This window comes from Vulpes vulpes, chromosome 5, assembly GCF_048418805.1.
Source record: "Vulpes vulpes isolate BD-2025 chromosome 5, VulVul3, whole genome shotgun sequence".
In the NCBI taxonomy this organism is placed as follows: domain Eukaryota; kingdom Metazoa; phylum Chordata; class Mammalia; order Carnivora; family Canidae; genus Vulpes; species Vulpes vulpes.
The window spans coordinates 25,053,572-25,197,750 of record NC_132784.1 but is presented as its reverse complement, the minus strand read 5'-3'; the positions used below and the strand labels follow the sequence as shown (position 1 = coordinate 25,197,750).

Genomic DNA, 144,179 nt, shown 5'->3' with positions numbered 1-144,179 from the left:
TATTTCAGGGCCAGGAAACAGATGATTTTCACAAAAATTATTTTCAGTATTATTAATCACAAAATCTAAAAAGTATGTAGCTCTCGAGGAGGAATTGATATCCTAGTTAAAGAAGACAAACTGCTCCTGTGAGAGTGCCAGGTAGATGGGTTAAGGGCTAAGACACATCCTTTGTATTTTTAGTATTAATTACATTAGTTAATGACCTATTATTGTAGGGGCACCTGGGTGGTTCAATGGTTGAACATCTGCCTTTCACTCAGGGTGTGATCCTGGGGTCCCGAGATCGAGTCCCACATCGGACTCCCTGCATGGAGCCTGCTTCTCCCTCTGCCTCTGTCTCTGCCTCTCTCTGTGTGTCTCTCATAAATAAATACATAAAATCCTTAAAAAGTAAATAAAGTAAAATCTATTAATGTGGATTGGATAAAAGTTTGTGGGTAGAGTGAGACCGATTTGCTTCCCCTAACTTCTCACTTACATGTTTGCTTCAAAACTGTTGGGTTAGCAGGAAAACAAAAGAAAGCAAAGTTATCCAACTGGGATAACTCCCATGGCAGTTATCTAACTGAGGGAACTTTGACTTAGTAAGCTAAGGGTCAAGGGGGTCCTGGTACTCAGAGAGTACCCCCTTGCCACAGGTTGCAGGAGGTTGAGACTACGTTAGTATCAAGTATCTAGTGAGCGTGAGAGCAGTGCAAGCAGGTATGGAGAGAGCATAAAGTAAGTGCTCCCCAAGGGGGACCATCTCTTCCCAGCTGAGATGGAGGTTCGTTTATGCAAAAGGTTGCTCATACTTCCTGCAAATCAATGACTAGATCCTGCTTTGAATTCTCCATCTCCCATGCTTAAAATAAGTGTGTAGTGATTGCAGCCAGAAAATCCTCTGATGTACTATTCCATCTCCTGACAGGAGAGAAGCGTTTCTGTTAGCTGAAACAACTAACAGAATCATCAGCAATCCCCATGGAAAGGGACAGAATTGTGGAATCCTCACAGAAACACAGTGGAGGAGAGGGAAGGGAAAGAAGGGAAAGTAACAGGCAGAGAAGGGGAACTTGAGAGTTCTAGAGCTTGACTGTGTTTGTTCTGAGTTTCTGCATCTGTAAGTTATGGGGATATAAGATGTTTTTTAAGGTTTTTGTTGTTGTTGTTGTTTTGTTTTGTTTTTAATTCATGAGAGACACAGAGAGAGGCAGAGACATAGGCAGAGGGAGAAGCAGGAAGAAGCCCGATCAGGGACTCCATCCCAGGACCCTGGGATCATGACCTAAGCCAAAGGCAGACACTCAACCACTGAGCCACCCAGGCGTCCCATGGGGATATAAGATTTAAGGGGTCCAATGACTCTAAACAAACCACAAATCTACAAAGGAGATGACATATTGAAGACCTAGCCTCTTTTAAAAAAAGTTCAGTGTGAGTAGTTTTTCCTCTCTTATCGGAAAACAGGAAGCTTTGGTTGATTTCCAGATAAAGCATCTAGTCTGTGTTTTGGGAAAACATGTTATTTAAAAAAAGAGATCTCCTCGTTAAACACTAGAATCCCATGCAGTGTGGGACATGCTTGTATCCTGAGAGGCATCTGAGAAATGAGTAGGAATTTGTGTCAATCTTGTCACACTCACTTGGGTCCTCAACTCATTCGGTGGAATGGAGAGCTGCGTAGGTCACACACACACACAATTTAGGCTATTCTTTATTTCTAATCTTTTTTGACTGAGCACCTTTAGTTTGAGTTTTTGAAAGTGAAACCTGCTATATGCAGTAATGCCACTGTGCTTAGATGATACTGTTTCTTCCTTGACTCACTTACTCCTTTTCTTAAAAACAACCCACGAGGTTGGGGCTTCTGAAGATTCCTTTTCCTTTCCTTTCCTTTCCTTTCCTTTCCTTTCCTTTTCTTTTCTTTTCTTTTCTTTTCTTTTCTTTTCTTTTCTTTTCTTTTCTTTTCTTTCTTTTCTTTTCTTTTCTTTTCTTCTTTCTTTTCTTTCCTTTTCTTTTCTTTTCTTTCTTTTTTAAAGGTTGATTGATTGATTGATTGATTGATTGATTTAAAAGAGAGAGAGAGAAGGCAGAGAGAGGGACAGAGGAAGAGGAGGAGAGAGACTCCTTGAGCAGACTCTTGGCCAAGTGTGGAGCCCAATGTGGGGCTCAAGGTGGGGGGCTTAGGCCCAGGACCCTGAGGTCATGACCTGAGTTGAATCAAGAGTTGGACGCTTAACCAACTGAAATGCCCAGGTGCCCCAGGACTTCCGTAGATTTCTAACAACTAAAAAGGAAAGTCCTCACTTATCGTCTTAGTTGGGATTACAACTCTTTTTTCTCTATATGCATAAAATGTGGTAAATATACCTGTATTTTGCTCATTCTTAAGTAGATTTAATGATACTGATGTATATTTCTGGTTCTTGTTTTTCTGGGGGGGGGGGCGGTAAGAATGGTGTTTTTTCTATTTTGATACCAATTTACAGTGTTGGATGTAGTGCATTCTAGGACTTAATTTTTTTTAGATTCTAAATTAGAATTTTAATGGTGGCTTAATTAGACCATTCCCTTATGGTTGTGCATTTGAGCTACCTCCAGTTTCTTACCCTTATAAATAATATTTGTTTAAGCCTTATGAATATGTTTGCATTAAATTGATATCCTCATTTTACAGATAGGGAAATTAAGGTGCAGAGACTGAGGAACTTGACCATGATGATCTTAACTTGTAAGTGGCAAAACTGAAAAATTAAAGCCAGCAGTCTGACTCCTGAAATGACATGTGTAACTCTATAACACATAGGCTTTCACCCCTTTATTTGAAAGTTTTGGGTCCACTGTGATTTAGAATTTAGAATTTTTCTGAGTTTACAAATTAATATGATACATACATCACAGAAGAAATACCTAATAGTCCCAGTGGGGGCTAGGACAGCACTGCTTAACTGCATTAACATACCTCTAGCAAAATATACGGATAAACATATCAAATGTAATAAATAAAAGCAATAAATAGCCTTATGTAAATTCACATCAAACGTGCTTGGACCAGATCAGGTTTTCTATCAAATGAGTTAAGAATGCCTTTAATTAGCAAATTAGAGTATCCTCTCAACCCTACTCCCAGTTGCTTCATTTGGCTTTGGAGACAGAAATTTATCAGTAGTTGGGGATAAGGACATTATATTTTTGCATAATTGAGTACTAGTGTTTAAATTATACTCTTTCACTCTATCACCACATTGTACGTTACATGGCAATTTAAGGCTTTTGATATCCTCTCCATGGAGCCCACAACACTAGGGAGTGTCCCAATTGTACTGATTGGGACTTGCTGTTTAATCACCCCAAAATTTAAAGGTTCAATTCAATACACCTCATGAATTTTGGTCCAGGATTTGGGTAAGGTTTGGCTTAGTGATTCTTCTATTTTGTGTGACATCAACTGAGGGCATTCAGTTGTATCCAGATGGCAAATGGGCTGGTCCTTGAGGGGCCAAGACTTCTTCACTCACATATCTGAATTTTAGAAGGAATCACAAGATGATTAGGTTCAACTGGGTCTGCTGATAGGACTGCCTACATGTTGTCTCCAGCACGATGCTCTGAAGATAGTGGGGCTTTTTTCATGGCAGTCAGCTATCCCTTGAGACAGTGTTCCAAGAGATGAATATAAGTTGTAAGTCTTCTATGACAGTTTCAAAAGGCACATATCCTATTGGTCAAGCAAATCATTAAAGTCCCCTGAGATTCAAGAAAAAAAAAATTAGATTCCACTTCTTAGTTGGAATAGCAACCAAGAACTCTTAACCACCTTTATTTTTATTTTTTAGTAATTTTTTATTTATTCATTCACGAGAGAGGCAGAGACACAGGCAGAGGGAGAAGCAGGCTCCATACAGAGAGCCTGATGCAGGACTCCATCCCAGGACCCAGGATCCCGCCCTTAGCGGAAGGCAGACGCTCAGCCACTGAGCCACCCAGGCATCCCTAGCCACTTTTAATCTAATACAGTTGTTTAAGAAAAAGAAAAACAGATAATCATTTTTAGCAGTTAGTTATCAAAACTTAATGTTTCATTTCTACTTTACTCTTTATTCCTGGGGTTGAACATTACATTAAATATTTATTGAACATTGTAATACTGTTTGTGTGTATTGTTTAATCATGCTCTTTGCTCTTTGTTGGGTGTTGATTTTTCCCTTACTGATTTATAAGGGTTCAATATAGTTTTGATATCTTTAGGAATCTTTTATACTTAGATATTGCATATAGCTATGCATGCACTATAAGGAACTCAGACTAAACTATTTCAGATTTTGAAGTTATGAAATAGATTTGATCTTATTTAATCTCTGATTATTTGGGAAATTATTTGAAGCTTAGCGATACGAACACAAATAAAAGACATGAGAGACACGCACTGTAAGACACATATACACAGAGTGACAAGACTGCAGGATTTAAGTGATTAGAGAAGAGAAAGTTTCTATTTCTTGAAGGCCATATGCTAGGTCTCTTTTATATGTTATATTAATCCACTTACTCAAAATAATTCAAAGATGAAAGAAACATAGGAGATGGTAGGAGGGAAGTGCTATCCTTTGTGGGTTGTCTATGGAGCCAGCCACTTTGAAAATTGGCTGTGGATAAGTGTTAGGGTATTTTCACAGCAACCCTGCAGAGTAGAAACTAGATAATGTACCCTTGTTACCTACAATGATATAAGTTAGAAGTTTAAGGAATAATAGTCATGATGCTGTAAATAATAAAGTTAAGGTAGGAATTCAAATTTAGTATCCTTTCCCCTTCCCTATAATGCCTCTCTAGTATTTCTCCTGCAAAACCATCCTGCCACTAATTGGTCTTTATTTTGAAATTTCATCTAAATTATTGTAGAAGACATTGAAAAGATACTTCTTAGTACTATGCTACTACCTATTCTCACAGACATATATAAAAATGAAACAGTAGACACCTAAAAAATGATGAAGAGTTTCAAAAAATTGGTTTGTAGGTATCATAAAAAATAATTTCATTCATACACAGAAACCAAAAATAAAAGAAAGAATAAAAAGGTAGAGCAAGCATTTTAACAGGAGCTAACATTTTCTAATGCTCTCTAATAATCCAATACAGTTTTTTTCATTGCCACACACTAAATAATATGTAAAATACTGACACCTAATGTTAACTTCTTGTATTATAATTTCAGAAACTTCTTCAATATCCTAAAATAAAACTTAGGACGTTACTAAAGAATTAAGGTTAAACAACAACAAACTGATCATATCGTTTTTTGAAATAAAGTTACTGGTTGTCTGGTATGTTACTGGGATAATATTCCTGATAATTAAAGGTAGAAAAAGCAGTTCATCTACATGTCGGACTTACAATAAAAGCCATGGACATACAGTTGAATCAAATATTAGTGGCAGGAATGTGTTATTGATAATACCTCAACAAACTAATACTTTTTTATTTTAAAAATTTTATTTATTTATTCATGAGACACAGAGACATAAGCAGTGGGAGAAACAGTCTCCTCAAAGGGAGCCCCATGCAGGACTCGCCCCCCAGACCTGGGATCATGCCCTGAGCCAAAGGCAGATGCTCAACCCCTGGCCACTCAGCGTTCCCAACAAACTAATGCTTTAATGCAGGAGTCAGTAAAACGTTTTCCTTAAAAGATTAGAGACCAAATATTTTAGATTTCGAGGATGATAAGGTCTTTGTCACAACGACACAGCTCTGCCCTTGCAGCGTGAAAGTAGTCATAGATACTATGTGAACAAGTGAGCATAGCTAAGTTCTCCCCAAAAAAAGTTGGCAATTTTCATGGAATTACCAAATGTCATGAAATATTATTTTTAGCCATTTGAAAATATAAAAGCCATTGTTAGTTTGCAGGATAAACAAAAAGAGATGACGGACTGGATTTGGCCCACAGGCCATCCTCTGCTGACCCTGTAGTAATGACTTAGTTGAACAGTCAGTGTAGGACAAAATGGAGAACCATTTCTCTCCCTTTGGGAAGGGAACAGATTAAATAAAAGGAACATTTAAGGATCAAACAGTTGCCTCAGTTCATTTGATTACCACTCACCTTCCACCTATGTTGCCCAGTAGGCTGTTTTATATTAACTGAACTAGCTACAGGAACTTTAAAGCTAAGTTTTAAAACAACACTTGCAAATTCTTGTTTTCTTTTATTTCATCATTTTTTTTTAAATTTTCAAACTGAAAAGGACCTTAAGAAACTTAGTAAAAGTTTGTGAACCTTTAAATAGGAAATCTTGACTATTAATATATTTCTCAAAAATTCTTAAAGCTCCTTTCCCCATGAAGCCCTTTTACCCCCCATGGACTCTTCCCTGTGTTTAGAATACTGTTTCCCAGACCCTCTGCTTCCTATTACTCATCCTTCAGGGCTCATTTAACTACCACCTCCTCCTTGGGTCCTTCTCTGACCTTCCTATCAAAAAGTTTCCCCTGGTCAGTCTTCCTTTATGCATTCTGTTCTTTTTCTTTACAGCCCTTACCAAAACTCATTTAATATCTGCCATGTGTTTACATTATGTCTGTCTCCCCTGGATTCTGAGCTCCTGCAGCTGGGATGATGGTGCCTTTTTTGGCTTATCACTCTATTCCCTCAGCCTGCAAAGGACAGTGTTTGTAACCAGGGATCAGTTAATATTTCTGAGGGATGAGTATGTAAATCAGATGCCATCAGATAAATTTTAGTTGAAATACTGTGATGAGGGTCCCGCACTTTTTCTGCTCTGGTTGCTGTCCTTCCCTCAGTGCTTTCAAGGAAACTGTAGAACTGTGTTTTAAGATGAGGAGACCAAAGTCCAATAAATCTGTATCTATTATGCAGTTACTTAAATATCTCAAAATTATGTTCACTTTTCCCTTTAAGGAGGTAGAGTCTGGAAAACTTAGTTTAATTAAGACTATAGTAAGTAGGAGCACTGGGTGGCTCAGTGATTGAGCATCTGCCTTTGGCTCAGGTCGTGATCCTGGGGTCCTGGGATTGAGTCTTGCATCAGGTGCCCCGGGGAGCCTACTTCTCCCTCTGCATGTGTCTCTGCCCCTCTCTCTCTCTGTCTCTCATGAATAACTAAATAAAATCTTAAAAAAAAAAGACTATAGTAAGTAGTACAAAGAAGACAGTTGAAAAATAGTAAGACAAGGAAGTAGCAAGATGATCTAAAGACAGAAAATTAACTACTGAATATCACTGACCTGTGACAGAAGGCCTCATGCTAGAACCCCAGATTTCATAAACTACTTCTTTGTTTTTCTGAGAAACGAACCAGGTAAGGAGTAATTTTAACTTAATTTACATTTGAGAAAATGCACGTACAGAGTTAACACTTGATGGGTTTACCACACACATTGTGAAAGGTGAATAATTAAAATAAATCAAATTATCTGTGTCCTACAAGAGAAGACAGATTATACATTTGCTAAACATGTGAACCCCAGAGACAGAATGACAGTTTTGGATCCCAACTCTTCTACGTTCTAGCTTTTTGATCTTGGGAATATCACTGAAGCTCTCCTGCTTTATGTATAATATGAACACAGTAAATTATCTATCTCACAGAACTGTAAGAGATTCAATACAAAGTGTTGAGACAAATGTCCGGCACACATTTAGCAAACAGTTAACTATAGCTTTTATTCAGCCAGTATTTGCCATGATACCTGTTATATAAAACAATGATACTAACTAGAGAAACACTTGAAATTTTTAATATCTAAGAACTCAATTGAAATGTTTAAAAAAGCAACAAAAATAACTCTTGGTTGCACAAGAGTTTGGTCATCAACCCTAAAATCATTCATTCATTCATTCATTTAATATGTTAAGCCTTGTGTTAAGCTTAAGGGATATGAAGACCAATCAGCCATGATTCAGTAGTTACAGGAATTAAATTACAAGACTGATACAAAAGCATTAATAAAGGTATTCCCAAGTGCATAAATATACTGTGGAAAAGGCTTGGCTTGGTAGAAAGGGTCAGGGAATCTTGCAGACAAAGTAAAATTCCTATTGATTTGTGAGAGTTAATTGAAATTAAAAATTAAAGTAAAAATTAATTTACAAGTTTGTATTTTAGAAATATTTCAGTTGTCTATTTCTACATGAAACATTATCCCAAATTTAGTGGCTTCAAACCATAAATTATGACTTCCATGTTTCTGCAGGTTGACTGAATAGTTCTTGCCCTCCACATTGCGGTGACTAAGATGCTAGGCTGACTAGAGGGTCCAATATGGCCTCACTGTTTGTCAGGTTTATGCTGACTTTTGTCTAGGAGCTCAACCATGGTTTTGCTATAGTCTTAGTTATCCTGGGTGGTTCCACATGTCTGATTAGGCCTCTTCAGAAAATGGCAGTTAATTTAAAAAGGACTCCAAATGGCAAAAGCCAAGCTGCTGTTCTTTTAAGGCTCAGCCTTGAAAGTTGCCAAATGACATTTCTGATGCATTTTATAGATTAAAGAGTCTAGGATTCTCCAGATTCAATATGGAAATGGACCACACAAGAGTATCGATATCAGGATATATCATACTGAGACTAGGTATTAGAATCAATTCTCTGGTCCCCATAACTCAGGTCTCTTGCAAATGCAAAACACACTTACTTCTAAGACTTCTAAACTTACTCCATCATGGTCTCAGGCTAAAACCTAGGGTCTCATTATCCAAATCATGTCCTTATTTGGTTAATGCTCCTCAAATATGGTTCTTCTTCATCTAAAAACCTGTGAATTAAAGAGACACATACTCAACTCCACATACTCAACATAATACAGTGAGCAGGTACAAAAAAACCACAACAGATATGCTCATTCTAAAAGGAGAGAGGAAATGATGTAGGAATCACTGGCCCATAACAATTCTCAGCTGGCATAGGCCACCAGTCCTCTATTAGGGCTCGGTTCTATTCCCCTGGAGTGGTCCTCTGTAGTTCTTGGCTTCACTTTCTGTTCTCTTGAATCTACATTCTGGGTCTTTACTTCTTTTTCATGAGAGATAGACCCTGCCTGAAGCTGAGTAGCTTTCTCAACCTTCTTCCTGTTTACATTAGTTATCTATGGCTGAGTTACAAATCACCTAAAAATGTAGTGGCTTGAACCTAAACATTTATTATCTTATAATTTCTGTGGCTCAGAAATTCAGTAACAGCTTAGCTGGCTCCTCCGAACCGGGGTTGCTTGCGCAACAGCGATCAGTGTGTTTACTGACGCTGCAGTCATCTCAAGGATGGAACAGGAGAGGCTCCTCTTCAACCTCACTCAAGGATTGTTGATAGAATTCAATACCTCATGAGCCATTGGACCAAAGGACTTCATTCCTTGTTGGCTGTTGGCCAGAAGCCTTCTAGTTCCCTGACACATGGTTCTCAGGGCAGGTAATGACATAGCATCTAACTTCCATCAAACTGAGCAAGAGAGAGAGCGCAGGATGGGGTAAACAAAATAGAAACAGAGGAGTTTTTTTGGTCTTGTTTTGTTTTGTAACCTGATCTTTGTAGTGACATTTCATCACTTTTGCCATAATGTGGTCATTAAAAGCAAGCCACTAGGTTCAGGCAATACCCAAGAGGAGGAAATTACATAAGGGGTCATTGGGAGCTGCCTGCACATTACCCACAACACTTTGGGACCCAATGGAACTATTTTCATTCTGAACTGTCTTTGTTTTGTTTTTTTCAGTCTGACTGATACAATTTTTTAGAAAGTATAGGGTTTTTTTTTTTTTGAATCGAATTATAATGCACTCCAGTAAATAGAATTATATAATCTACTCCATTAGATAAAACACCCAAAGAGGTTACATTCTGTATTGGGCTAAGAGTTATAATGCTGTGAAAAACATTCTAAGATCTTAGAAATGATTTTGTCTAGCTGAGAGGTCTACAAAATCTCAACAAAAGGTTTAACTGCTGTACCTGGCATTGACCTTGAGCCTGAGATTAGGTTTAGTAGAGGGATTTGATATATACCACCTGGTTTAATTCTGAATATCTTCTTCAAAATGGAGAAGTCTGTAATTGAGAAACAATTTTATTTCCCAACCCTGGAAGTCCTGGGTTAAAAAATGTTTCAGCTATATTCAGATTGAAAATTGAACAGCAGTCCTTTCTTTAGTTCCTCTATCTCTGATTCTTATCATATGAAAAAAAATTCAAACTGTTAACACTTTTAATGTTCTGTCTGGAAACTTTAGCTAGATATACAGATTAATTAGATATTTTTTCCTACCTTTCATGTTACCTCATGGCAACCGCTTTGCCAAATGCCCTATCTCTGACTAAAATGGGTCACCTTTTCTCAAGGCTCCAAAGTCAATGTACTCATGATACTTCCAACTTCTGTTAAGTCTTTTAAAACCCTTCCGACTCTGCTAGCTTCCTGGTCCTAAAGCCAATACCAGATGTTTTTCAGTTTTTGTTACATTAGCACCTCCCTACTAGCTACAGATTTTTGTTTCAATAATTTTTAAGGGTGTAAACTACCTACCTCAGAATGAGCCTTTTGCAACAGCAATAATTTATTTTTTTAGATTTTATTATTTATTCCTGAGAGACACAAAGAGAGAGGCAAAGACATAGGTAGGGAGAGAAACAGGCTCCCTCTGTGGAGACCAATGTGGGACTCAATCCCAGGACCCCAGGATCATGCCCTGAACCAAAGGCTGACGCTCAACCACTGAGCCACACAAACATCCCAACAATTTATTATTTTTCACAGCTCTGTGAGTTGGCTAGGTGACTCTTCTGCTTCATATGATATGAGCTAAAGTACTGGAACAAGGTAATACTCCAAAATGGTCTTACTCAGAAGACTAGCTCTAGATGCTAGATGCTAGAGCTAAAGTACTGGAACAAGGTAATACTCCAAAATGGTCTTACTCAGAAGACTAGCTCTAGATGCTAGATGCTAGAGCTCAGCTTAAGCTGTTGGCTAGGGCTTCAGTTCACCTCCACGTAGAATTCTCCATAGGCTTCTTTGCTTTTCCACAGAGCATGGTAGCTGGCTTCAAAGAGAAACATTCAAAGTGGCAGAAGAGTGGAAGCTGAAAACCTCTTAAAATGAAACTTTGAAAGGTACATGTCACTTCTGCTACATGTTATTGATCAAAGCAAGTTACAGGACAAAGCCATTGCTTTCTCTGCCAGAAGCAAGGTCACAGGATCCCAAACACCAGGTGGCATGGCTCATTAAGGAACATCTTTGGCATCCAGCTCATGCAGAAATGTATTTCCAGTAAGTGTGGAGTGTGAATATGAAAGGGATGAGATATAAAGCAATCCAGGAGTCTAGGACCTATAGAAGTCTAGGAACTACCCTGGGCAAAAAATGTTTACAGCCCAAACTAAGGCATTTGTGAGTGGGTGGACAGAACACAGACACAGGGCCATTATGGAGGTCACCTGTGGATTGAGAGATTAGAATAATTGAGAGAATCCTAGGATAAAAGTTTCTACTAGAGTAGTGTTAATACACTGGCCTCATTTAATGAATCAGAGGTGAGATAGCTTGACTGGATATTTAAACCAATGTAGATTTCTTATCTCTTGCTGTTCTGAATGCTCCCACTCTCTATTATTTAATGGTACCCATTCCTATGAATTGTTGTCTGTCCTACCAGCAATCCAGGAGTCTAGGACCTATAGAAGTCTAGGAACTACCCTGGGCAAAAAATGTTTACAGCCCAAACTAAGGCATTTGTGAGTGGGTGGACAGAACACAGACACAGGGCCATTATGGAGGTCACCTGTGGATTGAGAGATTAGAATAATTGAGAGAATCCTAGGATAAAAGTTTCTACTAGAGTAGTGTTAATACACTGGCCTCATTTAATGAATCAGAGGTGAGATAGCTTGACTGGATATTTAAACCAATGTAGATTTCTTATCTCTTGCTGTTCTGAATGCTCCCACTCTCTATTATTTAATGGTACCCATTCCTATGAATTGTTGTCTGTCCTACCAGCACTAATGAGACCCTGTAGTGAAGAGCATATTGAGCTACTACTTACTGTTCAATGTAAAAGACTGTCAATGACGATCTCCAATGCAATGAGCTCATATTCTCCTCAGCATCTGAACAACCAGAATCTGCTCTTCCCAACTCTATAGACAATGTATCATTATGTAATTCCACAAAGGTCTCAGAAATCTGCAATTCTCCTTTACTACTAAATCAAGAATTCAAAATGTCCTCCATCATTACAAAAGCAGGTTTAACTTGAGATAGAAACATTTGCTTCAACAGAACTCACTCACAAGAACATGTTGTACGCATATTTTATCTACCGGGAGCCCAAAGGAGGGAAACCAAGTCCTGACACTGAGGAACCTGAAAGAGACAAATAGATGGCTTCCTGCTACAACTGCAAGTCAGAAACGTACTGAGAGCCTCTCCTTCCCCCAAAGTAGGCCAAGAATTCTCTTTCCTGGCAAAGCTATGACCAGGTAATTTCTGGCCAGTACCTGAGCAGAGGTTTATGCCCTGAAGAACTGTATATATATTCTGGCCAACCAGAGCCATCACTAAACCTATCCCAGAGTTTTAAGTGGTCCCTAATACCATTTATGTGCCTGGAGACTACAATAGATAATCAATGATACTTAGGTGGGCAATTTTGCATGCAAAACCCCTACCCAAAACACAGTTTGCCCAATTCACATATATTTCATTACAATTCCATACATGGCTCCAACCACTCCCTTCTTGCTGTCCAACGTACTCTAGAACTACAGAATCTTAAATTCTAACACTGACAGCCAGATCGTCAGTTTCATTACTTACAATAGTATATTGTAGGTTCTTCCCGAAGTAGGACCACATGATCATGCTAAGCAATGATATTCTGGTAAATGTTCAACAGCCACCAATCTGAGTATACTTCTAGTATGAATGTTAGTATATATTTTTATTTATAATAATGTGTAAGCTGAAGGTGGGAAAAACAAAGATGGAACTAACTCATCCTCAATGATATGGAACATTTTGCTAAAACATCATAGTTTTTGAATATTGAAAGGACATTCCTTAGTTTTTGGTTGTTCACAATGTAGAACATACTGATATAATACACTGACAAATTTTGTCTGTATTATTTTCTCAAGTCTAGAAAAAAATACAACAATAAAACCAAAACCTGATTTGCAGTGTTTGCGCCACTTCCCATGGTATAAATACTTGCCACCATGGCTAATTTCAACCTACCAATGTAATGTTTATTCATGAAAAATTGGAAAGAAAGACCTATGCCATTATTGATATTTCTACTATTCAGAAATCAGACGCAAATAAACTAAAAAATATAGATAGCAGTAAAATGGGTAGGCAGTAATAAGTTTTGAATATTTATTACCATGCTTCTAAAAAAACTTTTTATTTTGGAATAAATATAGATGCACAGGAAGTTGCCAAGAGGCAACAGAGAGGTCTGGTGCCAAATCATCTACCTTCCTCCAATGTCGATATTTTGCATAATTATAGTACAATAAGAAACTGGAAAACTGACACTGACACAATCCATAGAGCCTATTCACATTTCATCAGTCATATATATATTCGTCTGTGTGTGTGTGTGTGTGTGTGTGTAGTTCTGTGCAATTTTATCGCATGTGTAGCATCACATAACTATCACAATAAGCAAGACGTAGGACTCCTCTATTATAAGGCTACCTCATATCTACCCTAGTTATTTCTCTTGTTATTTTTAATCCTTACCCCCATGGTAGCCACTAATCTGTTCTATCTATAAATTTGTTATTTCAAGAATGTTAAGAATTTTATATAAATTAGAACATACAGTATGTAACTTTTTGAGACAGACTTATTTTACTCAATATAATTAATTCCCTTGTGGCTCATCCAAGTTGCTGTAAGTATCAATAATTTATCTTCTTTTTTTTATTTTAAAGTAGTATTGCATGGTCTGAATGTACCAAAGAATGCTTAAGCACTCATCCATTTAAAGACATTTGAGTGTTTACAGTTTTTATCTATTATGAATAAGTGATGAATATTTGTATACATGTTTTAGCATTAAAATAAGTCTTCATTTTTCTGGTATACATTCCCCAAAGTGCCGTTACTGGATTGTGTTGTAAGCACATTTTTGGTTTTAGAAGAAACTGCTAAACTATTTTACAGAGTGCATATGCCATTTTACATTATTACCAATGATGTATAGGTGATTTGATTTCTCTGCATCTTTACCAGAATTTGGCAGTAACACTATTTTTTTTTAAATTTTTGCCATTCTGCACATATTTTTACATTAACAATGGCTACCCAATATACAGTGATTTTCAATACAGTGAACTTTTAAAAGTACCTACTGTATGCAGGATTCAATATTAAGAAATGATTCTTTATTAAATTCCTAAAAACTGTAAATAAAGTGAATTAAGTTTTCTTTATGATAAATATTTTAAAGGGAAAGCAGAAATGCATCATTTCAGTCTTACTAAGTCATAATTCTTTCCCTTTTCCCTGTATTATTACTATCTTTCTTCATTTTCTCTTTTGTAAAAAAATTATGATTTTAATTATGATTTTAATTATGATTTCAAAATCTTCCTAAGCTATACATAACAAAAAGCTAACTACAATATGAGTTGGATGAACAGAAGACTGTAAAGATCATTTTTTCTCTATTGTATAGTTTCCCTATATCCAAACTTAGTCCCTACTAGAAATGTTTTGAAATGCTGTCATATATCTGGTAGTAATGACTGGATTAAGCTTTGTCCTTTGGATAACTTATTCTCTCTTTCAGTCATCACACACATATGTACAAACTCACTGGCTTTAATTTTTTTCAGAAGATTCAAAATTTCCAGGGTTATCTAGATTTGCAGAGATAAACAGGTCTCATTGTGATTCTTTCTTGAGTTTCTGATATTCAGAATAAAAATACTTCTGTATCTGCACTCGATGTATGGTGCTGTACATTGTCATCTGAGAGCTCTTTTCTTTTTCAGATTATGTATGTTAACTACATCAAGGGAAGAGCAGGTTTCTATTTATATGACACCATTCTTCCTCGACTTGCTCAAGCCTGGATTACAGTATGTTGTCTAGCTTCTCCAGAAATCTTCCTTTTTCATTTACAATAATAAAAATTCAATTTTTTGTCCACATGTTTAAAATGTTTTAAAGCTGCCATTCACTAACAGCCTTAGTTTAGTTACACACAAACTGTTTGAATGCCATCAGAACTTCTTAAGCTACAGCTTTCTCCCTAATTATGAGCCATACATTATTGTCTATATCATCTGTCAAATAAACAGCTTTTGTGCTTGCCAAAAGAATATCTGGAGGTGCTCTTATTTATATTGTATGTTGAAAATATAAATAAAAACACAAGCATGGTTTACTGCATGTTACAATTAATAAACCACCACAATCCAAACATTACCTGTTTTTCCCCCATATGACAGAGTTTCTTTAAACCACAGTTGATTTTTTTTAATCTGCATCCTTAACCTCTACTAAGGGAGAAAAAAAATATTGTATATTAAACAGTGGGGACTTATGTTTTAAAAAAAAGTTGAGAATTTAGGATTTTTAATTTTTTTTTAAGATTTACTCATTTATTTTAGAGGGAGAGTATGGATGCAGTCAGTGGGGAGGGACAGAGGAAGACAGAGAATCCCAAGCAGACTCCCCACAGAACACAGAGCTGATGTGGGGCTGAGATCATGACCTGAACCAAAATCAGGAGTCAGATGCTTAATCTACTGAGCCACCCGGGCACTTCTAGGATTTTCTTAATATTAAATTGAAAATAAAGGGTGTACCTACTACCATAGGAGCATATCGAAAGCAGATATAGGGCTAATGTCCAGCAGAACAGAAGAAATACTAGCTTAAGTATTAATTAGCCTTCAGACAAACATTATCAGTTTGAAATCAATTTTGCCGTCTTCATTCCTCTCAGCAAATGAGATTCCGATTTTCTAAAAGTCTATTTTAATTCCTATCTTAGACAGAATGTTTATATTCTGTTATAAGGGACACAAATTAGTCTTTCATGATTAAGCATAATTAATGAAATACTCTAGTTTAGGATTAGATAATAAGAGACATACCGTAGTAGGTAAATACAGCTTTCTTTCTTAAGTGACTATTCATCAATTTTTCATTTATTTATTTATTTTTTTAATTTTTAGTTTTTAGATATGATTCTTCTTTCTTGACTGCTTTAAATGTACCACACAATGTGTTATGTTTTCTTTTTAATTTTTTATTAAAGTAATTCATGTTAATAGTTGGCAGTTACATCATGCTGCCAGGACTAGTAGTGTGTGCCACATATTATTTAAGTGAAATCATGTAGTTAGCCAGTTAATCTGTAGGACAGCCCTATGAGGTAGTACTATTATTATCTGGTGTTATAAACAGAAATGAAAGCATTGAACACTTAAATCACAGGATTACGTGAATGGTAGGTATACAGCCAATATTTGAACCTAGTAATTTGGTTTCAGAGGCTGTGAACTTCACACTTACAGTGCACTTTTTTGCATATTTCAACTTTTATGCCTAAAATAGTAGTCTTCTGATCCACCCACACCTACCTATAATTCTTGCAAAACAAGACCTGATGGCTTTCGACTACTTTAGCTATTTCTACTTATATTTAGCTCCATATTTTTAAATAATATGGGTTTATTGCTTTTCTGTATCTTCTGTATTTGCAGCTTTTTTTTCTACTGCAGAAATTGAGGCTTTAGTTCCTGTAGATCTCCTTCTCCCCATGCACACGAACTCATAGACGCAAATATACTTTCTCTTCACTCATCCTCCAAATATGGTACAATCATGATTTAGATTACAGCAATGCTCATTGTTTGTATGTTTACAATTGCATAAAGATTATTTACAGCTGGTGTTGTGTATGTATGCTAGAATAGGAACATATGTTAAAAATATTGAGAATGTAGCATTTTTGTAATATTGAATTGAGACATAGAGGATATCTATTCTATTTAGCTTACTCTGATGTTTCTTTTATTTTATCATCTTATTTTTTATATAATTGCCTTCTTTAAATTTGCTCGATATTGTCTCAGTACTTTCAAATTAGTTCCGACAGAATTTAAAACTCTTCTCCAAATTCTGAACTATAACAAGTATTAGGTATTTCATCAGTTTGTGGGGAAGCGCCCTAAGCATTTGCTTTAGTCTGATGTGATTCCTCTTTATGCCTGATGGACCTATTCATGCTCATTTTGGGAATCTTGTTTTTTTTTTTTTTTCTTTATTCCTTTTTGTGGCTCAGTTTTCTCAGTAAATACGGAGAAATAATACATGGAAAGAAAATATCCTAAGACCTTGCCTACCTGTAAATATATTTATCTTCACATTTAATTGATAATTAGTTTTGGAAATTGGAAATAATGTGTCATCCGAATCTGAAAAGCATCCTTCATTATTCTCTCTTTCACATTTGGTGATGAGAACCCCCCTATTATTATGATTGTTGATATTTTAGCATAACTTAATTTTCTCTGTAAAGTTTTGGAGTATTCTTTTTATCCCCAATGTCTTACGTTTTTCCTTGATGTGCTCTACGTGAAAAAAAATAATTTATTATGTTTAATATTCAATGAGCATCTTTGTTCTGAAAGTCTATCTTTGTTTTGGGATGAGTTCTTGAAGAGTTTCTTCTTTTTACATAATTTCCTCTTTTTTATTCTATCTGTTCTCTTAAAGTACTCTTAAACAGGTGTTGACCTCTTGTATTGATCCTGTAATTGTATAATTTGTTTGTTCTACTTTTGAAATAGTTCCTCAATTTCACATTCCAAAATTTCCTTTCAATTTTTGATATATTTTTAATTCTCAAAAGCTTTCCTTTGTTCTCTGTTTTCTTTAAGTACATAGTTTACTTGTTCCACAGTTTTTAAATTTTCTCCTCTAAGATATTAATTATAATTTTCCCCACTTTTTCCTCTTTCTTTTATTTTCCCATTGTATTATTTGTTTTCTGTTTGTTCTTTTGGATTCTATCCTGCATTTTAAATGTTATTGTCGAATATGTAGTGATACTTTGTGTTCATTCATTTTTAAAACTGGAACTCTAAAAACCAGGTGCAAGCATTTTGTGCAGGGGCAGAACTTTTTGATTGGTGGGCAGCATCATACTGCAATGAGACCCAATACAAGGATTTGTAGCCCTTATCATTCGGACTGGACAGTTTTCCCGGAGAGATATCTATAATCATATTTTCCGGCAGACTGGAGGAATGGTGGAAATGATCCTGAGTGCATTCATAATTTCTTAGGAGCCAAGTGGGGGAAGTGAATTAGGAATTTTATCATTTAGAATGCAAAATCTCGCTGAATCACTCCATTTTCAGTCAAATGGTTCATCCATCTCTTCAGCTGTCCTCATGTCCCTAAGCCGAGAATCACAGTAGCTCATCCTCTCTAGAAGTAAACTCTTGCCTTTGTGGGTGTGGGAAAAATGCAATCTTGTGATTGCACAGGCTGGAGGAAGGGATCTGGGGTCCAACAATGAATCTTACAGTCTTTCAACCACCTGTTTGCCATCTGGCCTTCAGAAATAACTGGTGCCTCCAATGACTCATCATTTCAACAGTTCTTTGACCTGAGTCAGACTGCTACTCTTTGATATCCTTCTCTGTCACACAGGTATTATGTTTGAGGTTCTTGTTGAAGGTTTCCTATATTATCCAGACTTCAAAGTGTGTTGACACTTTCATGCATTCTGGTCTCTTATCATTGTGCGGGTCTTTCTATGTTTATGCCACTTATATTGATTTATCATTTTTTGAGTTAAATGTGTAATATTACCTAGAAATATGGATTAGAAATATAGAACAGTAATTTTGTTCCCTTAACTGATTATAATTTACCCAACTTTCCCAGAAGAAGTACTTGAAAACATTGAATTTTCTTATTGCCTTGTTTTTATATTTTTACACTTTATCTTTAAAGGATTTGGGATTTTCTAATAGACACTTGTCTATTATCACACAAGTACTTGCAGAAGTGCATAAACTGATTACAACGATGTGTCATCTCTGACTGAACTGAAAGCCATTCAAGGAAATATTCTCCTAACCTCGACATGCTTTTCTTCGAATCTAAGTATTGTTGAGAGAAGGAAATATAAGAAAAAGATAACAAATACATATAGTCTATAAAAATATATGTAGCAAGTTTGTTATGAAATTTTGTTAATATGGCCATCAATACAACCAAGTAACAGTTATAAAATAGCAATATTATTTAGAATTCAGTGAAAAATGTGACATTTGGAGTCAGTTACCAATTTCAAACAGTCTGGTTCTGTTGTTGCCTCCTAAAAAAAGACTGTCTGTGATTCTCTCTTTCTGTTCTTTTTTTTCCTCTTAATTGCCATTTTTTCCTAGACCAGCTGTAGCATCTATGTCCTGACTTTGATCCAACTACTTACTTTAACCCATAGAGAAAACGTCTCCCATAGACTCTTGCATATATCACTGCAATGTCTCCATTCTTGACAAGCTTGCTGTTTTAACACAATAGAATGCAAGGAGAGCTGCATAAAGTAAAGCTTTCACAAACTGGGGAAGAGAAAATTAAGACCTCTGTTTACTAAATACTGGCACAAAAATGCAGTTCTTTTCACCTAAAGTAATATTGTAAATATATATGATTGGAATTTCAAGAGAGAGACCTATGAACTCATTGTGAGTTTGTCTTCTGTAAAGAGTCGTGCTTTAAAGTATTATTCTTATTTGATATATGACGGTGAATTCATTCTCAACGTTGGTTCTGGGTGGGGCACTGGAAGAGGTTTTTGAGGGCCTTTAAAAACAAAGGAGGGTGCAGTGTGAGAGTAAACTTAACATAACCAGTGGTGACCTCAAGGTAAAAATGGATAGCATTTAGACTTGTTATAACTGTACATTTCTCATTAATTACCTGCTTATTAGAGACTAACCATATGTTCAATACAGTGGTAAGTACTGAGGGGCATATGAAAACAAAATAAAAGAAAAAAAAAAACAAAAAATCCCCACACAAAATATTAACCAAGTTATACTAAGGTAGGGAGAAAAGACATATACAAATATAATGTAAGATATAAGATTCCTTTCAAAATTTATCATAAGAAAATTACAGATAAATTATTTTTGACACATGGAGACAGAAGCGATTGTTTCCATCATAATTTGGGTGGAAAGCATTACATACATGATTTTGCTAAAATCATGACTTTTGAGTCGGGTATCTTGGATTCTTATCTAAGTAATCACAATTTATTGTTTCTTTGTAGATGTCAAATATTAACAAAAGCAGAGAGAATCTTAAAATTCTTTAGAATTATTAATATTGTCATACATTTTTCTCCTTTCCTTTCTTCCCATCCATCATTTCTTCCTGTGGTGTGGAGAATAATGACCCTCAAGAATGTTTGTATCTTAATACCCAGAAAATATGAATATTTTTCATTACATAGCAGAGAATTATGATTGCAGGTGGAATTGAGATTATTAATCTATTGACTTTAACAGAGAGATAATCCTGGATTATCTGGTTGTGCCCAATGTAATAACAAAAGCACTTGAAAGTAGAAGAGGGAGACAGAAGAGTTAGAGCCTATGTGATTATGAAAAAAATGTATCAGAGCCATGCAACATTGCTGGCTTTGAAGATGAAGGAGATCAGAGCCAAGGAATATTGGCAACTTCTAGAAGCTGATAAAGGCAAGGAAATGGAATTTCCCCTAAAGCCTCCAGAAAGGAACCCTGCCAAAACCTTGAGTTTGGTCCAGTGAGACCTATCCTTACACTGTAACCTACAGAACTGTAAGATAATAAATGTGTGTTGATTTAAGCCACTCACTAAGTTTGTGGCAACTTGTTAGCATTCTTTTGGGGGAGAGAGAGGCCGCGGAATTTCAAAGCCAACTCCAAACTTTGTATCATCTCATTCCCATATACTGAGTATATCTATTTAGAAATATTAATATCTTCTTATATCCAAAGTACAGTTATTATAGCTAACAGGTTGAATAAAAATTCTTTCCCCATTAAAATGTCCTCAATTCTCTCAGCAGTGTATTTTTATTGATACTATACTGGTGCTATAACCATACCAAGAAGTCATGGCATTGCCTTTAAAACACAATAACTTAAGATGCCTGGACAGCTGAGTGGTTGAGCGTCTGCCTTTGGCTCAGGTCATGATTCTGGGGTTCAAGGACCAACTCCCACATGGAGCCTGCTTCTCCCTCTGCCTGTGTCTCTGCCTCTCTGTGTCTCTCATGAATAAAACATTAAAAAAAAAAAAAGTAACTTAACTTACTATTCCTAGAGAGATGTAGTTTGTCTTTGAATCAAGATCCAAAGAAAGTCCACAAACTGTATTTGCTTATTATGTCTCTTTGGTCTCACTAGGAGAGAACAGTTTATCTCCCTCACTTCTCTCCTATTCATGTCCTTAATGTATTGGGAAACCCAATCAGCTGCCACGTAGAATGTCCCACATTTGCTTGTTTGCGGTGTCATTTAACTTGTTTCTATATGGCCCATAGTTTTTATAGACTGGAAAATAGCTCTAAAATTTATTGGATTTAGGTTTGTAAATCCTTAAGAATATTGCACAAGTGATACTGCCTATTTCACATGAGGGACACAGTTACTATCTATTTTTAGTGATACCAGTTTCATTCAGTGAGTTCAGATGGTGACAATCTGATGCTCCACTATGTAGTTTTTCATCAACTTTTCCCTTAATGTTTGGTCTTTGCCTGAATCAATTGCTATACTAAGAGTTGAAAATAATTATTGTCTAATACCATTATTCCTTCCTTACATATTAACGGTAATTTTCTGTAAAGAAATGTTTTTCCAAAGTGGAAGAACATACTTATAATATGCTACTCTATCTATGCTATCTATTTATCTGTAATTACATTATAATACATATATACTTATATCTTATATATAGATGTTATTTATATACTTATATATAGGTATATACACCTAGTGTGTGTGTATGTATATATAGGTAATATGCACATATACTTACCCAGATTTTATCTATAGGCATGACCTCTATTGATATTTAAAGAAGGATAAACCAAAACATGAAAAAACACTATCACTAGTGGGAGGGAATAAAACGCAATCAGTAGAACAGAATCTAGACTTAGTATATCTTGCTTTGTAGATTTTAAATTTAAATTATCTAAGTATTTTACACAATTTTGAATTGTTTTAAAATTTAAAGAAAATATATAAAAACTGAAAAAAAATTCCCAAGTACTAAACTTAACTATGAATGTGACTGGTGCTATAACCATATAAAGAAGAGTTATTACATTGCCTTCAAAACACAGTAATTTGACTTATTATTCCTAGTGAGATGTACTGTAAGGACATTAAAAAAGAGCATCAAAAATTTAAAATGCTTTAATCATATTGTTCATAATATGTTGGTATTAGTTCTAAAACTATATGTACATATGATAATTGTAGTATATATTATGTAAAACCAGTCATTAATATTAGAACCAAGATTTTCTGCATAAGAGATGAAAATATAAAATTAAGTTAAATAAAAATCCTGCTGTCCTAAATTGAATTTAAAATATGAATGTGAAATACATAATTTCTTTAAAATATGTATTTCCTAACTCTGCCAACTGAAAATCCTGGAAACTATGATTAACTCAATTATAATGAGCACTCTTACTGTTAAGATTATGGTTTCTAAATATCATTTTCTCCCAAGAGGAACTGGATATTCTTAGAGAAATAAGTGATGTCAAGACTGAGGTAGGAAATATATGAAGTGAGCCTGCATCTTCTCACATGAAAAGCAATAAAAATATCAAGAAATAGTAAGGTAATATCAAAAGGACTCAGGAGCAATATTAATGAGTCAGAAATTAGAAGACTACAGCATTAATAAAAATAATAATTAGGATAAACCAAAACACATCATAAATTCTTAAACTATTAGTTCATAATAATCCTCTTTATTATTTTGTTCTTTGAAAACATGCCTTGCTGAGATTAAAATATTACTAAAGGACAGAAAACAAATTTTATCTTTCGAAAACACATAATACAGATGCCAATGACCCACACAAGCATCAAACCCATCATCTCAGTCACAGGACACTCTAATTTGGGGATTTACAATCTTGTGCTTTGTGATATGATGCTTTCAGGGTGTTTGTAGATTTCTTTCTTAAGATGATGCAAAAATCCATTTACTTAAAAATCATGCTCTAGTAATTTGAATTTATGGGACAAAGAATAACACAATTGGAATGTAAACTGACATAGTTTTGACCTCAAAAATAAGTAGAAAGTTACCTAGCAGAAAATCATAATGACCTTGGCAAACTGGCAGAAGCAAAAATGAATACCTTTGGAAAGATATACTTTAACCCAGTTTCCAAAGAATTCCAAGAGGGTCAATAAAATGAGTGGTTTAAAGTTAAGAAGTACAGAAAAAAGTTAACAAATACAATACACAAAAGGAAACAAGCATTATTTGTGAAAACTGACAGAAACAAAACTGAAGTTTATCATATACTGGATATAGAATATAAAAGGTTTATGGTTATTAACACTAGATGAAGGAATGCTATCTTAGATTGGGTTTCCTAGAAATAAAGCTTGAGACTGGGATATCTATTAATATGTTTTATTTAAAAAGGTTTATCTGAGAGAGGAGGGAGGAGCAGAGGGAGAGAATCTTCAAGCAGACTCCCTCTTGAGCTAGGAGCCCAACAGGGGGTTTCATTACACAACCCAACCCACATGATCATGACCTGAGCTGAAACCAAGAGTCTGACGCTTAACCCACTGAGCCACCCAAGTGCCCCTACATTAATATGTTGCATTGAAGGGATGCTCATCATAAAAATCTTTGGAGAATATGAGAAGGGAAAGAGCTGAGCAAGGGTAAAACTCAGATAAAATTCTAGTCTTTGCTCAATCCACAGATTAAGGATGATTTCTGAAGCCTAAACTGCAGTATGGGTGTGTATGTCTTCTTTTTGTTTCTTCTTCTACTTGTCTGGAAGTTATACATTCATTGTTATTTTAGTGGCTATTTTAGCTAGCATACATGACAAAGGCAATCAACAGCTACTATTGACAAGGATCAAGAGAACTCTTATTTCCTACTGGTTGGATTGGAAACTGGTACAACTTCTTTGGAGAAGAGTTTGATATTATATGGTGAAGTTGAACATGTCGTGTGTCCTGTGACCCAATATTTTCAGAGCTATATGTTGAGCAAACATTTGAACCTGTGTACCAAGAATGTTAATAGCAGCATTGTTGCCATACTAAAGATATTTGGAAAATTCAAGTGTTCATTAGTAATTGAATAAATGAATAACTCCAAAAATAAATAAATTAATCAATTGATAACTCCAATGATATGCTAGAACACTGAGCAGCAATGAAAATGGATAAAAATCTGTATGTAACAAACGGACGAATTTCAAAAACTTGATGTTAAGCAAAGGAAGGAGAATATATACAATCATTTACACAAAGTTCACACACAGGCAAGCTCACATATATATTTTTATGGGTACATACATAGATGTAAAATTTCAATAAAAGTAAGGGAATGATTAACACAGAATATGATTTGACGGTTAACTCTAGATTTGGGGAGGAAGGAGAGATGCAAACAAGGAGAAAGGGAATTTCTAACACTCTTTTCCTAACCTGCATGGTGAAGACGTAGTGCTGATTATTCTTTGAATAATTTGTGTACATGATTTTATATAATTTTAATGTGATTAGCATATTTTATTTTAAACTTTTTCTTAGCATATTTTAGAACTTAAACTTATAAACTAAACTGCATGTTCCCTGAGAGCTGAAGCCATGTCTCTTTTGCTTATCTCTGTGAGATTCAAAATGATTTCTTCTACATGAAGTTGTATATGGATGAATTTTAGGGTTTTGAGAACTTTTCCTTCCACAAAGATGAGTTTTGGCAAAAGTTGGAGGGGGAAGCTTTGCTACAGCAGTTCTGTAACCAGTCAAATAAGTAAGATAACATCTGAATAGATCAGCACTATACATGGTACACGGTGTATTGAGTACTCAATACATATCAGTAGGTGCTGGTATTGGTGTCAGTTCTGCATCTTTTGATTTAACTCTAGTGGTTGTCTAAGTTAATTTCATTCAAATTTATTTGTCATGGGCACTAATTATATTGTAGTAACTCTTTCGTGCTGCTCAGGTATATAAATGTAGACTCTTTTGCCATTTCATGAATAGTGGTTGTAACATCAACAGCTGAAAACCAGGGAAGTCCAACAGGGCTGAGTGTAACTGTAGCTTTTCCTCCTATGGAGGGAAAGGTCCATAGACTCACCTTAGAGGTTGAGAGATGAAACACTATTTGCTAATTCTCAGTTCCAAGTGTCTTGGAATGATTTGTTTTACTATTTTAGAGACAGGGTTAACATCTAAAGTTTTCTACTAGGGCAAGTCCCCATTAAAAAAATAAGAAATTATGATAACCAGATATAGGAACAGTGTAAAATGGATTAGGACCTAAAAGTTGGTGGAGAAATAAATTTAACGAGTTTTAATCAACATTTGTTGTAATGAGATAAAATGAATAAATAGCAGAGCACAGATAAATAATTTATGACTCTTCTGCTTTTGCTACATCTACCATTTTTTTAAAAATCATCTATTCATTGTGAGAAGTATGCTAATATCAGTGATGGTAACATGAAAGAATGGTCAATAGCAATTGTAAGAACTATTGATTGAGAATTTTAAAAGAATTCTTTCACATATTTTAAAATGATAAAAATGTATATATTAAGATCAATAAAATAAGACATAAACATATATAAATTCTAATCTCTGATATTAGATATATTTCTTAGTGTGGACTCTGGCCAAACATTTGAAAGCTACTGCCCTAGAAAATGTATTTTCTCTTCCTTGGATTAGAGTTGGATGGAATATTGCAAAATCATACATATATCAGGCTGTGAAATTACAGTGACTATAAGAAACTCTTTGGTAAATTAAATCTAAAGCAACATTTCTAAAATTGACATAAAAAATTGCACATATATTATGAAGTTGTCAATCAAATTATAAATTAAATCAACATAAAACATTCACTGACCATGAAATGTGACAGCTAGCTAAGACTGTGTAAATAATACTTGGACCAGTGAAAACTTTGATCCACCAGCACGGAGAAATTAGACAGACATGTGGACTCCTCAGAATCACAGACTCTTGGAAAAAATACATCATATTTTTCTGTAAAATATATAATTCATTGCCAGTTACATGTGATGGGTTTTGAAAAACTTCCAATTATTAAAATTTGAAAATAATAATAAAATAACCATAGAAGGTTTCAATATCACTTGCTTACGCTGTTCTAGAAAACACTGCTATTTGGTTTCTGCAGAGTCAAGTGTAGAAGTGAGCAGATTGATAAATTTATAAACATCATGAAAAGAGTTGTAGAGAGGAACTGGAGCCACTCGGATGCCATTTGGTTCTCGCTTGTCACACTATGGGCGGGGAAGAGGGTGGAAATAAAGCCACAATACTGTTAAAATTAATTATTCACATAATGAAAAATATACATTTAAGATAAACTTACATAAAGCAATCATACTGATTTCCCTAAAACTTAATACGTAAGCCTTTTTTTTTTTTTTTTAACTTGTCATGGATATAATTTATCAGTGGGGAGATTGGAATGACTGGAACCCTTGGTCACATTTAAATGAATGAGAACTTCACTGAGATCTGGAGAGTTTTAGCCAATTATCTTTACATTTGATCCTTTAATGTATAATGTAATAAGGAGTTGGCTGTATCCTTGGAATGTCATGAAATAGACCCAGATAATTTGGTCTAGCCTGAAGATCACTATGGCTAATCCTTAAGAAACGCCTACTATGAGTTAGAGAGTGCAGTAAATGGTTTATGTGTAACTAGACCATTTAACTCTCATAATCACTTTTGGAGGGAAATATTTTTGTTCCCAAAATCCAGATGCAAAAACTCACACCAAAAGACATGAACTATCTTTCCCAGGAGTTCATAGCTTACAAATGGTAGAACTTGATTTGGAACACTAATATACGGATTTGTGCCTCTGGAATCTGAGATAACTCTTCTCAGGTGTGAGAAGCAAATCCTAAATTACAGTCACTGGAAGTAGATACATGACCACCATTTTTCCTGAAATGACCTGATTAACACTTATTTTCTTCAAGAGATTAAACAGATCACTTAGGCCCAAGGGTTAAAAAATATATATACATACACATATATATTCCATACAATGTTAACATACCTGAGATGTGTCTACAGTTCTTTTTTGACTAAAATGACAAGGTTGAAAATGACTTGGTTCAAACAACTAATAAGACTGACTTCTTTACTTCCTCTCCATTATGTTATGTTCTTTAATTTTGTTTATTCAATAAACATACATATTTGGGCTTTCACTAGTAAAAACTAGTGAAAACATGTCCTAATTGATTTTGATGAAACAATTTTTTTTTTCTGCTCAAGCTGTAATGACAAGAATGAATAAATTATGAGAGCCTGATTCCTAAATTCAAAATTTGTGGTTTCTTCTTTTTTGTCAGAAATGACAGATCTCTATGCCTTCAATTAACACGGTGATGATTATCTAGTTGGCACTTAATCTATCCTCACTAACTGCCCCATGTGAAATAACGTGCAATTAGCCAAAGAACCCAAATTTTACCCCCAACATGCAACCCAGAGAGAAAACTAGGTAGAGCAAAGCAAGAGATATACTTACAACCACTCCTCGTTTTTCTAGTTCTTGGAATACATATTTCATTGGAACAGAAAATGTGAGTGTAAGCTGGCAGCCACGCTCCTCTATGCAGGATGGAGTAATTATGTTCACAAACGGTTTCTTGGTATCTGCTGTATCTTTGTTATAGTAATGCTTGATCAAGTATTCCAGATAGCCGGTTAGCAAAATAGATTTTCTCCTCAATGCTTTCATAGTTGCTTGCTTAAAGATCTACAGAATGGGAAACAATCAGATTAACAGTGTCTCGTTGATTTACAAAGAAGCAGAAATTGACTGAAAATCATGTTAAAAAAGGAAATGCCCGATTTTGATCTTTCCAAAAACATCCCATTTTAGGTAATCCTTTGTAAAAACATGTCCTCTTTTAAATGCTTGGCTATTAGAAGCCATATGCAAAGTTTCCATACAGAAAAAAAAAAAAAAAAAAAAACAGCCTTTACAAATGTCATTTAAACAACACTTGCAAAAGAAGAAAAAAATGTTAGTATAACATTCCTTTGGAATTTTTTTAAATTGGCTTAGTATAATTAATATAAGTAAGGCATATCTTGACAAATGCACTTAAAGATCATGAAATGCAAAGCTTTTCCTCACAACCATTCTAATATAATCATAATCAAGAGGACTTTTCTATTCTGATATAGTTTTTGGTCCACACAAAAGTATAAGAACTAGCTACTCCTGTAAATATAAAAGGCAGTGTTACCACAATTATTTATAATTGTTTTGCCAGTTCCTGAATCTTCCCAGTAACAATAAGCAAAGAAGCAGTTAAGTAACAAAATGAAGTTTTGTCAGACAGGGAAGCAAGTAATGTTATATAACATATATGTTAGTCCCGGGGCAGTTAGGGTTGTGTGTGTGTGTGTGTGTGTGTGTGTGTGTGTGTGTGTGTTTCTCTCTCTCTCTCTCTCTCTCTCTCTCTCCCTCCCCCTCCCCCTCTCTCTTTAGCTTTCCTTCTTCTTTCATCATCTTTTCTCCCTGCTAAACTCTCCCACTGGTGTGAAAATACTGCCATTTGCTGCCTGAGGTGTCGTATATTAAGATGAGTGACAAGTGCACACAATAACTGGTGTTGGAACATTAGAGGTCAACACAGACATGCTTTTCTAGCTTATCTCTTAAGGTCAAGTAGAGTTTAAAAATATATCCTACATATAAGAACTGAATGAACTGCAAACAGAGCATGGTGCTCTGGCGTGTCACTTAATATCCCTTTTCTGTATCGTGTTATGCCACAGAGCAAAGATAGGGTCATTCAGTGACATCTAGACTTGATGAAGCTTGTTATTTCTGTATATACATGTGGCACATGTGAACAGGCATTCTAATAGAACTCAAACCGTGTGGGCAAAGATTTTGACCTATCTTGCATGGAAGCTATGGCTTTGGCTGAAGAAGATCAACAGATTGGTATTGAAGGTAAGGACACCCCAGGAAGACCAGAGGAACAGGCTAGGATGGTATCTTTCTCTCTCCTCCACCAGACATCACAGATTATGGAAGAGATTGGGTGCAACTGGAGTTGGATGTCTGTTTCAGAAGGTATCTGAGATGGGCGGTACCAGCAGGTAACCCTAGTTACTCAGGTAACCCCAGGTACATTGAGTTTGATGGGAACCATCTCCTCAATGGCCTGTGTAAACTAAAATGTAAGTAGAGCTAGCACAAGGTGGACTCAGGGAACTCTGCCCACTTTTGGATCAAGAGATCCTGGATGGAGAATCAATTCTCAGAAAGGGCAGCAAGAGGGAGAGAGCAAAGCATGACCCCACCAGCGGTTTGGTTGTCAGGATAGGAATAAAAGGAGAGGAAATCTTTCCAATCTTCTCTTTGGAGATTAATAGTAATTCAAGGAACATTTAATTTATAAATAATTCTGAAATGTATTCTGGTTCTGCTATAAGCCCCGTGAGATGCAGGTAAGAGCAACGTGTGAAGTACTCCCTCTAATGATATTTCATTTGTATTCACAGGTTAGTAAGACTTTGGGGAATATTACTTAAGCTTACAGATTTTTTAAAGGAGATTTCGTTCTTGCAGGTTTCTCTGATAACTAGAAACTGATTTTTTTATGACAAATAGTCTCAATTTTAACATACTGTTACTCTTTGATAATAAAATAACTTTTAAATATGAATCCATTTTCCATCATTAAACCACAGAAAGGGCAGCTGCATTGTGAGGCGCTCAAAATCTTGTCAGAGGGTATGAAGGTCTCTTCTGAGGACTCACATGGAAATATTAAGAGGGGATAATGGGAGTTAACGGGCGAATAGAAAAAAAAATTCTTCTTTTCTTTTTGGCTTCTCATTATTTCTATGTTTTCAATATTGAGAAAGAATATTTTTTTAAATTAGAAAAAATGAAAGCTGTTTGAAAATATTCAGCTTATAACAATTTTTGGCAGAGTTTCAACTACGTGGGTTATTTTTCTTACTGAGCAAAATGAATACAAAGCTAGAAAAGTTAGGGAAGTTTAAATGGGAAAAATAAGTATACTACAATGTTTCGATTGTTGCATTTTTTCTCTTAAATTCTTAAAATTGGCTGCCTAATAACTTTCTGAGAAAACACATAGTACATTTCTTCCTCCTTGCCGTATATTTTAATTGAATGTTCTAATTTTGTATCTTGGAGCTATTATTTCATTATAAATTCATATACTGAAAAAAATCTAAAAATTATCTACCTATTGCTGCATACAAGTACGACCCTTCAAAATACAATAGATGTATTTTTTAATTTCAAGTTAGTAGTTGGCAGATTGAGATTTCTGAAGGAATTTGGTGTAAGTATATTCATTTTAAAAATGAGACAAATGAGAGACACCTAGGTGGCTCAGTGACTGGGCGTATGCCTTTGAGCAGGTCAGGATCCCAGGGTCCTGGGATCAAGTCCTGCATCAGGTACCCACAGGGAGCCTGCTTCTCCCTCTGCCTATGTCTCTGCCTCTCTCTGTGTCTCTCTTGTGAATAAATAAAATCTTTTAAAAAATGAGACAAGGAGGGATGCCTGGGTGGCTCAGCGGTTAAGTGTCTGCCTTTGGCCCAGGGCATGATCTTGGAGACCCAGGATCGAGTCCCACATCGGGTTCCCTGCAGGGAGCCTGCTTCTCCTTCTGCTTGTGTCTCTGCCTCTCTCTCTGTGTCTTTCAGGAATAAGTAAATAAAATCTTTAAAAAACGAGACAAATGAACTTGAGTACATAAAGTGAAGAGACAGTTGTCACCTAAGGTCACACTTAGTGTCCCAATGAGGGAGACAGTTTATGCCTCCTAGTTTCCAACCCTAGATTCCTTTGATCCACATTTATTTAATAATAAAATTTGTACCATAATTGTACTATATATATTTGTATTATATGTATTTGTACTTGTACCATATTGTACCATATAAATAGGTGATAAAAATTATTAAGAGCTAATGATATAAAGAAAAGGACAGTTTGAAACTGATTATAAGGTACTATTTTTCATACTATCATTCAATTGGATGCACATGTAATTACAAACATATCAATATTTTAAAAAATCATATTGTAAAATAGATACCATATCCATGTACACTGATTCTTATGTTTAGAATCTCTCCTCCAGTTGGTATTTGACTATGTAGGACACTTTTTGAAAGAGAAGTAACTACAACAAGGAAAGGCACTTTGATTCATGTATCTGTTTCTCTTTTATTCAAGCTTCAATCACCTGACTCCTACAACGTGACAACGCAAACAGGAGAAGGAACAACATGAAGGCAGCCCTGATGCTTACTCCCATGGCCTCTGGGGAGTAGAACATTTTAATGGTTAGGTAAGGAATAAGAAGTAGTAAAATGCATTATTTTGTAATTTCAGAATTTTGCAATTTATAATGAGGAGAAGAATTTCAAAAACACTTTCTTTAACACAACGTTGGATTGCATAAAGATATTTTGGCTAGAACAGAGCATCAGCAGCTACTAACCCCAGTAACGTGTTCCTAAGAAGCACAAGAGAAATACTTCAGTGATAAGATGCTCCAGGGAAGTATATATCCCACTTCTTGGGGCTTTTAGGGTCTTTTTGCTAAGTTTAAATGGTAAAGAAAAAAAATAAATCAATCCTTAGAACCCAGCTGAAAATAAGAACCTTGTCTAGGTGACTGTAATACTGTGTGATGCGGTGGTAAAAACTTCTAAGCTTTTTATTATTCAAGACTAGCCTAGAGAACTGGTGGTAGGAAAACTGAAAATGTGACTTTTTTTTCATGGCAGGAGGGTTAAATACCTGAAATCAGTCAACTTGCAGAAACATACCAAAGTTAGAGTGTCTAAAATTTCCAGATCTGACTGAGAACTCACTGGCAAAGATAAGGAAAATCAGTGGAAGTGGAAGTACTAGTTCTTCCCAAGGTACACCTTGGTGCTTTTCATATTGCAATTTATCCTCTCCCTGACACAAACTTGCAAAGTGAGCAAAATTTTATTTCATTTTAAAAACATTTACAGAACTGTTTCTCTGAATAGACATCATAAAAACAATCCAAGTATCATTACCTGACTTGCTAAGCAGATTCCCTCACTACTCTCTCACCAAAAAATAAAATAAATAAATAAATAATCAAAAAAAAATTTTCACTGCCTGAAAAATCTTGTTACTGGGTCTATTTTCAATTAAAAAAAAGAAAGAAAAAGAAAACAAAAAACTGCCAAAAAGCGAAAACAACACAAGCTCCATCTAGTGGTCACAGTGAGTAGGTGCTCTTTAAATTGGGATGAAGTGAAACAGTGTTGATTACCACTATCTAGTGGTGAAGTTGTATAAAAAAAGAACTTTACATTGCCATCCAGTGGGCAAAATGAGAAAATGCTAGGCGTGTTCACAGAATCCTAGAATTTAGGTTTAGAAGAGATTTTGGAAGTTGTTATACAGTCATTCATTCTGGAATACTTCACAACAGGATTTCCTAAAATACCACGAACTAGATGATTTTAAAATACCTTGAATTAAAAACTTCAAATTCTCTTTTGAATTGCTATATACTTAAGATCTGTTAGAAACACATATTTACCTAAAAAAGAGAAACACTTATTTACCTAAAATATTTTACTTTGATATATTCATATAAAACATATTCACTTACTATATATAGGTATTAGTTACATGGCATATATTTACCATATATATTTACTTAAATAAATTTAGTCTCATCTTGAAATTAATGAATATCCAAATAGTTAAGTTATACATGTGAATATAATATAGATATAAATGGATAGATAAAATAGATTAGTATCTCTATATAAATAGATGAAAAGGTAGATATGCAGATCTAGAAAACCGAATTGATTCCTTGGATATTATTATTTAGAGTGAAACTGATTTTAACTAAAAATATGAATTTACTAAAAATATATATCAAGTCAGTAATAGTAGAGATTATACAAGAACATAATGGCATGGACACTCCAGTAAAAAAAAAAAAAAAATCCAAGTATCTCATGAGACAATCTTGCTCAATCATTGGTTTATCCTGATATTTTCTTTTCTTTTTCCCCTGAAGGCCTGTCTTCCTATAGTTTTGTGACATAGTTCATCAGTTCACAGAACCAAAAGAACAGTCCCCAGTAATCACAACAGTGTCTGGCACATAATACTTTCTTAATAGATAAATGTTGGATGAGTGAATTAATCAAGAATTAAATATTACATGCTTATTGTGTAATAGAGAAACCACAAGAAGATTCAACAACTTATTTAAGTTCATACAAATCCTAAGTGGAACTAAAAATATGTATACGCTGGTCAGTTCCCAAACATTTATGAAGTGCCAACAACATCGATGACGTGCCAAGCACAGTGCTGAGGGTGGAGATATAAATTTAAAAATGGCAATTAGCACAGTCTCTGTTCTAAAGGAGAACACTGGCCTTTGACCATTGTTTACACACAGGGCACATTAATCTTCCTGTTTAGAGGAGAAGGTCTTACAACATGTCACAGTCAGGTAAAGAAATAGGTAAAGATATGGGAAGGTCGAAGCATAGATCACTCACCTCTAAACTAGCCTGTAAGGAACAGACCAATAAAATGGGAGGATTTGAAATTCGAAATCCACTGACTCCAGGGCTTAATTGCAGTTCTGAAAAATGAACATCATGTCATTTTTATAAAACATACCTTAAAAAGAGTCCCTTATGGATTTTTTTATGACAGTAAAGTAGTAGAAAAAGAGTAAGATTTAAGAACTTTCATTCCTAAGCTTTCTGAGATATTTAAGAGAAATTGCATGTACCTAAAATACTGGCGTATTTCCCTTTCATCTACATGTCTGTCTCCCCTGCCCCCACTTTGTTAGCCCCCTACCAAATTCTACTGCCCTCAGACACAAAGAAATGGCCTCTTAGAGATTTCTGGACTTCATTCTCTGTTCTCCCACTCCCAAAACAGCATTCCTTAGCCTGCCCCATGCTTTGCTTTTCTAGTATGAAACCACATCGATGAAAGAAAAACATCAAGATTTTAATGGCTTATAACTGTAATGTTATCCAAAGGCAGAAATAAGAATGAAATCACCTGTGAAGGTGACTTTTAGCACTAGGATTATTAGGGCAAGTGGCTTCTCATAGGGGGAAAGAAAGGCTTTTTAAAAAATGATCTGGGTATGCCTGGGTGGTTCAGTGGGTTAAGTGTCTGTCCTCTGTTCAGGTCCTGATCCCAGGGTTCTGGGATCAAGTCCCACATTGGGCTCCTTGCTTAGCGGGAAGCCCCTCCCTTTGCCTGCTGCTCCCGCTGATTGTGCTCTCTCTCTGACAAATAAATAAAATCTTTAAAAAATAAAATTAAATAATGATCTGCCTAAGAATGACATATTTAAGAGGTAAATTAATAGCAAATCTTATCCGGGACACCTAGGTAGCTCAGCAGTTGAGCATCTGCCTTCATATGCAGGGCATGACCCTGGGGACCTGGGATAGAGTCCTGTGTCAGGCTCCCATGGGGAGCCTGCTTCTCCCTCTGCCTGTGTCTCTGCCTCTCTTTCAGTGTCTCTCATTAATAAATAAATAAAATCTTTTTAAAAATATCAGATCTTACCCTACTTAGAATCAATTAGATTGAATAGTAGCAAGTCAAATCCAATAGAGAAGATGGCAGGTTGGAGATTGAATTAAAAGTAAACCCGACTAAAAGAGCATCAGAATATTCCCCATCTCTAGAGATGCATCTAACCCAGGTCTCAAAAAATGATGTCCTAGGGACTAAATCTGGCCCCCAACTTGCTTTTGTAAATAAAGTTTCATTGGAACATAGACACAATCACTCATCTGTCTATGATTGCTTTAGCACTCCAAGGGAGGAATTGAATATTTGCCACAGAGAATATAGTCCCAAAAGGTTAAAATATCTCATCTCTGGCCCTTCACAGAGAAACTCTGCCCACTTCTGATCTAGTCCAATTCTTTCATTTACAGATAAGAAAACCCATCACAAAAAATTTAAGTAACTGGCATAATAACGGAGCTAATTATTCCAGCCGCCAAGATAAAATACAGATTTCTTAATTTGACTGGAACAGCCCATCTTGATCATTTGCATCTTGGTTTTTGCAAATGTAAATTTATTTAAAATAGCAACTCAGGTTGGTAGCAGTCTGAAGGATCAAGCTGAACTGAAACTCTCAAAAAATGTATGAAGCTTTCTATATTCCATGTGATTGAAGAATAGAATCACTCAAGAAAAAGAAACAAGACAGTTTGGGAGTATTTTGCACAGGTTGCACTCTCATTTCTACCTGCTGGGGTTCAACTTCTATTGTTTTATGTGTGGCAAAAGCCACAAAAGGAAAAACTGAAAAAAGAGAGATAAAAACGAACATTTATAAAATAGCACTGCTGTGTGCTACTAGTTTACAGCTTTGAACTTCTCACTCTCAAATCAAACCCTGACATAGATTTTATTATTCACATTAGATATGCAAGAAGGAAAACAAAACAGAAAACAAAAAAAAAAACCAAGATGATATAATTTGTGCAGCATCACAAAACTATTAAGCAGCAAAGTGGAATTGACACCGAAGTCTCTTTGGGTCTAACTACAAGCCAGAAATATCTTTCTGTCCTCACTGCCTGATGTTTTGGGTACTCAATATTGATGAGATCTGAGTCCTGTACATTACATTTCACTTCCACTTATCTCCCTACAAAGGGACAGACTCAAATTCATGCTAAAATCTACAAACACTTAGTCTTACACTCTGGAAATGTCATTTCTTATTTTAAGAATTCTCAGTGGCATTTTCAAAGTGCACTCTCCATGAGGCATGTATATTACATATCATACAAAGACAGATGAAAATTGAAATAAAGGTAGAATAAAATGACTTGGGAAGGGAAATTGAATACACTTACTGTTATCCATCTTAAATCGGCTGCTGAGTTCATGGCCAAACCACCCCACTAACCTAAAACATAAATAAAGACATTAGATATTTTGACCTACAAAAGTAACTGCAATTAATATAGAGATCTGGGGCTTATATATCAAAACTATTTGTGATGTGAGTTATTAAATATCTAAGCATATATGTTATATAATAAGGCAATTCATATTTATAACCTTATCAAGAATGAAGCTTAAAAAATCATTTTATTCATATTGTTTTTTGTGATGTTAAATCATATATATTCAAGAATCTTTTCCCTTATTTAAAATAAAATGAACAAAAATATTGAGGTTTTTTTTTTTTTTAGATTTTAAAACAAATGTATAAGCTCAAATAGAAAAAGCAATTAATGCCATAATATACTTTTCACAATAGGCTCCCCTAATGAGAAAGTGTTAGAATAACCTATATAATTGTTGAAAATTTTGAATAATTTCCAAATAGAATTGATTATTTTCATACTTTAGTGAGATTAATACATAAATAGGAAAAGTCATAAATGTATGTATGTGTGTACATATTAGAGGAAAACAATTATAAAATAAAGAAAAAAATTTGAGAAATAGGAATTCAATATTCCTGATAATATGTTATTCCTTTTTTTTAAATATGTTATTCCTAAATAAATTTTTAGTTTCAATGCTGCCAAAATAAAAAATTCCAAGGCACTTCATTAGAACTGGGCAAAATATTCTTTAGTTTACACAGAATATATGAGTGAAAATAATAAATTTTGAAATAGAAGGTTATAACGATGAGTATGCTGTATCTTACAGTTTCTGCATGTTATAAAATTAATGAAATGAATATGCGTAAGACTGATGAATGAAGCATCAGGGGGACAAATGGAACAGAAAATATAAAAACAAGGGTGCCTGGGTGACTCAATCAGTGACTCACAGTTTCAGCTCAGGTCATGATCTCAGGATCTCAGGATGATGAGATCAAGCCCCAGTTGGGCTTTAAGCTCAATGTGGAATTGGCTTGAGCTTCTCTGCCTTTCCTTCTCCCTCTGCCACTCTCCCTACTTGTGGGCATGCTCTCCCTCTCTTAAATAAATATATAAACAAATAAATAAAAATTAAAAAAAATAAAAATAGTCCTCAGATCATGTAACAATTTAATGTGATAATTGTCACATTTTGAAAACTCAAAGATAAAAGATACGCATATATTTAAGGTTTTGGAAAGAAAAAAATCCTTTGTTTTTAAGATTTTGTCTACTATTCATGAGAGACACACACACAGAGAGAGGCAGAGACATAGGCAGAGGCAGAAGCAGGCTCCATACAGGGAGCCCCTTGTGGGACTCCATCCAGAGACTCCAGGATCGCACCCTGAGTCAAAGGCAGACACTCAATTGCTGAGCAACCCAGGTGTCCCAGAAAGAAAAAATTCTGACTATAAAAACGAAAGGAAATACAGAAGCAAATATCAATAGATCCATAAACATTTAAAATTCTGTATTAAAAAGACAGATAAAATGAAAAAGCAAACCAATGATGGGGTGAAGGCTGTTACTTGCCACCTATGAGTTTTCATCATGTTTTTTCACCAGAGAAAGGATAATGCCCCTGAAGCTACCCAGCCATCAAACATGGACATGGGCATCATTATAAAAGGATAAATGCAAATGTCCCACAAATTCAGGAGGAAGAAAATACATGGGATTCCAAGCAAAAATGGTGAGGACAGAATAAAGGAAAAAAATATTAGATTTGTTTCAAATTTGGCAAATGCAATCACTCAATGAAGAAATATCTATATACTATCCTCCCACCAAAGAAAGGAAACATACTGCATGAATATTATGTGTAGCTAAGTCAAATAGTATAAAGATTACTAGTGTTGATCAAGCAAGAGATCAGCTAATATTTGTCATGAATTCTTTTTCTTTTTTTTTGTTTTAAATTTTTAAATTCTAGTAAGTTAACATACAGTGGAAAATTGGTTTCAGTCAAATTTAGTGATGATTCATCACTTATATATAACACCCAGCGCTCATCATAACAAGTGCTTTCCTTGATGTTCATCATCCATTTAGCCCATCCCCCACCCACTTCCCCTTCTGCAGCCCTCAGTTTGTTCTCTTACTGTTAAGAGTACCTTATGGTTTGCTTCCCTCTCTCTTTTTTTTTCCTTCCTATATGTTCATCTATTTTGCTTCTTAAATTCCACATGAGTGAAATTATATGGTATTTGTCTCTGACTGACTTATTTTGCTTAGCATAATGCACCCTAGTTCCATGTACGTTGTTGTAAATGGCAAGACTTCATTCTTTTGGATGGTTGAGTAGTATTCCATTATATGTAGATATCTATATCTGTGTGTGTGTGTGTGTGTATCTTTATCCAGTCATCAGTCAATAGACATTTGGGCTCTTCCCATAGTTTGTCTATTGTTGACAATGCTGCTATAAACATCAGGATGCATTTGCCTCTTTGATCCCATTAGTTCTTCATGAAAATATACCTGAAGGTAAAGTTAAGTCAACCAAGAGATGCCTGAGGACATTATGACAGAAAGATATATGGTGACTATTGAATATATTTAATTATAGGACCAGGATTAAACAAATGTGGGGATGAAGGTGACAGAACAAAATGAAAGAGAATGTTATATGACAGTGTGAAAATGCATAACTGGCAAAATGAAGAGAAATGAAATAATTTCATTGAGTGTATTTAAACTTGATGAATCAAGTAACAAAATATAATCAGATCTAAGATTATGCACTAAACACCAAGAAAGTCAAAATTGACTAAGTCACAGGGTGAAGGGAATTTGGTCAGAAGGGAAAGGACACCTGCTAAATCTTCCATTGCTCATGAAAGGAAACTAATAGAAGAAAATAAGAAAGATTAAAATTCTAAATTAAAATATGAAATATCAGAACTATTTGCTAATAAATAATGAACAAAAAAGCAAAACATATCTAGTGTTGAAAGACTAAAAGGATCTAGAAACAGAAAATATGACACTGAATGGCATTGAATTAAGACCAGAAGTAGCAAGGCAATAAAATTTAATGGGTTTAATTCAAATACTGAAAGACAAAGTGATCAGATTGTACCCATAAATCAAAGAGAATCAGTTAAAATGAGTGTTTCAGAAAGAAACAGACAAAACAGTTATGAATTTCTAGACATCACAAAACAGGACAGCAACATTTATAAAGCAGATGTTACAGAAATAGAAATATCCTGTGGTTTCAGCATAGTTTCAGTGACCTCATTGAGTCTATGATGGATCAAATAAACAAAATACTAATTAAGAGGTAAATCTAAGTGACAATTGTTTAATGCTTTGTCCCGAAAAAAAGATTATAGGTTCTTTAGAAGTGCTCATAAAATACTGACTAAAACTAACTACAAAATAATGTGATATTTCCAGTCAATATATTGCTGTGTCTTCTGTTTACAATCCAATAAAATAAGCAACTAAAAGAAACTAAAAACAAAACAAGAGGATTCAATTACTTGGGAAGTTGAAATAAAATTTATTTCAAATTACTTTTCTGATCAAGTTGAAATAGTAGATTTTCTTTAAAACATAATGAAACATTATAGATCAATGTCTTTGGGATATTGCTAGAATAGTGCACAGAGAAAATTTCCTAGCTTTAGATATCAGATCAATAGAAACATTTTTTTAAAGAAAAGGAAGTAAATCAATAATAAGATCAAAAAGTCACAGAGAACAAGAAAATAAACTGAAATAAAGTTGTAATATACATTAATTAAGATAAAAGCTAGAATTAATTATTAGAAAGCATAAAATAAGTAACAATGATATATAAATTAAAAAATCAATTTTGGTGAGAGTGAGAGATATCAGTGAATTGATAAAACACAAAACAAGTGTAGCTATAAAAAATAATATGGGGAGGAATAATAACAAAATAGAAAAAAATAAGATCATCATAAGACAAATTACTAAAATTAGTTTATTTTTTAAGATTGATTGATTGAGTGATTGATTTGAGAGAGTGACACATAGAGGGAGAGACAGAGAAAGAGAGAGCAAAGCAGGGGGAAGGGCAGAGGGAGAAGCAGGTTCCCCACTGAGGCTCCCTACCAGGACTCCAGGATTAAGACCTGAACCCAAGGCAGACACTTAAGGGAATGAGCCACCCAGGCACCTCTAAAATCAGTTTTAAAACTTACATCAAAATGTATAATTTTCTAGGACAATTTATAATCCAAAGGAATTCCAGAAAAGAGAATCAAAACCTGTAGATTTTAATAGAAGAAATAAACATCTCAAATACCTAAAGCTCCTAAAAGAAGGTGATAGCATAGAGAAATTCTGCAACACTTTTCAGAGTAGATAACTCCAAGGCTATTTAAACTATTCAGGGGCATAAAAACAAACAAACCTGACCAAAAAAAAAAAAAAAAAAAAAAAAACTAACAAAACAACAACAAAAAAAGAGTATGGGAAAACTTCACACTTTTGGGGGAACAAATATAACATTAATATCAAAACAAAAAAAAAACCAAAAAAAACTAACAAAACAACAACAAAAAAAGAGTATGGGAAAACTTCACACTTTTGGGGGAACAAATATAACATTAATATCAAACCAGATTAGAAGTGCACACATCTGACTTAAGAATATTATTGACTTAAAAATATTTCAAAAACCATAAATAGATTCAAATACCACATAAAAATATGTTATGAACAGTCTAGTTCATTTAAGAAATGCAAAAATGGCTTTATATTAGCAAATTTATTATATACAATTTATTCTATTAATAAAGCTAAAAAAAGAATCATAGGATGATCTCTATAGACCCTATAAAAACATTTTCAACATTCTGCAACTGTTGTTAATTAAAGAAAATCAAAATGAAGCAAAATAATAAGAAGAAGATACTTATTGCAATGGAATATATCTTTGTCATCCTAAGAGTCAAATTTGCACTTAATGGAAAACACTAAACATGACTGCAATTAATACTAAGACTTCGCAGCTATACAAATTGAAAATGAGGAAGTATCACTACTTTAAAATTATAGATTTTATGCTGGTATGAACAAAAAGATTATTAAGCATGGTAGTCTGGCACAAAGTTAATATGAGAAATAAATATCCAAAATTTTAAACAAATGAATATAGCACCAAGAAATGTTCCAGACCTACATAAAGTAAATTTTTAAAACACTCTTGAATCTGAAAAAAAAGATTTGAATAATATTCAACAACATTAAAAAAATCAATTCTCCTCAAGGTACTGTGCAAATTTAGTATGATCCCAGCAAAAAATACAAAGGATTTATTTTATTTTTAAATGGGTACTAGACAGGCTGATTTTAATGCTAAATGGAAAAACACATCATACTAAGAAATAAGAGCAATGAAGTTGAATATTTCTATAAAATATTACTATATTACAAAACCTCAGAATGAAAACAACGTGGTACGGTGTCAACAAATTAATTCGCTACATTTAAAAAGCTAAAGAGAAAGTCATAGGATTATCCTCATAGATTAATGAATCATAAGAGAAAGTTCTATCAAACAACAATCTATTTTTAAAAATCATTTACAACCCATGTCACAGGAGGTTACTTAATCCTCTTAGTATAAAAATATCTAGAGATCAATAATCTAAAAATAACCCAAGAAAAAATTACCAGAAGATGTGGATTGATCACATAGACAAGGAAAAATGCCTCTTAAGTGTTAAAAAGAATTCCTCTCCATTTACTAAAGATAAGAAAAATAAAAAACTAAAACTCTTTTGAGATACCACTGTTCACCTCTTAGATTGGCAAAAATTTTAAACTTAGATTATACATTCTCTTGGTATTAACATGGGTGATGAATAACTCATGTATTATTGTGGGAGTATAAACTGGCCTCACTGGAGAACAAGTGAATAATGTCTATAAAAGTTAGAAATATATATACTCTTCAACCGTACAAATTCACTTTTGGGAATTTACTCACCAGAGTTTGTACAAATATGGAGTGAATTGTGTAATAGTCATTGCATCCTCTTAGTTTAAAAGAACCTACAATTCCTCCCCCCCCCCAAAAAAAAATAAATAAATAAATAAATAACCTACAATTCCTTCAACAGAAAGTTGGTTTCATGATTCTTGGTAAATCTATATAATAAAATGCCATATAATTGTTAAATTAAAAGTGAACGAGGAAGATGTCTATGTCCTGAAGATGATTATGAGACATGAAACAAACAAGTAAAAGACGTAGAATAGAATGTAGATTGTCTTTTGTGCGTACTAAATACTTGCTTATTTTTGCTTTTCTCCCCCAACTAGAGCATAAGCTGATAAGCTCAGGTATTGCCTCTTTCTGCTTATAGAAGTGTGTTTGCAGCGTGGGTGATGTGATGTGCGATAAGCAGCCAATAAGTGAAGCATTGGTTAAGGCAGCTGAACCAGCATGGTGGTGGTCAGGTGAGACTCTGCAGAGGAAGCCAAGTACAAGAATGAGCCTATTTTGGCAAAGAGGAAGGAAAGACTTTTCCAGATGGTCAAAGCAGCATATGCAAAGATGAGAGCTGAGAAATGACAAGGTTCCTTGGGAGTTAAGTGGCTTTCCAAAGCCAGACTCCTCCATGTTCTACAGTGGACATCATCCCCACCATGAGATGTGACCGGTGTGCATTGAAGAGGTACTATCTGAAATTTAGTCATCATTTTAAAAACTTGATTTCTTCCCACTTTTAAAATTTCTCATTTAAACTAGAACCAAACTGTAACAGGATACTTATCAGAAGTTATTATTTTTTTAATGGTTAGAATACAAGGCAGAACTATCAAATCTAATGTAAATACTAGCTCATGTAACAGTTTTAACTCCATCTGTGGGATAAATGGAGAGAAAATAAATTTTATGATATAGCTGTTTATAGGAGATTCTGAATTTATCGTAATGGATATTTACTTTTGGAAGCATTACGTATTGATTGAAAAGACAGTTATAACAAAATACCTGAGACTTTTCTGGAAATGATTTATAAAACCCATATACGCTGAGAAAATTCTCAACTTATGTTGCACAGAAGAAAGGAACGATTTAATAATCCTATTAAATATAAGCAGATATTTTTCTAAATGGTATATTCACATATTGAAAGATGTATCTGGGGAGATGGGGGGGTTGGGGTGATTGGGTGATGGGCACTGAGGGGGGCACTTGGCAGGATGAGCACTGGGTGTTATGCTATATGTTGGCAAATTGAACTCCAATAAAAAAATTAAAATAAAAAAAGAAAATAATAAAGATGTATCTATGAAACAATAGAATTTTAATTTTGGCTGCAGCTGAGAGGCTGAGCCTCTGTTGTGAAGAACATATCTTGTTTCAACTGAAATAATCATTAACTCTGAAATTTTATATAAAGGTAATGAACCTAATACTTTACATAAGATGCCTACTTTTACTTTTAAAAGCCTCAGGGCAAGCTTTATTTTACAAGTTCACTTGCCAAGGGCATGTGGATGGTTCAGTCAGTTAAGTGGCCAACTCTTGATTTTGGCTCAGGTCATGCTCTCAGGGTCCCGAGAGCAGGCCCCATGGCAGGCGCCAGACGCAGCGGGGAATTGGCTTGAGATTCTCCTTCTCCCTCTCCATCTGCCCCTCCCCACCCCATGCTCCCTTGCTCACTCTCTCTCTTTCAAATATTTTTTTTTTAATTAACTTGCCAAAATATTTCAACAAAGTAAATTTTGATAGCAAAATATATTCCAGAATAGGATGGTGTTTAGACTGATGGCTGAATGATAGATTTTTGAATGGTCTGAAGGGAAAAAAGCAAAGGAGCCAGGATTTATTTCACAGTGCAGAAAATAGGAAAGGCAATTCCTCAGTTTTCACAAACCATTGATTGGACATTACGCTAAATTCAACTCAAGCCACTGAGTTTAATTCAGAGTCCAATGATGAATTTCTCATCCTCTGAAGTTGGCATTCTATCTAAAACGACACTATTCACTACTAGTAAAATCCGAATCTCCAATTTTATATGACATATTCTTGTCCATCCCAAAAATATATCTTGTTGTGAGGGGAAATGTTTTAAATGGTCTCATTTGTGTGCTCAAAAATCTATGATTATATTTCAGTGATACTACATTTTGCCAATTCTCATCTCCATAAACAAACAAATAAATAAATAAATAAATAACAACAGGAGGAATCTACTTAGGAAATAAGCAGGAAAATTCAATAAATAAATAAATAAATAAATAAATAAATAAATAAATATCTAAGCTTACATTTATTTAGTATGTCATCGTGTCTCTGGGAACATGAGAAAGTCTGAGCGTTAAGAGGTCACTGTTTGTTCTTTATCTAGTCACTGGTCATGAAATCTCTGCACTGGAAAACTGGTCAGATTTTCAGCTGCCTCCATTGACACTGTGGATAATCATCACATACAGATTCAGTCTTTTGGTCTCACTGAAACTTTTGCATGATGTTCCTGGCATATCCTCCACCTCTAGCACACACACATAGATTATATGGGCTCATTTCCCCCTACCTCCCTTATTCACCCCTATTTTTCTTTTTTGTACTATGTTGTTTAATCTTAGATGAATATTTATTTATTTATTTATTTATTTATTTATGATTATTTATTTGAGATAGAGTACAAGTCAGGGGGAAGGGATAGAGGGAGAGGGAGCAGCAGACTACTCACTGAGCAGGGAGCCCAACGAAGAGCTCCATCCTAGGACCCTGGGATCATGACCTGAGCAGAAGATAGACTCTTAACTGACTGAGCCATCCAGACCCCCCTGAATTATTATTTTTTAAATTAAGTTTACTAAATTTCTAGATGTGCACTTAATATTTAATTTCAGTATTATTGTCAATGATTTTTTCCAGAATGAAGTACTAAATCTGTTGGGAAAACTGATTGTCCAGTTTGGGTTTTCTTCCCTCTACCAATGATATTTTTAATCATATATTAATTGCCAATTTCCCTGACATGAAAAATCTATAGATTGTGGAACTACTAATAATGCATTATTGCTTGGAAAAAATGTTCAAGGTGGTAAACCTTTGCAGAAAATAAAAATTTGTCTCATCATTTTCAAATAGTCACCTATTACTTTCTTCTCCATGGACGATCAATAAATTTTATTGTTTTAGGATCGCTTGTTTAGTGGAGAGCACCAAATGATATATATAGTACTAAAACATCTTTTAGTTTTGAGTTCCAAAATGAGCTTTTTAAACTTATAATAGAGATATAGTAGTGTTTAAAGGTCAAGACTTCTGGTTTGCAATAGATAGACATTTTAGAATTCTAATCACAATGTGTCTCATATAGCCTAGCATAAAGTCTATACCATAAACAGCAAAGAGAAAAGAGAATCGAGGAAACAATGAACCTAACTCATGAATAAAATAGTTTGATCATGCTAAAGAAGGAGAAGCTTCGGAAAGGGAAGGGAAAAGATTGGATTCAGATTCCTAATACGGAGCCCTGATGGACTCTTACCCCTTGTTAAGTTCAAGGGGATGGCTGTTGGGATGTTGTGAGGTCAGTGGGAACTCGATACATTTGGAAAAAAGTGATGATAAGAATTGCCTGAACAATGTTCTCTTAGCTTTAGAAGGCAATTTAGAGGGTTTGTATAGAATTGCTCCATGCCAGCTTGGTGCCATAGTCTTTGTGTAAAAATGTTAACAGAATGGAACCATGATAACACATACAACTGAGATCATACCAGTCCAAGAGATCCAAGACAGAATCCTGAAATTCCTGTGCCTCCAGAGAAGAGAATAGAAATGACAGAGAGATTCAATATCCCCATTGGTCTAGAGGATTCAGGTAAAGGGTATGGGGCCATTGTGGTTCCACAGACAACTTGGAGGATGTAGCAGCAAAGGAAGCAAATGGCCAAGGGGTGTTGGGTGCATTTTAGTGGATTCCAAGAGATGGCTGTGAGCCAGATGCTTCTCCTTTAACAATGTCTGAGTGTCTGGACGTTACCCAACCCCACAATCTCAGATGCCGTCTGAGATGCTAAAGAGAAAAAAACAAGAAAAACACTCTGTGCTGACAGAGCTCAACTTCTGGATTTACTGAGAAAAATCACAAAAGTCACCAAACTTACCTAAAACTGACAAGATTGAATTTTCTGCATCAAATAAGTTGATAAAAATGGAAACTAATAATAATAACTAATAACTAAAAATTAATTATCCAAGGGCTTATGACTTGATGATATTTACATATATAACTTTTTAAATTATCATATTTCTGATAACTGTAATCGATAATAAAATTAAAAGTATAGCTATCCAAGTTCTGAAATATTTTTATTTTAATATCAGAATCGGAACCCAATTTAAGTCAATTTGAACACATAATTGAGCTATGAGTTAAACTGATTGGGAAAGCAAAACCACTATACAAAGCAATTGCTTATTTGAGGTCCTTATGCTTTTTGTGATGTATATTTATTGAATGTGCATTCTTTCAGCAGCATAGAACTATGGTAGATTCTTAGGAGATTCACTCTCATTGAGGCTTAGATTATATTTACATAAAAAGGAGTAATTAGAGAAGGAGTTCTAGCCTGAATGAATTAGATCCATTTACCATCCTTTAGAACAGAGGCACTATTATTTTATCTTTTATCTTTTGAAAGAGAAGAGAAATACTACAGTTTGTTAAAGAGAATTATTTCTTCTGTAGTTATATATCAAGAAATAACATATTGCACATAATGCTTTCTATGGATGGAAACATTCAAACTTTACCTCTTGGCATTTTCTTTTTTAAAAAATCTGAGGCAAATTTAGTGTCTGTGAGACAGATCATGAAAATAATGGCAACATGTTTTGGTTTTTTCTTCCCCATTACTTTTCGATGAGATCAAAATAAAAATTGGGAGAACATTTCAATATGTTTTTCCTATTTAGGAACTTTTCTTTCATTCTTGTGTGTTTGCTAAAGGACTAAGTATTTGTCATTTCTGTTTGCAGAGTGATATTAAAAATTCAAGAGCATGAGTTATGATGGTTGCTGGCAATATCTGACAGAAACATCAAAGACCTAGTGTGCGAACATGGTATCACAGGAGGAATAATAGCTCGTGCTTGAAAGTACTGATGATATGTTCATAATCTAAATGTGAAAGAAACAGGTGACTACATGAAAGGAAAAATGTGTTCTTCTTGGAAAAAAAAATTCTGAACTGATTCCATAACTGAGGTCAAGACATCATATTTTACGCTGTATTTACTGAATCTAAAACAAGTACTTTAACTTCCTATCTAAAAAAGTACAAATATGGTATTATGATTGTTTCTAAGTTGTCTATCTCATTATTTGATGATGATAAACGTCTTTTGCATTTATTTACTGAAGAAATTATATTTTACTATCCAAGGGCTTAGTTTGAAGGGAACCAGCCCCTACACCCCATTGGAGATTCTAATTGTTCACTATTCACCACCCTCCGCCACTCCATCCACATCACTTCTGGGTGGAAGTTATATAATCCTATAGTACATTTAAGAGTGGTATAGTTAGTCAAATTATTGGTTCTTATGGCAATAGGAAATCTTATTCAAAAAGTACGTTTTAGCAAAGCTTTGCACAGCAAGCTGCCAAGGAAAAAAGGACCAAAACCAAGACACGTTTGCTGGGATATGGGCAAGATAGTTTCATGTCACTTCACTTAATCTTTACAATAACACTCTGAGGTAGGTATTATTTCCACCCTTTTAGATTTGAGAAAATTAAGGTTTACAGAGGTTGGGTGATTATCTAAAGGCACATAACTAAGCCCATATCCTGCTCAGTATACAAGTAGGAACACTGACCCAAAACAAGAAGCTGTGGTTGAGATGGCTCATTGGAAGGAAGATGAGGGACACCTCAGTGGCTCAGTGGTTGAGCATCAACCTTCTGCTCAGGGTATGATCCAGGGGTCCTGGGATGGGGTCCTGCATCAGGCTCCTGGCAGGGAGCCTGCCTCTCCCTTTGCCTATGTCTCTCATGAATAAATGAATAAAATCTTTTTTTTTTTTTAAAGGAAGGAAGTTGAAAAACAGAGTTCAGAACCAGTACCTTCACAAGCTGATAAGCAAGTAGAAGCTGAGATGCTCAGCCTCTGGAAGCTGAATGGAAGAGCAGGAGATAAAAACAGATGTAAGTAAAGTAAATGGCTTATTGGAAGTTAAAGTTGACACTTGTTATTAGTGAGTTTGTTTCTATTGTTTTTGGTTCTAATTAAATTACTTTTCTTTTTGAGGCTAGTCTATCTATTTTCATTTTTTTTTTCAGCATTCCCCTACCAGCTCCACTGCCCATCCCTGCCCCTGTGGGAGCACCCCCTCTGGAGAGGAGGGACAGCAAGTTTCTCTATATTTCATTCATTAATTCTTCAGATGTAGTTAATGAGACACTTCGCTAGAAGCTACAGATTAGAGAGAATACAGTGAGCTAGAACAGAAGTGGTCCTGTCCACAGAGTTTAGTTGAAAGTCTATTGGGTGTGGCTGGGGGGTAGGAACTAATTAAATAGTTATTAATTCAACAAAACAGTGGGTGGGTTCCCCCATCCCCGCTTCCTGGTGTTCATGTCTTTGTGTCACCTCTTCCCTTGTAACTCTGGGTAGACCTGTGAGTCTTCACTGAGAAGCAAGCATCCAGGGGACATAATGAGGTGGGAGGAAAGACAGAAGGGAAATCGACTGGCACCTAGGTGTTTGATATTAACCAACAGCTTAAGGAAGACAGTGTTGCTGACATATCACATTAGGAGTGAGATATTGAGTGGATTGAAAGAAATGAAACTGCAGGCTCAGGAAGGTAAGCTCTGCCTCATCAACATGAATTTTGGTATTATTAAAAGAAAGAAAGAAGAGTAAGAGAAAAAGAAAAATGAAAATAATAGCTTTTCATGGAGGCTATTTAAACCATAACTCCCCAACAGTTAGCAGTAAATGGGGTTAGAGTACACCAGAGGAAGGAGATAACATAACTTTCTACATAAGATGGCACTACAGTCTGGTAGCTGGATGTGACAGTAGGTCATTAAACTCAGTGATTAGAGCAATTACTTGATGAAGATATTCATGAAAACAACTCAACAAATCATTAATACAAACTCCCTTAGTTTTGTGCCATGTAGCCATAAAAAAAAAAAAAAATGGCAGAAGGAGTCATTCCATGTTGTATGTGCTTCAAAGTCCTGGAGCCAGTAGTTGTGAATAGTTTCAAACTATCACAGGTTTTTCATGTGATGTTTTTCTTCTTTTGCATCTTCATTCTGATATAAATTATTAATAATTACATGTTCTTTTAATCATGGGGGGTATCTATCTTCAATCTTAATTAAATTCTAAATGCCATTTCTTTGGGAAATGATTGCAATTGCCTAAAATTAATTGCTCTACACTTTCACTTGATAAAAAGAAACTTAACCATTTAAATGGGATATTATAACAAGAGATAACATTTTTATCTTATTAAAACTTACTTTTACCCATAACCCCCTTGTGAAGTAAAAGAGTATTGAGATTTCCTCCTTAATGTCTGGCATTTTTCAGGTTATTCTGAATATTTTCATGAAAAACAACATCAATGATGTTTTTATTATAAGAGCCTATCTACTATAACTCTTATCCTACTAACTAGATTAAACTTTTGAAAAAATTGTTAATATAAATAAGATGACAAAAGAAAAAAAATTATTTTCCCCATATTATCTTCCAACTGCACAATGTGAACAATGTGAACCCAGGTGACTGGTTTCTCAGTTTTGTAAAGGTCTTGTAAAAACAGTCCAACAAGTTTAACTGAGGGATGCATGTATTTTTCCTGATTTAAGCTCTTGTAATTATTTAATACTTTTTTTGTAATTGTTTAAGACTTTTGAAAGCAACAAAAACAAATGTTAATTGAGCTTAATTAGCTTAATTAGATTAAGCAATAGCTTAATCTTTAAAATAATCCAATGACCTAGATATTATGTTATCTTCACTACACAGATGAAGATATTGCAGTTCCAAGACTCTCAATAAATAGTCTAAAATAACACAAGTGTTGGTTGTTGAAGCCTAAATGTAGATATAGACTATTACGATCAAGAATATTCACAAGCAAATGCAAAATCACCTGGGGCAGATTTTTTTTGTAAGTGAATCAGAAATTCTATAGAAGCAGTATTCCCCAGATTATTAAAAGATGCGCTTAGGGTTCTGAGTTGACAGAAATATACAATTTTTTCTTGAAATCTCTTTTTTCTCTTTTTCCTTTTTTTTCTTTTACTTTCTCTGTTCTTTTTTAATCTCTATAATCAATTCCTCTTCTTCAAAGGGCACTTAGTGAGGCATCTAATATAGTAAACTTGGACAAGCAGATTGGTCATATTGCTCACACCCTGAAGTCTTTACAGTAATGGGGATTGTTTAAAGTCAAATAAAGAAATGGTGATTTTAAAAAAAATATTCATTCTAACACAAAATACATCACAAAAAAAACCTGAGGGAAAGTTAAATTCATTCTAAGACTCCACCATTTGGAACATAAGAAAGGCAAAATGAAATACAAAAGAAATATAATCTAAATGAAATCTTGACATGAATTCTAAAAAGGATATATTCTAAAGCTAATGAAGTAAAATTAAAAACTATTAAATTAGTTTATAAGTAGCAATTATCACAGCGAGCTCATAAATCATTTCTATAAATCTAATATGAACAATAATAATTAAGATGCAGTCTCATCTCACTTGGACTAGAAATTTGAATCTTTTGCCACCAGAAATTAATAATCAAGCAGGGAGTTCATTTACTTAGAATGAAGATATTAACAGAATTTTAAGAGGAGTTGGAAGACATCTGATAAATAATAAAAAGTAAAGATTTTAATATGCTTTGTGTTCTTTGAACATCATAAATTTCCTAAAAGGAGTTTCAAGTAAGTATTATCAAATGGAAAGCATCACTTATTATAAAGACATCTTTGAGGCATGATATTCAAATTTAGTAAGAGAAAGCCACCAGGGATCCACTGAATATGATTTTGGATGCTAAGAGTTATGAAATGAAATACTCAACTCTCCTTGATCTCTTTAGCAAGACTTTAATGGCAGAAATTCCAGTATGAATCCCTGAATATTTCATACACTGAATTAATTTAACTTACTCTGCAAACCCCCTACCTCTTCTTATCCCGTATCTCACCAAAACATAACAACTTTTCCCAGTTTTCTTAATCTATGTGAAAAGCAAAGTTCATCACTGGAGCAGTTCAGCAAATAAAGAAATCAGATCACAATCTGTTCTAAGAAAGTACATTTACATAAAAGATTGCTTATATAATGTCCTTTAATTTGACAATTTATTACCATATATTTAATAATTTTAGTCTGTATTTAGGAATATGAACCTGGCTGCAATAAGTTTTTTTCTTTTCCTTTTGCTCATCTTCTTCCCCAACTTTCCCTTCCTTCCCCTCTCCTTACCCCTCATCCAATCCCTTCCTCTCCCATTGTCTTTACCCTTCCTCTTTCTTTCTCCCACTCAAGGTCACAGCTAAAAATTCAATATACTTGTCTTACTGCTTTCATGGCTTCAAAAATTGTGTTGAATCAGACAAAATGTTGCAGCATTGCCAAAAATCACAGAGCTTTTGAGGTACAGCATAATTGTTTATTCTTAGAAATCTGTAATAGCAATTGGGGAAAAGTTTGAATGCCTGTCATCTCATATCCTAATGTCCTCTAAAACCCAACTTCAAGTGAAAGTATATCATCTAAAATTCTCATCAAATAATTATGTTTCACAGAATCAGAAAGTTCCACAAAGATTGTTTTATTCAGAAAGTAATGAGAAATGTATTCATTCAAATAGCTTTTACATATTCTTAATTTCCATAATAAAATTTTGGCAGCTGAACTTTAAGAAATATGCGTATAGTACTCTTTTATACTTGAGAAATGGAAAAAAAGATGAGAAGGTTATGGTAACATTTGTTACAAATTTGTCTGGACTTTATTGCATCCACCTACTACAAAAAAGGTAGAGGGGGAAAAAGGTCACTAAAGTCTTCAATACTGTTGATGACGCACAGATTTCCATCAAGCTGGTTTTAGTTTCTAAACTATCCCTAGAGGCAGTTCACCTTATTCTGATGTTTCATTTTTATTGTTTCATAATCAGAGTTTAAAGGCCAGAAGAAATCTCAGCCGATCCCCTAGACCTAATTATTTATTTTTCCCAGGAGGAAACCAATACCTGGAGAGCTGAAGAGACCTGAATTTGTAATCTTGTTCCATGTGAACAGTCAATGGCTTCCCATCATCTCAAAGATAAAAATTGAAATTCCTCACTTGGAATGCAAGGACCTCCATCTTCTGGTCCCTGGCTGGCATGCTTGTAAAACCACCCTCCCTGGAACTCCCCACCATTGCCTGTTCCCCTCTAGTCTCAATAACAGTTGGGAGAATTTCTCCAGTCGGCTCAAATATCACCTCTTCAACAAAGGTTTCTCCAACATCTCTCTTTCTTTTTTCTGCTCACACAGAAAGGACAGTGGGAGCTCATTCATGTCTGTATCTCCTATGCTCTGCATACTGTTCTGCCTACAGTAGATCAAGAAATACTTTTTTGGTTGATAAATGAAATAACTACATGACATTTAATTAATGATTTAACATCCTTTTGCCCAAACATCAAATTAATCTTTTCCCTCTATCCAAACTTTTCTCACTGTCCTGTTGCTTCAACTTTCTAATAACTTTTAACTATATTCTGCTTTTTACATCCGATTAGCCACGACCATATTTTAGGTAGTGAGCAGTAAAATCAATCAGTATGCATCATACTGCAATCAGTATGATCGCAAACATCTTTTAATTGACATATATATTTCTGTTCTTGACCTCCGTCAGACTGCTGCCACCTATCTTTTATAATAGATCCTTAATCATGCAGGTTCTTGTCAATTCCTCCATTACTCTTCTGCATTGAATTGTGGTCACTTCCTGCCTGCTTTCTGTAATGGTTCCCCAACTGGTCTTCCAAAGCCTACCTTCCTGTATGTCCTACAGCCTATTCCCAACAAAGCCACCAGAAGTCATTTTGCAAGTTGCTATGTCATATCACATTTCTGGCAAAATGGGAATGAATCCTGTGTCTTTATATCACCTTATAAGGGCCTATATTTTATGGACTCCTTTATCTGTCTAATTTCATCTACTAATCTCCAGTCTATTCCAGCCATGCTAGCTTTCTTGTTATTCCTCAAAATATTTAAGACACATTCCTTAAAAGTTGCACTTAGGGTTCTGAGTGGGCAGAAAAATGAAATGTTGTGGTTTTTTTTCTTCAAAAACTCTTTTTCTCTTTTGTTACTTTTTCTGTTCTTTTTTAATCTCTATAATCAATTCCTCTTCTTCAAAGGGCACTTAATGAGTCATCTAATATAGTAAACTTGGACAAACATAGTGCTCATATTGCTCACACCTCAAAGTCTTTATAGCGGTAATGACAATCATTTAAAGATACTCTCTCTGAGAGTATCTATCTCTGAGAGCAAAGATACTCTCTCCATCAAATAACTGCCTGACCCATCCTCCATCTCTTTCACCTCTTCATCCACATCTCATTTTCCCAGTATGGGCCTTCCTGAATGCCTTTCAAATACTGCATGTTGCCAAGGATCGTGCATAAAGTATCTATAGGACTTTTTTCATAATTGGAAACTTCAAACATATTACATAATTAGCTATATATATATGTATATATATCATATATCAAGAAATACTATATATAGTTTGTCTTGTCTTGATGGAATACAAGCTCTATGAGGACAGGGATCTTTGTTTTGTTTGGCCATATATCCCAAACACTTTAAAAATTGCCTGGTATATGTATATAATTGCAATACATACATATATATATTCCAGGTAATATACATATATATACATATACAATGCATAAATATATATGCATATATATATACAATGCTCAATAAATATATATTTAATGACTGTGAAAGTACTGTAGAAGCATTATACAATTATAAGTCAAAATTCTTCCACAATGTTCAGTGAAGATACTAACTTATTTTCATGAACAATTAGACTTTTGCCTTTTCATTTTTGGTTGTTCCAAGCTCTATTCATCTGTCATCAGCCAAAGTGTTTCTTCCAGCCTCCACTGGCAGTATCTTCTAGCCAATCAATCCAACATGGATGACCAAATGCAAACAAGGAAGGGTTTGAATATACTAAAACTCTGCCCTCAGGGCAGATCTGTTTGGTAGGATTTAGACACGGTTGCATGGTACCCAATCTCCCAATCACAGTCTTAGGACATTCCTCATAGCAGTGCACTAACACTGTTAGCTGCTAAACCACCTTGCAGAATGAGAAGGCACGGAAATAAATAGAAGCACGATTGCTATATTTCAAGGAGATATTGGCAACCAGAAGTAACAGTGATTGAGATACATAGAAGGAAGGTGGAGCTAGTGCATAGGAATAAGGACCAGGGAAAGCAGTAGAATAAGAGATTTAAAAAAAAAAAAAAAAAAACACTGAGAGAAAAAGCAAGGAGGGTCTAATTCCAGGCAGTTGGTGACCACCACATTTGTAGGAAAAGTAAAAGCATAGCTAAGTGACAGATGATTCAAAGATGTTAACGACAAACAAAAATATCAAAAACTGACAAAATTGGTTGCTTTAGTTCATAAATTGTACATTCATCCCTTGATGCCAGCAATCAGTTGCCAAGCATGATTATTATAAGTCTTGACATGTCCATGACATTAAGTAAAATATTACCAACTCGCTCTTAGTGAGTAAAAAAGATCTCTATCAAATCTTATTTTCTAAAAAATATTCATCTGTTCACAATCGCTCTGTACTATTCTAAGACTACTGACTTAATGCTGCTCTGGAAAATAGTATGATATCACAAAACCCAATTCCTTTTCCTCCTCTCATTTGTTCATTCATCTGTAAATTTTTTTAGAGTGCTTCACTTGGTTCTGTTATATATTCATTACATATTCAACAGGAGTTCAAGTATGTCCAGTGATCTAACAACATGACAAGTGTAGTTAAAAAATAAAAAAGCACTTCCTGATATCATGAGTTTTGGTTAATGAAAATTATTTCTTGAAGTTTCAGAATAATATGGTGTCCTTAAAAGAGCCAAATCAATATTTTCTTGGTGTGAAAGCTTTATTAACAAATAAATCCTCTGAAAATTCTCTGTATATACTTTATTAAGTATACTATTGAAATATATTACTTTAAATTTATAATCTTTGGAGGTAATATCGATATTAAAATCATAAAAACTGTGAGAAGATTTCTGAATTTAGGACTTTTGAAAGGACTAGTTGCAATGTTGATTAAAATACTCATGAAGGATTTTTTTAATTGTCTGTAGCTAGTTTTCCTGGATATATTTGGTCTTTGTAGAAGCATATGGAAATGCATATTTAATTTGACAGTATTTTGCAAATCATGCCCCCTTCAGAATAACTTGCAAAGAAGAAATGCTTCCATATGCTAGAAGATGGTTTGTCTATTATGCTGAGAGTAAAGAAAGACATGTATTCAACAACAAAATTTTTAAAAGTGTTTTTTGGGGCATGGCAGATTATGAAAGTAAAGAAAGATCACATGGACAATGTTGCTATACTCAAAAAATTTAGAATTAATTTATAATCAGTTTTCAAGCAATCGTATTGAATGTGTAAAGATGAATTCTCAGAAGGATCACAGGCTTTTTAAAAAAAAGAAAGAAAGAAAGAAGAAAGAAAGAAAGAAAGAAAGAAAGAAAGAAAGAAAGAAAGAAAGAAAGAAAGAAAAGGACATTTTCTGGCTGAGTTTCCCTGGCTTATAGCAGACTTGTAACAAATCTTCCGAGATCTTGGCCAAAGCCGATTGGAGCAGAGATTGGAACAAGGTGAACTATCTATACATGAACTAGTCATGACAAAGACAGACCTCAACTCTGGAGAAAAGGATCATTTCCTGCCAATCAAATCTTCTCCTTTGGCATTGAGTAAAAACATATAAACAAAGAAAAAACAAAGAAAACAGATTGCATGAGTTCAGATCTTTGTTCTGGACAATGTATTATAAGAGTTCTTATCATCTGTAGTTAGCCCAGCCCAGTCTTGGAAGCACCAGGACTCAGTGGGTCTGATATGTGACCAACAAGGTCCCCATGCTGCTCCATACAGCAGGTATACTGTATCGTGGCTGCTTTGGCAATCTTCAAGAGCCAGATAGCTACATACATGTTTCTCTGTTTCTCAATAAGATCAGACAAAAGTTTAGCAATGGTTCTTCATAGCTAATATTAAAAAACAACAATGACAACAAAAAAAAACCTTGCAGATTCCAAAGGTCACTTGAGGGGCAAAAATTGAAGTGATTAAAACAAGAGTTTATTCTCTTTGACAAGTTTTACTTTTGGTGTCTGAAAGGTTCATTGGCCTCATATATCTTCAGAGACATGAGACTGCAATTTTAGAAGAGAAAATAAATTTTGAGGTTTCAAAGGACTCCAATTTTCCCAAATTAATGATATTGTCATCATTATCTGAGAGCAGTGATTTGCAAGGAACAATGGCTTTAATATATCTCTTTATACTGAAAATTACTATTTTGGCTTTCCTTTAAGAGCCAGGATTACTTTATCTCCTGAGTTGAAAAGAAATCAGATTATTTACTGAATTTATTTTTAATCATGATCACACCTCAGAGTATAAAAGTTATTTTTATGATCACAGCTTAAATTCACAACGCAGAAAAATCATCTAGATGATTTTGCATAGTAAAAATTGTCAAGCCAAAAAAACGAGGGATCCTTTTAGAGCTACTAATCTAAAATGGTTTCTGGGGGCACTTGGGTGGCTCAGTGGTTGAGCGTCTGCTTTTGGCTCAGGTCATGATCCCAGCGTCCTTGGATTGAGTCCCATATCAGGCTCCCCGTGGGAAACCTGCTTCTCCTCTGCCTAGGTCTCTGCCCCTCTCTCTGTTGTCTCTCATGAATAAATACAATCTTAAAAAAATAAAATAAAATAGTTTCTGAATTAAGAGAGGTGTAGGTTATATGCTGTGATTTCATAGATGAGATTTCTTCTTCAATCAATGTGCCATTTTTGGATGTGCCATCCTCACAGTGAGGATTTGGGGACTGGGACTTAGTACAGGTATTACCTATTCCGTGAGTATGAGGGTGCAACAAACTCGATTTCACTACTGTTTATAATTTCTAAAATATTGTAGAATAGGGATAAAGAGCAATTTTATGATAATAGGCAGACTTTTAAATGTTAATTCAATAACTCCGATTCCATAAAAATTCTAGTAAAAAATATAAAAAGGAAATGATCACTTGACATATCCCTTTAAGAAATGTCATTTAAGTAATTCTTTCTTCTTCTTTATACTTCTTAAATTTACGAAACTAACCAAGTGAAATCCTTCTCATAGGCAACAATTTCAGCTTTCAAAGTAACAGTAAATTTATTCACTTAGTTAACATAGCCTTCCATTGAGCCGAGGATTTGTAACTGCAAATTTCCCCACCACCTTGCTCAAGCTTTTCCAAAGCACCAAGTTAAAGACATTTATCCCTCTACTGCTTCTATGGCTATGTTTGAGAAGTCATCTAGCAATTATTAAGAAGTTGCCTTGTGGCATATATTCTGACCTTGGGTTACCTGTCACCTAAATCATTTATTCAGTTACTAAAATAATCTCTCCAAGACTATAAATTAAAATCACAGGCAATATCTTATATTCACTTCCATCTGTAGAAGTTACTTGCACAAAAATATGTGTTGGTTATATTTATTCATATCTTCTTAATGGACTCAGGATCATTCTCTTTACATGACAAAGAAATGAGTTCCTTAGGAAGGATACTTTTGTGGAATAAGATAAAATGGAAGTTTCACTATATTTAATTCCTGAGCTTAGAAAGATATATGAGTATATTGAAAGTCTTCATTATTTGATGACCAATGGAATATTGGGAAAAGTCCATTTAAAATAAAATCCAATTTAAACCAATAACCATATTTTTATAGTAATTAATGGAAAAAAATTTAAATTTGAGATCCTCTTAAAAAGTAAATTTAGTTATATAAAAATTAACTTGTAATTTGGCTCGTATTACGTGCTAATCATTAGAAAGAATAAATAATAGTCAAGTATTGATTTTTTTGGTGTATTTTTAAAAATGTTAAGATAGTAAAATACAATCCCTTTCATATTACATTTAACTTTTTCAGCATGACCATAGAAATGATCATTTCTATAAAAATTTTTGAAGCATTCATCATTTCCTTTTAATCTCTGATATTCAAGTCATTTGCTTTTGAAGTACCGTGTCTAATTTCCTCTACTTCATCTGTTCTTGGTTCTAACTCTGACAGATTCTCATTGTCCATAATTTTGTGATTCAGCAGTTCTTCAGTATCACTTGCATCAGGAAATCCTGAATCTCTTGAAAAATTTCACTTTACAATCCATTTTCAGTATAGTTTCACTGTGTTAGCAGATATTTTTAATATTCTATAATCAGCAAAAGACCAAGACTTGTTATAATAATTCATAGAGATAGATGCTAATGCTAATTGGGAAAGGGTATTCAGTAAGAGCTAAGTTTAAAATGTGTAGTTCATTCGGGAATATTTCCTATTATTACAATCTTTGCTTTCCTACTTTATCTTCAGGAACTGGTTTAATGCTTTAGTAATCAGAGACTCTTGTAATTTGCAATCATTAAAATAAGGGCTAAAATATAAGGAAGTGGTAAAGCTGGAAGTGCAAATCAGTGTCCTCTACAAGTATCTATTGTTGGAATCATGTCTATGGATAAGGTATTTCTGGGCTCGGGAACCAAGGGTTGAGGCATTGAGAGAATCAATGAAAAAGTGAAAGAGTAAACTTTGTAAAATATAGAAGAATCATCACATAAATTGGAGCAGAAGCAGGAGAAAATGGTGCACTGGAAGCTTAGAGCTGTGGAATGGAAACTTCAAAGACAAAGGAGAGATGGCCAAGGGTATCTAATATGGCTGAGAGGTCAAAAAGTTGTGGCTGACAAGTCACATGGGATCCATGTTAATACTAAACACTGAACATAAGAAACAGGCTGAATGGGTAGAACAGATGCCTGGGAGGTGGAGGTCACATTTCAACTAGAAATCCTGTGAAAAGTCTGAGAAATCCATTGATATTGGTCTATCACATTGTAAAGGACCTGGAGCCTTACACTGTACTGGTGTGACTTACTTTTCCTTATTCTTTAGGCTTTCACAAGGAGACTTTATGCAGATACTAGACAAGGATGTGATAAGTAACAAGTCTGAAAGGATCACTAAGAAACCAAAACAAGGTTTAAATTATAGATAAGCTTTGGATGATGGGATCCTTCAACATTGCCTGGAAAAGTATGGAGAATCAATATATCAAGTCAGCATTTCCGGGAACAAATGTGCATTAGATGATCTCCCCGCATAACATTAATTGTACAGTTGGGCCAAGCATGGCATGAGCTTATAATTTTTGAGTTGTTTTACTAAATTTTCTTCAGACCTTTTTTTATCCTTAGACTTTCCTGAATATTGTTTGGCATGTCTTCTTCTTTAAGTTGCCAATTAAAATAAAATAATAATTTACATTTCTGAGTTCTAAAATTTGTCTAACCATGCATTGAAGTTGACTAGCCTTCTTGGCTGGTTCTTTTTAACCTGGAGATTACTTATTACAATAAAGGAAATGATTCAAGCCCTTAATAAGGCCTTAAAAATGACATCTCTATCTATAGGTTTTTATCAAGCACCTCAAACTGATTATGGAAATCTATTGACATGATATGAAATTCTAGCATTTTCATCAAAATTTTCAGCAGGCCTCATTCTTGGTCACTCAAAATATTTAAAACATTTCAAGGGATCGAATACATTGGGGTATCTGGAAGTTTATTATGCCAGCATGGAAGGTGAAAAATAGCAATTTTCTAGTTCATATGGTTTCACTGGATGGGGTAAAAAAGTAAGGGACAGAAGGAATCATAATAACTCATATAATCCACTCCTGCTCTTATCCTAGAGTCTCTCAAAAGAAAAATAAAGTGTGTGTGTGAGTGTGTGTGTGTGTGTGTGTGTGTGTGTGTGTGTGTCAGGGGGTGTTGAATTACAGTCTATGAGCTCTTATAGAAGAATCATTTCATGAGCTTCAGATATTTTTGAATCCCATAAAATCAAAAGTTAAGTATTTATCTAAAGTATACCAGAAAGATCAACATTTATAAGGTTTTAAAAAATCAAAGTATTCAAGCAATATTTTTAGTGATACATTTCTGATCTTCAAATGCTTACAATTAAAAATATTTCCTTTTTTATCTCAGACCAATAATTATTTGTTTTATAGACTCAATTGAAGTCAGGCCTGAAGAAAAAACAACAACAACAACGACAACAAATGGCATTTAGTCACAACCAGTTCTAATTTAGAATAATTCTTAGGTACAGACAAAGTTTAGAATATGACACTGGAATGAGAAAAGGTGATGATAAACTAGGACAAGGTCAAATTCTAGTTGAGAATAACAGCTTGAGTTATGATGCTTAATGCAGTGGATCGACTATGGCCTGTACCCTTTCTCTTTATTGGCAAAAGTTTCCTGGAAAAAGTCTTAGGTCATCTGTTTGAACAATGGCCAAAATGCCTATTTAAACACAAAAAAAAAAAAGAGAGAGAGAGAGAAGAAGAAGAAGTGAAATTCTTGGTACAGATATAATATACCAGTTGCCAATGGAAACATAAAAGATACTTCAAAGTTACACACTGAATACTAAATTTAGAATGCAAGGCTGCATATCCTGGGATCCACTCTCTACACCTGGTGGGTCACTCACTCCCATAATGCCCTTCTTCCCCACCCTTGATGAACATTTAAGCATTCTGTTTAACCACACAGCTAGAATGCCCCTAATCTTAACTTTGACCTTCATCCTGTTTTAATTCCTTACTGAAGGCTTTGACTACACAATTATTGCACTATAAACATATAGTCAAATAACATAAAAGAAAAACTAATATAAATATGTGTAATATAAAAACTCTTAAGAAAGAATAAACTGGACCATGAAAAGAAATGCCATTTGTATACTATTTATTTGAAATAACAGGCTTAGCCACTAGATGTCACCCTTTTAAAAAGCAACAGAGTTTACTTCGCAGTTTGTTACATCAACAGTAGTTACGTTCCCCTATTGGGTAGAAGTTGGCACCATTGGAATCAGTCACTCCGACATGATATAAAAAGAATCTTTAACAACAAGCAAACAAACAACACCAACTGGTGTTTCCTGTAAAGGGGGCTTCTTGAGTCAAAGCGGATTGGAGTCCTGTCAGTCTCCAAAGCCAGATGGTTAAAATACAACAACAGATAATAACATGTAATTTTTCAAAAAAGTTAAAAGCACGGCTCTGGTACAAATATGAAATGAAGATCCATAAAGATCTCACTCAATTCAATTGATGAGGAACCGGGAAGATGGTAAAGGCTGTACAAGAGAGAATTCAAGAAATGGGGACTTGCATGGCCTGTTTCTCAAAGGCCTGCTGAAATGCACTTGGTAGTGGATACTAAACTGTTCAATGTCCTCAAGGTCCCAAACCATAACCTCTGAGGTTATGTTTCCTCCTTGACAGAAATATCTCTATGAGTCAAAAGTCTCCCAGTTAAAGTACAACTCTACAGTGAAACAACACAGCATTCAGCCTACGTGGATGGCCCACATATGATGCTTCTGTCACTGTGCTTAGTACTCTATGTGCACCATCCATCCTGTCTTATTCTCAGAATCATTGCCTATGAGGTAGATGCTGCCATATCTATATTTCAAGGCTAGAACATTGAGAGATCAAGGAACATTCTTCAGGGTATAGACCAGCAAGTGATCAAGTAGTAATGTGATGCTATAGAGTCTTTCTCCCGGGACCAAGGATTTAACACATACGATGTCCTGGAAGATGTTGAGATTCTACAGGATGAAGCACACATGAGCTCACGACAACCCTTTCACCCTCTCCTGTGCTTCATCCATGAAGGATAAGTAATGACAAAAGAAGTCTCAAGTGCAATAAACATAGGCTGTGAGATCAGAGCTTAATGGCTAATGCTTACATTCTCAACAATTTGTGTAGATTACTTACATATCTCCCTACCACTCCACTGGCCTGTCTTTGGGTTGATATAATACATCAGATCCTCTATTACAATATAAACAAGTGAAGAGTGGGAAGTGGTCAGTAGGGAGTCTTCACACAAAAGCGAGCAATATCTTATGTACTGTCTACACGGAAAACAATTACACTAGGTAAAGCACTGTCAGCGGGGTTGGCTAAAAATGAAAAAGAGAGCTTTTAAAATATGCGTGGTATTCCTATAACATAATAATGCTTTATATTATTTTCAGAGATCTGGGGACACAGGGAGAAATGTAATGTACTGACAGTAGATTTGTGGAAGACGTCTGCCCAACCCAATACCCGTCTAAAGAAAATGGTCTATTTAATTTTAAAACTTTAAAATCTTGAAGAAATTTTAGACATGATTAAATGAACTGTAGAAAATCATCTTAAATTTCTTGGATTTATATGCGTAGAATCTCAGAAATGGGAGGTGCTCCAAGTTTTATTACTAATTCAGCTTCAATTCTTGTAAAGATTACACCACTCAGCCAGTGGCTGAGAAGATTCAGAAAACTAATCAAACATTATTATATTACCTATTATGAGTCTAGACAGTCTCCTCATCACACATACTCTGATATAACAACTATGAAAGGACCTTTTTCAGAATATTACTTTTGTATCTCCATACCAGATAAAAACAAACTTACAAGTTCCCCAGTCAAATAAAAATGTATAAATTTGTTAATATATCACATTTGCATTTATACTTCCTCTGAAAAATGAAAAAGTTATATAAAGTAGAAAAGTATTGCTTTTTATGCAGTCACTCCGTGTTGTTCAGTGTTCAGCTTCTTCAGTTTTCATGGATTATAAAATCTTTGAGGACAGAAGATAATCTTTACAAGACCATCATATAGTGTTTCTAGCTTTAAAGGTAGATGTAACTTTAATAATAACATACCACATTTAAGGCTCTATTAGGCACAGCTCTGGTTGCCTTTGATTTATTCATCAATGTGAGGAATCTGAAATTTTCTGAAGTCTAATTTTTGAACAAAAATAAGTCATCTCTTTGCATTAAACCATCTGCTCTACATGATTACAGTGACTCATTTTTAGCATTGAAGCTTTCCTTCTTGTGATTAAATTTCTCGTTCAACCAATTGAACTCTTTGAAAGGCATTTCTTTTTTTTTTTTTTGAAAGGCATTTCTTTCTGAGAAAGTACATCATTGTTAATAGAATAGTGATATAATTATAATCAATCCAGATCCTTATTGGCTGGCACCTTAATGAACTCATGTAAATTTAGAATTAATGCACATTAATTTATTCATCACCAAAGAAGAATCTGAAGATGGTACTCACGCAGGTTTAATTCTATAGGCATGCTTTTCATGGACAAAGGCACCAGCAAGACCTCCTGCTCCTGAGTTTAAATACTGAATTGAAAAGAAATTAAGTTGTCTGAGCATATGAAAAAATAAACAATGAAATCATTTGACTTTTTTTTGTCATGAAACCAACTTTTGACCAGTCCCAAATATGTGATTATGTGAGCTTTTATAATAAAACAGAATTTTGTTTTTTCAACAAAAAACAAAAACAAAAACAAATAAGCAGAGCATTATTAACTGAGACTAAATACCCAAATACATACTACTTTTTTGGCCCGATTTTGCCCCAACTAATAGATAACAGTTCCAATGAAGTCTAGCTAACTTTAAAGCTTATTCATAAAAAATATTTAAATAATAGTAAAGTATCATATTTTAAAAACACCTAAGTTAAAATAAAATTGGTTTCATTTTCATGATCTCTGTCAATTAAAATGTCTTCAAATGACAATATCAAGTTGATTCCATAAGAATTATCTTTACAAAGAAGAAATTTCACAATATAGCAACAAAATACTAAGAACCTAATCAATTTGAATTAAGTTCTAAGGGTAGAACTTTGTCCCCAAACTTCCCAACTTTTCTATAGCAGCCAGGTAATTCAAGAAATAAATACTCTATTGTAAATGGAAATATCTGACTTTAAGTAATTATTATACTATTCTATCATATGACTTTATAATTAACTAAAATCAGAAAAAGCAGTAATAAAAGTTATGGAGGAAAGTAACTCCAATAGTTAAAACCGGCCACTGATCCAGTTTTTCACTTGAATCAATGTCAATGTGTGATAAAGGATGTAAATATATTAAGTAATTTGTACCTTGTAGGAGCACCAGCAGGCAAAATCAACTCCCCAGTCATGTAAGTGGAGTTCAACATTTCCAACTGCATGTGCGAGATCAAAGCCAACGAAACAACCCTGGGGAAGAACATGAGAACAAGTTTTGAATTTGCTTAATGATTAGAAATAGTAAGTATAAATATCTCTGAGAAAATCTTTGACAAACTGCTGAACTATAAATATAGTTTATTTACCCTTTGGTGCCGTGGTTCACAATGTGTGAACCACAAAACACTGGGCATTCCCAGGATCCTTTCAGGTTGAATTAATTTTCATACTATGAAGACATTCTTTGCCTTCTTCACTGTGTTGACATTTGCACTGATAATGCAAAAGCAGTTATGGGAAAACTGCTGGCATGTTAGTGCAATTCAAGGCAGTGGCACCAAATTACACCAGCAGTCATTGCAGGTGAAAACCATTTAGTTACAGGGGGAAATAAGACAATTTTACTTAAGAATCTCCTTGAGAAAGCTGTAAAAATGCTAAATTTGTTTTAAATCTCAATGCTTGAATTCTCATATTTTTAAAGTTTAATGTGGGAAGCATGCAAAAGACATCTGACCATATTCTTAAGTGAGATGGTTGCCTCAAAATAATGCACTCATGAAATTAAGTTGCAAGCTGAACTAACCACTTTTACTGCATAGAGAGCCATTTTTGCATCAAAGAAGAACTGAAAGAGGACAGTTAACTCATACTTTGGGTGTTTGACATTCTTTTGAAAATGAATGAAGTGAGTCTGTCAATTCAAGGAAAACAATCCACAATATTTGTTGCCTATGAAAAAAGAAGTTTCCAAGAGCAATTAGGATTTTGCAAATTTGCACCCGCTTTTATGAGTATGGCCATTTCCCAACATTTAGAGATATTTCTGATCATTTAGTAATAATATATAATTTTTTAAATAGTCTATAATGAAATACATAGATATATTTGGAAAATATGTGCTAATATTTTTCAAACAACCAATGTTTGATGTTATATATCAAGCATGGATTAAAGATCTATTCAAAGTTCAAAACCAAAAAAAAATAAAATAAAACAACAAAGTGCAAAATTAAACAATATATTTTAATAGAACAAAGTATAGAAAGCTCAGTAATTTGGTTTCACATTGCATACCACAATTTGTCAATAATTCATACGGTATCAAACAATATTCACAATAAACTGAAAAGCCAATAAACTACTCCTGTGTTTTCTATCTTCATGAGGAGTGATTTTCTTCATATGCTTCATGAAGAAAAAAAAAAGCAAGAGATTGAATACAAAAGCAGATATGAAAAACCAGCTGTCTTCTATTAAGCCAAACAATGCAGAGATTTGCCAAACATACAACATTCTTTTTGTTTTAGAAAATATAGCTTTGTTTCCTTAACAGCATATGATTTATGTTAATATGTAATGTGTTTGTTGATGCTCTAAATAAGTGAACGAATGAATAAGTAAATAAACATCTTTAATTACAAGTAGAGTAAATATAAACACAGGATCAAAGCCTCTATGAGGTCCTCAATGATTTTTTAGAGTAAAAGATTTTCCTTGGCAAAAAGTTTGAGAACCCCTGCTTTTGTGTATCCTACAAACCTGATGGAGTTAATAGTAGTTTTTAGTTTGGCACTAAACTCCACATCATGCCCATATTTAATGTAATTAACTCAAGTAAATACATGCTATGATAAATTGCCTTAATGATTCCCATTCTTTGTTTCTCCTTGTACCCATTTCCATTGCCATGTAATTTTTCCATTCTTCCCACTGTGGATATGGTACAATTCTCTGTCCCTGGGATTAGCCAGGTGACTTATTTTGACCAAAGGAATGTTAGCACATGTAATACAAGTAGAGACTCTAAAGGACTCGAGTGATTAGACTAGGCCTGCTCTCTTGCCCTCTTCCATCTCTGTGACAGGGACCTGCTTAGCCAATCTGCTGGCTCAGATGAAGGATGGAGGAAATGTGGATTAAAGGCATCCTCACCTAGGCTCAGCTTCGATCAGCTACTCTCTCCATCTCTCTTTAGTTGGCCAATGATGCATGAGAGAGTTCAGTTGAGACTAGCAGGATCTCTACAACTAAGTATTGCCTGGATCAGCTGCCACAAAGATGATCAAATAAAAATGATGCTATTTATGACCCTACACTGTGTTCTCCCTATACATTGACTTGAGATCCTAATAGCCTCTTGACTGTCTGACTCTATTCTCTCTTATTTACTTGTTCATATGGTCCAAATGTTTTGCATGTCTGCCTAGTAGAATTCACTGTTTTAGAAACCAATCCTTTGTTTCCATCAAGTTCCCACAAGGACGACCTGAAGGAATAAATGATGTTATCCAAATTATACCCAAGTCGTAACTTTTCACTTTAAAGGCTTATCATCAAAACCTTTACTTTTCTGTAAATCAAAATGTTACAAATTTTACTTCAAAAATATAATGATTCATTCCATATTAAGACAACTTTGCATATAAACATGAATTTTAAAAAAAAATCCCTGATCATTAAATAGGGGTGATAGTTGACTCTGCAAAAATGCTTTACCTGTGAGCTCTTCTATCTTTAGTTTTCTAAGTGCATAAATTATAATTACAGGTTTAAAACTTTAGATTTCTTGCAACATTGAAGAAACACATCTATTGATTGAAATTTTTGAAGTAAATAATTGCAGAGGGACCTATTTTAGATTGTTCTAACACCTCTTAAGAATAATTAACCTCTGGGCAGCCCAGGTGGCTCAGCAGTTTAGTGAGGCCTTCAGCCCAGGGCCTGATCCTGGAGACCCGGGATTGAGTCCCATGTCAGGCTCCCTGCATGGAGCCTGCTTCTTCCTCTGCCTGTATCTCTGCCTCTCTCTCTTTCTGTGTCTCTCACGAATAAATAAGTAAAATCTTAAAAAAAAAAAAAAAAAAAAAAAGAATAACTAACCTCAAATTGCTATTATAGGTACTTTCCCTAAACAAAGGGATGCAAACTAAGACCTGTTTTTAATAAAGTTGTATTTAAACAAAACTAGTCTCATTTGCTTAAATATTGTCTATGACAACAGCTGCAAGCAAAATTGAGTAGTTTCAACAGAGACTGTATGGGTCACAAAATCAAAAATAACTATCTTGCCCATTACAGAAAAGATTTGCTGGCCCCTAACCTATAGCATTAGTCTCATAAAGAAAACTCAATATATTAAAGAGTCAATTAGAAACCTTACCCATTATAATGTGGCCAGAACTAGTATCTCATAGAAGAAAAGTTCTTACCAGTATTATATACCTGATTCTTATTTTGGGGGGGAGAGGGAAGTTGGATTCATATTTTGTCTCTCACAGGAAAAAAGAAGAGCAATACATGTCATAAAAATATGACAGATGCTCCATGCTAACAGAAGTTTTAAGAGTGATAAAAAAGAAAGACAATTTATCTCTATCAAGATTTAGAGATTATCCAATCCCGGGTTTGAAGACTAGTGGTTAGGTTCAGTACACACACACACACACACACACACACACAGATTTGTTTGTATTTTAAGATATTTTAATATTGAAATTCAATTTGGAAAACATATAAAGGTTCTGATTTTGAAATCCTGCCTTGAGGTCTTGCCAACATTTCTAATAAAGGCAATGATTTATTTTTTGCAAAAAAATATTTACAACTCAATATTTCTCTGTTTTTAAAACTCAACTTAGAAATCTTAAGGACTAGAAAAGTCACCATTTTTATTTTATTATCAATTATTTATAAAGAATGGCACAATGAAGAAACCATGAAACTTCAACCTATCATATCCCATTATTAAAAGTCCTGTAGTCACATCTGTGTTACCACATAAATCACTTGAGGCTCTTACAATATGTTTTAATGTATGTACAATTATTTCCCCATGGGTGACAGAAACATAAATTATTAAAATGTAACTGCTTTGAGGAAAGGACCAGAAGTTATAAACTTGAATGAGAATGAGATCTCCACAAAGTGATTTTACAAAAGTTTCACTAGATGGCAGCATCTTAAAAATAAAGGAAAAACTAACAACTCTCCCAAACCTCTCTAGTCATCCAGTTAATATTTTCATTATTTTACCTCTTAAGAGTAAGTAGAAAAACAATATGAATAGGCAAAAACAGAAACTCCACATCTGGGATCTACTTTATGTAATTTTTAAGATAAAAATCAAATATTTTTCAACAGATTTTTATTAACAGTACCCATAAGAGCTCATAAGCATATTGACACAACCACATACAAGCACAGCAATGGGCCACCACCTGGTCACCTCGCTTTGTAGTCAATCCCCAGACCACTGTGCTAATCTTCTAACCACCCTGAATACTTACTCCCAGCCTGCCTTCTTCCAATGAGATTGTTAAATCATACTTTTTAATATGACTCCCTGCTGGGATCCCTGGGTGGCACAGAGGTTTGGCGCCTGCCTTTGGCCCAGGGCGCGATCCTGGAGACCTGGGATCGAATCCCACGTCGGGCTCCCGGTGCATGGAGCCTGCTTCACCCTCTGCCTATGTCTCTGCCTCTCTCTCTCTCTCTCTCTATCATAAAAAAATAATAAAAACTGAGCTGCTTTAAAAAAAAAAAAAAAAGACTCCCGGCTTCCATTTAAAGAACCCCTTTAGCTTCAGAATGTACCTCACTTTCCTTGGTACAGCTTTTAAAGACCTTTATGACCTGGTCCTTGGCAGTTTTCATGTCTCAGGTGCCCCTTACCTTCCTTCCTTTATCTGCACAAACGTTTCTCTGTCTCAGGTATTCTTTCCCTCCTCATTTTGCATGGGTAGCTCAGGTTTTGATACTAAGGTAACTACCATGAAATATTCTTTTGTCAAACTGTTTTTCTATTTCATCAATAGCCTTATTTGCATAGATCTCTTGTGGCGATTTTCCAATCTTACTGTCTTCTACTTTTACATAATATGAACTTAAATAGTTGTTAAATTAAGAAGTAAATGAATAAAAGTCATACAATTATCAATAAATATTCTCTAAACTAATATTAAATTTTAAAAGAATATTATTTGAGGGCCTTTGTTCCTGTTGCAGTTTTATGGCATAAGCAATTTGTTCAGACTTGGCATCTTTTAAAATGAAGTTTCTTAGACAATTAATAGTAGTTAAAAATATGTTCAAAATCCCTCTCAATAAAATAAGGAATGTCATGTGTTTTTCCCTCACCATCTTCACTTGCACAATACTAACATTTTTTTAACTGGTAGAATAATATGCACAGGGTCTGTTCTGAGATTTCCAGGTGAAAGGGTAGCTTACTGTCTCTCAGGTTTGATTCATTACTTGTCTATTTATTAAGATGAAACATGGAATAATACAGCTTAGTTTTTTTCCTGATAACCTTAATTGATCCATTCTAATGGGTTGGCTTTAGACTAATTTAAGTTTGCTTCTTCTTCACCCAAAAAAAAAAAAAAAAAAAAAAAAAAAAAAATCTTATCAATTATGAAGACCATCAGTAAGTAGCAGATTTGGTAATTATATAAGATAAGGTATTTGAGGATATACCTAGAGTTGATAGTCAACTGGTATGCATTGGTAGGCTCATATAATTGCTAAAGTAATAAGAAACTTTAGGTAAGTAATAACATTTATCTTGAGCTACTTGAATGATCACTCGTGGTTGTAGGTTCCATGATCCCTGAGAGATCCCTTCAGGAGGTGCTTGAGAGCCAGCTTGTGGCCATTCATCCATACCAGTTTCTGCATGTTCCCTGTACAGTGCATGTCCAAACACCAGTGGATGCCCTTAGCAGTGGCACTGGCTTCATGGTGGGTAAATAACAGATGCCTATAAGTACCTTCAAGGCTATAATGGATACTAGTAATGAGAATGTGACCCTCCAATGGCTGTTTGTGGGAACTACAGCTTTCACACCATACCAATCAGGTCTTTAAGTATTGTGAGTATCATTCCTGGTTTGGTATAAAAGTCATAGGAAACAGAGAACTGTAGTGCTATGAATTTGGACAGTATTACCTTAAAAAGAAGAACTGATGGGAAACTTGGAGGAAAGTGAACAAAGAAAAAATTATAGGAATGTATGTGAGTGTGTATGTATTATTTGTGTGTGCGTGTGTGTGTTGGTCAACTGCATACAGACAGTAAGAACAAATGTTGGATTAACAATAATAGGTTAGCCAGTTATCTCTGACCTTGGGATTCCCCAAAAAAGTTCCCCAAAGAAGTTGAGGAAGGTGGGGATGAAGAGGAAGATGAAAGCTGGTTGGTTTTCCTGTCATAGTCTTGAAGCACTTAATTTTCCAAAATCCATTCAAGTGCTATGATTCTAAAGCATGCACAGATGAGTTAAAATCATAATCATAATCTTCAGTAAAGATCTCTGTAGAGGAGTCTCTACTATCCCTCTAAATGTTTCAGTGTGAATTTTTACTCTGAAAGTCTTTCATCCAGCCTAAATTTATTACTTACTCCAAATATCCTTTTCATATAAAAGAGTTCAGAGTATGTGCCCCTGAATTGTGCCACTTTGCTGTGTGGATTATTTTGAGCCAAAGGCAATCAACGCTCTGAAAGTTTAAGAGGAATCTTTACCCCTCTCTTAACTACCTAGGAGAATCTAAATTGGGGGTGTTTTTTTAGAATAGGAGTTCTTACCAGAGATAAATTTTATCTGAATGACTCGTCTGTATGGCAGGCAGGGCAAACATTTAAATATCAAACATCTGTTCTGCCTATTGTGCTATGAATTGCCCTCCACCCCTTTGAAGCTCCAGGCCTGTACCCAATTCCATATATACATCAGTTTATTTTTCTCTTTGAACCTCTCATGCATGTAAGGTTCCCATATGTACAACATCCAATTTTCTTCTGTTAACCTGTCTCATGCTAACTTAACTACTCACTACTTCTTCACCAGCCAGAAGAATCTTTAAGAGTAAAGGAAATTTTCCTTCCCAACAGTACCTATTATTATTCACATTTGTATAAAGCACTATTGTAGAAACTTAAGATTCATCCTTTTAACAGGACTTTCTTAAAGTAGATATTGATGCAACCCACAAATCCACAGATGAGAAATAGGAAGTGGAGAGCATAAGAGCACTTTGTTAATGAAATTTAAGAATAACACGTTAGGTAAGAAGGTATGAGACAGAGCCAACAGCTATGTGGAGAGAAAGAGTGAAAGATTTAGGAGAGAGAAAAGGCAAAAAGATCTTGAGACTCCAAAGTGTTGTGTAATTTGCAGGTGAAAAGGTCTTACTATAACAAAGACTGTGCTTTCAGGAGTAAATTTCAGCTATTTCTTTTACTGGAAAAAAACAGTGATCATTGTCTCTATTTATTGTCACAAGTAAGTATAAAACTGAAGGGAAAAAATAAAACAAATTGAGTGGTACTGTTCTCTTCTGGAGTCTTTCTCCAGCTGGCAAGGACCTCACGCAAAATAGTTTGTTTGATTTATTTCAGATACCTAAGATGGTAAAAAAAAAGCTCAAGGTAATTTTTCAAGCTTAATTTAGTTCATTTAATATTTAATGACTTAATGGAGCAGTCTGCATGTCCTAAGTGTGTCAAAGAATAGAAATGGAATTTGAAAAAGAACCCAAAATTTACAAAACGTGTTTTGATTTTTAGAGTAAGTATCCTTTATAAATAACTCTCACACTTTTCTGATTCTATTTAAATGAGAATACAGTTGTGCTTTTTAAAGCAGTATGTGATCCATAAAATTAGCCTGATCCATTCTTGCTGATGTGCACACACTTATTCATTCACTGGCAAAACAGGTATGTATTTAAAGATAACTGATAACGTGCAAAATGCTAGCATGTGTCTGTGAAGTTTATAGGGTCCACCCTCAATAAGTCATTGAGCACTCTGCTGACATAAGCTTCCTAAATTTGAGACTTAAGATAGGCATAGAAATAATTATAAGATAGTGCAAAAGGTGGCCAATAATACATTTTCCATCATGCTACAAAAATACAACAGAAAGACAGATTTAGCCTGACAGAGGAGCAAGAAAATCTGGATGATGGAGGGCAAGGTTTGCACACTCATTTTTTTTTTCTACAGGAGTTAGTCAAGAAGTATATGAGTTGGGCCTATAAGAAATATTTCATTTTACTCTTTCTTGTAATATAAGCATAAATATATATGCCAACTGTCACTGCTTCAGCACCAGGGTCAATAGGTACAGATGGGAGCTTGTTGAAGAGCTCAAATCCCATTTAATGGGCAGCACTGTTAGCCAGCCTTGCCACTCATTCTACAGAAAGGATGATCTAGTATTTTCAATCCTCTAATTTTTCAGAAGTTAGTTGAAACTAGGAATTTTTATATAAAACCTCTTCATTTTTCATTGTGGCATGTGATAATTTTATTTTTAAATATACCACATTTTCAAAAAATATACATAAAACACATTTTCACATAGAAAGACGGCTAGATTAAGCAAATCTCTTATCACAGGTTGTAACCTGTGAAGCAGGTAGTGGTTAAGCTGCAGGAACAGAATCTTCGCATGTGGGATTTAAAAAATTATTTAAATTCAATTTGTCAACATGTAGTATAACACCCAGTGCTCATCCTGTCTTGCACCCTCCTTAATGCCCATCACCCAGTTACCCAACACCTCCCCAACACACACACACACACACACACACACACACACACACACATACACTCGTGGGAATTCTAAGAAGAGGGAAGCTAAGAATAAGGGCCATGGAGACAGGACATTTGGTTTAGCTGACCCTAGTTATGTGAAGGAGAAGGAGGTAAACATGATACTGATAATTTAGGTATATATGTAAAATCATAAAGGCTCAAGTGATTTGGATTTTATTCCACAAATGTTAGAAGAGCAGTGGTTATCTAGTGTGATAAATATGAGGCAGGGCATCTAATAGGAAATACATGGATGCAATCACAGCATTACCAAGCATGGGTGGTTGACTTTTTGGATATCTGATGACTTTTAACATTTGCTTATCTCAAATTTTATGTACCTGTCCTATTACAAAGTTAATTTAGAACAACTCTTTATTTTATCCATCCCAAAATAATATCTATATTAAGAGAGAGCCCTCGGGACACCTGGGTGGCTCAGTGGTTGAGCATCTGCCTTTGGCTCAGGGTATGATCCTGGGATCCCAGGATCGAATCCCACATCCAGCTCCCTTATAGGGAGCTGGATGCTTCGCCCTCTGCCTATGTCTCTGCCTCTCTCTGTATCACTCATGAGTAAATAAATAAAATCTTAAAAAAAAAAAAAGAAAGTCCCATTTAGATGTGAAATCAAAGTGCAGTTTTTCATGAGATATGTTCTAGTGATTACTGTATCAATTTAAATGGCAAATTTCTCAATCAGGTTTATTTGTATATTTAAACTTACATACATCCTGAACTTAATAATATTGCAAACAAGTCTATAGGATAATTCTTGAAGACATCATTCTTAAATTTCTTCTCTTAAAGCTTATTATTCAGACAATATGAAAGTAATCTTATGTGTTCACCACTTTATTTAAGATAGATATTTTGCTAAGAAAATAAGCATTTTCCCTTGACCTCAACTGAGGTCTGATATTCCTAATGTTGTTTGTATAAATAATTTAATTGATTAAAGAAGGGAATCGTGAAAGAAGATATTAAGAGAAATCTCTCACATTTTTTTTTCTTTTTCTGCTTAAGGATATTTTGAAATTCCATTCATTGCTGTGAAGCACAAAACTGCCTTTCCATTCTTACAGTGATTACTGAATAAATTAGAATGATTCTATATATTTCATGTTGGAATACTTTCATTTTTCAGTTTAACAAAGACACATTACCCTTCCTTTTACTAATCAAGTGGTATGAAAAATGGGATATTGGAGAAAGTAGTTTCGGTCTTAGATGACTGAAGTATTTTATAAAATGCATATCATCTACAAAATAAGAAAAACACAAAAACCTAAGTGTAATATTTCTTGGTGGGGGAGGAGGGGCGTAGGTTTGGATGGAGCTAGATCCAGAGAAATAGTTATGTACTGTGGCCCTGATGAGAGTGATTGTAAGAGCAAAAATCCTGATTGCAAGGAGGCTTGCTTTTTCCAGATTTGTAATTCTAAAATAATATCTTGAGTCCAAAATTCCTCTTTTATTAAGAATTAATCATTCTTTCTCATATGGTTCACCTAATGAAAAGCTTAAATTAAATAAAACATCTGATGAAAATGTCTTAGAAACAGCTCAAAATTTTTACATTCTTGGTTGATCCTTACCAACATTTTGGACTTTCTAATTCCTGGATCCAACTTGGATGAATTTAAGACTACAGATAAAGTTTACTGTATATTTTTCAAAGGAATAATCTTTTATTATTCCCAAAATAAAGGATGTTTAGTTAATGGGACATTTCATCTAAATTCTCGGTCATTTTTCCCCTTTTCACTATCTCTGTGTCTGTATCTATCTGCACCTATGGTCTTCTACCTTTGGATTCTGTGAATAGTTAAATCTGCATGAAAAAGCAGGAACTCAATATAGACACTTAATTTCTGATGTTTACATAAAAATCTGTCTTTAACATTACTGAGAGAATAAAATTAAATAAAAATGACTTCTATGAAAGATCAGAAAAAAATCTTTCATGTAATATGAGATAAATCTGTTACATGGTATCCTCATGTTGAACTGTATTATGACAGAGATTTTTCAAATCTTGCATAGCAACTGCAATTGCCTCTTTTATCCCATCTCTACCCATTCCTGTAGGCAGAAAATTTCCTTTTAAAGTTAAAACAAAATGCAGTTTCTTCACTGTCTACAAGCTTTCAATGGTTCTCTGTAGGTCTTTAGGGAGGAGTTCAAGATGCATAATATAGCTTAGTAAACCCTTCTTTACCTTTGTCTGCCTTACAGATTCATTTCTTGTCATACCTTTTCTACTGTCAAATTAGTCTTTTCTACAAATTATACTAAAATATTTGCTTTCTTGTAACCTGATTAATTTTTTTTAAGCTGTCTAGAATGGCCCTACCACACAGCTAGGTACCTGGAGGGGATATTACCCACACATAATTCTAGAATTGGTCAGGTTTCATCTTCTCTTAAAAGGTCACCTTGACATTCTAGGCTAAATTGGTTGTTCCTATTTGGACCTCCATTATTATAATTCACTAAAATATTTACTTATTAAAAGAATGAATAAAAGATCCAAATGCATGTAATTCTACTATAGAAAGTATAGAGACACATATATTCTAATACGCTAATGAGAAGAACCTATTGCATGAACTGACAGTGACTTTAATGCAATAACTGTACCTACTACAATTTCTAGTAAAGATTACTTTATACTGAACATTCTAATATTAACCTTTTTGGAAAAGGTTCGTTTTTATGTATAAAAATTCTACAACATGCCAATTTATAATATAGTCATATACAAACATATTTGATACTAATTTTTCCCAGCTGATGTATTGCTCAATTCCTATGCAAGTATTGTTTATATATATATATATTTTTTTTAATTTATCTGAGAGAGGTAGAGAGCATGAGCAGTGGGGTGGGGAGGGGCAGAGGGAAAGGAGAAGCAGACTCCCTGCTGAGTGGGGAGCCCACAGGGCTCTTTCCCAGAAGCTGAGATCCTGACCTGAGCTGAAGGCAGAGGCTTAACCAACTGAGCCACACCCAGGTGCCTCTTGTATTGTGGATAGTACTCTATTGTGATCGTACTTTACAGAGTTGACTCCTGATCTCCAATACTAGAAACATCTCAGCATCTCTGTAGAATTTTGAGGCTTGATCAATCATTTGTCTCCTACAAGCATCTCAAAATTATTTTAACAAGAATTTAGGCCTTCCCTAATGATAAATGGATGGTTTGGTGAGGTGACCATTTATATGTGAGTGTTCTTTAGATACTTCAGATTTTACAAATGATGTCAAAACTACAATAGGTCTTTCTTTTTCATAATGTTTTTACTTATATTCCTGTTTTTGTCTTACACTATTCTGGATCCAGAATTAGTTCCTTTTTATTTAAATTGTTTGAGCTATAATTGTGATTATTATTTATTAATAATTTAGGTAGTTTATGGTTGGGCCTAAGAAATGCTTGCTTGTACTCATACTCAGCGGAGAGTGACACATGACAAGGTAGAGGCTAATAAAACAAAATGCAGGTTTGCAAAATTTAGTCTTTTTTTAGACATTATTTGCATTGCCATATTTAGTAAGCTAAAAGAAAACTAACATGCCAGTGTGTATATAAGTACAGTAAAGTAGTATAAACAATGTGATAAGTTAAGGGATCAATCATTCATTGATTCAACCAATATTTATTTGTCACTCACTGTCTGCCAGGCACACGTTCCAATATGTTGTAGGCCATTTTCTATGGCATTGAAGAAGGAAGGGAGAGTATAATCAGTTGGCACTGAGTTCTTTTAGTGATAAATTCTTAAAATTTATTAGTCCATTACCCAACCTTTAAAAGTTCAATCTAATTCAATCTAATCTCTTGAGTCTTGGCCATGCTGCTTAGGTTATTGTTTTCTTTTATATTCTAGTATGGAAGCATCCAGTGAAGAGTCTTTAGTTTACAATTCTAAATACTTCACTTTCTGTCTAAGGATACATTATTTCTTTTTCTGGTAGACTGGATATTCCAATATGTCTTTTCTCATATATTGATAATTGCTAACATTTACTGATTACTTCCCATGTACTAAATACTAAGTGTTTCAGGAATAGTATCTTGTTTGTTCTCCTAGGAGACAAGCACTCTTATCTTCCCTAATTATTTGTGGAGAAATGAAATCACACTGGTAAGTGAATTAAGCTAGTCAAACTATGCTAGAAACTAAAGGAGAGACAGTGGACTCAAGATCATGTCAGACCCCACCTCCACTATCTAAAATTTTTATTAATGCAAATGCTACACTGATCTCAGAATAACTATCCTACTCCAACAGCAAGACAAAACATCTGAGTTCCAGGTGTGGAAAACTAATACTGTTATTCTTAAGTGCACAAATATACTTCATTTCCCAGAAATGTCCATGTGTTAGTCAGTGGAATGAGGAGAAGTAAATTTTGCCATGATTAAGTTAATGCTTTTAAGTAGTTGGTATGCCACATTCCCATCCTTCTATCCCGTTCCTTTGGCTGAATCCAGACAAAGGATTCAGGATATGAAAGCCTTAGGACACAATCTTGAGTCACTGGAAATCTGGATCATTTCATGTGAGAAAGCTGATTACTGGCTGCTGCACGAACAATAAATAAACATCTATCACGATAAAAGCATTTATGGCTTTATTTATCTGTTACCAAAACCTAGTCTACCTAATACACTAAAGAGTTTCTAATGAAAATAATTTCTATTTGTTATCTATTTCTTATCTTAATCCAAGTTGAGAAATTATAATTTATGGGGGGTCTATTAAATAGACCCCCCCATAGGATTTTCCCTTTATTCTCTCCCCTTATATTTCATTATGTTGCCTAATCAGTTTCCTGTGAATTGTTTTCAAATGATTTGTGAAATGAGGTGGAAAATAAAATGCAAACTAAGAAAGAAATAGGGAAGAAAGGAAGAAAAGGGAGAAAATGAAAAGTTAGGAAGAGATGGAAGAGGAAACAGGAAAAAAGTTAGAAACAATGATTTTTCATTTGAGTAAAAATGGGAAATGTAAAAAATACTGTGGGTTGGTGAACCTAAACTTGTCTCTACTATAAGACCATAAAGGTTAAAAATTTCTTTACTCATGCTCTTTTGAAGCTACCACTTCAGAAGGCAATGAATCATAAGCAGGAATCTGCTAGCTTTTTCTGGGAATAATTTTGCACTTTGGATGAAAGGGACAGATGAAGCGGCTCTGCTACTTCTCCCTCCTTCCTTCTCTTTGCCTTAAATAGAATTGTGATATCTGGATTTGGGACAACTGTCTTGTGACCGCGATGTGAGAAGCCTGAGAAAAAAACCAAAAGAACCGTGGAGATGCCACTCAGATATTACTCAACTTCTTACTGCATCCCAGCAGCCTCCTAACTCAAATCTTATAAAGGAAAAAAAGAAATCCCTAATCTTTGGCTACTTTCTCACTGGGATTTTGTTTTTAAAGCTTAACAACTTCATAATTGATTTAGGAATATTAAGAATAGACCAAATCTGGGAGGGTGGAATTAAGAAGTGACTCGTTGAAAAGGCAAAGGAAAAGAAAGTGTCAGAATTGAGTCAAAAGATCCAGAAAGGTGGTGGCATGAAATATTAGGGTCACTTTAATGGGAAGACGAAACTAGAGCATACTGATTTCAGAATGGATGTAGGATTTCCAGTTGTAATAGGATGAGCGTAAATAATTTTTGAGGGTGGGAGTACCCTGTAGCTTTCATTTGGCAATGAGAAAAAAATTTTGGCAGTGAGTGATTAGTACAAACAAGTAATAGAATATGAAAAATTTAGAAATAGGGAAGTAAGGCAGAATGGGTTGGCCAATAATCTAAAATACAGTAAATGGCTTCAAAGACAAAAAATGAAAATGTGTCCTCAAACTAATGTGTCTTCTCATATGCTGGCCTTCCCTTATAATCTGATGCTATGATCAATTTTCGTTGGCCTACTGCACATATCACTGTCTTAGGCCTTCTCATCTAAGAAAAGCCTCAGTATCAGAGATTCATTATCTGTATCAAAACTGTTCTTCTAATTAATTTTTCTTTTAGATGATCACTGGAAATCCTGTCATTTTTCTATGCCTCAGAATCCATTTCTATACCACCTACAACCAAATAATGAAACACAGAAAACCAAAATGCAAATTGGGCAAGACATGTGAACAAGCATTTCATGAAAGAAGATATTCAGAAGGCAATAACACATTTGAAAGATGCCAACTTCATCAGTAGTCAGGGAAATGCAAATTAAAACTACAATGCATTAAATTATAAAATCAGTGAGGACATAGAGCAACAGACATTCTCATATATGCTGATGGGAAGTATATACCAAATTGGCACAACCTTTCAGAAAGTTGGTATTATTGATTAGGATTAAGCATGCATATGTATACCTTATCTCCAAGATTTCCAATCCAAAGTATACACTTACAGAAATCGGTGTGAATGCTTACTTTAAAAATGTATGAGAGTGTTTAGAGTAGCATTTATTGCAATAGCCCTCAAATAGAAATAAACCCCAAATATCTATCTTGATGAGAATGGAAAACGAAAATAAATTGTAGTCTATTTCATACACTGAAACAATACACTGAAATAAAAAGAAAAACAAAACTGCTACCAAAAAAGCCCCCACAAAACTACTGCTAGAATACATATTAACACATTTATAGATGGACAAAGTTATATATATGGCTACAGGTCAGCAGTGGTACATTTGAGGGGAGGTAACAGTATTTGAGAGAAGGCACAATTAAGGATTCTGAGTGGTATAAATGTTCTAGAAGTTTCTTGATGTGGATGATGGTTATAAGGGCTCAAAATAATTCACCAAACCACTTACTGATTATTTGTGTTCTTTTCGGTATGTGTGCATTTCTTTAATTAATATATTTTTCAGAATTCCTGTTCCCACTTGCCTCTCACATGATTATGAAATAAAAATTCTTCTTATGACTTCCATTGCTCCATCCCAATATCATTTTCATTCCTGCCATACTTCATTTCTGGAAACTTTCCTTTTTTTTTTTTTAAATCTTTTTTTTAGCCATTTCTAACAGTGATTTTTTATGCGTCTTTTTCCTAGAATTTCCTAACTCTTTTTTGATTGACACCTTTAATTTTCTCTCTGCCTTTCTCTTCAGTTTTATCTTTATAGACCACCCAAGAGAGCTATGTAAGTCTACATTTTAAATAACTTTTCAACCTCCATTGGGAGTGGGAGAAATTGTCTAGCAAGAGTATAAATGAATGTTAGAATAATTTTGATAATGGATAAATTGAAGTCTACTCAATCACCATTTCACTCCCATGGTATCCGTCACATCTGTGCAGTTACATTGAGATGGAACTGCTCTTTCCTGCCTTCATTTGACTGAAAGGTCAATGAGAGTTTCACATGGTAGGCATTTATTTTACTTTTTAAGTAAAAGAAAGCCTGCAAAATACGGAGAGAATGCTTTAGCAAACAAAGTAGCTAAGAATGAGAATCACATACAGCACCTAAGTAAACAAATTTATTTTGCTTTTCAGTAGGCAATGAGAGAAAATGGGTACCTGAACCACTTTCCATGGCTTCGTATTTGCTGAGGACGGTAAAGTTGTGAGGAATCCCTCACTAAATGGCAGAATGTGTGCAAGATTGTGGGTATTTTATATTCTTTCTCCTCTACACGGAATTTATGAAGTGGGCCCTGCTATCCCAAATTAACACTTGTGAAAAGAGGCCCAGAAAAGTCAAGTAACTTGCCCGAGATCATATAACAATTAAATGACCTAGCCAAGATTTAAACCAGACTGTGATCCAAAAGCCCATGGTCTTCTTTCTTCTCTATCTTCCTGCCTCATTTCAATGAGAGTTAATGAGACATGCACATATACTACGGGGATCGGAGACTGTTGATTACTTGCATAACATTTTAAAATATAATTTTTTATTGACCTCCCCTTTATTTTGGCATTTAACACTTAATGCCTAAATTAAGAAGACATTATCTTTATATCTTTTGTAATGCACCACTTTCACAGTTATCCATCAAACCAGTTGGAAGTCGTGGTTGAAAATTCCTAGAGACTGCTGATAACGGTGCTAAATTTCTTTTCATTAGTTCTATTCATTAGCTTCAATAACTGAATATATTAACTAGACTTCACACATATATTAATCCCATAACTTATTAATGTTCAGAATAAAATTTGATTGTCACCTTTTTAAATACATAATTTCATTGCTGAATCAAATAGAACTGTTATTTAAGGATTTTGAATACAAATGGTAGCCGTTGAACATTGTTTCTCTGATTTCTTTTTTCAGGCAAATAAACACTAAAAACACTTTTTTTTTTTTTAACGAACATATATAAACAGACATGATTTCAAAATAGTAAACAACGTAAGTGTGAGTTAGTAATATATAGGGAAAAACTCTCGTTATTGACAGCATCATAATTTCTCAAGTCTTAAAAACAAAGTGGCTTTTTAAAGTACACTGTAAAACTCGATCTACTGTTTACTTTTATTTCTGCATCTCCCTTTCTTCAGGCACCTAAGGTTAAGTGACAACTGAATTACATTCAGAATGAGTTATATATAAAATGACAAAGTACCAGAGTTGTGTTTCTAACAGTCTTAGCATATGCAGTTATTATCTGACATATTCTGCTGACAGACTAACCCAGTACCAATGACATCACCTGCAGGAAGCTCACCTGTCCTGCTGATTAGAGGCAAACTTTGGGACAGCAGACAGAAGTGAGGAAGTGAAACAGAAGCGACAAAAAGAGGTTTAAATAGAGATGCCTAAAGCAAAACAGATTATTATTTTTTTAATGTAAGGCTCGCTTTTTTTTTTTGTAACTCTAAATAATTTTACACAGACACACACAAAGGTATTTCACTAGAAATGCAATTAGAATACTCCAGTAAAGTGATGCTTTGGGCAAGCTGGGAAGGAAAAAATGACATGCATACCTTTGCTTGTCCAGCTCTTGTGATGGCAGGTATATTAAAGAGCTGTCCAGTGTAAAAATGCAGCCCACCGAACAGGATCACTGCAATTGAGTCTCCTTCCTTCTCAATTACTTCAAGGATATCTTCCGTTCTCAATGTTTCTTCCCCCTAAAGTTGAGTTAGGCACAAGTTACATCCAATCCACAATGACAAATTTGTCACTTCATATTTCCCTGTCTAAATTCACCTTGAGCTCTTTCTCACATAAAACATTCCAAGATAATGTTGTTGTTGTCTTTTTTTTTTTTTCAGATTAATGGTCTTAAAAAATCTGGCAAGAGAGCAGGATTTCAGCATGCTTTTGTTATTATAAGAAATGATAGCAAAATTGCTTTTTATTATAAGAAATGATAACAAAATTGTTTTTAAAAAAGTTTTAAAAAGTTGTCTTTGTAAAACCCTTACTTGCTTGATTTATTCCTGTTTTTTCAATTAATCTTTACTATTTGCATACCTACAAATTGTTTTCTCCTTATTTCCATGTAGTAAAATACCAGAAAGTACAAAGAAGTCCATGAAATACTAAATGGCAAAATTTTCTTGGAAATTATTTCATTTATCCATCTATCACATTATGTTTTCCAGGATGAAAAACTTAACACATTTTTCACCTGAGTATGACCTAACCAATATTTTCTGTTATCTTAAGAGTAAACTCTCCTCCACACTGATCTAAAGATCAAGCTCCAAAAAAATGAAGAGAAAAATCAATAAAACTCAATTTATTATCAAAGTTACTTTTGCCCACTTCTCCCCAGCTAAGACTAATGATTGGTTACTTAGTGAAAATTCTAAGTAATTTTGATTTGGTCTTGTGAACTACTTGAGCCAAAGGATATCAGCTAAACACAAAGTATCTACTTGTATCCTAATCATTGTTATCCATTTATAAAGTTTTTATTATTTTTCCCCACTGCTAAATCTGACAATTTTGAGGTCAAAGCATCATTAACTGCATTAATATTGAAGGGAAGTTCATTAAGGTATTCATAAATCTTCCTTCAGTTATTTTTAGTTATTGGTAATTCTTGCTACTTATCAGTTACTGTGTCCCATGGTAGGCACATGTATATCACAAATATAGCACGTACTATATAGTTTCGACTAGAAGCTTGGAGCTTATTTATAAAATTAAAATCTGTAAAAATAGTACTGACACTGAAATCTCTATATAAACTATTAACTGATGTGTATTTTATATATAAAAGAGAAGAATTCAGTAATTCGAAGACAAATTCTAAGTAAAATTAATAATGTGGTAATCCAAAACTCTTTTTTTCTTAAAAGAATATAAAATGATTTGTCCATCATAATCTTCTAAACATAAGATAAAGAAAAGTAATATATATACTAATTACTTATTTAAAGAATCAGTATAAAGCGAATAAGAAATGTATTTCTTAATAGTAGAATACGGTTCTCTCTGATATTGACCTGCTCTAACCTAGTAATGCTAAAGAATGCTCCGCCCCCCCAAAAAAAAGAATGCTCCCAAGATTATGATTAACTCATAAGGTTCCACAACACTTATCTCTTTTAACATTAAAACTTCTGATAAATTAGTGGGTATATTCATTTTAGCTGGAAATCAGCAATTTATATATGACATATGAAATAGATATCCTGTCACAGGTATGAGAACTTTCTATTCAATTAATTGATTGCATGTGGGCAAATAGAACTAAATGGAATAGATTTTAATTTCTCAACGTATTCTGGGTTGAAAGAAATAATTGTTCAAATATTGGCTTAACGGCTTGGGAGCATCACTTGTGAAACCTACAATTTATTCTGCATGGATCTTTTGGTGCCAAATTATACAGAGTTTATATGTCAAAGACTGTACAACTTAATCTTATATCTCTATTAACGTAAGGTGCACAGTATGTTAGATCTTGAACATATGTCAAGAATGATTAGGTGTTTCCTTTGTTATCTATTTAAATATGATGAAATCTCAGAGAAATGAAGTAACTTTCTCAAAGTCCCTTACCCAGTAAGCTGGTGGGTCTGCGATTTCTGTGGAGTGTATTAGCCAGGTTGTAAAATCCAAGCTCTTTCTGCTACACCACATCCTTTTCTATTCCCCCACCCCATCCAAGCACAAAGGAAAACATTGACACTCAGATTAAAAAGAGATATAAAAGATAGGCATACTTCAATTTCAAAAAATACCATTTTAAAAGCATCCACAGGCAATGAATTGAAATTGAAAATGATACATGCAATTTGCTACCCCTTTCCATCCCACTGAAGAATATGGTAAACTCCAGTGGCACTCATAGGAAAATAGTTTGCTTGTAATATGACTATCCCTTGAAAAATGAAAATAAATATAATTCTGAGCTAATTCTCCATTTTAGGCAAAACGAGCTAACAGTAACAGAAGTCTAGGTCTTTTATACTTTCTTGAAAGGTCCATTAAAGTAATGAAGACAAGAGACTTTTGAGGAAAATGAAGAAAAAAATCGATACTAAATAGAAACATAATGAATATTTATTTCTTTTGCTCATATACCTCTCTCGGCTTTATAATCCGCATACTTTTCTCAACGTTAAGTCCATGAAGTTGAAGCTGTGATTCAATAGCATACTGGAAAAGAAGGATGATTTATTAAATCAAGTCCAATGCACAGAAATACATTGAAATAACTCCAAAAAGAGATAATAAAATAATAATAAAAGCATATCATCGTATTAAATGTAAGGTCAAGGTTAAAAGGCACTGAACAGAACACACCAGAAAAGAATAGCTTAATATAATTTATATGCAGCAATCTGAACATTCCTTGAAGCACTATATTTTAGAAATGGATGGATGCATAAGGATCATCTAGACTTTAGGGAGTTCCAAGAGACTTACAGAAGATTTTAAATCACCTTTGACTTAAGTCAAAACTGGAGTTTCCAGAATAACCATAGTAAGTGGTGTGGACTTGGTACACTTGAGCTAGCTCATAGGAAGGGCTTACCCTTAAAAAATTAAGCTAGTAATAAAAGGAAAGGACATCAGAAAGTTCCTTTCACTGAGACTATAAGATATGAATGGGAACGGGAAATTATAGGGACCCTGAATTTTTTCTCAATATTAGGGTTTTGATCCTTTTTAGGAAAGTAATGGCTAGTAAAGTAATGGCTATTAATTTAGACATAATCGAATGACTTAAACTTACAAGATGTGAGTCAGAATAGTTAACAATGATAATAGAAAGACAGAAATCAATTTTCTCTCTAACACTAAAACTGAAACACACAATATGCTTTTATCCATGTCTATCTGGAACAAGCAAATTTCTTAAAGAAGCAACATTTAATGAACCAGAAGAAGTATCTTTAATCTTTAATTAATGGTTTTTTCAATAATGAAGCACCGATAACTACGCTAACATGCTAGAGACAAATAAAAGTTTTCTCCCTATTTTATGTAGCTAAAGGGTTAAGCACTGGGGTATGTATTGATTTGATTTCGTAAAATAAAACAGCAACAAGAATTAATAAAATATTTATAACTGCACTTGATTTAAACCAGCGGTTCGCTCAATGTTTTTAAAAAGACTAATAAATCAATGTTCCTATTCAATCCTTTCCTCCCCGAACACATGTTTTACTTGAACAAAAGAAATGAAGCTACAATCTATATTTTTAAAATGCCTAATCAGAAGCATTTGACAGATCTTTTTGTTGTAAGGTTACTTGAAAAAAGACTAGAGAATATACTCTTCAACACAGGCAAATGGTACACTCCTCTAGGAAGAGTCGAAAGAATAGAAATATAATTTGAAGCGTCCTTACATGATCTGAAGGGAAGGCTTTGGCTTCCAGAAGAATTTTATACCTTTCTGGTGTAGGCTTAAAAAAGGATAACTGCAATGAAATGGATTTATTGAGAAAAGCATTAATGCGCAATTTAAAACGTTTGTTCATTTTATATCATACTCTCATTTTATAATCTCCAGCATTTTAAAGGCATGACTTAATTACACATCTAGATGTCTGTCAAGGGTTCCTTTTCTAATTAATTAGCCTTATTTCTAATGAACTATAAAATAGAAGAAGGTATAGGCTCCTTACATTTATCAATGGCAAAGCAAATTTTGAGACAACATGAATGAGATAAAAACAAATTCTCAAACTTCCCTTAAATTTTAATTGAAAAATTATCTCCCCAATGATTTTAATGGTAATTGCTCTATTATAAGACTGAAATATGTTCTGTATGAATCTTATTTATATTGATTTATCTTAGGCTGCCGATTTGGTTTCTAGTACATCGTAATTCCACTGTCTCATTACTCTGTGTGATTTTATTTTAGGTCCAACTGGAAGTGCCCCAGCCCTAACATGAAACATTTGACATTTCTAGAAGCACCAGGGAGAAGCAGTTCATTTGCTCAGGGGAGCCCTCTCCCTGCCTCCGACCCCCCCACCCTTTACCTGGTGAATACACCTTGACTGACAATAGCAACAAAGAAAGGATGGCTACTGTGGATTCAGTGTTGATCACTGCTCAGGGTGCTAAAGTAATTTTCACACATTATCATATTCCACCCTTGTACATACCTAGCAGTTAGGTATGCTTGTCCTCATTTTCACAAGGGAGAAAATGAAGATTTAGACATCACCAAAAATTTGTCCAAAGTTAGACATTAAGTAACTTAGCCAGAAATCAAAACCTGAAGTGTCTTAACTTAAAACTACGCTATTTACCATCATGTTCAATATACTCTGTGAACATGTTCCTTTAGGGGTATTTAACAGTCATTTCATTTTTCTTAACATAAAATATCGGTATATTCATTATGAGCTTTGGTCATGTAGACATGTTTCTAAAAACTCACTTAAAAATGAAATAAAACTTTTTCAAAGCATCAAGCAATTACCACAGGCACCATATTCCAAATCAAGAATATATTTGACATTTTAAGGTGTATATATATATATATATATATATATATATATACATACATATATATACACACACACACACACCTTACATATATATATATATATATATATGCCATATATACCTTAAATGCCATATATATATATATATATATATATGCATACACACACACACACACACACACACTTAGGAAGTAGGAAGTACTTTAAATACAGTAACTCATTTAAGATACTTAGATGCCTTTTCTCTAATTTAGTTCTATGTTCTAATTCTTTTTTAACCTACTCCCCCAAAACTTAGTCTATAAAAGCATAACTGATCCATAATCCCACCCTGCTAATGTCCAGCATACTGGAAAATTATCTTTCTGAAAAGCTCAGTGTTTGCTAGCATTTGTACATCATTGTTTTGTATGCTTGCAAGCAGTTTTGCTTTTAACCCACTGCAACTTTTATTCCTTATGTTCTGAGATAAGAACTGTTCATTATTCTAAAGCTCTTTGCAAGAGTCAACTCTCCCATGATTATGAAGAAGCCTTTCTATCATAGTCCAGCATTTCCTGGTAAAAATGAAAATAACCTCACAACATATTTTTAAATAAGTAAACCACCAGATGCTCATGAATTAAAGATAGAAAAATGTCAGATTCTACAAATGAGTGTACACTAAACATTGGTGGGAAAGGATACTTACCAGTAGAAGATGTAAATTAACAGTCAAACCATTCATTAGGGCGATTTCTTTCTCATTGGCTCCTGCGAAGTAAACATATCATAATTTAGGTTTTTCTATTAGGGCTGAAGTTACTTGGAAAAACAGAGTAGGGAGGCTTCGTTCCTTCATCCCTAATGCTTTTAGAGATAAGGACATATTTGATGTGTCATCACAAAGAAATGGAAGTTTTCCCACTTGACTCATTTTATCAACGATACCTGGACTCAGATGCACATAGCTAAAATTATACTTGCTTTTCGTTATAGTAAATAATAGCTACAAAATAATGAAGCATTTCCTTTTTCCTGTAAACTAAAAATTATTTATCCTCTTATCAGATAGTTTGCCGAATTCCCACAGAGTACATTTTTGTGGTAAATGTATCTCAAAAGAAATCAGGACCATCACATTTTTAAAACTGGTTGTTTCTAACGTCCAATTAAAACGTACTTTTAACAAAAGAGAGCTAGTCTGTCAAACATACTTCACTGTTATTACAGTGAGATATATAATAGTTTATAAGACAAAAGAGCTGGAAAGCCAAACACAAAAACCTAAATAGCTCTGGGATTTATTCATACACACTGAGATACAAGATAATTAATACAGATAGGTATTATCTGATGGAGAACACATGCAAAATTAAGATATCCACTACACAGTCATAATCTGATCTAATTCTTAGTAATGAGGGCTTGAGCACTTAGAAATAGACCGAGACAAAGCATACATTGGGTACTTAAGAACTCAGAGTATAATAACAACAATAATACTTTCATATTTTTAGTTCTTACAATGCCTCTTAAAAGCAATTAGGCCTGTATAATAGGAAAATCTCTTAACTATCACTGATAAAAATGGGTTTTGGGCCTTTGTTTGTAAAGCTGTATGAAGTGTTAAGAGAAAATGTATAATACAAATCCTATATTTCATATCCAAAGAGGTGCTTCTGTTAGAGTTCCATGTTACAAGAGACAGCAAGTAAAATAACTAATTTACAGATAGATTTCAGGATAAGTTCACTCGAGGGGAGGCCACTAGAGATAAGTGTGTAATTTAGGATTTTATATTTCATCACAGTCATCTGGTCGAGAAAAACATCATGTTGCATTTAACAGATGGATTTCTCCATTTGATGTGCAATGTTGGTAAACAGTTGGTTAGAGGATGTATCTCTGGTCTTTGTAAGGTGGACAGTGTCTGAAGTCAAGGGACAGTGAGACCAATGTCGTTCTGCATTTCGAGCACCAAATAAAATTTGTCAAAGACTTATGAGATAGATATGAATATGATAACCTTATGTTGCATACAGTGGCATATGTCTTCTCCGACAATATGAAAATCTTCTGGAAATATGTAAAAGAAATACTGCCAGTTTTCTATATTTGTTTCTTTGCATTATGCTATGAATTTTTACTGTTATTTCTAAAACAAAATATTATCTGAGATATCTAATCTAATACTATGCTTAACTCCCTGTTAGCTATTTACATGCATCTTTTCTGAGAACCACGTATTTCCAAAAATATTTTAGGAGGGAAAGTGAAAGGAGAAAAGGGAGGACAGTAATTTCATAAAGAGAGTAGAATTCATAGAGAGGCATTTGAAAGTATGTAATGAGAAGAAAAAAGAATTCATACGTTTGTTGCCACAGAACAAAAAACAAAGAAATTGGTAAGGCAGGAAGGGAAGGAGACTTTCTAATGAAGGTTAGACTTCCTATTTAGCTTAGCAATTGCATTCTGATTAAAATAATTGTAGATTCCTTGAGAATTTTAGTTCTCTGAACAATATAGTGTTCATTTTGGATCACCTAAAATTTTTCTTGCAAAGAAGGCAATGAACCAGTTATGTTAGGCTCAATTAATGTAGACATGCACTTGACCCTGTGCTACCTACTTTCTCACTTTCAGTAGCATATTCACACTTGGATCAATTCTTGGTAAATAACCCTTCACTGACTTGAATAATTTATCTGCCACCATGCACAAAAATTATCTCATCTTAGAACACTCCAAATTCAACCAAGCACATCATGAAATGCTTTCCTCACCTGCTACTGAACTTTGTGAAGGAGACGGTCAGTCTATTTAATGTGTGTTCATGTGTACACAGGTATATCTGAGAATGATGTAAATATTAAAGTTTCAGAACATTAACAGAATTGTTTATTTCATCTATAACTACTTCAGGCACTAAAAAATCAAGGGTTCCTAACACTAAAGCACCACAAATCAGTCTGATTTTTAGAATATTTTTAAAGAAAAATGTACTCATCTGACCTATCTCTTTTGGTTCAAATTGCATTTCTGAAACCAATACCTGTTCTTCTAAGATATTTCTATATCATCAGCATTCCATAAGAAAATTTAAAAAATAATTGGGTAAACTGAAATTCTTTCGAGTTGCATTCCTTTGTTTTTTTTTTCTTCTAAGATTTTTTTATTTGTTTTTTCTTTTCTTTTTTTTTAATTACTGTTGAAACATCAAGAACTACAAGTATGCAGGCAAAAGTTTTTAAAAACTTCCTGAAAGCAGGCAGCCTGGGTGGCTCAGTGGTTTAGTGCTGCCTTCAGCCCAGGGTCTGATCCTGGAGACCTGGGATGGAGTCCCACATCGGGCTCCCTGCATGGAGCCTGCTTCTCCCTCTGCCTGTGTCTGTGCCTCTCTCTCTCTCTCTCTCTCTCAAATAAATAAATAAAATCTTAAAAAAAAACAAAAACAAAAAACTTCCTGAAAGTTTATCAGGATTTGAAAGAATCTTTACTTTAGAGGATCATCTACAACTCACTGCAATAAATGTCAAGATTTGAATCACTTCATCCAAGATGAGTATGAGCCAGGGTTCTCATCTGAAGAAGAGTGTGTGCATTCCTGCTTGTTTTATTTTATTTATTGAACATAATTTTTTGCTTTACCAGAAGATGTAACCTAGTTAAATGCAAGCACTGCTTTCTTACCTCAATGCCTGGCAAGCTAACATTTATTGAGTCCTTATTATGTTCTAGTACTTCTAAATGTGTGACTTGCATTTTTTCACATATTCTTCACAGTAAGCAATAAAATTTTACTTTAATTGTCCATATTTATCAATGAGGAAACTAACATCCAAAGAGATGAACTAACTCACCTAAAGTCTCATAGATAGGAAGTAAGACAAAATCTTAACCTTCTCTTAGAAAAAAAAAAAAAAAAAAAGATTAAAATCTTTGTTCCAGATTACATTGGGAAACTGTCTACATTATCCACTCCCTGTAAATCAAATATAGGAAACCCATGTTCATTACCAACATTCCTCTGCATCTTTCTAATTTTAATTTAATTTCAAATATTTTGCCAAGAGAAGATGACAGGGCCCCAAGCTGCTTAGTGTTTAATAAGAGGATTTGTGATGGATCTCCTAACTGCCACCCATGTTCTGTATAATTAATTAAGCAGATGCAAATGTTACTGTGGATTTGCAGTCAGGCTAAGTCTGAGAACTTCTCACTCTGTCTCTCAAGTAGTACATTCCTATGGCCTCCAGAGGTGGCTAGTGCATGCTTGAGGATTCCTAACTGGAGACGGCTTCTAGGATTATTACTTCTTGGAGGGTCAACCACAAGTTTCATAAAGCAAATTTATGTCCACATTACAACATTTTATAAGCTGAAGTGCATGTATCCAGCCCTTTGTGATTTTTACATACCCAGGGAGAAGTAGTCTTAATAATAATACTAATAATATTCTTCAGCAATTCTATTTCTAGCTTCTTGATAATGACATTAATTATCAGAGAAAGTTATTCCACATTTCACAGAATTGTTGGCTCTATATAAAATGTTTTATTAACAGTTTTTCTTCTCATCTGAAATTGAAATTCTTTTCAGTGTCTATGAAAAAATACAGTTGCTCATTGTCTCCTCCTCCTCCTCCTATCCACTCTATCAATTTGTACACATAATAATTTTTATTATCCTTCTGTTACTTCTTTTTTTGGGAAATTTTATGGGGGAAATAAAGGCTGTGGTTTTAAGAACCTGGAAGATTCAATCATTTCCCCAAATATACATGTGTCTGTTTATGACACAGTAGGTAGCTTGCAAGTAGCAAAAATAAATTTGACTTCTGCTGCTTTTTACTGTACTTACCACGTAATTATTTTAATTATTTCATGATTTATGCAGCATCTACTTCCAAGGAAGATTTAAGGTTTCTGGGGTTACAAAGTGAGTAAGAATGATAAAAAAATAACAATAGGGTACAATGTATACAGATGGGAAACAAATAAAAGCTGTTACAAGTTTTTGCTACTTCCAATTCAATCAAATTTCCTCAGAATTTCCTAGTGACCCAGGCAAAAAGGGAACCTGAGTGGGATCTGCAACAAACAAGATAAACACAAATACATGTAAAAAAACTTTCTAAAATAATCTATTCCTAATAAAAGAGATCTTATTAATTTTTTAACTTGACCTAAGAACCATTTCTCTAATATACACAATTTTTAAAAATGAAGAAATTTGGAGGATAATAAATACTGAAATTTTTCTTAAAGAGTACCAAGTTTTTAAAATAGTTTCTGATACACTTTTGTAGACACTGTCAATTCACATTCTTTGTCAACAAAAAATAGCAGAAATATTTCTCATTATAAAATATGAATTATAAAGAACAAAACAGGCATTTAATAAAATTACAAACTAAAAATCACCTTCATTCACTGACAATATTTCAAATGAAATATTACAATGTATTTATCATAAATGGCTTGAGATTCTGGAAAGACTATCATCTACCTACCTTAAATAATTTATTACATATGCATATTGTTACTTATGATATATAATAAACAAAATATATATTGTTTCTTGGGCTTCATTACCACGAGTGACTGTACTCATTTCAATAAGTAATTGTTATCTTTTATATCCCATATCATCAGGATCAAAAGTCTGTAATTTCATTAATACAGTATTCAGTACAAACCCACAAAAAACAATGAAGTTTACCCATCCCGTGTGTGATAACTTTGTATGGTATTTCAAAGACACAGAAAAATCCCAAAAGCTAGAGTAGATAAATATATATATTTTTTAATTCTTTACTAAATTCATTCCTTTTACTTCTCTAAATAAATCTGACTAGTAGGGTTTTCTTTTTTTTATTTTCCTTAGTAGTTATAATGAGAGATGTCTCATTTGAAATTTTAGTAATCGTTGTGATTTATTTGCCAGGCAAACAAAATACTTGCATATTTAATAAGTTGTGACAGAGCTATAAACTTTTAAATGGTCAAAGGAAATATTTTTGCAGGGTTTATTGGCTTCATAAATAAATCTCACAAAATAATATCACCTTCCCACTTCCCTGGCCTGTATATAAACATCCTAACTCCTCTTTTAGAGGATGATAAATATTAAGCACAAAATAACAGGATTAGAATGCAGTTTATGTTCTGAAAGCAAACCTAGTAAAGAAAAAAACAACCCACAGCTAAGGAAAACATACATGCTCAGGTCAAATTAATCCAGGATGTCTTCAGGTTTTTGACTTATATGTTAGACATTTGAATGAATATAATTGGCTCCTAAAAATGAACACAAATGGAACCATTATCAAACAGCTATTTAACACAGTTTTAAATACAACTGAGGATGCTTCAGCTGGTAGCTTCCTCCATCAGAACGCACACTGCTGTAGGTAATGCTGACACCTGATCAAGTGCTCCGTGTTCCCAAGAGCCTGACTGGCCTGGTGGGAGATGGAAGGTTTTTGTCTTTATTGGCCCTGGCTGTCCAATATTCTGGGCCTGGGTCCCAGCCTCAGGTATTCAGAGTTGTGCAGATTCACCCTGGAGCTCCTTGGGAGGGTCTGGATTCAGACCTGCACATTCAGCCTGGCTTCACGTGCTGCTCTGCAAAAAATGTGCTTCCAGGCTGCCAAGTGCTTGCTCCTCTCTTTAGCAATGGTGCTATTTCTGGTTTGTAGAGATTTTTGTATTATTTTATTATTATTGTTTTTTTATCTTTAGTGTTCCTATATGTTTGTTAATCTAATGTTTTTCCTATTATCTCTCTGTGTTTGAAACAGAAGGGATCACTTTCAGTAAGTACTTAAATCTGTTATTTTAAATGAGAAGTCAATATTCTGATCCTGTAATATAACCTCATAAAACAAACTTATATAGTATAATGATTACTCAGTATTAGCTAGCAAGAAATGGAACTTGCTTTTGCTTCCAATCCTTCTATTTTCTTCTTTCTATTCTTCTTTTCCTTTCTATTCTTTCTGAATAGGTAACACATCCATACAGTTCATAAACTAAAAATAGATTTTCCTTAAAAGTCTGGTAATTTAGGTTGTATCACACGAGTGTTTCTCACTGTGCGTGTCATGAGACTTGTTGCAAGGTGACCCTGCTGAGCCATTGTACTGGGAAAACTCATGTCAGAACCTTTAGGTTATCCAAATATCAAAAGAGAAGACTTTTATAGTTTCCTGCATAAGTTAAAACAGAGTACATAAACACTTATTTCTTTTGTTCTCCCTAAGAAACATATTATAGACTAAAGTGTGTCCTGGTTGTCCTAACTCCCAATGTGACTATATTTGGGAGTAGAGTCTATAGAAGGTAATAAAGGTTAAATGAAAAAATAAGGTGAGGTCTTTATCTAATAGGACTAACATCCTTCTAAGAAGAGAGACATCAGAGTTCTCTTTGACTCTGAGTATGCACAGAGGAAAGGCTAGGTGGACACTTAACCCAGGAAAAGAGTCCAACCAGAAAACAACCTTTGGATCTTGGACTTCTCGCCTCCATCCAGAACTGTGAGAAAACACCCATTGTTGAAGTCACCCAGTCTGTGGTATTCTGTTATGACAGCCTGAGCAGACTAATATAGTATTCATATCCTCCCTTGAGAGCCTTCTTCTCCCTTCTCCAGAGACTCACCAGGTTGTCCGGGGAGAAGGATTCACCTGGCAGCATGGAATGGGCAAAGGGAGCTGGAATTCTAACTAATTTTTATTTTATTCATTTATTATCTTTTAAAAATATTTTATTTCTTCATTTGAGCAAGAAAGAGTGAGAAAGAGAGATACAGCATGAATGAGGGGAGGAGCAGAGGGAGAGGGAGAAGCAAACTCCCCTCTGAGAAGGGAGCCCAAAGCAGGGCTCAGTCCTGAGACTTCAGGATTCTGACCTGAGCAAAAGGTGGGTGCTCAACCAACTGAGCCACCCAGGTGCCCCCTAACTGAATTTTAAACAGACTTTCAACACATCTCTTTTTATTCCTATTTTACTCCCACTTGTAGAGACGCTTATTGCAATCCCCAAATTTTTGAAGGATCCATGGTGTAAAGCAGGGTGGCCTTCCATTTTTTGCCATTGGGAGATTAAGTTTTGGTTTGTGCTTTTTAAAAAGATTTTATTATTATTATTATTATTATTATTATTATTATTATTATTATTTTTAACAAAGGCAATTACCACTTGTCCACTTGCTATCCAATTCCCAAAATATTGCTATCATCTCTTTCACTATTCTATTTCTTCTTTGAGATTCACGTTTTTTTTTAATTTTTATTTTTTAAATTTCACTAAGTGTTGTTTAGTGAGAATTCAGAAAAAAAGAATACTTAAATGCTTGTGTTCTGGCCTCCATCATTAACTTGAAATCACTTCCCCTTTGAAGCACTAATCCCAAAGGTTGGTTGGTTGGTTTTGTATCTTTGTGTTATATGGTTATGTGTCTATATTAATATAACTTTTTTTTTTGTATCCTCCTGTAATGGGAGTCCCTTAAGGATACCCCATGGGATACAGATGGTGAAGATTTTTATTCAATATTTTACTTCCTCATCACAAGTCTTGACAGACACACAGTAGAGGTTCAATAATCATTTCTGAATAAACAAGGTAGTCCTCAGGTTTTTAAGTTTGTTAATTGGTATAATTCTTTCTGGATGTAAGTCCTACTGTCCTCACTGTAATTCCACTTTCTCCCAGCTCATACTGATTTTTGTCTTCTGATCACTGAAAAAGATGCAACTGGGACAAAGCAATAAAGATATTTTTAGACTTGCCTATAAAGGGATGAGGTTTGAAAAGGCATTATTAAACTTGGGATTTCCCTAAGTCCTCTAAATATTTCCAAGTAATACCACTCCAGTTGCTTAAATATCATTATTTTTTTTGTTCAATTCCCTAAATATCATTAAAGATTTCAAGGAATGCTCAACATTCAACCCGATTAAATAAATTTTTCAAAATGTTAACACATTTGCCATCTACAACTATCTTGAGTACTACCCAGAGTATATAACTCACTTTAGGAAACACATTATAAAACAAAGAACAACATCAACCATATTATTTCCAACAATTCTTGGCTTAATTTTAAATTAGTCACAGTGGATTAAATTGAAATGAGCCAAAACCTGATTGGTGTTTTAAGCTTTTAACATGTAAAGGTTAATGTTTATTTTATCATATAATGAAGTGTTAGAAAATTCATTTAGGTAGATTTTTATGAAATTAGTTTAATTATAAATAAATTCAATGCGTGTGCTTTTTAATGGGGAGTAAATATTAGTCTTAAAACATACATGGAAACCTAATTAAATATTTATTTTTGTACCAAATACCCAATTATGCTCTCTATAGCCTTCAAGTCTCAATTAACTGTATGCTCACTCTTCACTGTTATGGGTTAAAATAGAAAACCAGGATGTTCTTCAATAAGACTTTGACTTTATAATCTACTTTTATATCTAAATGATAATGCCTTCATGATTTTTTTGGGAAAAATCCATTTTGTACTTACCTACAATGTCATTCATTAAGCCTAAAAGAGTCTCATCTCCTGTAATCCAAGGACGTTTTCCTACTTCATGACCATAGACTCCCCTGAAATTGAAAAGGGACATAAACACTATTAGGTTTGTGTGTGTATCTGTGTGTGTGTAAATTTTCATGTATCAGCATTAGCAACTGGACATTTTTAAATGAGTTTTGTAATATTTCAGTAATTTCATTGAAGTGAGAGAGCTAGGTTCTTGTCTCACAGAGTCAAAGGATGAATCTTGAGGACAAAGAAGAGTGAGTTTAAAGTGAGAGAAATTTATGAAGCAGGGGTACAGGAAAAAGCCCTCAGGAGTGAGAAGGGTCCCAACAGGGTTACCACTGAGGGCTTTGGGGTTGGTCTTTTGGAAGAAACTTAAATCTTTTTGACTTCTCTATTGGCAGCACCATTGATCAAGGACTAGTGATAACAACTTTAATGGCTTACTTCTTTTTAGGGTTTGGTTATTTTCTGTTGACCAGAGGAGACTGTCATAAATAATATTTCCCCCTTGGACACCTAGGGCCTGTCTAGAGTGTTTCCTTATCTCTGGCTTCCTTACACTTCTGCATTTGGGGGATTTCTGTGAGCCTGATCACATAGCCCCTTCTCCTTCCTACCTGTGCCTGTCCCTTACTCATTCCTCCCCGTGGAATGGTAACCCTAACTGCCCTTAGGGAATGGGGTGATAATCTGTCTGGCAGCTTCCTGCTAAAATGGGGCAGTGGGCTTTGTGGCAGTTAGAATCTATCCAGAGGTCAGTCCAAGGCCACACAATATCCCTCCGGGGGTCATGATGAACAGCAAATGGTGCATGCATCAGCACATGCAAAAGGATAAATATAAAACAAGTATTAGGCCAAAAATTATGAACATATCCCTTAGATAAGATCCCCAATGACCAATTCTGTCAAATAGATCAGTGGATATCCGGATCCTATTTGATCAAAAATGTCCCCTATTAATTGGGACACCTTGTGGGAGTTAACTGTAACGTTAAAACAGCACGTGTGAGGAAACTCCTCACACCCTAAATGGAATAGCAATAATAGTCAATAGTGGTGCAGTTTGTGAGATGTCCTTCTCTGACTTCACTTAATTCTTGGTTGAATGTATCTAGTGCCTGGGAAGTCTCATTTAGAGTCCTGCTCAGCAACCATACTGTTTTGCTTATTTTATGTTGCAGTCCTATCATAAGTCTTGGATGTCCCATAGTGAGGCCCTTTTTTTACCAGGAGGGCTATTGTATGCTTGGCTAAAGCCTTTGTTTGCAATTTTATCTCAGTGGAGGTGGCTTCTAGAATAAATATTGAATTTGCGACAAACAGGATTAGTCAGGGCTAGAATAGGGGACCACAGAATCAGACTCACAGAAATCCCAAAATGAGGTATAAGGAAACTAGAGATAAGGGAACAAGCCAGACCACCCTACCCTAGGTGTGGGCAGGGAGGGCATCTTTTTTATGACAGTAATCTGTGACCAACAAAGAATAATCAGACCCCAAAGAAGTGAGCCATTAAAGATGTTATCACTAGTTCTTACTCAATGGTGGTATCAATAGATAATGTTAAAAAGATTTAGGTTCCCTGATTAGGTTCTCAATTAAAGACCAACACTACAAGCCCTCAGTAGCAACCCTGTCAGGACCCCTCTCACTCCTGAGAGCTTTCTCTGTATATTTACTTAATAAACTTCTATCCCTTTACTCACTCTCCTGTGTTCACGAGATTCATTATTTGACTCTGTGAGACAAGAACCAAGTTCTCCCATATCAATATGACTAAGAGATAAAACAATCAAGAAGCCCTCTTTGTGGGATGCCTAGATGGTTCAGTAGTTGAGCATCTGCCTTTGGCTCAAAGGGTGACCCCGGGGTCCCGGGATCAAGTTCCACATTGGGCTCCTAGCATGGAGCCTGCTTCTCCCTCTGCCTGTGTCTCTGCCTCTCTCTCTCTCTCTCTCTCTCTCTCTCATAAATAAATAAAATCTTAGCCTTCTTTGTTTGAAGTCCAGCCTTAACAATATCCTAATTATAAGGAATCACTCACAAGTGGGAGAAAACTTGTCTCAAGAGATAAAGGCATCCCTAAGTGCATCATCCCATTCAATTATAAATAAAGTGTGGCCATCCATTATCTCCATAAGTCCATAGTCAACCCCATACAGTGGGGTATGCTGTGGCTTTAAAGGAACGATTTTGTCATCCAGCCACGCAGAATTGGTCAAGGTGCTAGTCGAGGAATTAATCCCATTTTCTAGTTGTTTGCTTACACATGACCTATTGTGGCTATTTCTCTGAAGTTGATTCAAGTCTAGCGTAGGCAAACAGCATTTAAAGACAATCAGAACTAGAATTAAACATCTGCAAAGGTGTGTTATTGAGACAATTTTTCTTCCTAAAATCACCCGTATTTTTTTTTTAAGATTTTATTTATTTATTCATGAGACACAGAGAGGCAGAGACATAGGTAGAGGGAGGAGAAGCAGGCTCCATTCATGGAGCCCGATGAGGGAATCCAGGGTCACGCCCTGAGCCAAAGGCAGACGCTCAACTGCTGAGCCACCCAGGCGTCCCAAATCATGTGTAGTTTATTTTATTTTTTTAAGATTATTTATTTATTTATTTATTTATTTATTTATTTATTTATTAGAGACACAGAGAGAGACACAGAGACACAGGCAGAGGGAAAAGCAGGCTCCATGCAGGGGGCCTGACATGGGACTCGATCCTGGGTTTCCAGGGTCAGGCCCTGGACTGAAGGCAGTGCCAAACCACTGAGCCACCCGGGCTGCCCTCAAATCACCTGTATTTTAAATCCAAATAGCCAACTCAAGACTAATTTGTTTGCAAAAACAATCCAATTTTGACAAACGTGGCCTAATTATTTATATAACCTCACCAAGAATAATGATTATCATATAGACCTTTTAGAATCTGCTTTGCTGGAACTTTTTATAAAGAATCTCTAGGTTGAACTTTTAGTAGCCTCTCCACACCAAGCCAAGTACTTGCCATCAGATGAGCCTGTAATACCTATACATGTGGGCAGATTTGTCTTGATGAAGTCCGTAATATACCTTGAGGTTCCTGCACTTGCCAGGATGTGACATTCTTTACTCATCTAGTAAGGCTGCTGGGAACTCTGTAAGCAAGGTATCAGACCACCATTTCCAAGGGGCTTTATGGCTCCAAGTTTCATAAAGTTAACCTTGGTTAACTCTGCTCATATCTGAGTCTATGCATGTCTCTCACATATGACATTATAGTCAAAGTCTTGGTAAAATAACCAATGTTTCCAATGGTGTCTTGTTTCAAGGAGAACAGATTCTTTCTTTTAGATTTTATTTATTTTTTAGCGAGAGAAGCCTTCTCACTAAAGAGAGGGAGGGAGCACAAGCAGAGGGAACTGCAGACAGAGGGAGAAGGTTGAGCAAGGAGCCAGACGTGGGACTGGATCCCAGGGTCCTGGGATCATGACCAGAGGTGAAGGCAGATGCTTAACCAACTGAGCCACTCAGGTGCCCAGGAAAATAGATTCTTATTGAGCTTATGCAAATAACTATGATTGCCATGGAAGGAAGAACACTTACTAAGACTTTTTGAATTTCAGAGGGTCAGGTAGAGAGAAAAGTTAAATGCTCAATTTGTTCACAAATGAATACTTTATCACATCTCTGTAAGTCACGGATACCTTAAGAGAAAGTTTCCTGAATCTGAGAGAGCAAACATTAGAGAACCAGCAGAGTTTCAAACGAGAGTCACAAAACTATAAAATGAGTCTTTTTAGTTCAATTAATCCCACAGTGCTATACTGGTTTAATTTGACTGCAACTTTAGTTTAGGAAGTTCTTACCCATTTCAGTTTTGATCTTAAAGATCTCAAAACTCTGTATTTGTCCTAAAGTCCTGTTTATGAACCTCCTTGAAGATGAAACTCATTTTGCAAGACAATAAGAACAATTATAAGTGACAAAAACTCATAAATGGACATTTCTGTTAATGACCCGATGAGATGACAATTTACAATATAGCTGACAAGGAAATCGGGTTATTTCTGTGGCACGTAACACTTCAATGATCAAAATATCAAGTGATGACATTGTATTAAAACATATTGAAACTTCAGGAATTGCATATCATCTAGAATAATTACAGCATTTACACAAATGTAAGTTATCATTTGTTTAACAGTGCCTCCAGAGTAACTTAACATATCAAATAAAAAGACCTAATGAGTCATTTACAATTTAAATCTTGAGAAGTTTGTTAAAACCTTAGAAAGTTTTAAAGCACTTGCCTAGATAGAATTACAGATCATTACAAAACTTTACCTATTTAACCAAAGTGACAATAAGAGATTCCAAAGGCAAAAAGATAGGCTTACGTAGTTGTTGGAAAAATTTAGCTTCTTTAACACTGAGAAGTTTTAACTACGTGATCAAAGACCTGATAAAGACAAAACATAAAAACTAGTTCTCTGGGCAGACAACAGAGAAAGTGCCTTTGTTTACATTTTCTTATCAAGAGCAGACCAACAATCCAAAACAACTTGTCTTTTGAATAGAAAGAAAAGCATAATTCCAATCTTATATCCATGTACTTTGAAAATACCTTAATTTAAATTTAGTCCATTCTGACCACATGTAAAATTCCTTTCCAAAGATGTCCCTACCACAAACCTTCTGCAGCTGAGTAAGGGACAAATGGGGTTAGGAGAGAAATAGATACGGGGCTATGGGATCAGGCTCACAGAAATCCCCAAAATACTGAGGTGTAAAGAAACCAGAGATAAGAGAACAAACCAGACCAGACCCCACTGCCCTAGGTGTAGGCGGGGAGGGTGTCCTTTTGATGACAGCCATCTGTGACCAACAAAGAATAACCAGACCCTAAAAAGAAGTAAGCCATTAAAGATTTGAGTAAGGACTGGCGATAACATTAAGACATTACAAGAATGATAAGGCCACAAGCTCCCTGGTCAGTTCTAAATAAGACTGTTGGTGGAGGCCCACATTGGCAACCCTATTAGGACCCTCACGCTCCTGAGAGACTTTTCTGTATTCTCACTTAATAAAACTCCCATCATTTTATTCACTCTATTTCATCTGCAAGATTCATTCTTCAACTCCATGAGACAAGAACCTGGCTCTCCTGCTTCACAGCTTTCCTTTACATTAAGATGCTGCAGTCCCAAACAACCAGTCTTGTTTAGGGCAAAATTATTATTTTTTTTTTTTTTTGCCTTCAACAAAAATGTATTTCCATTCCTTGGATTTTTCTTGCATATATGTTGCTTCCCTTATTTTATCAGTCTTAATTACATTTAGCAGAATTTCAACTCTTAGAAACCTTAGTCTCCCAAGAAGACTAAATAGTAATCAGTTGTGAATCGTCACACCAGAATTCTTTAGATGGCAAATTTATGAGTAAGTACAGAACATGTTAACCAACAGATTTACAGATTTACATATCCTTAGTTTCTCTGCAATAACTCAAAAAGCACAAACCTAAATCCAGTAATCAATGCTGTAGCACTTTAACCTATTTGGAAAAGACCTAGATGTCCAATGAATTGAATCCTACTTACCATCCAAGCAAGACTTTAAAGTTTCAGTTTAATGAAGACTTTGAAAGCTATCTTAACAATTACTCATGAAAACTTTGAGACAATCATCATTTTAAAACATCTTTTTGCTAACAAATTACAATGGATATCACCCGAGCTTATTTGATCTTTAGCAAACCTCGATAGAATTAAGTTTCATATTTAACGCTGGTAACTTTAAAGACATTAAACCACCAAACTTAACTTAGTTTAAATATCGAATTATGTTCCACCTGGGTCCACTTTTAGAAGTCAATCGGTTTGTTCCCCATTGTCAATTTTTACCTGACACACTGGTGGGGAAATCTGAAGTGACTGGTGTATGGAGATTGCACCCGAGGTGGTGGTGGCGTAGAAGCAGGAGGAGGGGAGGGGAGGGATAGAAGAGGCAAAGTGCAGCCAGACAGAGAAAAAGGTTCCTGGTTCTAACACTCATCCACTGCAAAGACCATGTTTTTCCACCAAGTGTAATTAGGCAGTCTTCGGAGAAGACAGGGAACTTTCCAGAAATGAAGGGAGTTTCAACAGCTGCTAGGGAATATTCCTTGAAGTCCCCATTCTGCTATAGACTAACCATAGTTGGGCTCCAATTATAGCCATTAACATGGGAAATGAATGAGGGAGAAGCCCTCACTCCTCACCTTGTCCATTATGAAGAACAAAGACAGGTTGAGAAAATCAGCATCCCCCTTGCTAGGCACGCCTGTGTTTCTTCCAGGGCCCTGGGTTTATTCAGAAGAGGCCTCATTATCATCCAGTTTGTCAGAAGAGAGTTTACCAGCCAAACACATTTGGGGAAACATATTCTGTAAGAGGCCTCTAGGTCTGGGTTCTGATTTAGAGACCCCAAAGCCTGGATGGACATAAGGTACTTCTGTCTGCCCTGTTTCCTGCAGAAGAGATCTGACTAGTAAATCTCACCGAGCCATGCGGTATCACAGGAGATCAGTCCTTTTCTAAATTTTGTAATCCAAATTGTTTCCAGAGGGTTAAAAGGCATCCCAAGGAAGAGTTTTTGGGAACTGAAAAAGAGACCTCGCTTTGCCATGAAGGTCATATTCTTATTTTACCTTGCCTTGATGAACCCGCCATTTTTAACCCATGGAAAACACCAGAAAAGTTTTACACGGGGAAATTATCCAATTTTGTTGTACCCAATCCAGGAGTCCTCACAGAGAATGGTTTGTTTCTCATTTCACAATCCTGGTAGGAGTCAGTTGCCCCATACCTACTACAGAGAGGTGACTATGCAGGTGTCCCTGCATCTCACTCCCCTGTGAATCAAGGCACCTCCTGGTTTCCCTTCCTAAGGTGAAAGAGTGGCCTAACATCTTGGGTTGAGGAGGGATTGGGCTGGGGGAGTAGCCACTCTTACTCGTCATCACCCTGACCCTCATTGTCTCTTGGATTTTCCAAAAAATCCGGGTGTGTGTGACCCCCGCCCCCCCAGGGCCGGTCTCTATCCTTTTACGCATGTAGGAGACCCCTAGGTCACTAATGGTAACCAAAGGGCAGGTTCAGAGGCTGTGCACTCCCCAGATGAACCTTAAAAGAAGCAGGAAATCTTTCCAATGACTTCATTCTTCAGAGCTCTCTTGATTTGAGCTCTCATCGTTTGGTCCTATAAATTCGCTCACATACCTAGCCCTGATCAGTCCAAACAATTATAAGCAAATTGCAATTATGCTTCCTTGCCTTACCCCTGGGCTTTTTTCTGTCCACATACCTAAGCTCCCATATGCAAGCATGGCCCGGTTGAGGGGTGCAGACCCGCTCATCATAATTTTGTATTTTTGTTCTTGGAACAAGAAAGCCACAACTATATGACCCATTAAAGTCCCAGGTGCTAATGCCACCAGTCAAAGAATTGGCTGAGGGTTTGTTAATTCTCTCCTTAATGCCACAAGTATTCTAAAGGGAATAAATAGTCCAGGAAACGCTGGGCTCCCTCCAATTTATCATATAAAGAAATAGCTCCACCCCTGCTTTCCGATAACTTGGGTTTTAATTCCTGGCTGTGATTAAGCCTAAATTGTACCTAACAGAATAACATATGTCTTACCAGGCAGCAAAAATAAAAGATTTTCCTCCTGAACTAAGTTCTCACAAAAGACGCATTCAAATGAAAAAGTCTTATGTTTACGTGGGCAACGTTCTTCCTGAAATGAATCCCTGATTAAAAGGGCATACTGGTCCTCGGAGATTGGAAGGGCCCTACTATAGGTAAATCCCTAAGGCGAGAGAAAGCCATTTAAAAAAAGTCAATGAACAGACAATAGATCTGGGTAGGGTGAGGCCAACATTCCCTTCTTTTTGGGAAGGCCAATTGACCAAACCCTCTTCCAGAAACCTGTCTCCTGAGACAGGTGGCCACACTATCGCCTTTAACTGGCTAAGAGGTGCCTGTTTGTTCTGTTTGTTAAAAGAAGAGGTTATCCAAGGGTGAGACCTCTCACATAATAAAGAAAAAAAGAAGAAAGAAAGAAAGAAAGAAAGAAAGAAAGAAAGAAAGAAAGAAAGAAAGAAAGAAAGAAAGAAAGAAAGAAAGAAAGAGTCCCCTTTTATTCAGCCTTCCATGGGAGTGATCTTGGGGTTCAGAACCAAAATGAAGTGGGAGAGCCAGGTTCTTGTCTCACCAAGAAAGATGAATCTCACACAGGAAAGCCAGTAAAGTGATAGAGAAGTTGATGAGGCAGGGATACAGAAAAAGCTCTCAGGGGTGACAGGAGTCCCAACAGGGTTGCCACTGATGAGGGCCTTTAGGGTTGGTCTTTTATCGAAAGCTAACCAGAGAACTTAAATCTTTTTGAATTCTCTACTGGTGGCACCATTGATCAAGGACTAGTGATAAGCTTACTTCTCTTCTGTTGACCACAGGAGACTGTCATAAATAAGACTCCGCCCTGGGACACCTAGGGCAGGGTGGTCTGGAGTGTTCCCTTATCGATGGTTTCCTTATACCTCCACATTTTGGGGATTTCTGTGAGGCTGATCTCACAGCCCCCTACCTCTCTCTCTCCCTATCTAGCCCCTCCTGTGTCTTAATATAAAATCATGCTTCTTTAAAACCAAAAGTAATACTTGAAAACTCTATTTTTTTTTGAAAACTCTATTTTTTTTAAACTTCCAAGACTAAACAGTCCACTTGTATACCTGTAACACATAGTAGTATCGCTACTAAAATGTAGCTATTTTTTGAGGCTAGAAATTAAAATGATTATAAATTCAGTTTTTAAATACTACAAGCTGTAAACTAAATAGAAGTGTATAAAACGTTGAGTATACTCATGATGACATTTTAATAGATAAATAAACTTGGCAATCATGAAAGCCAACATTACATCTTGACCTATTTTCTAGCAATTTCATCTACCATATTCTAGCTCAATTTTATTATTCTAGTAAATATCCCAGTAAGCTAAGGCAAAACACAAAATAGGTGAGAGAACTTCAACTCAAGAAGTTTCCATTAAATGAGGAAGGCAAATACATTTGAAATATGGAAGAAACTGAAACGAAGAATCAAGGGGGGAGTGACAAAGTGTGCTGTGGCGAACTTGTGGCAGGAAGCTCTGAACCAGATTGTTCTTAATTCTTTAGAATTACCCCAGAGATGGAGGAAAGGATTGACCATGTATTTTTTGTATAGTGCAAACTGTGCTTGAGTGTACACTCTGAAATTCAGTAAGCATGTAGTAGGGACTGGAAAACCTGCTTTCAGAGGTGAAGGGTAGCAGAACATGTCACCCTGAAATATGTCCCCGTAGTATATTGATTCTCTTGAGCTGTAGACCCTTGAAAACCAGCAAGTGCAGCAAGAAGCTGCCTTTGAATTCTGCTATCTGCCTGAAGACAGATCTTTCAAAAGGAACTCAATTGCCATTAATCACCTCCCCAGGAATTTCATCAACCAGGGAAGATTGAGTCTTGTCACAGGAGAGGAGACTACAAGTCAACACCACACCCAGATGGGCTTTTCACAATCTATCCTATCTTCGGTCTTCTAAAGGCTCTTTCTTCTTTCCAAAAAATCATTTATTCTCCCCTAAGTGGCCCACATCCTCCTCCCCCTTCCTTATTAAGATAGGATTTAAGCCTGAATTCTAAGTCATTGTGGGGAATTCCTTTGTCCCTGATGTGTCTCCCATGTGTATAAGAGCTATATATGCTAATAAGCCCGTGCATTTTTTTTCTTTTGCTAATCTGTTTTTTATCACAGGGGTCTCAGTTAAGAACTCAAAAGAGTGTGGGGAAAATGATTTTTTTCTCCCTAAGAGAGCACTGGGGTAACAGAAGGAAAGGATGCCTATTTTTAGCTTTTGTTGATTTTCATGATGTGAATATTCCCTGTGATCCATTTCCTGGCATCAACCAAAATCTTTAATATTTAATGACTGGCTTTCATTGCTTGCTCTGTGCCAATTCCAGGTCACCGTTGGTTATGAGACTACATGTATTATAAGCTGATAAAGCCTGTAAAAGTAAAAGTAAATGGGTGGCAATATGTACCTTAAAGGATGGCTGTGAAAAATAACTAAGAAAACATGTGAAAGAGATTGGCCCATAGCACCCCTTTTCTGACTCTTCCCTAAATCTAATACTAAAACTCCCTGCATAGGCATGTGGGGTACAATGCAACTTTTGAACTAATATTTTGATTACCATATGAACTGAGATGAGGGAAGAGGACTTTCTTGGAGAATAAATAGAGACTGTAAGAGCTAAGGAGGAAGAGAAGGGCAATTGCTAGTTATTATTATTCATATTATTATTAGATAGCCTGCAGCTTGCCTGTTTCTTGACTTCCAATATAAATGCTAAAGACAAAAATCATTATCATTAAATGGTAGTTAAAGGCAGATACTTGGATCCTTTTTTTATTTTAATCACATAGAGCTCCATGGCCTTGCTGATAGCACAATACATCTTATTACATTTAGGTAGTAAAATTCTATGTTCTGCCTCAGAGAATTTATATCTTAGAATATTAGGCCACCTACTTCTCACTCTGGTAGACACCGTGGTAATAATCTTTAAGATTATGTTTCTTCCTGCAATGCTTTTGGCATCTCCCCCACCTTTAAAATATCACACACAGAGTCTGCTTCTTTCTTTTTTTGTCAGTCCACTAGCCTGGGGTGGTGAAATGTATTTAGGAAGTTGTTACCCCAATAAACTCAAACTAAAGTGGCCTGTCTTTATAAAGAGTGGATTACAGCACAGTTTTAAGCATATGTATCAGAGTTAAGAAAAAGATTACATTGCTCTCATTCAAAACTGCCTAAAATACTCGCTGCATAGTTGCAATCTTCTTTTACAAGTGCTGGAGAGGAATAGAGCATGGCAGACAGTTCTCAGGACCCGGGCATAAATCATTCCCCTAGAGAAGTGTTCTCGGAGATGCCTATGGAGTGCTAGCTGCTCACGAAATTAGATTTCAGGATGTAAAATCTAATTAGGAAGTTAATGGAGGATCCTCTTTGAGACAGGACTTTGCTGTAACCATCCTACAACATATGAAGTAGCCAGAATTATAAAGATCCTCCCTGCAACACTCATAGGAAAATACATGAGACATCATAGTCTTCCTTAATGTCACCATTTTTAAAGAAATCTGTGACCCATAAGGAAATAAATAAGACATCACAATCTTCCTCGAGCTGAAGGACCTGAAAAACAGCAAGTGTAGGGACAAGCTTCCTCTGAACTTCCTCATCAGCCTGAAGACAGATCCTCCAAAGGAACTCAACTATCATCAATCCCTCCCCAGGAATTTCAACAACCAGAAAAGATTAACATCTCATCCAGAAGACTTTGTCACAACCTATCACATCTCCTACCTGTTTGTCCAAGTGCCTTTCATCCTTCCTAAAAATCTTTTATTCTCCTGGAAATGGCCTACAGGATCCTTCCCTTCCCTAACCAGGATGACCCAACAGCTCTCAAATCTCACCGATCTTTTCGGCGTTTCCTGTTTTTCCCACTTGGGATGCCCTCACGCCCATAATATTAATAATGAGTACACCTTTTTTTTTTTTTTTTTTTTTTTTAATAAGAAACACAGGAACTGAATGAGACTGCAGTGTCTGCGGGACCAGCACCCTCTCTGCACACATTGCCCTGTCAAGTCACTCACCATCCACAAACCACAGTTTGCTCCTAATATGTAATTCAGTGGACTCTTTTCTTTCTTTCTTTTTTTAAGGTTTTATTGATTTAGTTGAGAGACAGAGACAAAGATAGCAAGAGAGAGCACAAGCAGGGAGGAGAGGGAGAAGCAGGCTCCACACTGAGCAGGGAGCCCAATGCTGGGCTTCATCCAAGAACCCTGAAATCGTGACCTGAGCAGAAGGCAGTCACTTAACTGACTGAGCCACCCAGGAGCCCCTAGACTATTTTCTTCTTAAATAAGCCTCCCGAAAGTGTCACACTGGTCTTAGAAGAATCCCTATAAAGATATAACTGGGTCAAGTTTTGGCTCCTTATGAAAAAGAAAGAAAACCATTTATCTGATATATATGACAACACAGAAGACTTAAAATATTGTGATTATGTCTTAGGGATATAATATACATTTCTCAACTTACAGTGTGCTCTTCGGGATGGATATATCTTTCTCTTCTAGCTGAACTTTCCCCACTGTGATTATTAACCCATGTTATTTTCCTTTAAATAATCTGGGCCATTAATGAATCTATAACATATAAATGTGCAATATTAAATGTTCTAAAAAAATTCTGGCAGACCCACAGACCCCATATTAATGCTGTTTATTATTGTTATAGCCCAATTTGGCTGGTAATTAATTATCATACATCAAATGAGTCAAGTCACCATAAAATTTTTCTACTTCAGAATGTTAAAAATATCTAAATATTGTTATTTCACAAAACAAATATAATTATCCCAAGTAAACCAAACTACTTTAGAAATTAAATACAGTTGAAAATAACAATAAGCACTTAAAACCCACAGTACTTTATTTTCATTGCTTTGTGTTGAATAACTTAAAGTCTAAGAAGAAATCATTTAGGTCCAAAAATATTTCTAAGTATGCCTCTACTCTTGACTTTTCCTTTAGCATAAGCAATCAAAGGTGGTAGCTGTATGAATCAAAAAATTGGGCTCCCCGATGAATAGTAATGGTTTATTTTGTAGATAGGTAAGTAGCATGTCTGTGATAGGACACTGAGGACAGAGACATGGCCAATAACAGCCATGAGCCAAGTGCTATTTCCTATCTTATATGGCATGAATGGCCATTGAGACTTGGTATCAATATCCCAGAACAATATCTATCTCACTTAGTCAAAAGTACTGTGATTTTTATGTTACTGTTAAGATTATAAATTTCTAATATTTTTTTCCTGTTGAGCGAATAATTTCAGTTTGCATGAGAGTACTTAGTACTGTGTAGCTCTCTTGGACTCAGTCCTTCTTGAAAGCGACTGGTCAAAAAGAGGAAGGCACTGGTCTGATTTGGGTATCAGCTAAGAAGCAGGGCAGAAGTAGCACCAGAGAAGGTGAACAGGAGCAGGTAATCAGGAAAGCTCACCACAATAATGGGAGGCCCTGGATCTAGAAGCAAACCAAACATATGCAAGGATATTTAGTACAAAAACAAAAGTAATAGTCAGAAACAGAAATAAAGGGACCAACAGCCCACCATAGTGGCAAGATTACCTCAACCTGAAAGCATGTGAGCAAAGTACAGCCTAAGAGAGACACGTTCCTTAACTTAAGGAGAGTCTCCTGAAGATCCAGCCTCCATTAATCCACTCACAGATAGAAGGTGACTCAACACCAGGAGGTGCAAATTCAGATGCCATCAAGCTCCCACTCAGGGAGCTTCCAGCCAGGAGGGATATGCCCATTATCAGAATTAAAAGGTCCAATAGAACATTCTATACTTCCTAATGAAGCCCTAAAACTGCCCCCTCTAGTTAAATTGGTATATAAACTCTTACCCTAGCTATTCAGTGAATCCAGCGCCCATGAGAGAAATTTCTGTTAATCTCTCTCTTAGCAATTAATCCATAGGCCTTCAACCAATAGGAAAAGTTTTCCTCACAACATAACCTTAGCTGAAAAAGGCCAGGGTAAAATTCTAAGCTAAATATTTAGAACCAAGGAAATAATGAACAAGCGCTTTGAGATCAAAGATGGGCAGTGGAATAGGACACAACACGATTTTGACTATGCCCCTTAAACACCAATGATGTCACCAGAGAGACAGGGGGCATGACAGTGACTGGGCCACCATGACTGAAAGCAAGAAGACTAAATAAAACAAAGCAAAGACAAAATAAAGCTAGCTAGCTACCTAACCTTTTTCTCAGAAGTCTTTTAAATGTAGTTTACATTGCTTGAAGCATTAATATGCACCTCTTTTCTGAATCATCTGTCTAGTGGAAAAATAGGCAGAAGGGCTTAAGATTATGTGATTTTCCATTGTCACAAGGTAAAACATAAAATTCAAAGTTAACAACAATAGAAAGGTGTTATGACAGAAAGGCACTTTCCTGGAATATAACTTTAAAGTCTTGAAAATAATCAACCAGTCTCCTAATAAAGTAGGGTAATCACAAAGAGATGAATAGGAGGAGAGCAGAGCAGCATCTTTTTTTAAATGCCTAAAGGATAAAAATGCACAGCCTTGCTGAATGAATATCCAAGAGGCAAGGACATTCTCTAAAGTTCAAATTCAATCTAATTCTCTGCTCTCTTTTATATTAAGGCCAAAATGAATATTAACCATTTTTATTAAGTATGACCCTCATTTTTTAAGTACTAAAACCTGCTAGTGCAAAATGCTTCCAAATGTGGTGATATTTATTTTTCAATTTATGCATACAAGTTATGCAGATACAGTTATAACAGGCTTAATAAATTATATAGACCTGTAGGATTTTTGCATTGAGTTGTGAATTTATATTCTTAACCACTGAAATTAAGAACTTTGCAGTGTTATCCAATGCCTGTGGTAGTAATCATTAGCACAGTCAGTGTAAAATAAACTTTTAAAAAGAGGTACTCTGCCCAATAGGAAAGAACAGTGGCATGAAAACTGAAGAAAGAAGACATTAGAGTTTGTATGAGAGCCAAGTGTCTGGTCAGAGTTCTGATTTAGTTTCATTTCCCTGCATTTTTTTTTTTCTCACCTTCAAGTTTGACTTCCTCCTCATATCTATTTTCAGATTTTAATAATCAGAAATTCAAGCAAGGATTCAAGTATTAACATACAGAGTATGTTAATTCAAGTATTAACATAAGAGTTCATTTGTTTCAGGTGTACAATGCAGGGACTCAACAATTCTATACATTACTCAGTGCTCATCCTGGTAAGTGTACTATTAATCCCCTCTACTTATCTCACTCATCCCCCCCACCCCACCTCCCCTCTGGTAACCATCAGTTTATTCTCTTTGGTTAAGAGTCTGTTTTTTTGGTCTTTGTTCCTATGTTTCTTAAATACCACAAATGAGTGAAATCATATGGTATTTCTCTGATGGACTTCTTTCACTTTTAGCATTATACTATCTAGATTCATCCACGTTGTTGCAAATGGCAAGATTTCCTTCTTTCTTTATGGCTGAGTAATATACATATATATATATATATGCACCACATCTTCTCTATCCATTCCTCTATGGATAGACACATGGGTTGCTTCCATATCTTAGCTATTGTATACAATGCTGCAATAAACTGAGCCGTGCATACAGCTTTTCAAATTAATGCTTTTGTTTTGTCTGGGCAAATATCCAAGTGGAATTACTGGATCATATGGTAATTCTATTTTTAATTTTTTGAGGAACGTACATACTGTTTTCCACAATGGCTACACGTGTCTGCATTCCCATCTGCAGTGCACAAGGGTCTTTTTTCTCCACATCCTTGCCAACCCTGTTATCTCTTGTGTTTTTATTTTTGCAATTCAAACAGGTCTGAGGTAGTATCTCACTATGGTTTTGATTTGCATCTCCCTGATGATTAGTGTTGTTGAGCACCTTTTTATCTGTCTTATTTTTAAAATTTTAAATATTAATTTTTTAAATAGCTAAAGTATTTTCAAAATATTTGTAGTTTCAGTTTTATTAGTAACTACAGAGGAAGGGGAAAGAACATAAGATTAGGTTATGTTCCTAAAGGGATTTATAATATGAAGTTAATGAAAATAGATACCTCTAAACTGCCTACCCTGCAGCAGTGATTATTAATACAATGGGCAGTTGGGGAGAGATCACCTGCATGGTTGAGAAGGTTGAGATTAAGGAAGGTAACCATCCTGGGAAGCAGCAAGTGTGGGGGTTTTCTTAGGCAGAAGAGTAAATGTAGAACAGAAGAGATGGAGAAGAAAACAGATTAAGATTTCAGATTCTTGCATGCTTAGAGCAAACCTGTTCAGCTAAGGCCAAATGAAGCATGTTCTCAGCACACTCGGTTTGGGGAGGGCAGTACCTTCTACTCCACTAACCTTTTTTGCCCCCCGTCAACAATTTTTATTTTCTTATTTATAAAAATTAGTGTGATAAAGTTTAGCAAAAACTACTCATGAAACACCAAATTAAATTCTAAATATTAACTCCCTTATTAGTCATTAAATAAATAAAATGAAATGATTACATATGATTTAGATGTACCAACTTGGGAGAGGAAATTATTTTTTTCTAATATTGTAAAGGTTTTACTTTTGACTGTCACTAACTTTCCATATGACCTTATTTACTGATCCTCAATTATTGTCATCAGTAAAATGAGAGTATTGAATGATGTGATTCCTAAGGTTCTTCTGTATCCGAAACTCTAAGGAGTCTATTGTACACCTTTCCAAATATTAGATAACCTGGTGTGATTTTTAAAGTTCTTAATTATTTGAAGGGATACGTGTTCATAACAGCATTAGCAACAGTAGCCAAATTATGGAAAGAACCGAAATGTCCATTGACTGATGCATGAATAAAGAAGATGTGATATATATATATATATTACATATTCCATTTTATATATGTATATATATATATATATATAATGAATAAAAGGAATGAAAAGGATGAAATCTTGCCATTTGCAAAGAAGTGGATGGAACTAGAGAGCATTATGCTAAACAAAATAAGTCAGAGAAAGAAAATTCCGTACAATTTTATTCATATGTGGAATTTAAGAAACAAAACAAATGAAGAAGAGAGGAAAGAAAAAGGTAGGCAAACCAAGAAACAGACTCTTAACTGTAGAGAACAAATCAAGGGTTGATCAAGGGAGGTGGGCAGGGGATGGGCTAGATGGGTGATGGGTATTAAGGAGCGCATTTTTGTGATGAGCATTGGGTGCTGAATGTAAGTGATGAATCATTAAATTCTATACCAGAAACCAATATCGCACCGTATGTTAACTAACTGAAATTTAAATAAAAAGTTGGAGAAAAAAAAGAAAGTTTTGTATGAGATGTCAAATGATAGCTTTTGAAATAATACTTACATTTTGGCCCACTTATTGAGTTCCTCTTCCAGATATGTTTTAACCAGTTTTGGTTGAAGGCCAAGAGAATTTCCCGAGAAATAGATGGCATTTTCATCCTTATTCACTAAAGATAAATCAACTGAAACAGAGAGAAATGAAATGCTTATTCAATTAATTAATCTTCTTCCATTTGGCATTGTTAATTCAGTACAAATAATTAATATAATTAACTCCAATAAGGATAATAAATAACATAATTCTTCCCAGGGATAATATCAAGTTCTCAGAAAAATAATTAATCTTTCACATTTATATTTTAAAATACAATTTACATTTATAAAGACTATTGTTGAGATCTCTTATTTATTGTGCTCCATAAGGAAATCTAAATTAGCATCTATTCCCAATCATAAATAGATAAGGGCAATAGAAAAAAGTTAAAAATAGAATTTTTATAGGAAATGTATCATCAGCCCATCCAGAGATACTAGGTTACAAGAGTCTTGGCACAAACTAACCTTCTGCAATAAGTGGTGGTGTAGAACAGGCAAATAAAAAATATCTAAATGAGTATTTACATATCTGAAGTAGAGATATTAGATTTATACATTTTTTCACTCTACATATCTATATCCATATCTATCTATATCTATATCTATCTATATCTATATATAGACAGGCAAATTGTTCTCTATATCTATGTCTTATTCAAATAAATTGGGATTTTAGTAATTTGTCTACCTCACAACTCTCCCTTGATAGCAACAAATGCAGTTTTATTAGCAATCCAATCCATGTTTGAAGACTAAACATGTTCTGTGCATGTCAGCCCCATCAATGACCCAGCATGAGGAGCCAATCAGCCATATCTCTGCTCCCATTGTCTCGTCTTGTTCTTTCATTGCTGATGCTTTTATAAATACACAGTGAGCTGCTTGTACTTAGTCTTTTTAAAAGTGTGTTTAATGTGAGAGAAAAGCAAAGTTGTAAACTAAATTATCTTGTCTCAGGCCAAGTGAAAGTATGGTTCCCCGTCTCCATTCACTACATTCCTCTTACTTGGTTGAGTTGAATGTTTAAAAAGTCTCAATGCACATCAAATGGCATTAGAAGAGAATTCAATTAGCATTATGTCACATGGCACAATAGAGTATCCAGAAAATGTATTTTATAAAACCCCACAAGAATAAAGAGATAGCCTACCACACTCCAACTCAGTCACATTGGATCTATACAACATGAAAGTCTTTGGGAGTAGGCTTCTCTTGTGCCAGACAAATAAATAAATTTGTTATTAAAAACTAATGTTCTTGGCAGTGATGGGATGCAGGACTACACCGACAACACCAAAATGTGGCACCTTGGCATATCTTAAGCTGAGGGAATTTGAGAAATATCATGTGCAAGGACTTTCTGACTGTCCTGTAAGCAGGACTGTTTGTTGTTGACCAGTACTTCTTTCCCTGTTTCCTATGTGACAAGGATGGAAAAGTAAGTTAGACATGGCATCCGCAAATTGTGATCAGCTTCTGGATCTTCTTCAGTTACAGGATTCTTTATGTATTCCCTGAATATCTAGGAGTTATTCTGTATTTGTGCCAAGAGGACCCCATTGGTTAAGATAGCCAGTATTTGCTGGACCTTGGGGTCAGGCAGGACTCATCCTGAAAATTGTCATGTCAATTGTTATTGATTATTACATCAAGTATTACTGATCATCATCTATCCGCTGCTTCTTTAGAGCTAGAGTCCAAGTCTACAGTCTTCTGGAATATACCCATGACAATGGGTAGACTCTGGATAAAACATACTTTCTAGTCTTTCAATGCCTGGCTTGGCTGTTATACATTTTGTGGATTCTGGTATTAATATTTCATCAGAAAGTTTCATGACCTTTCTGAAAACATTCATTGTCTTCCAAAGTCTAGTCAAGATTGATATAAACCATGGCACCTGGGTGGCTCAGTGGTTGAGCATCTGTCTTTGGCTCAGGTAATGATCCTGGGGTCCTAGGACTAAGTCCCACATCAGACTCCCCACAGGAAGCCTGCTTCTCCCTCTGCCTATGTCTCTGCCTCTTTCTGTGTTTCTTATGAATAAATAAATAAAATCTTTTTAAAAAAATCAACATAAACCATTCATTCTTGTTCCTTGGAACATTCTTTTTTTTTTTTTTTTAAGATTTTATTCATTTATTTGAGAGAGAGAGAGAGAGAGGGAGAGAGAGCACAAGCTGGGGGAAGGACAGAGGCAGAGAGAGAAGCAGACTCCCCACTGAGCAGGGAGCCTGGACCAGGGGTCCATCCCAGGACCTTGGGATCATGACCTGAGCCAAAGGCAGATGCTTAACTGACTGAGCCATCCAGGTGCCTCAGGACATTCTCTGTCTTTTGACATTTTCTAGCATATTGAGGATTTGATGTTTTGCCAAAATATATATGCTTTAGGAGTTTACTGTAACCTCTCCCTTTTCAAAATAAACTTTTGTTTTATTAACACATGTCATTTTTTTTTTTTAACACATGTCATTTTGATGGATCCCAAATCTTGGTTATGTCACAATGCCTCAAGACTGTAACCAACTTTTTTTTTTTTTTCAAGTTTTCGTCTTTTAGTGTTTGTGGTTTTTTTTTTTTTTTTTTTCAGGAAGATCTTCCTCCATTAGATTTGGCTCCATCCTATTTTAGGGATGAAAATGTAAATAAAGTGTCTCAGTGTCTTCCTCTTGATCCATAGTCTCCTAGTCTACTCTTCTGAGAAAACACTGAGGTGTCATGATAGAGGCATCCTGTGATTTTGTGTCCAGACCAAACTATTTGTTGCATTTGCTCAATTGGTCCCCTTGTAGGCAGCATCCAGAAACAATGATTTTTTTCTAGTCACAGGGCAAGGCAAGGTTTTTCTGCAAAAAGCTTGAAAGTAAATATTTGTGGGCTGTACAATCTGTTGCAATGACCCATTTCTGTCACTAAAGCATAAAAACAGCCCTTGCCGACATGTAAACAAATAAACATGACTGTGTTCTCACAGAACGTTATTGCAAAAAATGTTTTCTGATCCTGGTCCTAAGGTCATTCTCCAAATTCTAGCATGGATTGGGCATGTTGAAAGAGTACATGAATTTCCTTTATCAGTCAAGTCTCCATGTTCTGTAAATACCTTTTGAGTTGGGAATATTTGCTTCCTGTTGAGACAGGGCCACCGAAGAACTCCATAAAAAAAGTTACTTTTTTCCTTTCTCAGGCAGCTAGGGCCTGCACCCCCACCCCCCCAGACACATGCCTTGTAATGCAAATGGATGCGTCCTCCTCATAAGGGACAAAGAGATAATGCTATCTTTGGATAGTTGACATCTAGGGAGTGACCGGGCAGGACTCATCATAAATGTTCTCCAAGACCACTGACCAACACCTTGACACCAAAACCCCCGGCTCAGGGAATGAGTGACTAAGGAAAGACACCTGGACCCTGTCTTTGCTCTGTCCAGTTTCTGGATGCCTAAGAGGACATGTGCATCAGACCACAATCCCCAGTAAAAACCCCAGACCTGAAGCAAAGATAAAACTCATGCTCTTTTCCTTTCTGAGTCTCCAGGGTACTCCATCCCTACCTCTCTCTATATATGTCTTCGGTAAACTCTGCTTTCACTTCCTGCTGGCTCATGTTTGATTTCCACTCTGCCTAAAATCAAGACCCGCTTGGCTAGTCCTGAGGGACCCCTTCTCAGGGTCCTCTGACCAGCCTGCCTGCATCAATGTTATTATAAATCCTTTGTATTAGTTTGCTAGGGCTTCTGTAACAAAGTCCCAGACTGAGTGGTTAAGTCATAGAAATATATGATTCCCAGTGTTGGAGGCTAGACATCCAAATCTAGGTGTTGGCAGAGTTTGTTCCAGGCTATGAGAGGAGGCTATGAGAGAGGTTTCTCTATCTGACATGTCAAAGCTCCTCTTCATGTTAACAGGTGTTCTCCATGTATGACACCTGTGTATCTTTCTGTCACCAAATTTCCCCTTCTTATAATTCATATTGTATTAAGGTTTACCCTATGACTTCAGTTAACCTGGCTACATCTTTTAAAGACTCCATCTCCAAAATAAGGTCACATTCTGTGGTACTAGGAGTTAGAATTTCAATATCTTCACTTTTAGGAGACACAATTCAACCCCTAACATCCTCCTTAAAGGTACACTTGTTTTCAAGTAGTCGAAAAACTCGAGAGTTTCAGCATTCTACAAACAGGCCTCACCTCAAGTGGTCATTAAGTCAATAGTTTTAGGGCCATTTGTCTGGAAGTTTTGTTTTGTCACAAAGATTGCTGCTCTAGAGCTCATGATTCTGGAAATTCACTTGGTTGCTTCTTTTTTTTTTTTTTTTTAAATCTTTATTTATTTATGATAGGCACACAGTGAGAGAGAGAGAGAGAGGCAGAGACACAGGCAGAGGGAGAAGCAGGCTCCATGCACCGGGAGCCTGATGTGGGATTCAATCCCGGGTCTCCAGGGCCAAAGGCAGGCGCTAAACCCGCTGCGCCACCCAGGGATCCCTTTTTTTTAATATTACATTTTTATTTGCTCTTTTATTTTTTTTTAAGGTTTTACTTATTCATGAAAGAGGGAGAGAGTGAGGCAGAGACATAGGCAGAGGGAGAAGCAGGGTCCATGCAGGCAACCCAATGTGGGACTTGATCCTGGGACTCCAGGATCATGCCCGGAGCCAAAGGCAAATGCTCAACCGCTGAGCCACCCAGGTGTCCCTCTCTTGATTGCTTCTGAGTAACACTTTATTGCATCAAAAATGTCCATCACTCTAGACCTTACTTTCTTACTCTTTTAGTTTATTTATACACATTCCAAGACTAATCCAGGAATAGTTTCATTTTTGCTTCTTACATATAAATCAAAATTTCAACATTACTTCAGATTTAAAGTTTCTCCCCATCCTCAGCTTAGGGCTGATCTAATTTAAAAAAAAAAAAAAAAAACATAGTTTGGAACAAAGGGATATGTCTATTGTAGTTTGTTTTGTTTTCTTCTTGTTACTCACTGCTGCTACCTTTAATCTCTCCAATGGAGTGAGGAAATAAATAATATAGGCAAGAAAACATTAATCTGGCTTTGGCGTCTTTATGTTATTAGTAGCTCTTTGCCTTAGAACATACTTTTTATGGATCCTTTAGTAGTTCCTCCTGACTGGAGTCCTCCAACCTCCAGGTGCCTAAAGTACTTCATGCACTCCAGTTGATAACTTTCATCCTACCCGCCACCAATACCTCCCACCTCTTGACAATGTATGTCAAGATTCTTTCTGCTGATGTTACCATGAACCAGCAAGCAGTTTTCTCAGGTAGGGTCCTTTTGAAGTGATTTAAATTCTGCTACTTTTTAGTGGGGTTCACTGAACTGAAAAGAAATATGTCCCCTTAATATAGTAATTGATGGCATGCTAATGAAGCTATTTTAAATTTCGAGTTGTAACTACTCTAAAGGCTTGAGTAAAGTTTTATGCCTTCCCCCCAAAAATATACTCAATATGTTTGAAGCATCCAATTGATGTCATCAAAGTTGGCTAAATATTAACCAAATTGCAAATACATTGTTGGATACCAGTACCAGCTGTTTTCTTTAAAGAGATAAACCATTACTTATTTTAAAATCATACATATGTAGGTATAATATTTTTTAAACTAGTTATGATCATCTACTCATGAAATGATAATTTAAAAATATATATATAAAAATAAATATTTATGACCTTTGTATATTTTATTTGGATTTATGTACTAGTTTATCATATCAGGAGCTTTACAAAAATACAGTGCCTAGGTTTGATTCAGAGACTCCAATTTAACTGGTCTGGAGTGGGCCTGGTTATAGACGTTATTTTAAAATCTTTCCAAATAATTCCTTATATGGCCACATTTCAGAAGGCCTGGCACTGGCCTCCATATTAAAACCAAAACAAAACTGAGATTTCTCAAGTTTAACTGAATTACTGAAGGTCACAGAAGAGACCTTGCTTTTAACTTAATATAGCAACTAGTTATTATAATTTATAATTTAATTAGTCCATTTAAGGTAATATAAGACTGAAGAATAAAGCACATGTGAAATCATTCAAAAAAAAGGTTAGTAGAGTCATTATAAAGCAATTCAATTTTTCCCTTATTATAAATTAAAGAGAAAAACTATGGGGTGCTGTGTGGCTCTGTTGGTTAAGCATCTGCCTTCATCTCCAGTCATGACCCCAGAGTCCTAGGACCATCCTGCATCAGGCTTTCTTGCTTCTCCCTCTCCTTCCCACTGGGACTCTCTCTTGCTATCTCTGTCTTTCTCAAATAAATAAATAAAATCTGAACAAAAATTTAAAGAAGGAAAGAAAGAAAGAAAGAAAGAAAGAAAGAAAGAAAGAAAGAGAAAACTTAGAAGTTACTCTACCATTTGACTGAAAACAAAGGTAAATTCCAAAGATTTTAAAAATGACTGGTTTATGTAAATATTTTCTAACTAAATTTGTTTATTATTATTATTTTTTAAAAGATTTTATTTATTTATCTGAGAGACAGCAAGCACAAGTGGGGGTGAAGGGCAGGGCTAGAAGGACAAGCAGACTTCCCACTGAGCAGAGAGCTCAACATGGGGTTTGATCCCAGGACCCCAACATCATGACTTGAGCCAAACCCAATGAGCTACCCAGGTGATCCTCTAAAATGAACTTTAAAAAAAAAAAGAAGTCAATTGTTAATGGTTTTGTTTATAATGGCAATGCATACCTTTGTTATGTATGCCATAGGGGTACTATATGCACATAAAACAACATTAAATAGGAGTGTCAGTATGTAAAGTAATTGTAAACATTTCCTTTCACCATTGCAAATTTCTTTTTAGATTGTTCTGTGTAATTTTAATGTTTATTATCAGATTAATAAATATTTGTTCATCAGAATAAAAAAACTAGTTTGCTAACATATTCTCTTCTAACTAAAAAAAAATCCTTCATTTTAAATGTAGTTAGTTTTAATTGATGTTTTTCTCTTGAACAAGAAAATTCCACTTCCCTCCTGTTTTTCTTAAGAAGTGGCTAAAATTTTAACATACTATGACTGTCCATTTGATAAATCTGAGGTGAGTTTTTTTATTTATTTTATACAAGGAATTTTGTTCTCAAATTTAAAGAAAAGAAAGGAAAAATTTTAAAAAGATCCTCCTCAAAGATACAGTGTTTTCACAGATTGGTGAACATGGAATTGTTGCTGATTTTATTACATTAGTAATGAAAAGCACAGAGATTCAAACTGTGTTTGTTTCATTTGTGTTTTGATTATTTGGAACCCTGAAAATACCAAGAAGATTATAAGCAGATCATATGAATTTAGTGGATTAAAACAGTCTAATTGTAAAATTGTCTCAATCTAAACACTTGTGGCACTATTGTGTTGGGTTTTAGTTGTTATTCTTGCTGGCTGGCAATACTGAATTGAATCATGGCAATTGGGATGCTTAATTGGGATTGATGCTTAAGTCTATAAATCTCTGAGATCATACTCCTCTGGGGAACTAGGTCAAAATTTTATCAATAAACAATCTCCAAGGGTGCCTGGGTGGCTCAGTGAGTTAAGCCTCTGATTCTTGATTTTGTTCAGATTGTGATCTCAGGGTCTTGGGATTGAGCCGCACATTGGGCTCTGTGTCCAGCATGAATCTGTTTGAGATTCTCTTTTCCCCCTCCTACTCCCCCTGCCCCTCCCCCACTCACATACATGTGTGTGTGCTCTCAAATAAATAATAAATAAATCTTTAAAAAATAATAAAGAATTAATCTCCAGATGCAAACTAATGGGAGCCAAGACTTAGTACTTTTATTATATGACACATAGAGTACTGCATTTCAAAATTCCCAAGGACTAGTTCTGGTTCTGGTCATCAGAATGAAAAACTAGCTTGCTAACAAACTTAAAAAAAAAAAAAAAAAAGTTCTTTTTAAATAAATATTGTTTCTTTTTAGTTTAGATTTAGTGTTTTTTCTTGAACCACAGAAAAACATTTCTTGCCTTCTATTTTAGAGAAACTAAGATAAAAATTTGACATAGAGAAGTACATTCTGACACATTGAATGTAAGTAAAATGTATTGAGTAGCATTTTAGAATCTGAGGATTTTGAAAAATAAATGATAATAAGTATACTGGGTAGTACTTTGAAACCAGAATTTGAAATATTACCAAACTGGCATTAGTTTATTTTCCTTCTACTTCTGAGGAATCTCTTAGGGCTTGCTTTCAAAGAGAGCCAGAAACTCCAAACTACCTAGTGAGTGTGAATTATAAGAATTCCAAGAGAAGCCCACTATCCTTATTTCTCTTCAGAGTTGTAGAGAGAATCACTAAGATCCTGAGAGAGAGAGAGAGAGAAAGAGAAAGAGAAAGAAAGAGAAAGAGAGAGAAAGAGAAATCTTTTTGGTTTTCCATTTTCTTTCATTTTTGTTCTCTTTCATGGTAACCACTGGTCAATCCTGTGACAGTGGTGGAAGTTATAGTTATAGTGGCTGCATAAGCACCCAAATCATGAAGACAGGAAAACCTTCTCTAACCAGAGGATGAATGGTTTTAAGACTGTTGGATAACTCTAATGGATTTATTCTCCCTCTGTCCTCATGCTTCTGGGCGCTGAAGGCAAGCATAGTCACAGAAAGTGCATAAAAAAGGATGAATTAAAGTCGCAGTTTTCTAGCCAGAAGAAAATAAAGATGGGCTCCTGGGAGCAGGAAATTCTTAGGCCTTATTGAGAGCTTAGAGAATGATTATATAAAGTTGTGCATGAACTTTTGAGCTCAGCCCTGCCTCAATGGACCTAACACTAAACAGTATAACAAAATTGCAAGAACTGAACCTAGATCCCAGTTGGTGGTTTATTCAATGAATAATGAATTGAGGTTTATTCAATGACTACTGAAAATATTTCTTGAATCTTCTCTCTTTTTTCACCTCCAATGCATTTACTCAGATTTTTACAATTCCTTTTAGATTTCTGCAAAAATATATTAATCATTTCCTTAATTCTATTTTTGTCCTCTTCAGTATGATTCTACATTGTTGATGAAATTAGTGACATTAATATACAAATTTGTGGTTCCAAACTAAAATATTTTCCACAGCTATGTTTAAATGCAGCAGAAATTACAGCATCCTGCAAAAAAAAAAAAAAAAAAAATACATGTGCACACACACAGATTTTCTAACTCTTCAGCAACTATGCTTTCTTTTGTTCTGTCTTTGCAAATGCTGTTCTTTCTGAGAGATAAGACCTTACTGGCCACCTCCACCATAGAGTCTGCCTATATTACTCCCACTCATACACTGAGAAATACGACAGTCCCTACTTTTAGGGAGCAAATAGTCAAATACAAAAGGAAAGACAAGGTGAGAAGTCCATGAGATTGCATATACAAGTACAATGAGGAGTTCAAAGTATCTATAAAATTAAACTTTTTTTTTTAAAGATTGTCTTAAATTTTTTTAAAGATTTTATTTATTTATTCTTGAGAGAGAGAGAGAGACAGAGACAGAAACACAGGCAGATGGAGAAGCATTGGAATATGCGTATGTATGTGTGTGTGAGTTATTTTGGGGGTATGGTCTTTAGAACAATGTTGAACATAAGTGCAATACCAGCTGAATACAAATAATCTTGATCCTTTTCTTTAACAACATCTCAAAACTATCTAGGAGTAGAAAAAAAAAAACAAAAACAAGACTTATTTTGCTAGAACTTTCTCTTAGAAACCCCGAGGAAACATTATATTTAATGATAGAATACCGGAAATGCACAAGCTGTGCCTACAGCCTTCCCTTGGAATCTTTAAAGCCTATATTGGGAGTCATGATCCTTTCATTTGTTCAAAACTTGTTTATTTATGCTCTTTGCTTTTCATTATTCAGAGTTACCAAGAACATTTGTCCTTAGTGTTATGTTAGTCTCTTGCATTAATTTGAGAGGCAATACCATTTTTGGATGTTCCTGGAAGGTTTTATTGTTAATTATTTATATATTTATAATAATAAATAATAATGTATTACACATATTATTTATTTATTATTTATATATTGATGATGATGATGATGATGATGATGATGGATTCTTATCTGTCAAAAAGAAAGGGGGAGGAAATTTGCACACCACCTGCCTCTGAGCCTGGTGAACAACCCCCCCCCCCCCCCCCCGGGTCATCTTCACCTCTGTAATCATGAGGTTCACTTCCTCACCTCATTCTTGTCTCTGTTCAGGTGTCAGCTCATCAGGGTTTCCTTCCCAGATGGCCCTGAGTAAAAGAACTTTACTCACACCCTGACAGGCCTCACAGCACTTAGAGCACTGCCTGAGAATAGAGTATACATCACATTGTTTTTATTTTCTGTCTCCTTATACTAGAATAAAAACTCAAATATGTGATAACTTTGCTCTTTAGTTCACTGATAAACTGTTCTGAGAATAGTGTCTTGAAGAGAGTTAAGTGCTTAATAAATACTTGTTGAAAGAATGGATCCTTGCAAAGTAAAAATCACCTAGAGGGAGTGTAGTGAGAATAAGAATTAACTGATTATCTCTCTGTAGCATCATCCTAAGTGATCTAAAACAGATGAGTGGGGTCCCCTCAGACTCCCTGATTTAGTAATTCTGGTTTGGGACCCAAGAACTTGCACATTCCAGTAAATTCCCTGGTAATCCTCTTTGGGCTGCTCAGGAACCCACAGACTTTGACAATAATGAATTTAGAAGAACTCCTGGGGTTAAAGACGTCTATTTTGACAGATATATTCAAAACTATATTTTTTAAACAGATAAATTATTCAGATTTTTTATTATTTTATTTTATTTTATTTTTACATTTTTATTTATTTTATGATAGTCACACACAGAGAAAGAGAGAGAGAGGCAGAGACACAGGCAGAGGGAGAAGCAGGCTCCATGCATCGGGAGCCCAATGTGGGATTCGATCCCAGGTCTCCAGGATCACGCCCTGGGCCAAAGGCAGGCACCAAACCACTGCGCCACCCAGGGATCCCCCAGATTTTTTATTAAATCAATTCATTTTCCTTCTCTTTACATTGCATTAAGAATCAGGAATAATTTGGGGCACTGAGTGTCTCAGTCGGTTAAGTATCTGCCTTCAGCTCAGGTCATAATCCCGGGGTTCTGCTAAGCAAGGAGTCTGCTTCTCCCTCTGCCCCTCCCCGCTGCTAGTGCTTTGTCTCACTATCTCAAATAAATAAATAAAATCTTAAAAAAAAAAGAATCAGGAAAATTTATCCTAGATTGTAATTTTTGTACTTCCTATTAAATATCTAATTAAACAAATATTATAATGGTAATCAGGACACTAGAGTCAACTCTTAAGTCTAATGAAGTCATTATATATATAATGCTATTTTTCCCTGGGTTCTGATTAAATTATCTTAACTCTTGGTAAAAGAGTCCTGTCTTGAACCAGTATTAAAAATCTCTATTGAAGTCAAAGTCTGTATTAAAGAGGCAAGGAAACTAAACCTGCTGGCCTTTTCTTAGGCTCACTTAACATAATCTCATTTTCATGCTCAGCACGTCCCTATAGGTTTTGGAGCAGTGTTTGAGGTTTCCACATGGAGGAACTTTGGTTCTGAGAGGCTGCTTGCTTCTTAAACTCACACAGCTAGAGTTAGAGCAAGAAGTCACAGCAATCTCAGACAACAGTGCCTCCCTGGACAAACAGGATGGGTTTTGTTAATTGTATTTCAAATCCATTGAACCATGGAGAGATGGGACAGAAAGGAAGTTCCAAGACAGAGAGGAATGTGAAAAGGTAACTAATAAATATTTTGTTGCATGCAAGTAACTCAGCATGAGAATGAAGTCATGTTAGTCAATAAGTCTTAGGTTCAGTAACAGAAAAAGCGATAAATTCAAATAGGGTTTTAACTTTCCCTGTACCCCTTCAACAGTCTTGAAATTCAGGGCTGAGCCCTCCTTCCTTCTATTATATAGAAGAAAGTCACCTTAAGAAAAGTAAGACAGACAAAGAAACCAAAACCCCCAAGTACATCACCTCTCATGTGCAGAAGTAGTCATTGTTCGGGTGCATCTGGATGTGCCCATTATTCAACCTCATTTCCCAAAACAGCCCAAGCTGCAGCCACACTAGACCACCGGCCACTTTCTCTCCCCGGTGCTGGTGTCATGTTTTTCTTTCCCCCTGTAATACCATCAACTGTCCTCACTGGATAGGTCTTGTTAGTATTTTTGTTTGCTTACTTTGCTACGTCTGCTTTTCCTATCATTCATGAAAAGGAATATAATAATTATTTTTTTAAATCTTGAGGCAATTACAACTTCCAATAAATCTCATAAAGTTGTAGTGTCCTAATTCTTGATTTATAGTTCTTGTTGCATGTTCTGAAGGCCACCTAAAGCTCTGTGATACTCCAGGCTTCTGCTGTCGCCTCCAGGCTAGGAGCCCATCTAATCTCCCAGGCAGCCCATGGGCTGGAGAACATATTGGGGCAGGGTCACCAGAGCTGACTGGTCTCAAGAGGGCCGTGGGTATTTCAGGGGACTTCCACCCTGTGTGCTGCATGTCACCAGGCAACCTTCTCTCATATCATTGAAAACAGTATCCCTAGACTTACCTTCTTCATTTTTCACATATAAAGTTCTTTTAATCCCTTAAGTTTTAAATCAAAGTGTCCTTTCATTCTAGATTCTAGAAAGACCTAGATTTTTTTTCTGTAGATGTAAGTTCCTTTTACTTACCCCATTTTATTAGGTCATAGAGCTGTCATTTATATCAATGTCTACCTCAGTTGATATTAAGAAACTTTACATCGGATATAGGTCTATCTCTTATTTTATCCTTTTATAATTTCACAGAGCAACTTTCTGGGTTACATAATAACATATATACCAAATAGGACAGATGTGTGACCCAATCTCATTCTAAAATTATATTAGCTGGTGCTTTTGGATTATGAGTATCCAAAATTATATCTGCCTCACTTAATCTAAAGAAAACTGAAAGTTAAACTGTATTATAAAGTATCTGAAAACCATTTTGGTGGATCAATTCTATTCAATCTGATGTAAAATGGAGCAAAGTCAAATATTTAAAAAGTCATTATTTTTTATATCTACTATTTTTTTAAAGTAGGACATCCCCCAAACTAGGAACAGAGTCAGCTTCTGACATTATTTAAAAGACAACAATGCAGTATTGCCTTTCTTAGCTATTTATTGTTTCTTTCTTTTTCTTTCTTTTTTTGTCTTATACTTGCCATCTTTACTTACAGCACAAAGATGGTTATTCACATAACATCTTAATATATCCAAATCCCGAAATAATATTGCCTCTAAGACACATATCATATTATAATAAACTAAGTGCCACAAAATAAGAGATATTCTAATACTGTATTGAAAAGAAATTGTTTTGAGCTCTAAGTTCTTAAAGAACAAGTAAATGTGTCTGCCTATAATTTTCAATCAGTCACTCTATTGTTCAAAGAGGTAGATGACAGTATAAAAACCCTGTACGTATTTTATTCAGAAGAAGAAAAGGAACATAAAGAATCTGAAGCTAAGGTAGGCTGACAGGTTGATTTAGTAACACCAAGGAACTTGCTGTTTTTCAGTCATAATTACAATAGCTCTATTATATAACAGAACAATGATTTCAAAGATTCATGATAAACATGTGCATGAGGAAAAATGAATTAATAAATTAATTAAGAAAAATAAAATCCTTTTCAGTGTTCTTACTTGCAGGTAGATCTTGCATTTTGGGGATATGAAAATGCTCCTTGAAGTGCCTCAGCTTATCTTCTTCATCAAGGCGGAGGGCTACCCTCTCATCTGTTGGGTGACATCTAAGTTCAGATGCAATGCGTTGCACTGTGTCAGCTGGTAACTCAAGTGGTAAAGGCTCCATTACAAGTTGTTTCTCTAAAAATGAAAAGAATTAAAAATAATTTAGTCACCATCCTTTTTTCTGTAGAAAATTAACCTTTTAGGTAAAGAACCTTTTGTCTTAAATAAGAGTCTCACCTTCCCAACCTCAGAAATAATATAATTAATCAAATAGCACTAAACTTCAGATTTGAGTTTTACTCATGTTTGAAATAAAGAAAATGATAGTAACTTAGAGATGTTGAAAGGAATAAATTAGGTAATGGTTGTCAGGACAGAGTAAGATCATAATAAATGTTAGCTCTTTTCATTTTTATTTTTTGGAAAATGGATCAAATTAGTGACTTTCAAACACATATAAGTTCATCACCTTTTCCTCTAGATGTCTTACGAGGGGGAAAAATAAAGATGCTTTTGTGAAAAGTGCCCCACTAACTTGTCCTTCTCGCTGTTCTATTTCCACTCCACTCTTTTAATCCCAGTGGTTCTTGGATCATTGTTTTAGAATTAAAGAGATATATATACAATAGAACCTTAATAAAGTCTTTATTGTGAATGAAAACAGTTTTGATAAAAAAGTAACTTTACCTTAAATAATGTTAATAATTTTTGCCATATGAAGACCAAAGAGCTCTTCCTGTTACTGATAATGAAAAACTTATCTTTCAAAACTATACATTCCATCTTAGAACAAAGCAGGACCCTGTAATATTCTCTGAAACTACATTTTGCTTTGTTTAATCATCATTTAAATTTTTTCACAAATTTGGAAAGAAAACTTAATTTTCTGGAGGGAAAAAGTAACAACAGAAATTTAACTACACATTCTTAAACTTTACCCAAGCTTTCTTTATATTGATTTATTTCTATTTTCCAAAGTTTTAGTTTTTTTTGAAATTGGGAAAGAATAGTATTAGAGAAGAAAAATTTTCTCAGGTAGCTTGATCTACGAATTCATACTTTTGTGGCTCCACTTACACACCCCTCCATTACTCCAAGTACTTGTTGAACACCAACCATGTAGCTCTAAGCACTGATGGAAGAGCAGTGTAAAAGATGGAGTATAAGTAATAATTTTTTAGAGTTTAATTTTTAGTGGAAAATGTAAAATATGATTAAACAACATAATTTCAGAGTTTCAAGAGCTGTGAGTAAAAAAGACAAAAACAGCAGAATAACAGTACAGTCAAGAGGATATGGAATGACTTCCATGGCAAGGGCAAGGGCTCCTCTCTGAGGCAGGGTTACCATGCATATCTGAATCATATTATGGATCAAACATGTGAAGACCAGGAAGAGATGACAGAAAGTAGAGAGATCCTGAGGTGGGGATCGGCTTGGCCTGATCAGCTAAGGCACTAGGGAAGTATGAGGCAGGGACAGAATTATGAAGAACTTTGAAGCCAGAAAGGAATTTGGATATTTTTCCAAGTTTAATGGAAATTGTTGGAGTATCTTGAGTAGCAAAGTGATAGGATGTAATTTTACATGAAATAAAAATCACTTTTTCTACTCTCTGATGAGTTAGAAGGACTTGAAAAAGATAGGCAAATTCAGGCTATTTTAGTAGTCCAGGGAAAAATGATGGTGAATTAAATATGATGAGGAGAAAAGCAGAGAAGTGTGTGAATTCATTATATGTTTTGGGGGAAAGGTAGATAGATTTTCTCTGGTGAGGGGTCTGTGGAAATAGGTTCAAAGTAGTGAAATAAGAAATATTTAGAGAAGAACTCCCCCCCATTTTAAGGGGGGGAATCAAAGTTCTATTTAGGACACAAAGTTTGAGGGAGAAATAAACTGGCTATTGGATGTTTAGATATGTAGCTCAGAAGAAAATTAGATCACAAGATATAAGCTCGATATTTTCCAACTCATAGACTACACTTAAAGCCTAGAAATCCTGAGAACCAACTAAAACTAACAGAGATGAGGCTCTCAAACCTCAGTTCAATCATCTACCTCTACTTACCACCCTCCTGGCTCTCACTCTGACCATCACACTTTAGGCAATAAAGAGTTGCACATACAATGCCAGTAAAACAAGCATACTTCCCATTCTCTAAACTTGAATTCTACTTATATATCTGACCTCTTCCTTTCTCAGTTGCCAGTGGTCTCCCCTGGTAAGCTATTCTGTACATTCTCAAATAAGGATACTGAGTTTGATCTGAGCATGTTTTTAGCTTTGATGCCAATAATAGCTCCCAACTGCTCCAATCCATGTTTTTGTACAAAAGTCAATGATTTCAACATTGATGTTGGTTGTTCTTTCAGTTTCTGACCATACTAAATTATCTGCCTCTTTCATGAAACTTTCTATCTCTGATTTTTCTCATGTCATTTCCTTTGCCTAAAATGTTCTACTTCCCTTTCTATATATTTACATCCTAGTCCCCTTCAAAGCCCTAGTTCAAAGGCTACTTTTTCCCCCTCTCCCCTGAGGCCTTCATGTGTCTCAACTAAAAGTAGTTTTTCCTCCTCTGGATACCTGTAACAGTTAAGAGCACACCTTTACTCATAAGTAATGAATCCTGCCAGACATTATTATTTTTTTAGATGCCTCTGTGGTTGGGAAAGGTGAAATATGTTGCCATGCCTACAACTTGATTCTGCTTAGGTTCCCACCTATTGCCTTCTGATGAAATAATCTGCCTTTTGAATAGAGATGACTATGTCTCTGCCACCTGACATCATCAATTGCCTGGTTACAAATCATTAGATGTCTCTTAGATACTTGACCCACTGGAGACAATGCACTGTGTTGTCAATGGTCTGTGAGTGACTTGCTGTGAATGCTTTAGCCAAACAATCATGATGGTATTTAGCTAAGCATCTAATCAAATTCTTCCAGGAATCTGAGCTATGAGGTACAGATATTCATTCAATTTGAAACAAGAGCAAAAATATTTAAACATCGTGGAAAGCAATGATAGAATGGTTGGGTCTAGAGGGAGTATTGTCACAAGTGACTCATTTTTTTCAAAGTCAAACAGAACCACTGATTGTTAATATGAAGTGATTTCAGCAAAATTAAGAATCAACTTAGTTATGCAACGGCAGGGGACGAAACAGCTGTCTCCTGAAAGGTGACGGGAGCAGCCAGTCTGGAGAGTCACTGAATCCTTCCATGCAACAAAGTGTGTGTGAGGTGGAAGGCCACCTACGGAATTGGCTGTCCTGAGAATCCCATGAGTTGTCTTCTGCCTACTAAGTGTGTTTTTACTATTAACCCATTACTTATGGTGGCTTAATTGAGTTGCTAGTCTACCCTACTGAACTATATATATTCTACCTGGAGACCTAAATCTTGTTTATCTTTGTAGCCATTCCATTTCTGAGCAGTGGCTTTTAGGGAGAGTGTTCCCCTAAAACATCAACTTAATAAGAATGCACAAAATAGCTTGATTTCACACAATTGATGACTATTCATAGAGGGATACCCTTCTTACGCCAATCACATGAAAATTAATTCGAAAAACATTTTCAATGAGACTAAGAATCAAGAGATCTTGCCTTATATCTAGGAATGTCTCTTGAGAGTCAGAACTTTGAGGGTTCATTGATCTTAACTGTAAACTCTGAATGGGTTCCCTACTTAAATATACAAATTAGTTTGCTACCATCATATTTCCAATAAAGTCCAATCTTCTTTACTTAAAAAAAGTTATTCATGGGATCCCTGGGTGGCGCAGTGGTTTGGCGCCTGCCTTTGGCCCAGGGCGCGATCCTGGAGACCCAGGATATAATCCCACATCGGGCTCCCTGCATGGAGCCTGCTTCTCCCTCTGCCTATGGCTCTGCCTCTCTCTCTGTGTGTGTGACTATCATGAATAAATAAATAAAATCTTAAAAAAAAAAGTTATTCATATTAATTTTTTACCTTTTCTGTATTTGTTTCTTATTTAATCCGTATAGCAATCTTGTAGGATCGGAATAATTTTCTTCCACTTCCAGAATAAACTCTGGAATCAACAGTGTAGAACAAAAAGATAAGAGAAGGATAAGAAAGTCCACTGTTTGGGATTGCACTTCACTTGAGGAACTGAGTCAACCATGCTCGTCTCTGGCAAGGCATGTGGGTAGAATGTACCAACAGAATTCCTGGACCTCTTATTTTATTTTTCCTTTTATCTTTCCTCATGATTTTTTAAAAATATTTCTTTGGCTCGTTATCTCTTTTTTTCCCTAACTTCCTTCTTTATTTTTCAGCCTTGTACTCCATCTGCAAAATACAGCAGGCATGAATCTATCTACTCTTAGTAATCAATCCTTCCAATCCAGTCCCAGCCAGGCAAAGGTTAAAGAGACTGCTCCCACTTGTGGGCCTGTCACACACAGCCCAGAGGTCACAACTCACCTGCACTGATAGTGAGATATCTGCTGGTGAAATAGTCTTTTGGGGCAAACACACCTGGTTTCACCTGCCAAACTGCACAGCAGAGACCAGAAGTGAATACAGTCCTCAGTGCCCACAATACCAGAGTGCTCTCACTCCAGGGAAGCAATGTATTAACTCATAGTAATTGCTGCTTCATTCTGCACTCACCCTTCCAGCTAAGACAATCAATGTTCCACAAGCCATAATTCTATGCCTTGTGTAGGTTTCCCATTTCCAAATAAATTGACATGCTTTTGGGCACCTGAGTGGCTCAGTAGGTTGAACATCTGCCTTCCGCTCAGATCATGATCCTAGCGTCCTGGGATGGAGCCCCACATGGGGCTCCCTGCTCAGTGGGGGTCTTTTTCTCCCTCTTCCTCTACTCCTCTTCCCTGCTTATTATGCTCTCTCTCTCTCAAACACATTTTTTAAAAAACTGACATTTTGAAATAAAAAAAAAGGCAATCCAAATTTTAAAAACTCCAAAGTTTATATTTCACATATTTAGTTTTAATTTTGTTAAAAAGATGGGTATATATACACATTTGTTCTTAGGCAAGTCACCTAACTTCTCTCTGCTGCATATTATATAAAACTAAGTTCTACTTTCTTCAGAGGATCATGGTTAGAATCAAATGAAATTAATTAGGTAAACTCCTTTATAAAGAGATAAAAGATATGCTTATAATACCTTTTAATATTAATGCCTTGTAGTGGTAATTGCCATTTTTACCCTAAATTGCTTTTGGCATTTTTGTAAATTGTGTCTGTCAGTCTTATTAGGCAGCTGTAACTTTAAAGCTAAAACTTTTATTAAAAAATTGGAATTCAGGATCTTCTAGTCACCTGTGGGTCTAAGTTTAAATAGTTAAATAAATGACTGAACACTCAGTGGTTAATGTTTACACAGTTTCAGTTTTCATGCCTGAAATGAGCAGATTATACACAAGTTCAAAGTTTAGAACCTGGCAAGGCAAACTATAAAGAAAATGCAAAGCTTTTCACTGAGAAAGGAAACATCACTTAATACATGCACACTGAGCAGTATTCTTTACATTATTGTTCACTGTGGCAACTGTATATTTCATATCAAGGATTATATGAATTACATGTTGAGCAGCACATTAACACGTTTGCTCTGTCACTACCTAAAACACCCCACCCTCCTCAAAACAAAAGCAGAAAAGGAAAAAAAAATTTTTTTTCAGCTATTTAAAAAAGTATATCAACTTTCCATTCTTAGGCAAATATTTCATAAAAAGAAAGAGAAAGAAGCTCTGCTTAGGAAATAGACATTTTCACTTCTCAAAATATTGAAGGTGACTAATAGTATCATACGACAATGAATGGCCAGAAAACATAGGACCTAATACTCATGTAGAGATCTGAATTTTTTCTGATCTTACCATTTAACCTCAAGTAACTAAGAATTTACTTTAGTCAGATGTAACCATCTTTTACTAAATGAATTGCATAATGCTATTGACAGCAGTTCTTCTTCACTACATTGGTCAAGTTCTCTTTATTTAACCCAACATGTTAAAGAGGGGGGAGGCATTAGGAGATTGTGACATTTCTATGAAGACAATTTGGAGAAATAAAAAGAGAAGAAACTGGTAGAAGAAACCTCTAAAACATTATAACAAGGATTCTAGCAGAGAGAACTTTCCTTTGGAAAAATCACAGGCTGTATATCGGTGTACAGAGTGTATTGTCAGCGTCTCTGTGCTTACCAGCTAGGTTTCCAATGATGTGGTCCACAGCTTCCAGTCTCCTTTAAAGAAGAGAAATCTCTTAGGATTTCTTTAAAAACTTATAGGTCAGAATTCAGTGTGAGAAATTCAGGGTACTTCTAGTCAGACTCCACCCAGTGGGGAATTTTTAAGCTAACTTTAGTTCCGCCCATCTCTTTAAACTGATAGTGAACCTCCAGTCACTGACAAGTATCTAAACAAAGTGCTGCTCTTGCTCTCTCTTTCAAACACGTGGGGCTCCTTTGGTGAGCTGACTTCTAAGAAGCTCTGCCCTTTAGACTCTAAATATTTCCTTGCCTTCCAACTGCTTAGAACTTTGGGCACCTGAGCATATATCCTATAATGATCCTACTGAGTAAATACAACATCCTTGTTGTGTGTGAGCTGAACCAATGAGTTTGCCCAGAAGCCCAATTCCAAAGTTTGACTGTCTTCTTGCTTTAGCCTCTGGAACACACTAAGGACTTGAAAAGTTTTTTCTCAACTCTGGAAATAAGTGAATCTTGGATTTTGAGGTTATGCCCTGTGGTCAAATGCATTGTGAGTTTCTAGTCCAGAGGCAGAGTTTGATGTTTAACAGACGAACATTTATGTTTGTTTTATTTTTTGAAAGATTTTATTAATTTATTCATGAAAGATGTATGTCTCTCATACATGTGAGAGAGGCAGAAGCATAGGCAGAGGGATCATGCCCTTGAGCTTCCTTGAGCCAAAGGCTGATGCTCACTACTGAGCCACCCAGGTGCCCCAACGGATGAACATTTTAGTCAACAGTTTTAAAATAGGTTCTCAATTCTAGAATATACTTTATTGCCCAATGGGTACATTTGAAAAACTTCTACTTTATCAATTTAGTCATTTACAAGACAATCAAGGAAGAAAGAGAGTTTGACCATAAAGTGGAAAGTAGCCTGGAAATTTCATGAATGCAAATTATTCCTTTAGAATAATGGTCTATTGTTCCACTTCTGTTATCTTTCTATGCTTATCGCAAAGGGCTTGGATCTTTGGGTGAATATATTCTTTTAGGTATAAAATCAAAGAGTAAAGAGTTTCAGAGATTGGGCCTGAATAATTGAATCCCTTTTGTATGCATGCCTTTGCCTTTTTGAGCACCCAAAATAGACCAGGCAAAGCCTTATTTGACTCAATCATCCCTACCCTGTGTTCACTGTATAATTCAGGACAATTTACCTAACCCTCCCTAAAGCACTGTACCCCATCTATCAAATGGACCTAAAACTGCCTTTCTCAGAAGATTACTAAAATATAAAGCAAAGCATGTAGAAAACTAGAATACTAAGACATATAAGTCTGTAAGTGACACATTCTTTTCTTCACCCCAAATTAATCAGGCAAAAAGTATTACCCTCCAGTCTTCAAAAGAGGGAAGTAAAGCACATTAAATTAATTTAATACAAGTAATTGAACAAAGAAAAGAAAATATATTTTATTTCATCAATCTTACCTTTACAATAATCCTACAAAGTGAGTACTGTATCCTTATTTGATTAAGTTGAAAGAGTAAAATAGTGAATCCAGTCTGGATGTCTCAAATTTTGTATATTTTTTTGTTTTGTTTATTTCTTGGGCTGTAAAAACTTTGTAAGATTTGATAGGTTCTAATATCCAGGAAGTGAGCCTGGCCTGGAGTATGTATAATTTTTGGTAAAGAATCACACTCCTTTAACTACTGACTATGTATACAGATATAGAAATAGAGCTACAGAGATATCAAGGTCTTATTTTCTCAATGCTTTTTCTAAAATCTTTGATAGTAGTGTTAGAAACCATTAAAATATTAATCTGCCCTATAATAAGGTTCCCTGCCATTCCCCGCACAGGAAGGTGATCTTGCCTGAAACAATCTTTTCTTTTCCTTTACTAGTAACTTTCTAGTCCCATCTTCCTTCTTATAAAAACTCCATCTTGTATAATCCCTAAAGCTCCCTTCTACTTGCTAGATGGGAGGCTGCCCAATTCATGAATCCTTTGATAATTCTAATTAGTTCTTCAAATTTACTCTGTTGGATCTTGCTTTTTAATACCACTGTTAAAGAACCTGCTTGGAGCTCTAAGCTACATTCCTATTACTTATGTTTTGTAAATATCTTTTTAAATTTGTTACCTCCTGCTAAAATGCAAGATTCAACTAAGTAAATTTTAAAGATCTTACTGGCTTTATTTCAACAGTTCATGAATTAGGCAGCACCCAACCTAGCAGATTCCTAGGAGCTCTACAAAATGAAAGACTCCTAGGAAGAAGGAAACAAGAGCAAGCATGTTACCCTAGATTTAAAAAGCAGATTGCTTATGACAAGGTCACTTTCCTTTAAGGCATGGCATGGGTTTTCAGGTAGATTACTTGATTATTCCTTTGATGATTCTTGATTGACTGGTTTAAGATTCCATTTCTAGCAAAGCCAAAACTGTAAGTCTCAGTTTCATGCCATGGGGCAAAGCATAAATGACTCTATTTTGGATTTTGTTATCTTGTTTTTAACACTTCATTCATTTAAAAATATATATATATTAAGCATATTCTTTGCATCGGGCACAAAACTAAATGCCAGGGATGTTCTGTCCTATAAATATAAAGGAATTGTGAAATATCAAGCCATGGAGGGAGTGGTGAATACAAGGTCCACTGCAAGGCCAGCTGTGGAGGGAAAAGAAAGAACTGATTGAACTTTCCTTTCTTCTTTTTTTGGATAAAAGGAAGAAGAAATACGTTGCCAGGATAAGCAGTTGTATCAATGAAGTTGTCTACTAATTTCCATATAGATCATCTTGCCTATAACATGATAAATATCTAAAAGGTAGAGACTTTGATTTTACCTTCCTTAGCACCTTATCCATCAAATGAAGCTAAAGAAATAAGTTAAATTAGCTACTTTAAAAAAAAATGATTCAGTTTCTTCCAACAAAATTGGTGATTAGGGATTGCCAGTGCCAGGCAAATAGTATACTTCAATGGGTGTTTGCTGTATTATTTACCAAGTTAAATTCAGTGAACCAATTGTTTCTGTAAGAATCCTAGGCTACACCTTCAACTCTGACATTCTTTTAAAAAAATTTTTTTTAAAGATTTTATTTATTTATTCATGACAGACCCAGAGAGAGAAGCAGAGACACAGGCAGAGGGAGAAGCAGGCTCTATGCAGGGAGCCCGATGTAGGACTGGATCCCCGGGACCCCTTCGGCCCTGAACCGAAGGCAGATGCTCAGCTGCTGAGCCACTCAGGCATCCCCCACTATGACATTCTAATGCTAACTGTTCCATGAGTAGAAATGGGTGATGAGATGGGCCACAGAGCTGCTCAGTGGCCAATCCAGGTCCTATTATTAATAAAAGTGTTCTGTAGAAGTGAAAGAAAACCTCAACCTCAGGAACCAGTTGGGGAATGACTGCAGGAGTTCAGACCTTGCTGCTGCAACACAGGCAGCTGTGGTATACAGATGATCTTGAGCTCTAGGCACTTGAAAGACAGTAAGTACTGGGAGAGGCTTCTCTGAACTCCCTTATCTGCCTGAAGAAGATCCCTCAAAAGGAATTCAGTTGTCATCAATCCCCTCCCTGGGAGTTTCCTCAACCAGGGAAGATTGACTCTTGTCACAGGGAGGGGACTAGAAGTCAGCACCACACCCAGAACAACTTTGTCATTATCTTGTCTCTTACCTGTACTCCTAAGGGCCCATTCATCTTTCCTAATATCCATTTAATCCCCATTTACTAAGAGGCGTACATCTCTCCTCCTCTTTACCTTTTAAGATGGTATTTAATTCTGAATCTAAGCCACCCATGGGAGTTACTCATTTTTCCCTGAGTATCTCCCATGTACACATGAGGCATTCGTGTTAATAAACTTGTTTTTCTCTTGTCAATCCTTCTTCTATTATAGGGGTCCCACCTATGAACTCAGAAGGGTAGAGGAAGAATTATTTTTTCCTTCCCTACAGTATGCAGAAAATTTCTAATTAATCTATTTTGAAAATTAAAGTTTTAGGCTCTCAATCATCACTTCTGTAGAGGTAGACTTGTTGTAGCTTCGAGTTGTTATTGGCCTCTTTCCTGGGTGTTTTAAGCGCAACAAAATACTCTGAGAGGAACCTATTAGCTTCCTTCTCTCTGTTCTCTTCTGCCTCTCTTCTTTCCTCATCCTACCGTCCTGCACACTTAGACACTCCCCCCTTCCTCTTGGGGTTAACCAACACAACAATCTTTCTCAAAAGCCAGGTCAGGATGTTCTCACCAAGCAATTTCTATTCGGAAGCCAAGGAATGCAGAATCTTCTTTATATGGAAAGAGGAAAATATATAGGACAACACACACATACACACCTAAAAATCTCTCCTCCGTTCTTTCCTTTCCCCTCTCCTTCTCCCCTCCTCTTTCCTTCCTTACCTTTACTTTCTCCTCTCCTCTTTCCTTCTGTCTTCACTTCTCTTCCCTCCCCCTTCTCATTCCCTCCTCCTTCTCTCCTCCTGTTATAGGATTTCTTTTATTTTGGTGTCTGCAGTTCTTGGTCTTACTGCTTCGAAGAATGAAGAATTGTGGGCAGTAAAGCAAGATGTATTGAGTGAGTGATAGTAAAGCAAAGTTTATTGAGTACTAGTACAAAGCGCCCAAAGAGACAAGGGACCCAAGAGGGTTGCCGATTTGGTTTTTAGATCTAGGTTTTTTTATGGACTTGTTGATGGACTGTTTTAATCTGACTAACGGTCTATCCAAATGTCTGTCATCCGATAAGGTTTTTGTCACATAGGAAAGGGTGGAGGGCTCTGTCCAGGGTGGTGTAAAATCCTTTTAAGGGTGGTTTCCTCTTAGGCCTTGGGGGTGGAGGTGTGTTTGTCCCTGACTACCTTTCTTCCAACTATCTTGTATCACTCCTCTCTCTCCAGTACCCCTCACCTTGCCTTCCCTCCATCTCTCCGCATCAATTTTCCCTCCCCTTTTCTCCTCCTTTCTTCCCTCTTCTCCCCATCCCTTAACTTCTATGGCAAGGAAAGTAAACAAGTTAATGTGCCAATAAATCACTAGGTTATATTCAAGTAATCTATTTTCTCCTTCCTGTGAGGTATACATTCTGACTATTAGAAAAATTTCCTAGTAATGGGCAAAGATTTTCCCAACCTCTATACATGGCATTTTCAGTTTTTCTGAAAAAGAGTTAAGAGCTCATTATAAGCAAATGCCATTCTGCCAGTTGGTGATTAAAATTTATTTAGAAACTAAAATTCCTGTAACCCATTCACTTTTTCCTAGATCAGAATTTCTCCTTCATTGTTAAATTCACAGAGGTATTTAAGGCAATCTCTGTGTTGTGTCCTGGCAAGAGAATTTTAAAAGTTCTCTATTACATGTGTTTGCATGTCAATTTGCCCAAATGTCTGATTGTTTACTTAAGGAACTAGAATTAACAAATTAATTAATTTATTTTCTCTGTAATTAAATAAGAAGCAGATTATAACAATCAGAGCTAGGTACAGAGTTTTCACACGATATAGACTTACTAATGGGTTATTTGATACTGTACGTAGCTAATTAATTAGATCTATTTTTAAAAAAAATATATATATATTTTTATTTATTCATGAGAGACACGGAGAGGCAGAGACAAAGGCAGAGGGAAAAGTAGGCTCCCCGTGGGGAGCCGGATACGGGACTCTGATCCCTGAACCCCAATTCTGGGACCCCAGGATCACGCCCTGAGCAGAAGGCAGATGCTCAACCACTGAGCCATCCAAGCATCCCAATTTATTTAGTTTATATATGATGAAATACGTTAAATTTTAAAACTTTGGAGCCTTATCAATTTACTGGATTTTGATTTAATATTTTTAATCTTTATTTTGAAATAATCTCACTCTTATAGAATAGTTGCAAAAATACTACAAAGAATTTCGCAGGGGTGCCTGAGTGGCTCAGTCAGTTAAACATCTGCCTTCAGCTCAGGTCATGATCCCAGGGTCCTAGGTTTGAGGCCCACATTGAGATCCTGCATCTCCCTCAGCCTGCTGCTCCCTCTGCTTATGCTCTCTCTCTCTCTGTCAAATAAATAAATAAATAAATAAATAAATAAATAAATAAATAAATAAAATCTTAAAAAAAAAAAAAAGAATTTTGTATATCCTTTACCAAGCTTCATCAATTTCACATTTTGACACATTTTGGGTTTTTTTTCTCTCTTATAAACATACCCACGCAGTCCCCAGTACACATATGTGTGTGTCCCTTCTTGAACCATTTAAGACTAAATTGAAATATCATATCCCCTTATCCCTAAAGTTCCTAAGTGTGACTTCCAAAGAATAAGGATATTTATTTACACAACCTCATGATAGTTATCAATATCAGGAAATTCAATAATAGTACTATTATCTAATAAATAAACCTTACTCAATTTTTTCCAATTGGGCATAATAATGGCCGTTAGAACCTTTTTTTTTTTTAAGCGCAGCATCAAATCCAAGATTATGCAGTGAATTCAGCTGCCTGGTCTCTCTTCATGTGAAGCAGTTTTTCTTTTTTCCTATCCTTATATCTTTCATTTCTTTTTCATTTTTTTTGTGTTTGTGTTTGTGTGTGATAAAAACAACAACATAAAATTTACCATCTTAACCTATTTTAAGCATACAGTTCAGGTAGTGTTAAGTATATTCATATTGTTGAGCCATTCTCTAAAATTTTTTCATTGTATGATCTTTTTTTTTTTTTTAATTTTATTTATTTTTTCATGATAGTCACACAGAGAGAGAGAGAGGCAGAGACATAGGCAGAGGGAGAAGCAGGCTCCATATAGGGAGCCTGATGTGGGATTCGATCCCGGGTCTCCAGGATCGCGCCCTGGGCCAAAGGCAGGCGCTAAACCGCTGCGCCACCCAGGGATCCCATTGTATGATCTTTAAACTCTAGACTAATTGAACACTTTCCTTTCCACCTCCCCCAAACATGGGGCCATCACTGTTTTACTTACTGTTATGAATTTGGCTACTTTGGAAACCTTATATAAGTGGAATCATATATAGTATTCTTCTTTTGACTGGCTTATTTTAAATAGCATAATGTCCTCAAGTTTTATCTATGTTGTAGCAAATGCCAAGATTTCCTTTCTCTTTATGGCTGAATAATATTCTATTGTATGTGTACATTGTATTTTGTTTATCTGTTCATCTGATGGATATTGGGTTGCTTCCACCTTTCAACTATTGTGAATATGCTATTATAAACACGGTGTGCAAATATCTTTTCAAAACCTTGCTTTCAATTCTGTGTGATATATACTTAGAAATGAGATTGTTGGATCATATGGTAGTTCTATTTCTAATTGCCTGAGGAACTTCCTTTTTTGTGTGCATTTCGCTAATGATTAGTGATGTTGAGCATCTTTCCATAAGCATGTTGGTTGTCTTTGTCTTTTAAAACACTAATATTTTTGAAGTGCAGAGAATAGTTATGCTATAGAAAATTCTTCAACTTTAGCTTATCTGATGTTTCCACATGATTTGACTTAGGTCCTGAATTTTTGGCAAGAATGCTTCACCAGTGACATTAAGACCTTCTCAGGGAATCTCATTAGGGAGTACACAGGCTCAGTCTTCCCTATCATTGGGGATGATAATTTTGGTGCTCAGATTGTTCCACATTAGCCAGTAGGTGCTCCTTCCACCTGGTTCTTATGTCCTTTTGACATGTCACCATCATTTTGTTTTTGAGCACTTGCTCACTTTCCAGCGCAGTATGTTCCAGGCTAATCTGGGCTTTTTCCAATATCAGCGCTGCAATCAACCATCCCTCCAAGAAGCTTTGGTTCTTTTTAGAGGGAACAATTAAGAAACTAAATCTGATCTAGATAAGCTCATTGCTATAAGGTATCGATGCCTCCAGGCACATAGTACTGAAAAAGTTATTTAGATTAGTTCTAGCTTTTCCCCATTCAGGGTGGTTTTATTATATCTATAAAATACAGTTCAATTTATAGTTTTGGTTTGTATTAAATTTTAGGATTTGTCAATTCTTACTGATTTAATTTTAATTTTTAATGCTTAAAATATTACTTTTAACATTTAATATTTAATATTTAATAATTAAAACAAACTATTACTTAAATATCTAAATATATGTACATAAATACATTTGTGTACATTATACATATGTATAAATAATACATAAATATGTGTATATATTTATGTTTTTAAGTATATGTGTACACATACATATATATGTAAATCTTCAACACAAGAGAAGGATTACCTGATACCCTAAATATGAAGTGATCTACCCAGTTTTTATTTATTTATTTTTATTTTTTAAAGATTTTATTTATTTATTCATGGAAGACAGAGAGAGAGAGAGGCAGAGACACAGGCAGAGAGAGAAGCAGGCTCCATGCAGGGAGCCCCATGTGGGACTTGATCCCCGGACTCCAGGATCACCCCCTGGGTCAAAGGCAGGCTCTAAACTGCTCAGCCACCCAGAGATTCCCATCTACCCAGTTTTTAAAAGGACAGACACCCAAAGTGTTTTAACTGGATCCTCCCATTTCCCTCTGAATAAGTCAAGAAAAGTGGAACCAAGGACTAGGAAATGATTTAACATCTTTAGGAGATGAAGACAAATTTTTGCTCTCTCAAAACTTTGAGCACAGTGAAGAAAAAGTTAAACACTGCAAATTTATTCTCAAATAATTCATTCTGTAAAGTTAGTATAGCTAAGTTGGGACGGGCTAGACAGAAAGCAAAATTTGTTTACTATTTTAAAATGGAAGCTATGTTAAGATTCTTGCAGGTGGAAAGTGACAGTGAGAGACAAAGAAACCTGGTGATTGCGTTTGTTACTGTCCTGCATTGTAAACCTTTTTCTACCTAAAATGCCAGCCAAAAGTCTTTTGTCCATATTACACTTGGTGGGAATAAAATACTAGAGTTGGTCTTTAGCACAGTATGATTGGATGGGATAAAGAGACAGTCTCTAGTGGAGTGAGATGGTCTATAAAATGAAATAAATTTTTAGAAGAACTCAGGAAAGAGGTGATGGGTCTACCCCCTCCTTATCCCACCACACACAAATACACACACACATACTCTTGAGTAAGGGAAGGCATTCTGAGGAGGAATCTCCTCAGATTATCATTGACATTTAAAGGAACATGGTGCAATCAGTTGGCATCTGGATGACTTTTCAGATGCTTAGATTTTATCTCAGGCTGTACACTTGAACCCCACTGCTTTTGGCTGTTAAATTCCTATAGAACTCCAATTTGACTTTCTGCTTTAGTGTGAATTGGGGTGTGGGAGGTAGGAAGTAAAAAAGCAGAAATATGAATTTTACTTTATATATATTCTACCTCAAAATGTGAATCTGCTTCAAGAAATCATAGAAGAAATATTCAGGTCTTAGTTCTTGAAAAATTATGTAGAAAGGTGCCACTTTTTGCTTTGGGTACTAAGGAGAATAACATTAACTTTTTGCTCTACCTTTGGCGTCCTCGTGGAACCTTGGGTTTACATTATCCGGTGCTAACTTCCTTCTGTATTTATTGTACAATAATTTATCCACTGCATCAATCAATTTGCTTATCTATTTTCCAATCTTTGTGTGGCCTATGGCATTTTAATACATAGTATAAATTCCTCAACGCCAGTTAAATGGTAATGGATAAACAAACATTGGATAGATAATAGATAGATAATTGTGATTCTTGGTGCCATACAAATTCCTCCTCTCTAACTTTGACTGGCCCTTAATTGCTGTTCTGTAATCCACTTACTCCTTACCTGTTGACTCGATATTGTATTCTCTTGAACATTTGTTTAAAATATTCACCCTCATGATCCTTAGTCTTAGGGAGACTTCAAAAAGGTTTTGAAAAAGTCAGATCTCCATAACATTCCCTGTGTGATCAGAGCTTCCCCAAGTTATTTACATGTGATCTATTAGATCTCCAGAGAGGATGATTATAAATAAATTATTCAAAGTATTCTGAAAGTACATCTCCATGAAATTAGGAAAAGATAACGATGATTTTGCTTAGGGAAGTCAAAGAGCCTATACACACATGAAGCTACTCCCTTTCTCCCTTGCCCGCGGCTGTCTCTGCTAATGGAACTCATACTGTACTCTTTTCCTCCCTACCTAGATGTAATCTTTCATCTGCTTAACAGAGTACTCTAGGAACTAATTTTAAGAGATGAAATATTTTTATCCATCTAGA

The 144,179-nt window shown here is 35.3% G+C and overlaps 1 protein-coding gene across 1 annotated transcript; it reads right to left on the bottom strand.

Moving 5' to 3' along the window:
* Positions 1-24,571: 24,571 nt before the first annotated feature.
* On the bottom strand, positions 24,572-134,229 carry KYNU (kynureninase). Its single transcript, XM_026007980.2, has 14 exons — positions 133,945-134,229; positions 127,687-127,869; positions 113,923-114,043; positions 96,820-96,902; positions 87,992-88,053; positions 86,188-86,259; positions 84,914-84,988; positions 82,357-82,503; positions 64,707-64,805; positions 63,855-63,928; positions 36,260-36,312; positions 33,908-33,993; positions 27,855-28,085; positions 24,572-26,583 (listed from the first exon to the last, which is right to left on the bottom strand). Exons 2-14 carry the CDS (start codon positions 127,853-127,855, stop codon positions 26,461-26,463), a joined length of 1,395 nt encoding a protein of 464 aa, XP_025863765.2. The 5' UTR covers positions 127,856-127,869; positions 133,945-134,229; the 3' UTR covers positions 24,572-26,460.
* Positions 134,230-144,179: the final 9,950 nt, after the last annotated feature.

Excerpts from the sequence above, each read along its gene's own strand:
- KYNU (XM_026007980.2), bottom strand. The coding sequence starts at position 127,855 with ATGGAGCCTTTACCACTTGAGTTACCAGCTGACACAGTGCAACGCATT. Across the intron at positions 96,903-113,922 it reads CTCAATAAGTGGGCCAAAAT|GGGAGTCTATGGTCATGAAG; the intron begins GTAAGTATTATT and ends TTTCAATTTCAG. Across the intron at positions 63,929-64,706 it reads CCTGCTGGTGCTCCTACAAG|TATTTAAACTCAGGAGCAGG; the intron begins GTACAAATTACT and ends TTTTCAATTCAG.